The sequence below is a fragment of the Pteropus medius genome, unplaced genomic scaffold, assembly GCF_902729225.1.
Source record: "Pteropus medius unplaced genomic scaffold, Ma_sr-lr_union100, whole genome shotgun sequence".
NCBI lineage: Eukaryota > Metazoa > Chordata > Mammalia > Chiroptera > Pteropodidae > Pteropus > Pteropus medius.
Genome location: NW_024344197.1, coordinates 51,602 through 195,780, shown reverse-complemented (window position 1 = coordinate 195,780; position 144,179 = coordinate 51,602). Strand labels below are relative to the sequence as shown.

Sequence of the window (144,179 nt, the reverse complement as noted above, 5' to 3'; positions counted from 1 at the left end):
AGTTATATGTTTGCTTGTTTAGATAAATGATAAAGTCATGAGCTTTGTAGATTTTATATACTTTGTAGATGGCAGGAATGATCATAAGAAAAATTTGTAAGTTTAGCTTCACGTCCAAGTGTAAGAAGGCAAATTCTAAACAATAATCTTAGAATTTAGCTGTGGTAACATCCAGCGTTATATATGTTTCATCGTTTTAGCCAAATTGCCACATAGAATTTTTACATTATTTTGTCAAGAATTTAAAGCCAGTCATTTTTCTTCCTAATCCTCTGAAAAACTCCCAAATCTTAACTGCAGTTACTTAAATTAGTTCTGACAAAGACCAACAAAATTAAGAATAGTAAAGAGAAGTGGGTATATTAGTTAGCTTCCAAACCTCATAACATACAGATTTTTAGTTTTTCTTTGCTAAAGTATACAGAACGGAGAGTCATACTTTGTAGGACACTGCACCCTAATAAATGGCATTCTGTCATCTGTCACAAAAATGTCTTGTTATTAAACAAGAATTTTCAGAATAATATTTAAATTAGTACTTTTAAACTCATGTAAATATTTTAGGCTTCGTGTTAGTAATATTTTCCTTTCTTATTCAACTCATTGGAATAAGAAAGAAAATTAACTTTAGGATTCTTACACTTAAGGATTAAAATTCATGTCATTCATCTCCAAATACTAAATTGTCTTCATGCCCAAGCAATGGATATGTACCAATTACTCAAAATTTTCAGTAATTCATATAATTCACATCAAAATTCCTATTTTGAATTAGTATTGTTTTCAGTCTTAATGTCTTGGGTTTACTTATCTAATTAGATAAGTAAAAACTTAGGTAAGTTTTGAAGTGTGTTTTTTTAATAGATTTTTGAAAAAGATGGCAAATCGTTTTGGTGAAAACTTTGTAGAGATTATTTTTTTAAAAGGATATGCTTCTAGGTTTACGATATTACTTGAATTACAAAGGATTTTCAGTTCTTTATTATATATTTTAATTTTGAAACATTTTTTAAAAATTAGGCTTTTGCAAAGTCAAAAATTAGGCATATATTCATTTGCAGATGTGCTAATTTTTAGAAACTACAGATTAGATTCTTTACTACTATTTTGCCTTCTGATGATGATGAAAATAATTTCAATTATTGTCGGGGGGTGGGCCATACATATATTTTACAGAACTAGAAGAGCAGACTCGAAAAGCTCTAGAACTGGACCAGGAACGAAAACGAGCAAAAGAAGAAGCAGAAAGGCTTGAAAAGGAGCGTCGAGCTGCTGAAGAGGCCAAGTCTGCTATAGCAAAACAAGCTGCTGACCAGATGAAGAATCAGGAACAACTAGTAAAGAACCTTAGTTCTATCTTAGAGAATAAGAAACATTTAGACAAAAGCATGGAGTGAACCTTGTAAAACTAAGTATATTAGAGCTTTTGGAAAGCAAACCAGAGATACAAGTAACTTAGTATCAGAGTGTGAAAATCTAAAAATTTTATTTCTGTCTTAAAAAGAAACCTAAAAATGAAACAAGATAAATAGAACCAGTTGTTAACAAAAGATTCTGGTTCACTTAACCTTTATATAAGCCACTGGCATGTTTTGCTTTAGATAAAATTGACAATATATTCTAACTTCTATAAGAAAGCCATAGGCCATGATTGGGTTTTTTGTTTATTAGACTTGCAAATAATGAGTCAGCATGACACTTAGAAGATCCTGGATTTGAATACTGGTTCAGGCATTTACTTGTTATGCGTCTTTGGGTCTTTCTGACCCTCAGATCCCTCTCTTTGAGAAAAGAAATAATACCATCTAATAGAATTGTTGGGAAATCAAATGAAGCTTATTTGAAAAGCATTCTTTAAACTATAAAGCATTATGTAAATATAATTCTTTTTGTAGCTTTAGCAAATACTTTATTGCTAAAAGTTTAAAAATAACTCCTTAGTCACATATGTTAAATCCCTACTACTGAAACAAATAACTTCCTATCTATAGAATAGTAAAAATTCTTTCACTTTTTCTCTTTATTAGCTCATTATTAACTCCTTAGACCTACTGTGAATTAGATATTTCTGATCTTAAAGAAATATTACCTTTTTTTAAAATGGAGGGGTATCTAAGAAAAACGTAAAACAGCCTAGGCGTGTATATTAAAGCTTTGTTGACTTAATATGAATTATGGAAAATGTATTAAGTTTTTTAGTACACGTAGTTATATTGTTTATTTTAGGCAGCAGAACTTGCCGAATTCACTGCCAAGATTGCACTTCTGGAAGAAGCCAAGAAGAAAAAGGAAGAGGAAGCTACTGAGTGGCAACACAAAGTAATCATTTTTTGTTCATTCACCATCATTTATTGAATACCTGTTTTGTACCCAGTGTTATGCTGAATTTATAGCGCTGAGTCCAGGCTACTATTACAATTTAGAGGGAAAGATACCTATGTGCATGAATGTGTGTGTATTATAGTAAGTATTAAACTATTGATGTAAACTAAGTACTTTGGAAACACAGGAGAGGTGATTAACTTCTGTGGGAATGAGGCAGGTGTTGGGGAAACCCTTAAAAGTTGAAGCTGAGTCTTGAATAATAAATTCACTTTTAGGGTAGATTGGAAATGGTTAGAGACTGAAGAGGAAGTCATTTCAGACAAAGAGAACTGTGTAGTATAGGAAGTATGAAAGTACAAGACAGATTTGAGGACAGCCAGTGAGCGAGCAAAGCTTAAAGTACAGGTTCAGAAATTTCGGGAGAGGTAGCTGGAAAGGTAGTAAAAGAGGAAATTAAGTTGTGAAAGGCTTTAAGTAAATGCCCTGCTAAGTAAGGCAAGATGATAGGGAGTATCTGTAGACACTGGGCTCCGAAGATTTCAAAACAGGATTATAATGTGATCAGGTCTGGTTTTATAAAAATAACTTATTGGTCAGTGTGAAGGATGGATTGAGATACTGGGTAGGATTACTTAAGAGCTAAAGACCCAAACTAAGGACGTGGCAGTGAGAATAAAGAAGAACAGGAATTTTGGGGAGATACTTTGTGGTAGACTCAAAAGGACCTGGCAACCAAATGATTTGATATAAAGTTGAATTAGACAAATGCAATGAAGATGAGTTCTAATATGAGTTCCTAAGTAGATAAAAGCACTATTGTCTGAAATAGCACACAAGTGAAAAATCAGGCTTTTAGTTGGAGGGGAGTGGGAAATATAAGATAATGAGAGTTTAATTCAACTTTAATTCTTAAACGTTACTATAATAATTTTTTACACCCACAGGTATATAGTTATATGACTTTTCTAAAATAAAATGTGTATATAGTGTTCTTTTACTTAAATTTTCTTTGTAACAGTTTAAATTTCACAGGGAAGTTTTTTATATATTGAGAATTATATATTTATGTATACATGACTCCACAAAAGGAATAAAACTGTTAACCTACCTGTTACACTAAGAATTTTATAGAGACACATAAACTTTAAAAAATAACATAACAGGGGCTAATCCTGTGAATTGTAGAGATTAGAAAATTCACACAAAGAATCACATTCCCATAAACTAAGATTGCTATTTTAGTACTCTAGTGCATATCCTTTCAGGATCTTTTCCTGTTTGTGTATGTGTATCATATACATAAATATGTTAAGAATGAGGTCATATTGTAGATACTATTTCATTTTAGCCAGTTTTTATCCCATCTAATATAAAACTATATTCAAAATTTTAAAAAATTTGGATTTTATTGACATGTTTCAGCTGTACAACATAATTTCATATTTGTATACATTGTGAAGTGATCACCACAATAAGTCACCATATATAGCAACAAATTTTTTTCCTTGTGATGAAAACTTAAGATTTACTCAACTTTCAAACTTAAAATGCTGTATTATCAACCGTAGTTATCATGCTGTACATTACATCCCCATGACTTATTTGTAGCTGGGAATTTGTATTTATTAACTCCTTTCTCAATGTTTCACCCACTGCCGCCTCCAATAACAACCACTCTGTTCTCTGTGTCCATAAGCTCAGTTTTTTTGTTTGTTTTCACATTCCACATGTAGGTGAGATCATATGGTACTTTCTCTGACTTATTTCACTTAGCATAATACCCCCTGGGTCCAACCATATTGTTACGAGTAGCATGATTTCCTTCCTTTTTTTATGGCTGAATTATATTTCTGTGTGTGTGCATCCACAGAGCACATTTTCTTCATTCATCAGTGGACACTTAGGTTGCTTTCATATCCTGGCTATTGTAAATGCCACAGTACATAGGGGAATTTATATATCTTTTCGAGTTAGTGTTTTTTTGTTTCCTTTGGATAAATAACCCAGAAGTAGAATTCCTGGGTCAGATAGTTCTATTTTTAATTTTTTGAGGGATCTTCATGCTGTTTTCTATAGTGGCTACACAATTTACATACCCACCAACAGTGCACAAGGGTTCCCTTTTCTCCATATCCCCACCAACACTTGCTATCTTTTTGATAATAGCCATTCTGGCAGGCGTGAGGTGATACCTCACTGTGGTTATGATTTTCACTTCCCCGATGATTAGTCATGTTGAGCACCTTTTCATGTACCTTGTGGCCATTCGTATATCTTCTTTGGAAAAATGTCTATTCAGGTCCTCTGCCCATTTTTTAATTGGATTGTTTTTATAAAACTATTGGATTGTATAAGTTTTTTTTATATTATTAACCCCTCTTCAGATAAATGACTTGCAGATATTTTCTCCCATTTGGTAGGTTGCCTTTTTGTATTATTAATGGTTTCCTTTGCTTTGCAAAAGCTTTTTAATTTGATGTAGTCCCACTTTTTTATTTTTGCTTTTGTTGGCTTTGCTTTTGGTGTCAAATCCAAAAAATTGTTGTTGGGGAGCTTGTTGCCTATGATTTCTTCTAGAAGTTTTCTGGTTTTAGGTCTTAAATCTTTTATCCATTTTTAGTTGATTTTTGAGTATGGCATGACGTAGTGGTCCAGTTTCATTCTTTTGCATGTGGCTGTCCAATTTTTCCAATACCATTTATCGAAGGACTGTCTTTTCTTCATTATATATTCTTGACTGCTTTGTTCTAAATTAATTGAATATACATGTGTAGGTTTATTTCTGGGCAAATTATATTCAAAATTGACCCCAAAAGTCTTCTATAACTAATTTGCCAGGCCAGTGTCCAAAGTCAGACTTTGAGTTGCATCTCTTTGCTCCTATTTTAAAGTAGGATCATTCTTATTTTTATGATATCGATTAATTGAAAGGAGCTGCAGATTTTTCCTCCCCCTATATTTGTCTAGTTTGCTTTTTTATGGTGTCATTCAACTTGTCCTTTTATCATTAATATTTCCTATAAAGTGGAAAATAGATCTAAAAGTTTAAAGAGTTCAAGTCAAGTTTTTGGCTATAGTGCCTCATAGGTGAGATTTCCATATAATTTATCATCCACATTAGGATTTTTTTTTCGAAAGTGAAAGTGGGTATTATTAATAATTACAGCAGGACAACAGGGTAGAGCAGAACTTTCCAGGCAGACCAGCACAATGTGATCACCCAAATAATTGGTGATGTTGGCTACCTACTATTGTATCATATTAGAAGACACTTAATATCTAGTTAACTCACCATTATTGATTTTGACTGATTATTGTATTAGAGTAATTACAGTCTGATTCCTTCATTGCTTTGGTTACAGTTGTGGCTAAAATGTAAGTAGGTGTGTCATTCTTTGGCAGTATACTAATATCCACTTTTCATCAGCTGTTTGCGGAACAATTTTAGCAGCAACTAATAATCCTTGCCAGAATTAATAATTTTATTAGGGTTTCCAAAGTAATGTTTTTTAATTCTATCACTCCTACCTGCTGGCATTCTTCTATAAAAATAGAGCTTTCATCAATAGGGCCTATTTTCATTACCCTGAAAGGAAGAATAATTTGATTCTTTTAATTACCAATTTTTAAAGTAAGTTGCTGATAAACTTATTTTTAATGTTCAGGCTTTTGCAGCCCAGGAAGACTTGGAAAAGACCAAAGAAGAGTTAAAAACTGTGATGTCTGCTCCACCTCCCCCTCCACCACCACCAGTCATTCCTCCCACAGAAAATGAAAATGATGAACATGATGAGAATAATGCCGAGGCTAGTGCTGAGTTATCAAATGATGGGGTAATGAACCACAGAAGTGAGGAGGAACGTGTAACAGAAACACAGAAAAATGAGCGTGTTAAGAAGCAACTTCAGGTATTTAAAATTTGCAGCTGTATGCATATTTAAAATATAGTTCGCATTTTCCCCATTTATCAAGACTGACTTATTAAAAAGGAACATTTGATTTTTGGAAGCTTTAACACTAGCTGGCCTTGCGATTGGTTTATGAGTGCTTGGCCTACAGGCACATCATTTCATTTCTTCCATTGTATGATCCCTTTAGCAAATGCCGTTAGCCTTGTGTAATCAGGCCTTAACCAGTATGTAAGTTATTCTTTATTTTCATTTATTTTAAACAACAGAAATTTATTCTCTTCTGAGAATAGAGACTGGAGGCTAGAAGTTCAAGATCAAGGTGTAGGCAGGGTTCGTTCCTTCTAGGGGGCTTATGAGGGAGAATCTGTTCCATGCCTCTCTCCTTGCTTCTGGTGGTTTGCTGGCAGTCTTTGGTGGTTCTGGCTTGTAGACACATCATCCCTATCTCTGCCTTCATCTTCACGTGGTGTTCTCCTTGTGTGCAGTAAGTTATTCTTTAAATTATAGCTTGACCCATGTTAAAAGATGGAATGTATTTTAATGCTGTATTTAAAAAAAACAAATGAATCTAGTCTTTAAACAGTAAAGTGTACATTAAAAAGCAGTGATAATTTAATAGACTACCTGTATGACATTATGTAATGTGAATTATTTATTTGTTGATCTAATTGTCTAATTAGATCATAATAAGAAATTTTAATATTCTCAGACTTTTCCAGATAAGTTCCCTAATTTTTTAATTGGTGAAATCTTTAGATATTAATAAAGAAAATGAAGTGACAGTTGTAATAAATATATTAAGACTTTTGGAGAAAGCGTCTCATGATGTATAGATTTTAGGTCTTCACAGTGTTATTTTCTAATGGCTACTCTGACTCTTTTGTAAATCGTTTCAAGTGTTGTGAGAAAGTTAAGGAAATTTAGAATAATAACAAAATCATCAAGGTTGATGGGTATAGAAATGAAAGGCCATGGGTATTCTTCCCTAACCACTACCCTCACCACTACTAAAAGTAAAACAAACCTATACACTTTAAAGAAAAAGATTTGACAATGGATTTTTAATATACTAAAAAACAAATTTCTCATATGTTTATTTTTGTCTTTAAGCCTTTTTCATAAGTTTTTAAAATCTAAGAAAAAAATAATAGTTATACTTTTTTTTATTTTTTAAACATAGGCATTAAGTTCAGAATTAGCCCAAGCCAGAGATGAAACCAAGAAAACACAAAATGATGTTCTTCATGCTGAGAATGTTAAAGCAGGCCGTGATAAATACAAGACTCTGCGACAGATTCGACAAGGCAATACAAAGCAACGTATTGATGAGTTTGAAGCAATGTGAGAGCTGTTATTTTGCATACATGTTCTTCATAAGCTGAACCACCAACAGAGAAAAGCAGGCCTTTGCAGATGTGATGGAATGCATCCCACCTTGCCAAAGCACTATACCAGTTTGACTGTGGTGTCTAAAAGACATATTTAAGGGGAGCTTTTCAACATTAAGGCAGTGTGATATCATCCTTGGTTTTCTTTTTCTTTTGGGCCAGGGAATGGAGAACAGTGTTCCATCACCTCCTTTCACATTTTGCATTTTTCCATTTTTTTTTTTCTGTTGAAGACTAATACTGATTATTACGTCTGACAAATGTGTATGTGTGATTTAAGCACTTTGTATATTTTAAAGGATGTTGGTGACTTAATGAGTGTTTAGGTTGAGCACTCTGTTTTCCCTTGCCCTTCCCATATTTTACCTGCATGTATTTCCACATTCTCATTATATTTTCTCAGTGTGCCCTTCTCATATCTTGCCATACCCATTAGCCCTTAATTCTGTCACCATACAGGTCATTGGCAGTGTTTAAAATGAGAGAGGTCACAGATGGACAGTCTTTGTTCATTGTGTAGAAGATGACTGTGAATCATGAAAAAGATCAGAATGTTTACCAGCATAGTGTGCAGCTGGTGGTTAATTTTTTTTTTTTTAAATCCCAGTTTTGTTACATTATTGGATATTTGCTTACTGAATTAGTCATCTTTTACAGCTGAATTGGTGGTGTTTCATCTTCTGTCATCCTTTGGTTTTCTTTGCCTGCCGATTCACACAGGTATAGACAGCAAGTAGCAGTAGTTCCCTCGGAGAGTTCATTGGTGAAACACTACCTTCAAGTAACAGTGGTCTCTGAAAGATTTTAAAAGTTTTGCTCTTTCATAGATTGATTTAGGCAAACATATATGTCATATGAGAAAATACACATTTGTTGATATTTGATTATAATCATGAAAAAAATCCTGGACCTTCCTGGAAGGGCAGCATATGAAAACATCAGTCCCATGAGGGGACAGTAATACTACCTCACTACTACACCTGCGATGACTGGTTGTTCAGACACAATGGAGTGTGTAAGCTACTTTCAATCATGAAGGAGTATTTTCGAGATTTCTTTTTCCTTTTGAATATCTTAGAGTGCTAAATTTTTAACTACCTTTTTGTTGAGCTGATTTGTAGGACTCTTATTTATATTAAAATCATAAGCTCCCATTGGCATACTATCTTCCTGGAGGGGTGTTGTATGTTTGAGGAAGTTTGTGTGTGTGTCTGAGAGAGAGAATGTTGCCTTGTAGCATAGGAAGAGTGTCTGTATCTTCATTTCTTGATGTAATTGTTACATAATCATTTTAGTATATTTGGTTCCTAAATCATTGTGCTTATTTTTTTTTAGTCTCCTACTAAGTGTACTTAAATTTGGTTTGTTAATCCTATTTTAGAAATTATAATTTTAGGTTACATTAAGTTTAGTTATGTCTTATGAAGAAATCTTTCTAGTTTGAAAGATGTTCTAATATATTCACATGTTCTAACATTTTCTTTATTGTAAAACATCTGGATTTGGAGATAAGGAAAGCCTCGTTTTCTCTGTGTGGTTCAGCTACTTTCCATTTGGTATTACGTATTCAAATTTACATTTATCTATTAAAATTGCCATTTTGTTAATACATTTTTCATGCACAGTAGATTCAAGTTGTGTCTGAAAATATCTTGTGCTTTTTTGATTTTGCTGACTTTAAAAGGATTAATCTGGGCAGACATGGAAAGGAAAGGTTGCATTTAATATATTTTTTGGATTTTGTAGGACAAAAGATAACTGGTTAACCTTGAAGTGACTGTTGTACAGTGGTTGTGCACATGCTTCAAAATACTGAAAGAGAATCTTTCTACTTGCAGCTCATTAGAGAAATAGATGGTGAACCCTACTATTGATGCTTTAAAGCATAAGTGTTCACTTTTTCCAAGCATTAAAGCAATCGCCATAACAGGTGAAAACTTGGACAACCATTGGATTTTAATTAATTTTCTTCATTTTGAATTGTGTGCACTACCATTGCTACATCGGTTTGATATCAGTGTTGAAAAATTACCAGTTATATTGCTGTTTATAATATTCGTAGATTAGGATTAAAATGGATTTAATCCATTTTTAAAGCTGTGTGAGTTTTTCTAAACAGGAACAACTATTTGAAATATGGGTTTTCATAGTGATTAAACCAATTATAACTTTTATTAGCAGTTGAGAGCACATGTTCATATAGAAATGTAAAAATATATTAATGAGTATTTGGTAAATTCCAACAGGCTTTTACCATTAGCATAATTTTGTGTTGTACAATTAAGTTACAATTACATCTCTCATTTTGGATAACATGCATTGGTTAACAATAAAGTGACAAAAGCTCATGCCTTTAAGGTCCACTGTTGTTATTTACCATGGATTTTTTTGGTATATTTTCCGAAAATTATAATTTCTATTAAATCCGTGAAATCATCACATCTTAAAAATGTGCAGGAAAAATTTCAAAATCCTCTTAGATTTACTTTGTCCCCCAAAGTATACCTCTTTTTAGTAATAGTGATTACTCTGTGGAAAGATCAAATCATTAAATCAATTCTCTATACAGAAATCATTTAGAGTTTTCAGTCATTGCTTTTATTGCATATGGTTTAGTTTTTTTTTCCTAAGGAGGATACGGTTTTATTGTCATTGATTAACCTCACTATTAAAATGTTCTTTAAAGAACTGTATATTAACTGCATATATTGAGATACCTATTCTTACTTTAAAGCAACATTATAGAGCAATTACCATGAATTTAGAAGTTAATTGTCATTTTAAAAGTTTCTTACTAAGTTTTAACATAAAGATTGTTACCCTTAAACAAGTGATAAATCTAAGAATAGGAAAAGCCGGGTGTCTTCTCAGTTCATAGCAATACTTAACAGCTAATTTCTGTTCTCAAAGGCAAGTACTGACTTACTTATTCTGATCCTGCCAGAAAAGAAAAAACGGAATTTTATATTATTAAGATTTCACTTTATATCTAATCAGAGTTCTTGTTAAAGAACTAGAATTACCACTTAGAAAATTCACTTAGACTGTATTGGAACTCTCCTTATCATTAGAAAAGAGTTTCAATGTCAGTATTCTGATTGGAGGTAAAAAAAAAAGCCTACCACTCTGTCTCAGTTTTGATTACTTTGCTGATTGGTGATGTTCTTAGAAGTAACCATAAAAACTTTCTAAATCTAAAAGCATCCTATTCTGTGTATGCATGATGAAAACAATTAGTCTTTTTAAAATCTAAAGCTTAAAACTGAAGTATAAGGAATTACTGCCTTTAGCATCAATTTACTGAACTGATTAGTAAAACCAAACCTTAGATATCTTTAATAAGGGAAAACATTTAAATATAGAGTTACATGGTAGACAAATTTAAGTTTGTTCTAAATGGACAGAACTTTAACATTTTCTTATTCTGTACTTCTTTCTTTAAAAGATTATGTATCAAATATTCTGATGTGGTTTATCATGTAGAATGACAGCATTCTAGTACATTTCAAAAGCGCAGTGGATTCTGCAGATGTTTTGATAACTTCATCAAATGTCAAGGCAGTCTGACTCACATTCTGCACTGGCAACCAGGAAAAAGTGGCTCACAATCGTGTTTCATATATCAAAGCTTATAGCCTTCCCATCCTTGACTTTTCCAATTAAATCTTAACTCTCGTTTTTTCCTAGTGGACCTATGTCTTAATATGCCCATCTTTCAGGAATTTTAAGAGCTGCTGTTTTCCCTTTGGAAAGATTGTAACTCCTTGCTTTGTTGCCTCAATAGTTTGACCTCCCTTAAACTCTGATACAAGAGTTTTCTGATTTCAGGTTACATATACCGCTTTAGGAGTTGAAATATCCATCATTTTCCATAGACTTTTAAGGTTAACGGTCATAACTGACATAATTACCCTATGGCACATCTTCTAAATTCAGGTTTATGTTTGGCTCTGGACTTCAGATTCTTATTTAATGATCATCATTCAGACAGTATGTTTTATTAAGTACCAGCTATCTTCTGGAATATAAAAAGCAAGATTAGAATGACTGTGACCCTTTGTTATGGCCCATCTTCAAATGTAGAACTTCAAATATTAATTATCTTATATCTTAGATAATTTGCATTAATTTGTTAAAATACTAGATTTCTTTTAAAATGGCAATACCATTTTGTTGATTCATGTAATTCGTATGCCCAGATTCCTCCGTGCTTGTATCTAGTCAGTTGCTTCCATCAATGTAATTTATTATTTTTGTTATTCTGATTGTTCACATTTATTTAATGATCATTCAAAAATTTAGATATACTTTGATATTTATGCATGTCATTTAGTTTGTTCCTAAAACTAGTGATATTGGTTTTCTTTTATTTTCACTAAGTCTGTATAGCCAAATGTCCATCTTCCTAGTGGTAATAGCGGTAATAGGAATCAGAATTTCTGAGATATGTGTGATGATCTTTGGCAGAGTTCCTTCTGATAAAACATGAATTTATTACATGAAATTCTTCACTGTGTTAAAATGTATGCTAAAATATCCCTTTTAGTTTTTTATAAGATGTTTTATCTTTCATTTTAGACCTAGAAATGCATGTGTATCTTCGACCCATAAGGCAGTACCTCTTCCCTCCCTTTCCTGTTGTTTATTCTGAAAAGTCTATAATTCAAGTCTAGCATTTGAATTCTGAACGCCATCATTACATTTATATAATTATTTAAAATTTTAGCTATTTTGGGTAAAAGATACAGTTGTGTGATGAAAGAAGCTACTACAATGTCAAGAAGATCATTAGTGCAAAATTAGTGATGGAGAGAATAAGGATACACAGAATAGTTTCTCAAGTATGCTTGTTCTTTGATAAAGTACTTAATTTTTATTTCATAGGTCAAATTATAAACACCGGTCAGTATTTAAAGGTCCTAAAACAAATGCCTAATTTTAAAAGTTTTCCTAATTTTATAGGCAGACTCATTCTATACCCAAATGACAAACCATTCAAGTATTATAATTAGTAATAATCCTTATTAAATATTGAGAAGTTTAATGTCATTAGGAGTTTTGGGTTAAATCTTCATTTTTTTAAGTGTTAAAATACACGTAACTTAAAATTTACCATTTAAACCATTTTTAAGTGTACAGTTTAGTAATAGCACATTCACATTGTGTGTAGCGGTCACTACTATTTGTCTATATAACTTTTTAATCATGTCAAACAATCTCTGTACTCATTAACGGTTAACTGTCTTCTCATTCCTCCCTCTTCTTAGTCCCTGGTAACCACTAACCTACTTTCTGTTTCTTTGAATTTGACTCTTCTAAATTCCTCATGTAAGTGGACTCATATAATATTTGCCCTTTTGTGTTGGACATATTTTAACTAGCATAATGCTTTCAAGGTTCATCCATGTTAAAGCATGTATCAAAATTTTATTTTTTTTAAGGTTGAATATTCCACTGTATGTATGTACCACCATTTGTTTATGCATTCATCGGTAGACATTTGGATTGTTTCTACATTTCGACACTTGTCAACAATGCTGTTATATGTGTTCAAATATCTGTTCAAGTTCCTGCTTTCAGTTCCTTTGGGTGCATGCCCCAAGTGAAATTGTTGAATCATATAGTCATTCTGTCTTTAATTTTTGAAGGAACTGCTATGCTATCTTTCATGGCATCTGTACCATTTTACATTTTCACCACCAGTGGATAAGGGTTCCAGTTTCTCCATATCCTCACCAAAATTGTTACCTTTTGTTTGTTTTTGATAATAGTCATCCTGTTGATGAAGTGGTATGTCATTGTGATTTTGATTTGCATCTTTTCATGTGCTTATTGACCATATGTATATCTCCTTTGTCAGACTTTTTATTCACATTTTGTCCATTTTTAATTGTTTTTTGTTATTTAGTTGTAGTTCTTTATATTTTCTGAATATTATCCCTTATCAGATAATACGAGTTACAGATATTCTCCCAATCTGTAGGTTGCTCCTTTTCACTCAATTTTTGGTGTACAAAAATTTTTAATTTTGATGAAGTTCAATTTATTTTTTCTTCTGCCTGTGCTTTTCGTCTTCATGTGTTTTAAAGAGAAAAAAGTAATGAGAAGGTATTACTAAAAGAAGACAGACCAGAAAGGATATTATATGTAGTAGTTAGAGTCAAGAGATGAAAAATAGACTGTCTTGACTGGAATAGAAAATGTGATTCACTGTGCACTGACTGTGGGATTGTGAAACTAGAGTGGATTGGGTCAGAAATTTATGGAGTCTTGAATCCTGTGCTGAGGTGGTTTAGTTTGATTTAAAGACATCTGGTGCCTTGTGGGAATGCAGTTACAAAAGGGAACAATAATTAAAACTTTGCTCCAAAGGAAAATTCATGTTGCTATGTAAGTAAGCTAAGCTCAGTAGGAGAACGAATACTATAGCCTGAAAAAAGGCTGTGGCATGGGAAAGAATTATATTACTACCTTTTGAGAATTTAAAGTAAACATCTAGATATAATTTGCTCTCGTATTTGCGATGTGTAGTAATGTATTTTCTTTTGCTTATTTTCTAAATGACCTTTTTTGTGACAGTTAAGACCTATATTTTTTATTTTATCCAACCTCTGGGGGATGGGTTCTTCAGTGGCACAAAAAGGAAGAAATCGAAGACATTCCAGGAAAATAAGCCTTGGATTCTGAATTCTAGTTCCAGATCTTATACTCTCTTATACTCTACTTTTTGTAAGCAGTTTCATAGTTCTGAATTAGGTTGTTTGTTTTAGAGCATTTCCCTGGAATCAGATTTAGACACTGAGATTCCAGATGCATTGTCTTCCCAAAAACATAATGCCTGACCAAGGGTTAATATCCATGTACTTTGAATTAGTAATACTTGTTTATAGTTGAAAACCTATTCTTTGTAAGCACAGATTGTGCTTACGACAGTTCTGTCATTATCCTTTTGCTCCTAGATGATCCTAACATTGTCTGGACTGGAAGAATCTTACAGGGTTTTTAAAAACAGGTTTTTAAGGGGTTAGAAAAATAGTTCTTAAAAGATCATCATGAAAGGGTTATAGTCACCAAAATACAACTCAGTGTCTCAATTATACACCACAATTATTCACTGGCTGTGATAGCTTTGAATAACTTACTTTGGAAATTTCTGTAGGTTGTTTAAAGTTTAAAATCATATTGGATTGTACTTCATCAGCTTAGCTTTTGCTAGAGGTGCGATTTGATCTGCTTATGCCCAAATGATATTTTAGAGTTTTTTCTTATTTTTGCTTATTCTTCCGTATAATTCTTAATATTTTCGCAGTTTTTAGGCCATAAGAGTTTATAGGTATATATAATACATATAGTCTTTTGGTAATCTAAGTTACAAGTAGATGGTTTTCCTTTTCACTAACTTTATAAAATACAGCTTACTGCTGGTATGTAGGTAGTATTTGATAATAGCTCATTTTAGTTGTTTAGAACCTTTATGTTGATTAAACTATCATTTTTTTCCCTTAGAAATACTAACATCTCTTTAGTGGAAAAGTGTCCTTGTTGGTAGGTGCAAAATGAAGTAAAATCATTGTTATTTAGTAGTTTTTATGCATTCTTAAAGTATCCTGAGCTAATTCCTCCATTTTGTAAAAACTAGAGTACCAAGCAGTATAAAACCTAGAATTAGGACCCAGAACCTAATTATATGTATAGTTTACAATATAGTTTCATGTACCAGCCACGTTACATTCCAGAATAAGCTAAGGTTTTAGGAATATTTATAATGAGTTGTGGGGGAGGGGCATAGGCTGTATCAAAGGCTTTGCATCAAAAGGTATGGATAGTGTGTCTGTCCATTGAGAAAGTGGTTTTACATTTTTAGAGGAGATTATTGACATTGATATTTTTGGAATGTTCTCAAGCATTGAGAAGACTGGAAGCAAGTATGTCTTCTAGATTATTGGTATGATGTCTACAGGTAAGAAACCATTCTTTACCACTTCTTATTTCTGAGCCATTATGCTTTAGTTCTTAGACATTAGAAATTTAAAAGGTTTTCAACTGCACTGTTATGAAAGAAATTCTGAATGGAAGACAAAGAGGCATGGCTTTTTTTCCCATAAAGTAATCAGACTAAGACATGTATACATGTGCATTCATATAGTCATTCATTCATTCTAGTGATTTACAGCAATGGCTATTGATGTGTAAAGCATTGTTAGAGTTATGGGAGGTAAAGAGACCCTGCGACTATGTCATTCAAGTTGTAGTTAAGTTAGGGAGCTGAGACAGACTCAAATTAAGATATAAAAAGTATAGTAGTAATTACCAGAAAAATTGAGATAAAATGTACAGGAGTTATAGAAATAAGTCACTTAGAAGGTGCTATTAGCTATTAGAAGCATGATACTGACTAATAAGGCTGGGAAATGTTTTCTTTGTAAAATTACAGCAGCTGGGGAGCATCAAAAGATATAAATTCATCACTAGGCTAGCTAATGTTTTAGACTTGTTAACTTAGTTCTCTGCCACAAAGGAACTGCATATTCTTTAATATCAATGTGTCTGGTTTCCTGAGGAGTCTTGAATATAAGCAACCTTAATAATGGTTTATATTAGGATAGTGAATATTGAAACAATTTACCAATTAAAGTTTTCTTATGGTGTTTTTCTTTACTGTATTTTACTTGCAATTAAGTATCACTTTTGACTCCATATTATTTTTCTACTTTAAGTAAACATCAGGATATCCACTACCTCAAGCAGTACAAGTAGAATTTCCTTCTCAAACAATTGTTAATTGTCTGTGTTGATTCTTGTAAGTTTATATAGCAATAGCTTATATCAAAGCATCAGAAAACGGGGGTATTCAAGGACTTTGAGGGAGTTATTTTTTCCTTTGGAGATTTTTTTAAACATCAGAATAATCAAGTTATTGCCAAATTTCTTCCTTTTTATTCAAAAGAAATTTCAGCTGTGCTTAAAGACAATTGTTTTTAAAAACTTAGAAAAGTAGGTGTTAAATTACAAAGGTTTTTAGGAAAGTATATTTTCATCAGCTGCCAACTTCTAAAGCCGCTTTAGGCCACATTTAGCTAGCTACTTTATGGCTAAAGCCTTATTTTTAAAAACTTAGTTAAATCATTAAAATTATTAAAAGTGATACATTAACATGAAATAATTTAATAGCTATAGTAGGATAACACTCAAAAAAATAATAACCTTTCTCTGCCATGTAGTCTCCAGCTCTCCCCAGAGGTACCTATTGTTTTTGACTTGTGCCTCCTTCTGGAGATTACCCATACAAGTGTGCATATGCTATGGACATTTTGTTGCTTACATAAGTTATAGCATTCTGTAAACACGATCTTGCACTTGTCTCAATGAACGATGGTGTGTTTTGGAAACCATTTATTTCAGTACAAAAATACCACGGTATAAACATACATGAATGCTCTTTAACTTCTGATGAAGATTTATATTTTTACCAATTCTTTGCTGTTATAAATAGTACTGTGCTGTGTTCTTGTACAAACACTGCTTATGTTTTATCCTCTTTAAGAAACTGTAGTCCAGTGAATGGGGTAAAATTACATAAGGTTGTCTATAGCTTCGTCATTCCTAAAATATAGGAAATTATTTTTTAAATGATGGTGTACTTTTTTATTTTAAAAAATTTAATAGTAATATATGCTTATTGTACACTTCATAAATTGGATTTCTGTATATCAGGTTTACTAAAAAGATGACAGCTATAATGATCATGTTTTACTTTTGAGAGCCCAAGTGAAAGAGATCTGCCAATAATTAAAACTCCTCTGACTTCTTCAAATTCTATAATCAGAAAATATTTTTTAAAAGAAGCAGATCAATAGGGTAGGATTTTCTAAATGTACTTTGGTAGCTTTTTGATTTTTAATTTCCTTTGCCACTATTTCTTCAGTGATTAGAGTTTTCATTTGCCTACTTTTGTTAGAATGGCAAATGACAAGCTCAAATTGCCAAACACATTAATACGTTATGTAAGACACTTTACCGTGCCACCCCAAACCAGCAAAAGTATTTAAAACAAATCTGACTGCAAATTTTCTTCGATTTGTAAGGAAGTAGGTCAACTTAATGTTTTTGATCATAACATCTAAGTTAAATATAAGCATAGTCTTAATGTATTATTGTGATCTTTCTGAAGTTAAGAAAATGTCCTTTGATTTCAGAGCTTGCTTTTTAGACCAAACATTGCTCTTGTGCCTACAAACTTTGGCCTAATTCTTAAATGATTTTCTTGGGCCACAGATATTTTGAGGGGTACAGCCTAGATTTGTTTGAAAAGTGCTAATGCTCATTCATGTTAACCAGTGAGAAGAAACTGATCTTAGTGGTTTGCGATCTTCCTCTCCCCCTTTCCTGAGATTCACACTGAATTCTAAGCTGTTGTACCAGAGAGACTCAGCAGTCTATAGTTCTCACCATTTTCCCATTGTTCTTTCTGCATAATTTGGGTATGCTAAGAAACTGTCAATAGTGAAATTACAGATTCTGAGGCCTATGGTTCTCCCCAGTCTAGAGTACAGGAGATCTTTCCCAGATTCTCCTGCTGCTTCAGCAAATGATTTTTTTTGTTTTTTGTTTTTTTGTTGTTTGTTTGTTTTGTTTTTTGATTTTCACAGAATATGGTTAGATCCAGGTTTTATCAGTTCAGAGCACATTAGATACATAGCCAGTCCAGCTGGCGTTCAGAGAGTGTTTGGGACAGGTGTGTAGCAGCATAATGTACAGATAATTGCATGGGAGTTGGAGTCCCACATTTGGGTTTGAATGGTCTAGCTGCTTACTGTCTGTGTGACCTGGGGAAGCCACTCGGCCATTTGGAGCCTAAGTTTCCTCTTCTGTTAAAAGGGAGTAACACTACTGGTCTTGTGAACATTGATTGTGATAATATCCATGAAATACTTTGTTTGCAGCCTGGCATATTAAAGGTATTAAATAAATAGTAACTTCTGTCATTTTGTATTTCATAATATTTTTGTTCATCTGTCAGTGTTGTGAATATTAGTATTTGTACCCAAATCCTTTGGATTCCATTTTCAGTGTCTTCTGTTTGCCTTTTAAGGATTTTACTTTGATTTTCTTAGCAAGTCTTCCTCAGCATATGTTTATCAGCATGTGTGCTAGGTCCTGTGCTAAGTATGTGGAGATAGAAAGAGACATGGTCTGTCCTGAGAAGTGAATAGTTTCTGGTTTACTCCCAGTAGAAAAATAATTTATGTTTGTCTGTTCTGGATAAGCGAGGTTCCCTTCTCAGCCTTTTAACACTGGAGTGTTCCAAGGCCCAGGCCTTCTCCATCTACATTTGGCTCTCTTTGCAACCTTGTCCAGTGTCCCATCTGCATGCTGAAAATTCTCAAGTCTCCAGCCAAAGCTCTCCACAGAACCTTGGACTTGTATATACAGTTTTCTACCTGAAATTCCACTTCGATATCTAATAAGCACCCAAGGCTTATTATGTCAGGCCAAACTCAAGATCTCAACTCCCCCGCCCCTTCAACTTGCTTGTCTTCCTCTTCTCAGCCAATAAGTAGCAAGTCCGTTTTTTCGCGAATCAGGCCAAAACCTTCACTATACACATAGCTCTTCTTTCTCATAACCCACATCCAACCCGAGCACAAACTGTTGGCCCAACATTCAAAATACATGATGTATCCAGAATATGACCACTTTATACATCCTGCAAAATCATCACCCAGTTCCACACACCAGGATTGCTTGGATTATTACTAGTGCCTTCTGATGGGTTTTCTTGATTCTTGCTACTCTACAGTCTATTAAGACAGCAGTCTTAAAAAGGTAAATGAGATCCTGTGACTTCTGCTGAAATTCCTCCTGAGGTTTCCCAAGTCAGTAAAAGCCACATCCTTCCCAATGGCCATCCAGAGCCCAAAATGATCTGGTCTCTAGTCACTCTTGGATATTCATCTACTGACTTTTCCTTCTCTCACTGAATTGAAGTCAACTGGTTTCTTTTTTTTTTTTATTCTTCAAACTAGCCGGTGCTCCTGTTACCTCAGCTGGAATGCCCTTTTTTCCTTGGATATTTTTTATGATTCACTTCCTGAAGGTTGCTTAAATGTCATTTTAGTGTGACCTTTCCTTACTATCCTATTTAGGATTACACCTTCCCCAGTATTCTCTACCCATTTTTTCATTATTTTTCTCTATAGCACTTCCTATATTCATTTTACCTATCTGTTTTCTCCCACGAGAATGTAAGTTCCATGAGAGCAAGAATTTTACTGTTTTCTGCAGTGATGTGTGCTCAGTGCCTAGAGCAATGCCTGGCACATGGTAGATGCTCATCATTATCTGTTAAATGAATGGGACGGATAAGTTCTGGGAGCTCAGAAGAGAGACGCCTGATCTTGCTGGAGGGTTGCAGGGGAGGCTTCCTGGAGATGATCCCTAAGCCAAAGCCTTAAGAACGAGTTATTCTTAATCAGGGGTGCAGAGACAGGTGGGCTATTCAGATAGAAGAATTATATATACAAATCCATCAAAGCACGAAAGGACTTAGAGTGTGGTGGAACTGCCTATTTGTATTGAAAAAATATTTAAAAAATACGAAGTTTGAGATTCAGAAGGTAGTGAAACACTAGAAAATCATGAGGAGAAGAAGGTATGGATGTGCCTGTGAATTTTTTTTTTTTTTTTTTTGGATAATTTTAAGTTTAGAATGCTGATGGAATGTCAGACAAAATTTCCCGAGGGGAAAGTGCAAGGAGAGAAACAGTTTAGCGCAGAACCCTGGTAAGCACCACATGTAAGAGGAGTACATTCAGAAGAGACAAAATGTCAAGAAGGCCAGGAGAGAGAAGTGCACGAACACTAAGGGACAGACAGAGGTGAATAGTACGAAAAAGGTCTCTTACAATATATAAATGTACACCGCTTTTGGCAACAACAACAAAAAATGATTGAAAAGAGTGATTTGCTCAGAATAGTTTTTGACTTAGCTCAACTGTACAGTGTCTGGAAAGTGTTTCCCAGAATAAGAAAACGCGCTTTCTCTCAGGGTCCTCTGTCACCTCCAGATGTTTGAAGCTGACACTCTGGTGTGAACCCCATCCCATACCCCTGCTCATGTCCATGAGATTATACCTAGTAGATGAAAGTTTATTACCATGTTTAACTTCTAGCGATGCTCTATATAGCACTTGAATGATTTTAATTCATTCAAAATTTCATTCAGTCATTAAACATTATAAGTGCCTAAAGTTGGGTCCTGAGGAGTCATACTTTTTAAAAGCATTCATAATCTAGAGGAAGAAACAGGAGAATTTAAGAAATATGTGACAAGACATGTAAACAAGAGAATACATGCAAAGATATGGGGAACAAGCAACCTCTTGCTAACATGGCCAAGGCTGTAGAAGTTATTTATTGTGACTGTCTCCAGTCACCTCAAGAACAAGTACCATTTTCCCCAGCTTCCTTTTGGGGCTTGAGGGAACATCTCAGTGCATGTCCAGTGGTGGTATCAATGCTGTTTTGCACAGGGGTTCCAGGTCACACTTCAGGAGTAATTTCCAATACTAGGACCAGGGACATCAGCTGTATGAGCAGAGGCTGATAAAGTGTGGAATTAAAGCCAGCTCCAGAGCTGAGTAGGGCAGTGCTAAGTAGTGGTAGGATGGCCTTGGGCTCCGGGTTATTAAAGTCCCCTATAACTTAGGCTAACTCTAGAGACCTCATGATAGGTTAAAATGGATTTTGTGTATGTCCTGGAGCTGCTGAGGAACTTTTGGTGGAAGGAGTCTTTTCATTTATTCATCCAAATATTTTAGTGCCTTGTGCCTGCCAGGTGCTGTGTGCGTCCAAGTCATTGAGAATATAATAGCGAATAAAGCTAGATCCTTATCCTAAAGGACTTAGTTTCTATAGGCAGACATGAAACACAAACAGAATAATTTAAAAGTTGTGAATTGCATTAGATTGAAACATGAAATCGTCAATATTCAACCATCTTCGACCTAGAAAGTAGTAAATTTATATCAACTTAATACTATGAAAGAAACAAGAGAATGAGCTGGGGGACAAAAGGGGATGATAATTTGGGATAGAAAGGTCAGAAAAAGTCTCTGTGAGGAGGTAGCATATGAGATGCCACCTGAAAGATTATTTAAATCAAGATGCAAATGCCACAGGGGTCCCCAAGTGCGCTGGGGATACGTAAGTTGAAATATAACTCTTACGTAAAATCTTCCAAATTTTACATGATGGCTATCCTTTAAAATTTAGAAAATGTTTTGCAAACCAAAGGATGTATCTGCTTGCCAGAAGTGGCTCACTCAACACCAGTTTACAGTCTTTGCTTTAAAGCATTCCAAGCAGAAGGAACAGCATATGCAAAGACCTTAAGCAAGAAAAGGCTTGACTTGTTCAAGGAACAAAAAGGAGGGCAGTGTATCCAGAACCAAGTGACCCCAGAGGAGGGTGGTGTGTGAGATGAAGTTGGAAAGGAGCCAGACGACAGAAGCTCAGAGAAGTGTAGGGGGAAAAGTTCAGGGACAGAAGTCTAAATTTAGTGTGTACTCCACTTGACAAGCGTGTACCCGGGGGCTACACAGGGTTGAATCTACCTGGAGGAAGGGGCGCCTTTTCCCAATCCATACAAAGATATCATGAATACTGCAGGTCTCCTTGAAGGCAGGTGATTTATTCCACTTTACAGTTCAGTAATGTGCCCAAACAGTGGCGAAGTCCCATTTAGGTTTCGATTTTCTTTGAATTGGAGGCCCATATCCTTTTAACTACAAAACTACCTTTCCAATTGAGAGAGATTTACCATGACAATGCCCTTCCTTTGGAGGGTTTCCCTGTCTGCATAACCCAAAGTGAATGTCCATTAATTTAGTGGCCAAAGAATGCTTAAATATTAAGTTGAATATAGAATGACAGGGACCTGGAGCTCAAACCTCACCACATTGAATACCAGACTTATTCAACTATTTTGTGTGAGCTACAGACTTGTTCAACAATTTCATGTGGGCTGGTAACACCTACCTGTCAAGAAGTTAGTGCTCTCATTTTCAAGCTAAAGTGAATATACCTTAAAGATTTAAAGTTGAGATACATGATCTTTTTCTGGTGAGAAATCAAAAGAAGGGTCTCATTTCAAGAGATCTTAGAACTGTAGAGGAAGATGAAATTCAAGAAAGTGGATATGGATAAAAATGATATTTCAGCCACCCAATAGGTGTTGACTAAAGTATTTCAGGAACTCAGTGAGCAGGTCTTCAGTGATATAAACTATACTTCACTTGGTCTGGAAAAAAATTTGAGAGGTGGAGGATCAGAGGGAAGAAGTCTCGGGCTTGGAGAGCTCCAGCCTGAGAAAGGGAGGAAAGTGGCCACAGTGCGAGGCCTGAGAAGTGAAGCCAACGTGCAGCGTTAGAGACAGGCTTACAGTTTAAGTTAACCACCTGAGTAAATGACAGTGGGAAGAGATTGCTAAATTAGTTTTCAGAACTAACTGTGATAGAGTGCTTCATTAATATTCACCGTCAGTTCTTTGTCATTTATTAGACTATTTGAACAGAGAAAGCAGCATAATAACATTTTCCAGATGCTCCATGTGGGTTATTTAATTTACATTGTAGATAAAAATAGATCTGATTTAACTTTCCTTATGATTCGTTAAACTGCTAGATTTTTGCCTGTAGGATTAAAATGAAAATTGTATTTTTAAGAGAAAATCACTGATTATATTTTGCTTTTAGATTAGTGGATTCTAATTATTGTATTAAAGCAGAAGGTGGCAAACATTTTCTGTAAAGGTGAAGATATTAAATATTTTTGACTTTATAGGCCAAATAGTCTGTCACAATGACACAGCTCTGCCGCTGTGTTACAGAAGCAGCTATAGGCACATGAAAATGAGTGAGCATGGCTACCCTTCAATAAAACTTTATTTATGGACAGTGAAATCTGAATTTTATTCAATTTTTATCTGTTATCTGAAATATCTGTCTTTTGATTAATAAATTTTTATAATCACGGTCTCTACGAAAATAGATGGAGAGCTGGATTTGGTTCACAGCCATAGTTTGCTGACCCCTGAATTAAAGGATTTAAAAAATGGTCTGGTTTTCTCAGTCATCTATAATGTTGATTTGATCATAGGAGGGCGTCTTGTTTTGTTGTAATGGAGAGGTTTCCTTACACACTTGAAAAACTTTCAGCAGCAGTTCTCAATTCTGCATCCGAATCACCTGAAGAGCATATTAAAATGGAGATCGCAGGGTCACCTCCCTGAGTTCCTGATTCAGTAAATCTGTGTGGGGGCCAAGAACTCGCATTTTCAACAGATGAGGTTGGTGCTCTTATTCTGGGACCACACTTTGGGGATCACTGGTTTAGAGATCATCCTGGGAACAATGAGGTTGCCTCTTTTACTCAGTGTCCTTAGAGGAACTATTCACTCTTTTACCTAGATGATTTCTTAGAGACATTCAAAATTCGAATGGTTCAAAGACTAAAGATAATTGGAACCAAATTTATAACTTCCCTGTCTACTATAGTATTTTTCCTCCATTAATTTCTGTTTTAAACATTTAAAACCTAGAGATTGTTTTACAACAGTGTTAGGGAAAGATGTGTGCCTAGGAACATATGCCTAGGAACAAATAAAGGAACATATGTTATATATAGTATATATTATTAAAACGTATTTTATATAAGATACTCACGTATCAGTTTTGAAAACAGTACATTGCCAGTAGCTTTGGCATTTGTATTTCTCCTCTATCACATCATCCTTTTCTTTGATTTTTACTGTTTGTATCCACAAGCAATATAAAGTCTAGTGTTACACACATGAACTTTATGTAGTTTCATTACACACACATACACCCATGTTGATGAACGTAGCAATAGTTCATTCACTTGCGCGTCTATGAGAATATCTGTTTCGTGAATGCATTACAATTTATCCATTCCCCTAGTCATGGGCATTTGGATTATTTCCAGTTTTATTTTGCAAATGATATAGCGGTAACTGTTCTTGAATGGTGTCTCCTAGTGAATGTGAACAACAGTATCCTCACAGCCGAGATGGGGGAATTGTTCAGTTATGGTGTGTGCACAGCTTCAGTTTTACTATGTAACCATCAAATTGATTTCCAAAGTAGGAATTTATCTTCACCACCTTGATATCACTAGATTTTTACATTTCTGCCAATTCAATAGGCTTGAAATGATACCTTACTGTGCTTTTAATGTGCATTTTCTTGATTACTAGTATAATTTATATTTTTTCTTTTATTTATGGGCCTTTCATGTGTCTTCTTTTTTGAAATGACTGTTTTCTATTAGCTTCTTTATCTTGATTTAATTGGTTTATAGAATTTATATTCTGGTTACTAATATTTTGACATTTAGATTTTTACAGATATCTCCATCCTTGTCGTGCCTTGTCTTTTCTTATCTTTATGATTTTTTTGATGGATAAAAGTTTTAGATTTTATTGTAGCTTAATTTAGAACTCTTTCTCCTTGTGATTTGTGTGTGTGTGTGTGTGTGTGTGTGTGTGTGTGTGTGTGTGTGTCTTAAGAAATTCTTCCCCTGAGGTCGTGATATTCTATATTTTCTTCTAAAGTTTTGAGTTTTTACATTTTTCTCTAAAATTTAGTTATTTTACACAAGTCTTTAGTTCAGCCAGAAATAACTTTTGTTTATAGTATGAAGTATAGATCCTTTTTTTTTTTTTTTAATCTGGATGACTCGTTGTCTTAATACTTTTATAGTTCATCCACTGATCACATTGTGACTTTTTACCTATGTCAAGTGTACACATGTATAGTTCCTATTTTGTTCCACGGTCAGTTGTCTATCTCTGTGTCGAGATCATTCTGTCTTCATTCCTATAGCCATAGCTTTATAATGATTTATAATATATGATAGAGCTTTTAAAAAAGGTAATTTACTTTTTTTTTTTATAATAAACTCCTGGTTAGTTTTGGCCCTTTGTTCTTCTACATAAATTTTAGAATTCTTTTAAATTTTGTGGAAAAAATGAATTTGGGTTGGAGATGTATTAATAGATTAATTTGGGAAGGAGTAACATCTGTATAATATTGAGTATTCCTGATCGTGAATATGTAATATCTTTCCATTTATTGATGTCTTAATACATTTCAGTAAAGTTGTTTTGTTTTTTGCATTAAGATAATATATTTCTTTTGTTAAGTTTATGAGTAAGCATCTTATTTTTTACTATCTTTTAAGAGTTTGTCTCTGATGTATAGAAATGAAACTGATTTTTGTTTGCTGACCTTATATTCAAAAACCTTAATTCTTATTGTTTCTAATAATTCGTGAAGTCTTTTGGGCTTTTTCCATGAAGAGTCATCTTCTGCAAATAATGACAATTCTCAGTTTGTCTTCTCAAGCTATATGTTTACTTCTTTTTCTTTCCTTACTGAATTGACCTGACTGAAACTTCTAGTACAATGTGAAACATAAGCGGCATCTCATTTCTGATTTAAGAGGAATGCTTCTAACATTTCTAACATTTGCTGCTACGTGTTTGCTGGAGGTTTTAGACACATGCCCTTTATCAGGTTAATGAGATGTCGTTTTATATACATATGCCTATTTTGCTAGAGTTTTTTTTTAATAAAAAGATTTAAAATTTATCAAATGCAATTTATGTGTATATTATGATAATATGTTGTGTGCTTTTTGTTTGTTAATATACTGAATTAGATAAATCGATTTTCTAATGTTAAACCAAGTCTGTGTGCCCGGGATAACTTGATATATGTCCTAACCTATGGCCTGGCGCTCCCCCCAATCCAGGGTCGCCTGTATTGTGAATATACTCACTCCCCTGATTTGTTGGTATCTCCCCCTCACTCTCCTTCAGGGGTTGCTGTCTTCAACCAAATTATTTTAATCTCATATCGCCACCTAGTGGCACACGTTGGAAATTTCCGACTTGATACCTTCACCTCCTTTAGTATGCATGTAGTTTCCCCTGTTATCACTGTAACCCCTCGTTAATTCTGTTGTCTTTCTTGTACCTTACATTTAGCTTCTTTTCTCCCCTATCCTCCTTTCTCTTGCGCTTCCAGATTTTCTCAATATACTTATTGAAATCATTCTCTTTTCCTTCCTTTGCTCGTTCTCCCTTTGTTCCTTTATGAGGATAAATCTACCTTAATTATGGTTAATCGGAGTGAGAGTAGGACTGATGACAAAAGAAAAAAATACAGCAATACATTTTTAAATGACACTTGATACAATAAAGTGCCAACTCCGCTAACCTTCTAAGTCCTTGAAAATTCTTAAAATTTCCTTTAAAATGTTCTTAAATTTCAAGTATTACTTAGTCATCTAATTAATTCTACCCAGTTTAACATCCAGCTCAATTACTAAAGATAAATTATAAAAATGTTAATAAGTTTCTTTGTTTCTCTGTTTTTTTATTACTAGCTCTGACAAATTTGGGGTTTCTACTGTATTTTACTGCAAAGACTCAGTTTTTATGGGTTAAACTGCCTGGAAACTGGACTGACATCTATAATGTGGTTTCTATGGGAAACAGCTCACCATGGATGCCTTTTTGGTATATGGCCAATTTATAAGACAGAGATTGCTAGTAACTGAATTTCTAATTGCTTAACCCAAGAGCATAGAAAATACTGTAAGCAATATTCTCCCCACTCAGTGAACTGACACATGGATAAACATGGCTGATTTAGCAGTTTCTCTGTAGAGTTAATCAAGACTTTGTTTTTGGTGTCTCCAAGGACTGTATCTGAGAATGGCAGAGTCAGCTGAAGAAGACAGACCAGAGAAAGTAGGGCTGAAATTGGTCTCTTTAACCACGGCAATGCCAACATGGCTGAAGGAGAGGTTGTTTTTGTTGTTTGTTTTAACCCACCCCAGTCTTTTAGTAGGCAGATATAGCAGAGTATATTGAGAACTTGCTGATTCAAGGATAGCAACTGTTGACTTCAAAGTAGGTACCACAGAGTATTTGGGGTCTATAAGTCTGGTTGGTGCCTGAAAGACATTTAACAGTGCATACATTAATCAGAGAGAATCTCAAAGGAAAAGTAAAATCTGTCTTCAGCAGTACTCTAATACTTACAAAGCTTTGATGTGTATGGCTTTGAGATCCATTATTCTTGTGAAACTGTGAAGTTTGTGTAGAGTTGTTGCAACTATTAGAATTCTAACATCTATTTAAAAGGGAGGTTTAACGTTAGTCTTATTTCCATATTGTAATAATGGAGATTCAAAAGTAGATTGAAGAAAAAAATTAAAGATTAATAAGGAGATAACTTTGGCAATTTGGTTACCCAGAGACCCTACGTAATCCAGAATGATAAGGTGGCCCTGGCATTCTATACTCTTTAGCTTCCTTCTGTGTTCTTTTGCTAAATGCTTTCTAACCTCTTGATGTCTCTTTTGAAAGGTGGGGACCCAAACTGTATGCATTGTTCCAGATGCGCTCTTGCCAAAACAGCATAAAGCAAATGTAACAGTTAAGAAGAAGGCTCCCTCCCTCACCAGGTAAGTACAACTGGCAGCTGTGGCTAGGCCAGCCCACCTTCTCATTAGACCTGCCATACCTCTCCGCTGGTGGGACCCCATAAAATCTGAACTGTTAATCCACAGCCCAGAGCCTTATTCTGGCCTAGTGAATTCTCAGTCAAAGGGTCTGACCCAGAGCATCCCCTACCCATTACAGCGTCTAGTTTCTCTCCCTCCAGGTTCTTTCTTGCTTTTTTACATCTCTTGGGCTCTTTGCTAGTCAAGAACATCTTCCTCTAATTTAAATTTTGAGGTCAGATAGTTTATGAAATTGAGATTTTACCTGTAGTCTTGGTGAACTGATTGGACATGCTACTTTAGTCTGTTCTTTTACCTTTGTGAAAGAACCTTCTTGATGTAGAGTGAATATTATAGTGCAAAAGCTCACATGTGTGACACTTGTGTGCTGCTGTTAGGTTTTATTCTTATTTTTTAAAAATATTCAGATATACTTAAAAATGAGGTGCCATACAAATATATTGAATAGAAGGATTCCATGATTGGTTAATTATGCATTGATCTCAATTTGGAAATATTTTAAAATCATTGATAAACATGATTCTCATGATAACAGGTTGTTTTAAAATTCCTTAATTTTGTTGGCAGAGACTGTTTTTTCCTATCCCCTTTCTAAATAAAACCACAGCAGTGCAGTTTATCTTACAGATCTTGAATGGTTCATTGGAGTTCCCCCAATTTGCTGATTAAGCCTGCGAAAGTTCTATAAACCTAACTCTAGTTCTATGTGAATATAGTTGAGATAATACCTGAGATGTGGGATAAATGTCCGTTGTAACAATATTATTTTTAAGTTTTTTTCGTGAGACATATAAAAATGGTCATATATGTTCAGTTTGGGTGGGGAATTTTTAGAAATGATTTGCTTCTTTGGCCTCGAATTTTGGATTGCTCTGAAATGAGTTTAAAGTCATGCAAGAATTTCTGACATTCCACGACATCACCAAAACACTTCATTGTTTTAAACCCACTTGAAAGGCTTGTGACACATCCATCACCATTCTTTCTCACTTGATTTGAAAGGGGTGGAGCATTGTGAATTTATGTAATCCTGTTAGACTTATTCCTGATATTTAAGCTAAAATCCTTGGTTAAAACGTGTTCTTAGAATTCCATATATTGCCATAAACGATATTCTTCTTAGCTTTAAACTACTTCTTCCAATGCAGGAATTTATGTAACTCTTTCCATTTTGTTTGCCAATTGGTAAAATTCCCCAAATTAAAACTTGCCTGATATTTGGCAGTTTTCCTCATTGATTTTTATCTGTTAATTTTGCTTTTTTAGAGCAAGGCTTTGAGTGAGTTTGACTCTTGCTACTGTCATCAGAAGTAGAAAAATGAATTTCCTGCATGACTCACTAGAAAAGTCAAGATCAAATGACAGAGATTTTGAATCATCCAGAGATTAACTTATTAAAGGATCAAGGGAACTGGCAATTGCCACATCCTTCAGCTTGAAATGTCACAGAGCTGGCAGCCTTGGAAGAACTGCTGGCCCCCTCCAAAGCTGATTATAATGTTATTGACCCAAGAAAGAGCACAAGGACTTCCGAGTGGTTTTGCAATTCTTTTCCTATAGTCTTTAGGGTTTTTGCATCGAACTCTCATTTAGTCTTCCTTTGGCTTCTGGGATTGTCGTGGTGAGGAATTTGAGGTGACATTTATAGCCATGGACAAGCTGTAGCTGGCTGGTTTCTTCAGGGATAGAATGCCCTACAGCCTCAGGTACAGGCCGTATCCAAATTACTAATCAGCCCCAACGCCTCTGATGGTCGGACCCACACACTTCTTGCTTTCAACCTTCAGGCCTGCTCTTTCTTTGAGGGACTAGGCTGATTTTAGCTTAGGAGGCCATGTTAGACCTGATCCGAAGACCCTCTTTCCTGGACCCCTGGGCTGGGAAGTGGCCCGAGGTGGGAAAGACGGAACTGGTGTAAATACAGTGAGTTCATATGACTCTTGGGCACACATGCCCCATAGGCTGCTCAGCGACTTCTCTTGTGATTCATGTCACAAAGGTTTATAAGACCATGACCTGAAAGGGAGTGTGTTTACATCATATCTACATCATAATTCTGGATCGGAACATTGTGAGGTCTGCTGTGTTCGATTCCCTTTGAGACCAAACATAATTCTAGCTGGGCTGAGCTCAGGGTATTGTCCATGGAATCACTTTTGTTTTGCTGTGATCCGTATGTCATGACATTTCTTCAGCATCCATTCCCCTTCCTAATTCAATAGTAAATTCAACCATGGCTAACAGTTATCTATGAAATGTACCATTTCAATCAGGGTCATCTCTATTTCAATCCTATTATAGTCACATCTGTTGCATTTTCTTCTTTCTTGCCTAACTTTCTTGTTCACTTTCTCTGTCTTCACACAGGCCCCTGGCATCTGACGTATGGCGAGCTTTAGCATAAGGACCTACCAAGACCTGCCTGATGTTCTGAACATGTATATCCTCCAAAGTCTAGAATCTCAGCTGGAACCAGATGGACACTTGTTCCCGCAACCAGGGCTCTTGCTGATGGTTCTCTCCGCATCTCAGTTGATTGCTGGTTTTCTCTTTCTTGCTCTCCTGTCTCTCTCCAAACACCTCTTGGTTGCCTTTTCTAGGGACAGACCTTAGAAAGATGGGCCAGGACTTGGGATTCTGCATTGTACCCTGCAGTCCTAAGCCAGCATCCACTGCACCCCATCTTCAAGGCACCAACCCCCAAACAGATGCTTGAAGGCATCAGCTTCTGAGAGCCCACTTTTTGTCTGCATGACTAGCTTGTAAGGAGGGATATATAGAGAGAATTTCCAAGAATTTTCCACTTTTTCAAAAAATGTATGTGACTTATTTTTGGCTTTGAACTGAAAGCAGATTCATGGTGTACAGCTCTGTCTACTTGTGCACATCTGTGAACTCTGGAGAAATTGATGCAACGTTCTCCTTCCTATCTGGGCTGTTTGTATAATTGTATATAAATGTAGCAATAAATATATTCTAACACCAGCCTGGTATTACTCTCCACTTGATTCTGCATCTGATAGTAGGTAGTAACTATCACATTCTCAGCTACCCTACTGACCAGTGGGGCTTGCCTTCCCCATCTCAGGTTTTCATCTTCTCTGATTTCACAAAGTGTTAGTTTGCAGTTGGCCAGTGTTTGGAGAAAGAAGGTTGAGGAGTATTGTGGCAGAGCTGGGAGTGAAGCAGCATTATTAATTCACTAGGTGGCACTATTCCTGGCTGTCTGAGGTGGCTTGCATGTCCAAGGACTGAAGCTTAGAGGACTGGGTGACTGACGGTTTGTGACATGAGTACTACCAGCTAGTTTACTAATCACTCTTACATTCTCCAAAAATTTATTATGCTGCAATTATATGGCAGGTACTTACCTGCCAGGCACAAAGGTACCCTTTTTATTTTTTATTTTTCAGAAAAACCACATAAAACATGCCAACATGATATTAAATTTTTTATCTGTCTCTGATGTTTTTCAAGGGTACTGTCTAGTTGTTTTAGAAACAGTGTCCTCCTAAAGGGGGACACATGAGCATATAACTTTTTGTTCGGCAGCAATACTGTTTGTCTAACATCAAGGAATATTTGTTCCCAAATTGGTATCATAATTTACTTGAAATCTTTGGTTATTGGGCATTTTTTATCACTTGAAAGATAACCACATACTTTGTGTGATTTCCTATTAAATTGCTCTCTCTCAGGCCTCTCCGCCTTTATAGTGGAAGTTGGTGGAAAACCATTTGGCCATAGAACCCGGGAATGCAGTGGAGCTGGAAGTTGGGTTTCCTATGGCAGAGGTTTGCGAGCAGCACCTGAAGAGATAACTTTTTATGTATTAAAACAAGATAGACTGGAAGCCCTCAAGGAAACCATCAGGTTGAGCTCTTTGAACCACTGATCAGACAACTGATCATGCCAGGTCGGTTCTTACTTTCACCTTTTAGTAGGTTCATCAGACAACCTGAGGCTCAGGGTCCAGAGTTAAAGAAGGCACACTGCAGGCCGCTGCCTTCCACAGCAAATACCCATGTGATAGCACTTGACACACTTCCTTCACATAGATTTGTCTGGCCAAGACTGGCAATACAGGCAGAAATGATTTGAAAAGATACATGACAAATTATCAGTGGCTTCTTGTTATAGTGTGGTATAAGATAAGCTTAGTTATAGATAACACTATACAAGCAACAGTTCCTAAGCTTGTTTATGGAGCTGTGGAGGATTGAGGGTTTTCAGCCTGCGGGTGTTAAACCTGGACGTGCGTTGTGGGTTTGCCACTAATTAGTAGTTAGAACTTGCACATGTCACTGCAACCCTCTGATTTGTCTGCTGGAAAATGAGGTGTTTGGACTAAATGGTTTCTAAGATCTTTTTTGTTCTTTGAATCTCTCCCCCTTTGGGAAAGGGAAAGGAGTAGCAGACTTTTAATGCCAAAAAGGAAAGTCATGGGATGGCAAATATGGGCAATTGAGAGGCAGAAGAGAGTTATGAAGATCACTTATTTATTTATTTATTTTTTAAAAAAACAATCCCACAGCATTTATTGTTATCTGCTAATAACATAAGGGAAATCAAAGCGATATGAATAAATGTTCATGAACAAAGTATACCTAAAAAACACAAACTCTATTGCCTTCTCAACAATTTCTCACTTCATCAGTCATTTCTAGTTGGAGACACTTTGGAGCAGAGTAATATTATCTCCTTTTAGCATGATCCAGCCCACCTGTTTTCTTGACTTTGTTTTAGAATGAATCTCTTCTGCATCATCTAATACGAGGTTCATATACTCATCAAAACCAACGATACAGCTTTCTATCCTCATATTCACTTGTTCATAAAGCCACACCTGAATCTGAGATCTATTTTGCAAGTATCTGAAGATGAGGTTGATGGGCTGCACCATCACCTTCTGCACTTTTTGGCCCTGGTCCTGGACATCACCTGGTCCAACTCCTTCTGAGGAAACAATATATTCAGCTCTCTCTCCCCTTTCGCATCTTAGCGACTGGATTTTTTCTTGGGGTCTGTTCTGCCAAGAGCGGAAAGACTGTAGTCTACACTTGCTGGGACAGGTGGGTGGGATGTTGAGACCTCGGAATAAGAAGCCACTTTTCTTCACGAACCGCCCACCCAGCCACGGGGCAGCGCTGTGAAGAGTGCCCCCTGGCCCTTGTAAACTGTTGGACTTCAGTCCTGATCTAGGAGGCAGAGCCGACAGGGGTGCAGCAACCCAAAAGGGAAGAAAGCTGATCACTTCCGGTCAGTAATAATCCACATTCACACTCAAACACGGTGGCGGACAGTTCCCTCCTTCGGCACAGATACAACACTCTCGCACAACACTCCTGCCCTCTTGGCCAGCCTGCATCCCCTTCTGGGCAGATGGGATGAATTATTTTACCGGTGAGTTTGGAAAAGAGCTGTGTACCAGTCCTTCCTCCTCTTATTCTGTTGAGAGCTGGCTGTCTACAGGAAACAGAGATTTATGGTCTGCTCCTTCATAGCCTAGCAGGACCGGGCTCCCACAGGAAGGGTAAGTCCACCTAATTTGGGGTTCAATATTAGGAAATCTGTTGCCACAGGTATAAGCTGCACTCTCCAGTACTTGCTTTGTCAGTGATCAAGATGATCTTGACCTTCACCTGCTTATTTTTTGGCTTCAATTCCCAACTGATTTAGCACAGTGGTTCTCACTTTAATGTGCATCAGAATCACCTGGAGGATCTGTTAAAGCATTGATGTCGATGTCGGTTGGGCTCCACTCCCACAGTTTCTGATTCACAGGTCAGGGATAGGGCTCAAGAATGTGCATCTCTAACATGTTGCCAGCTGAAGCTGTGGGCTGTGGCTGCTGAACTGGGGACCACAGTGACAGCCTGAGGGAGCATTTGGCTGAGGGAAGGAGTTCTATTTCTTGGTCCCCTCACACTCTGGAACTGAATGTTCTCGGGGCTGGCTGAGTCAGCCTGGCGTCCTTCAGAAAACCGGAGCCGGCAGGCAGTTTTCGGTCAGCATGAGTAAGTAACTCTTACAAATCAATATCCTCTTCTAGCCCACGGCCTTGGGAAGAAACAAATGGTTATGGATTATACTCATTTCTGTTCTAAGTGGAACAGCAGCAGAATCAATGCCAGCCATAAATCAGCCCTGAAATGCCAGTTTAAACATAGAATCCAAGAGATGTGTGCAGTTCTCCTTTGGTAAAACCTTGTAGAACATTGTGCACAAATAAACATTTCACTGAGGCTTTTCAATAATGATGAAGCTAGTGCATTTTAAAAGCCTTTAACTGAAATATAAAATACAAACATTTACAGATAAGTGGACAGCGTGAAGAATCTTCACAATCTGTACCAGTGGAATCAGCACTAGACCAGAAAGAGAACTTTATCCCCACAAAGTCGCCCTGTTTTTTTTCTCAGTTCCCGATGCTCCCTCCCTCTCAGGGTAAGTGGATCTTGAATAGTAACAGGGGAGGTATGTTTTACTGTTTGCTACATTACATAAATGTAGCCATTCAGCACGTACTCTCTAGAGTCTGCTTTCTTTTACGCAACAAACTCCTGAATTCTTAAAAATCGCTCTCACCCAGTCTGCCTCGTTGCCCGCTCCACTCAGGCCCACCTCTCAGGCCTCTGTTCAGGAGCCGCGCCCCGCCTGCTGCAGAACCACAGAGACTGGTGAACCCCGCAGGCGCTTCCAGCACCTCGCCCAGGAGCAACACTGGTCTCTTCTCATATTACTTTGGTCAGAAGTAGTCACAGGGCCACTCTTAGCCACATGGCGCCTGGGGAGGTAGGAGGATATTTGGTGAACATCACTGTCTCTGCTGCACCAACTCTTTCTTAAGGCCAGAATATGTCCTTCTTTGCCCTTTGCCTCAAGTACAGCAGACAGCAAGGGCAGGGGCCGAACACCTCTCTGCACACAGGCCCACGCTGACCTCAGGCCGCCTCTGAGGGGCCCTGGAGGCCTGGGAGTGTGTGCAAACAGATCTCTTGCACCCTGAACCTCACGTATTTCTTTAGCATTGCTTTTTTTTTTTTTTTTGGTTTGGTGGTTGATCCAAGCAAGGTGAAGTCCACCCAAGTTAGAGTGAATGAGTCATTGCTCTTCCTTGTTCTCACAGTGATCAGGCCTCTGTGGTCTGAAAATGAGACTGTTCTGATTCCAACTCACTTTCTGCTGTGTGACTTTAGGCAAGTTTTTTTAACTTCTCAACTTTAATTTCTACCGGCAAAATAATGGATCTCTCTAATTTATATTAATTTTTTTCCTCCAACAAATAAAGTCTGTTGGACTTTATGGTAAAACCAAAAAGGAATCCATTTTCTGTTCCTTTTGTCTTAACTTAATGCAGTAATGTTACTCAGGGGTCCTGTTAGCCTGTTAGTCTGTTCACTTAGCCCTGGTGGACTCGTGCCAAAAGGTGTCTTAAGGGTAGAAATGAAGAGACTTGGTACAAGTTCTGAAAAATAGGGTTACCTGAGGGAATACTATTGTTTTATTCATTCATTCAAAAACCATTCAGTGCCACCCACAGTATGCTGGGCTGGAAGGCATCCTGCCCTCCTCCTGCTTTCCCATGTCCTACTTCCCTTAGGGCCAGGGCCAGGCCTGGGTGGCACTCGTCAGTCTTCACTCACTGATAATTCAAGGGAGAACGTGAGGCTGATAATTCATGGTAATATTGGGAATTGCAACTTTTTCCTCCGAGAAAGCTGCTCATGCAGCGAGTCCAGCGGCTGTGTTTCTACCTTCTCTGTGCTCTGGCCTGGTCCTGAGGCCAGCCAGGGAGGTCAAGGCAGGCTTCGAGAGGGATAAGGAGGGCTCTAGACTATACGGATGGCCATATGACAGAGCGCTTATACCCAAATCAAGAGTTGACTCCTGGGTGTGCCCTGGGCCTGGGTCTGAAGTGACTAATGATGTCTGGGGGCGAGAGCTGCCCTTTTCTCCAGGCTGCTCCTGGGGTGGTGCAGCTGATTTAGAATGTCTCTGCCCTAGCAAATTTCACCCTGGTGTGTGTGCTGTAACTGGCTCTTAGATGTCTCCCTTGCCTTGCTCTGTTGGGAGGTGATAGCTCAGCTCTGGACCGCACAGCCCAGGTCCTGACTCTGTCCATTGCCAGCTCTGAGAACACCCTTCAGATCCACCCAACATAACACGAGGGCACAGGGGCCATGGCCCTATTCCTAGCCAAGCCCCAAGGCTCCACCACCCAAACTCCTCTAGGCCCTGACCTTCTGCCCACCCAACAGGGGGCAGTGGGAGATACTGGGAAGGGGCCAACTTCAAGCAGCTCCTGACCTTGGAGGAGGATGAGGACACACAGTCCTGAGCCACAGGGTGTGGAGTAGCCTGGGTTCCGCCACCGCCCAAGCTGTGTTCACTCTTGCAGATCCAGAGACATTCCAAGGAGATGCCTGGAATGGGGCAATAAAGGAACTTAGTCTATTCGTTCACCATATATGTACTGAGCACATAGAATGATGAACTGAAGACTAGGTAAATCTACATACTTGGCCTCAAATTTTGCAACTGAGTAGCTTTCATCCAGAGTGTGAAGAGAGGCCTAAAGTATAAAGTGTGTCATAACAGAGTCCGTAAATCCTTTGGAGAGTTTTCAACAAGGGAGTGACTGACCTTCTTTATAATTTTAAGAGAATATTCTGGTTGCTCTGTGAAGAGTGGATTTGAGGGATAAGCGTGGAATTGAGAAGATGAGGCCTTAATGTTCTCGAGAGAACACATAGGCCAAAGCAGTGACAGGAATGGACATTTGCTGGGCAGCTCTGGGCCAGGCGCAGTGCTTAGAGTGTGGTTTTCCATGTCGTAGATGGCCATGTGGCAAAACCCTTGTCCAGCATCACTCTTATCTGAGCTGGGTTTGATTCAATTTCAGAAGTGTGTCCCCAGTGGGCTTCTCTTTACCCACTGAGTCAGTCTGCTTTACATTGTCATGGGGAAGGGCAATCACAGGAGTCTCCCCAAGTCCGAGCAGTGGGGTGGGCTGGAGAGATGAATGTTAGAGCTATTAAGAGGGCCGAATGGAGGGCTTGGGGAACTGTGCGTGCATGCGTGCTGTGGGGCAAGGAGAAAGGGCTCAGGTCTCTGTCTTGCACTTAGAATGCCCTGGGCTTCAATGCTGGACATTTTACACACATGTCTTCTTACACGGACAGCCCTGGAAAGGTGGGTAGAAAATTCCCTTTTTAAATAGAGGAAGTGGCTGAGGTTCAAGGTCAACAATGCGCTCAAGGTCTAAGTGCGGCAATGGGGGCACCAGATTGGCAGCCAGGTCTCTGTCTCTCGAGTTCATGCGCCTCCCTCTGGACCCCACTTCCTTACCTCTCCCACCTGCAATTGGCTCTGCTGTTCTCTAAGCCAGAGAGGAGCTGCAATCTCACTGTTCCTTTGGTCACTGGCTGGAGGCGGGAAAAGCAGATCCTTCTCTGTGAGCCTCCAGGTTTCTCCACTCAGCGCTCCTTGCTGGGAGCCTTTTCCGCTTTGTCTGAGGCCCTAGGCATAGTATTGCTGTGAGCTACAAGGTTTTGCCTTACAACCTGAGAGAGCCAGTGTCTCTCAAGATGCATTTCTTTTCCTCTGGGAAGATATAGTTAGCCTCAGAAACACTAGGTCTCTTGGAGAGGAGGGCGGTGTGTGTTGTGGGGGGGATGGTGGCAGGGAAGGTGACCTGAGGCAGGAGGGGGGAGGTTGCATTGGTTCCTCCTGGTTACAAAGAAGGGTCAGAAAGGCAGTCTGCAAAATGGGCCGCAAGTTAGGAAACGGATCTACTGCCTTGGCTCCGTGCGAGCTGAGGAAGCAAGCTGTAGGGACTGTCCGCCTCCTCTGACTTCTGCTTGGGCTTCTAGAGCCCGGTTGCTCAATTCTCGAATACATGTACATTTTAACAACATAACTAGAGCTGTGGCCAGAGTCAAATGCTCCCTACACCACCCCTTTGACCACTCGGCATCTCCTGCTACCATTCTGGGAAGGGTTATCAGAAGTCTGTATATTAAATTCTTGTTAAAGAGATGGAGAGGGAGCTTTCAAAGCCAGTTGCCATCTTCCTCTTTCCCCACCCCCCATGACCACTGTTACTAGGTAGGGTCCAGGCAACCTCTGGCTGGGGAGGGTGAGGGGGTAGAGTTGGGAATCCTGTACTTTCTGGGTGATTTGGATGTAGGAAGAAATGATGGGGTATGTGAAGGCAAGAGCCGGAGCGCTACTTCCTGAGGGGGCTCTGCGTGAAGGTCTGTCAGAACCTGGGACTGGTGGGTTGGCTAACCTGCACCGCCCCTGGGCCAATGGCCTCCTCCAGTCCCGCTCACGCCCCCTCCCACTGCTCTCCACCTGCCTGAGCTCAACGGAGTCCACGAAGGCGAGCCTGGGCTAGACCGGGCATCCTGCTCACTCCTTGCTCTGTAATTCGCAGTGGCTAACATGTACTGTGTTCACAACAGCACAATGCGATTTGCCCTGGTCTTGATGATTTGATAACATACTTAGCAAACCTGTAAATCTCCTGAGCTTTTCACGTAGTTACAAAATTGTATTTGCCATCTCCCTTAATCTTTTCATATGCATATTTGAAACAACTAGTCAAATGAATGTGGAGGAAACAAGAAGAGCTTTGAAGGCTGAGGCATCTGGCCCTGGCGGGGGCTCCATGAGGGGAAATGTGACCCAGTGAGCAGGGTGTGCACTGAGGCTGGCCAGCACAGACCCTCACAGAGTGGGGCAGGCTGAGGATTTGCCAAATGGAAAGTGAATTTAAACACTGTATTTCCTATTCTTTAACTATTCTGTCTCTCACAGAGCTCTCCTGGGGAAATGGGAAGGGAATCTATTCCACCACCTAATTAAACTTCTATTTCTAATCTCATGCTGCATTTGTGCAAATAGAAAGCATGGGAAACGCAAATGGCAGCTGCTTCACATAGGAGGTGTTGTGTTTGCTGTGGGCATTGTCAAGAGTCTGAAAGCTAAGAGGAGCTTCTCGAAAGACACTGGAGAAGGGCTCTGTGCATGGCTGGAGACAGGAGAAGTGACTGCTGCCTCTGCTCTCTAGGCCTACAAAGAACGCTAGGGAGTGCTAGGGAGTGCCGACAGGAGTCCAGACTCTAAAATAATCTCCTTCCTGCACAAAACCGACCCCGGTCTTGCTTATCAGAGTCTGCAGGAAGTGGGTTTTCCTGAGGCCCTGAGTACTGAGCCCTGGGTCAAGGCCATCATCACAAGCCTCAGGACACGTAGAGTGCTGGGTAATCTCACCAGTACAGTGACCACGAAAGCAGAGCATTGAAGGTGTGCAGGTCTACTGAAGTAGAGAAATGAAAGTTCTAATTCATATTTTTCCTAGTCTTTCTCTGCCTCCCCCTGCCCAGTACTCATAGCATGTCTTAGAATGTGCAGTTTCAGCATCACTGGTGTCCATTCCTTAGACCTAAATTTTTATAGAACAACCCATAGCAGGAGGATCATGGCCCGTTCGCAATGTTGTGGCACAGTAAAAAGGAACAAAAAGGATTTTGGAAGCATGTAGAGAGGCATTTGCCCTTGAGTTTTAACATTTTCTCATTTCTAAAATAGGGATAATGCCTGATTTGTAAGATTTTAGTTTTAACTTATCTACAGTTCTGGACCTTCAAAATGTGAGTGGTCTCAGCAGCCCTGTCTCTCCAACTTTGAGAGCAGCAGTTATAAACTAGAAGGAAATGCTCAAAGTGAAAGACAATCACCCAATATCATCTGACGTCTCCCCAGAAATGTGCATTGTCCATCTGAGGCCACAGAACTCCTATTGCTCTGTCCGGGTTGGCTCTGGAGGTTCCTACAGTGAGAACATTTTCTTTCACTCAGGTCAGGGGGAAGGGATGCAGACAGGTTTGCTGAGCGTCGCCTTCAGGAATAAAAGCAGAGCTCAGAGGGGTCAGTAACGCAGTCCGTGAACTACTGAGCTGTGAGTTTCTAGAAGATTTACCCTATGTTTTGTTATCATTGTTTTTATTATTGCATTTATTTCCCTATTATGAAATATAGAAATCCCTTAAGCCAAGAAGGGCCTAACAACAGGAAATGGGGTACCAAGATCTCTTTTATTAAAAAAATTATTTTTATTATTAATGATGTTTCAGATGTACAACATAGTGAGTCAACAATTATATATACCTTATACGATAACCACAATAAGTTTAGTACCCATCTGTCACTGTATATAGCTATTATGCTATTATTGACTATATTCATTCGGCTATACTTACATTCCCGTGACTTATAATGGAAAAGTTTGAACTTCTTAATCCCATCACCTTTTCTGTCTGTCCCTTCACCCCTCTCCCCTCTGGTAACTATCAGTTGTTCTCTGTATCTATGAATTTGTTTCTGTTTGTTTTGTTCGTTCATTTGTTTTTTAAATTCCATATTTAAAGAAAATTATATAGTATTTGTCTTTCTCTGTTTGACTTATTTCACTTAACATAATACTCTAGGTCCATCCATTTTATGCAAATGGCAAGATTTTATTTTACTTAGGCCATGTTAAAACAGTAAACTGGCAAGAAGTTAATTTTAAAAAGGAAACTTTCTCAATTTTACTATATTTTAACAAGTAAAATGATGGCTCTAGTTGTCAATTTTTACTTTATAAATAAAACATCTAAGATGTTTATCACATGGGTTATATGTCTTTTCAGGAACTGTTCAGAAATATAATTATGTTGCTGGAAAGAAACCATTTGAGTTCTAAGATTAAAATGAGATATTAAAATAAGATTATTCCTCACAGTCACATTTATTACTTTCATCCTACCAAGTAATTATTATAGCAAAAACTGGGGGGAGGGAATCATTTGCATAAAATATTCCACAATAATAAATCCCATTATAAGTAGATGAACAGGTATAATATCTCCCTCAGAGCATCACAAATTCAAATAAGACTGCCAGTTTCAGCCATGTTTTGGTTCTTAATGTGAGTAAATGGTCATAATTAATAAAGCACTGTTACCATATCAATTTTACCAGTGTTCTTTCATTATAGTGAGTTTTGCATAAATATTTATGACAAAAAATGTTTCTTTTTTTATGGCTGAGTAATATTCCATTGTACGTACATATCACATCTTCTTTATCCATTTATTTATCAGTGAACACTTAGGTTGCTTCCATATCTTGGCTATTGTTTTTTTTTTTAAATACCAGTTTATTTATTTATTTATATTTATTATAATTATTTATGCCTACAGCACCTGGTCTTCCTATGTGGTCTCCCATCCAAGTACTAACCAGGTCCAACCCTGCTTAGCTTCCAAGATCAGACATCGGGCTTGTACAGGGTAGCATGGCTGTAGACCATGGACTGTGGCTCCACTGGGACACGAACCCAGGACCTCTGCATGTAAAGCAGACATGCTAACCGCTACACTATGGAACCACGTCCTGTTTTTTTCATACTATATATACATAATTTTTTTAACATTTTGTTTTTTTATTTTCCCCTTCCCCTTCCTTCCTCTCCCCTCCCTTCTGGTAATCAACTGCTAGTCCATTGTCCATGTCCATGAGTCCCTGTTTATCCCGTTCATTTGTTGCTTTTAGGTTTATATCCCACATATAAGTGATACTATGTGATTATCAACCTTTTCTGTCTGGCTTATTTTGTTTAGCATGATTATCTCAAGATCCATCTGCGTTGTCGCAAATGGCAGTATTTCATCTCTTCTTATGGCCGAAGAATATTCCATTGTATATATGTACCACAGCTTCTTTAGCCAATCATCTATCATAGGACACTTTGGTTGCTTCCATGTCCTGGTCACTGTAATAATGCTGCTATGAACATCGGTGTGCAAATATCTTTTCGAATATGAATTTTCAAGGGCTTTTGTAAATAATGCCGCAGTGAATATAGGAATGCATTTATCTTTTTGAGTTATTGTTTTCATTTCTTCATGTAAATACCCTGAAATGAGATTGCTAGGTCGTATGGTAGTTCTATTTTTAATTTTTTGAGGAATCTCCATACTGTTTTCTATAGTGACTGTAGCAATTTACAGTCCCACCAACAGTATACAAGAGTTCTCTTTTCTCTACATCCTCGCCAACACTTGTTGTTTTTGGACTTATTGATGAAAGCCATTCTGACGGGTGTGAGATGATATCTTTTGTGGTTTTAATTTGCGTTTCTCTGATGATTAGTGATGTTGAGCATCTTTTCATAGGTCTATTGGCTGCCTATATATCTTCTTTGGAGAAATGTCTATTCAGGTCTTCTGCCCAGCTTAAGATTGTTTTTATGGTGTTAAGTTGTAACGAGTTCTTTATATATTTAGGATAGTAACCTCTATATGATTGGCTAATATTTTCTCCCATTCAGTAGGTTGCCTTTTTGTCTTGTTGAAGGTTTCTTTCACTATGTAAAAGCCTTTTAGTTTGATGTAGTTCCATTTGTTTATTTTTACTTATGTTGCCTTTGCCCAAGGAGATGTTTCTAAAAGATATTGCTAAGACTAATGTCAACGAGTTTACTGACTATGTTTTTTTTAATGGTTTCAGGTCAAATATTTAAATCTTTCTAAATATTTAAATTTAAATTAAAAAAATTTAAACCATTTTGTTTATTTTTGTATATGGTAAAAGAAATTGATCTAGTTTCATTTTTTTCATGTATCTGACCAGTTTTCCCAACACCATTTATTGAAGAGACTGTCTTTTTCCCATTATATATTCTTGTCTCCTTTATTATGGACTCATTGATCATATATGTGTGGGTTTATATCTAGGCTCCCTATCCTGTTCCATTGATCTATGTGTTTGCTTTTGACCAATACCATACTGTTTTGATTACTATAGCTTTGCAGTATAGTTTGAAATCAGGGAGTGTGATACCTCCAACTTCATTCTTCTTCCTTGAGATTGCTTTGACTATTCGAAGTCATTTCATTATATATAATTTTGAGAATTATTTATTCTAGTTCTGTGAAAACTGCCATTGGTATTTTGATGGGGATTTCATTGACTCCCTAGATCACTTTGGGTATTATGGACATTCTAATGATATTATTTCTTCCAGTCCATGAGTATGGTATATCTTTCCATTTATTTGTTAATTCTTCATTTTTTTTTCTTCAATGTCTTCCAATTTTCAGAGTACAAATCTTTTACCCTTTTGGTTAAATTTATTCCTAGGTCTTTTATTCTTTTGGATTTAATTATAAATGAGATTGTTTTCTTGATTTCTCTTTCTGTTATTAGTGTATAGAAATACAACAGACTTCTGAATGTTATTTTTTTCTTACAATTTTACTGAATTCATTTATCCCAGTAGTCTTTAGTTTTTCTATATATAGTACCATGTCCTCTGCAATAGTGACAATTTTACTTCTTTTCTAATTTGCATACCTATTTTTATTGTCTGAATGCTGTCGCTAGGACTTTCAATATTATGTCGAATAAGAGTGGTGAGAGTGGGCATCCTTATCTTGTTCCTGATCTTAGAAAAAAGCTTCCAGCTTTTCACCACGGAGTATGATGCTAGCTGTGGGTTTGTCATATATGACCTTTATTATGTTGAGGTATGTTCCTTCTATACCCACTTTTTTCAGTTTGTTTCATCATAAATAGATGTTGATTTTTTAAAAATGATTTTTCTTCATCTATTGAGATGATCATATGAATTTTATCCTTCATTTCGTTTATGTGGTATATCGCATTGATTGATTTGCGGATATCGAACCATCTTTGCATCCCCGGAATACAACCCACTTGATCATGGTATATGATCTTTTTAATGTATTGCTGAATCCTATTTGCTAATATTTTGCTGAGGATTTTTATATCTATGTCTATTAGGGATATTGGCTTGTAACTTTCTTTTTTTTTTTGTAGTGTCTTTCTTTGGTTTTGGTACCAGAGTAATGATGGTTTTCTGAAATGAGTTTGGAAACTTTCCTTTCTCTTCAATTTTTTTGGAATAGTTTGAGAAGGATAGCTATTAATTCTTCTTTGAATGTTTGGTAGAATTTACCTGTGAAGCCATCTGGTCTTTGACTTTTATTTATTGGGAGTTGTTTGATTACTGATTCAATTTTGTTTCTAGTAATTGGTCTGTTCAGATTTTCTGTTTCTTTCAGATTCTTGAAAGAGTATGTGTTTCTAGGAATTTACCCACTTTTTTTCTAGGTTGTCCAATTTGTTGGCATATAATTATTCATAATATTCTCTTAAAATTCTTTGTATTTCTGTGGTGTCAGATGTCACTTCTCTTTCATTTCTGATTTTATTTGGGCCCTCTTTTTTTTTCTCGATGAATTTGGCTAAAGGTTTATCAATTTTGTTTTTCTTTTTAAAGAACTAGCTCTTAGTTTTTGTTGATCTTTTTTACTGTTTTTTTTTTTAGTCTGTTTCATTTATTTATGCTCTCATCTTTATGATTTTCTTCCTTCTACTTGCTTTGGGATTTGTTCTTCTTTTCCTAGTTCTATAGGTATAAAATTAATTGTTTGAGTTTTTCTTGTTTCTTGAGGTAGGGCTGCATGGTTATGGATTTCTCTCAGTGATTTTGGATAATTATTTCCATTTTCATTTGTCTTGATATTTTTTGATTTCCTCCTTGATTTCTTTGTTAACTCATTGATTGCTTAGTAGCATGTTGTTTAGCTTCCATGTGTTTGTTTTTACCAGTTTTCTTCTTGTAACTGATACCTCGTTTTATATCATTGTGATCAGAGAAGATGCTTGATATTATTTCAGTTTTCTTAAATTTACTGAGACTTGTTTTGAGGTCTAACATGTGGTTTATCCTGAAAAATGTTACATGTGCACTTGAAAAGAATGTATGTTCTGCTGTTTTAGGGTCAGATGTTCTGTAAATATCATATTAAGTTCATCTGACCTAATGTGTAAATGCCATTGTTTCCTTGTTGAAATTATCTGGATGATTTTTCCATTGATGTAAGAGGAGTGTTAAAGTTCCCTAGTAACATTATGTTACTGTCTATCTCTCCTTTTATGTCTGTTAATATTTGCTTTATGCATTTAGGTGTCCCTACGCTGGGTGCATAAATATTTACAGGTGTTATATCTTCTTGTTGGATTAATCCCCTTATAATTATGTAATGTCCTCTTTGTTTTTTGTTACAGTCTTTGTTTTAAAATTCATTTTCTCTGACGTAAGTATTGCTACCCAATATTTCATTTCCATTTGCATAAATTATCTTCTTCCATCTTTTCACCTTTGTTCTGTGTCTTTCGATCTGAAGTGAGTCTCCTGTAGGCAGCATAGCACAGATTTTTTTTTTTTTTATCCATTCAGCCACCCTATGTCCTTTGATTGCAACATTTCGTCCATTTTACACTTAAATTATGGACAGTTATGTACTTACTGCCATTTTATTGTTTTCTGGTTGTTTTTGTAGTTCTGTTCCTTTTCTTGCTCTTTTTTTCTTGTACATTGAGGACTCTAGTGATTTGTTTAGGTTCCCTTCATTTTTTGTGCACCTATTATAGGTTTTTGGTTTGTAGTTACCGTGAGATGCCTACATAACAAGTGGCTTACAGTGGTCTTTTTTAACTTGATGGTTGCTTAAATTTGAACACATTTTAAAAGCACTACATGTTTTACTCACCCTCCATTTGTTTTTGACATCATCTTTTACTTCTTTTGTGTGTATGTGTACATGTGCATCCCTTAATTCATCACTGTAGTTACACATGCTCTTATTACTTTTGTCTTTTAACCTTGATTAACTTTATAATTGGTTGATCCACTATATTTATGAAATGTTTGCCTTTATCAGTGAGATTTCCCCCCAGGTTTTATTTTTAGTTTAGGCCTTTTCTTTCCAACTTAAAGAAGGCCCTTTAACATTTCTTATAATGCCAGTTTAGTGGTGATACACTTTATTTTAGCTTTTGCTTCTCTGGGAAACTTTCTCCTTCAATTTTGAATTCTGAATTGAGTTTTGCTGGGTATTCTTGGTGGTAGGCTTTGCCCTTTTACGTTTGAATATATTGTGCCATTGCCTTCTAGCCCGCAATGTTTCTGCTGAAAAATCAGTTTATAGTCTTATGGGGGAATCCCTTGTATGTAACTAGCTGCTTTTCTCTGGGCTCAGGCCATGGGGAATCCCAGAGGCAAGCTGTGCCAAAGCTCAGTGCTATAGCTAAAGAGAGAGTGCTCTGTGGGAATTCCCACGGACAAACTGCACCAGGGTGGCAGCTGTGGCTAGAGTGAGTGTGAGCTTTGGGGAGTCCCAGGGGCAAGCAGTATTGGGGCCACCTTGGCAGGCCAGCTGGAAGCTGAAACTGGAGAAGGCTGAGGGGAGACTGAGGGATAAGCTGCTCTAGGGCCCAGAGCTGTGACTGGAGAGGGCAAGGGCTGTGAAGAGTCCTGGGGCCAAGCCTTGGAACTGGTGTGGGCCTCGAGGGTGCTGGGATGGCCTTGGTTGGTGATTAGAGTACCTGGATTGTGCTCCTGCCCGTGATCAAGGTGCTCTCTGGTGCTCTCTCCAACATTGGAGAGAGGTCCCACAGTTTCCCTCCTGTTTGTCAGGTGCCCTAGGGTTAGTAAATGGGTCTCTTTCCTGTGTAGTCTAGTTGCCCTTTAAACCACTGAGTTTTCACTGTGCTCCAGGACAGGCTGGTCTGTGTGTGAACCCTTCAGTGATACCTCCATACTGCAGGTTGGTGTACTGGGAGTGAGGTTCCCATGATACCATGTCTCTCCCTCCTACGCATTTTTGTGTTCTCTCTCAGAAGCTGTTTAGTTAGCCCTCAGTTCAAGAACTCTTTAAAATTTAAAATGTCACTCCTGCAATAGACCTTACCATTGAATATATTACACTTACACTGATTGTTAGAACTGAAACTTTTCAATAACATTCCTGTAGGATAGGAAGAATCTAATAACATCTGAAAACGACTGTATTTAAATACCTAAAATTTACATAACATCTGTCTTTTATTAAACACACACTAAGGATCTGTCTGTTCAAAGGGTTTAACTTATTGTCTTAACAACCCTAGGAGATGAGGCAGTTATTACCTCCATTTGGTAACTTGCCCACCTCTAGCTATAGGATGTGTGCAGAGGGATTCAGCCTCCAGAGGCTGATGGTTGCACATAGAAAGGAATTCATTTTTTAGGTTACTTTAAAAATCTTAAAACCTTTAAAATGTTGGAAGATTTAAAAAAATCCTTTAAAAAGTCTTTAAAAACCTCAATGAATATCATTAGCCCTAAAAGAGCATCTGAGGCTGAGGCACAAATGTTAGTAAGTTCATAGGTTTAACAAAGAGGCCCAACAATAGGTATTTTGTTTTGAATACATTCATTGTTATAGTTGCTTTTTACACCTCTTCCTTTCCAAGACATTACTTGATTCATCAATGTGTATGAATCCTTTCTCATTAGACAAAGGGACTAGGTGGGTGGAGGGTGGACGAAGGGATAAACTACTATCTCTAGTGGACACTGTAGTTTAATACACTATGCTCCTAGATTCTCAGCTCAGCCTCTCACCTAATACTTGGGATATGCTGAGTTCTCTGTTAACTACAGCTGAACATCAATAATCAAATCTGCTATGGAGCGGAAATAAATTACTAAATCTGTAAGATCCCAGGTAAACAGCTTGGGGGGGGGGCGGGGAATACTGACAATGGCAAATAGCAATTTTAGGGAGAAAATAACAAGGAAAGCAAATATCTGAAAAGTAATGGAGGGTAGTAATCTGCTACCTGAAATAAAAGTTTCTTATGTACTGACACTGAGTGCGAGTATGTTTAATCATGAAGATCAGAACATCTTGTAATTGTGACCATATCTGAAAGAATATTTTCAATTCCTAGAAGGTCATAAAAGAAGGGAAGTGAACCTACTTAGGGGAGGCATTAGTAAGATACTAAGCTTGATTCATGCAAAGACAGAGGCAGAAAACTAGAAAGATCTATACAATAGAGACCTCATCAGCTTACAGGAGGGGACATAGAAACCTCCAGATAAAGCCAGAAACAGCTTAGGTATTAACCTAATACTGATAGAAAATTAGAACAATAAGGTATGAATAGTTGTCTTCATCATTTAATTTTGTTTCATATCAGTTAACTGTGGCCCTAATACTGATACTGAATGCATGCTTTTCCTATAGAAGATTCACATGTTATTAACCACAGACTGCAGGTGAGCTGTGGGACTAGAGAAGGATGCTTTTACTTATTTAGCATCTGTGCTGCTGCGTGAGGTCCATTTCTTTATGAAACAAAAACAAACCACCATAAAAAAATGAATTTTTTAATTTTTTTTTTCAGTGGCAGAATCACATAGCTGTTTTGATACGATTTCCAGTTGGTCTAACATACTGCTTTTTGGAGTTGTAAAACTTCCATTACAGAAACACACAGAACAGACAGTGGATAAACAGAATCACAACGGTTTATCGGATGGTTGTTCTAAACATATTCTTTGCCTTATTTTCCTATAAGAAAAGTCTGAAAGATCAAATTGGAAATTCTATCAAGATACAACCATAGTGGGAGAGGGAAAAAACCTAAAAGGAAAAGATAAAATCAGTAATCTGGTTCACTTGCAATGCTATGTCTGTGTCTGCAGAAGTTTGCATGTTTGTGGGTATTTTGTGTCAGCTAGGAAATTAATAATTTCAAAAAATCTAAGGAAAACTGAAACATATTTTTTATAAAAGCAAACCATTGCTCTTCAATGTCTTTTTCCCTTGAGACATAAGCTGCTTTAAGAAAGGGGTCAAAAGTGTTAATGAACAACCACCATTTGTTATTTATCTGAAATAGCATCTGGACAGAAAATTGGCAAATTTGGTACATGGTTTAGAAAGTGAAACTTTATAAATTTATCCAACTAAATTAAAATATTCAGACATTTCTTTTTACTGCCAAATGGTCAAAACTTTAAATTGTTTTTAAATCTGAAAGACTTAGGACCTTAGAGAAAAAGCCACTAACACAAGCAGTATTATTGTTAACAGAAGTAAAAAAGCAGGTTAACAGATGGCATTAAAGGAAAAAAATAAGTAACCAGGAACTGTTAAAAGCTAGAGTTGTATTCTGATTTTAAGAGAAAGGATAACTACTTAAGTGAATGTAATGTTCAAAACTAATGGAAATGATGTTATCGATGTAACAATCTGTAAAGCACTGTGAATGAACATGCTCAGCAGTGTTTACTTCCAATGAATTTAAAACTACACATGATCTGTTAAAAATAGCATTCACCAAGGACAGTCCTAAGGTGCTTAAAAAAAAAAAAAAATCTATACTAAAGATTTGGACAGCGAAAGCAGGGATACACATTGTTTCCTATAGAGTCATCGATACAGCAAAGACACTCATATTATAGCTACGATTACACTAGTCACAATTTTTAACCTTACAGAATAAAGCTACAGTATGTGAAATTACAATATATTTATCTTCTTTAAAACCATTTTTAAAGAAGGGCAGATTTGTCATTTTTATACAAGTCAAAAACCGGCAGAAAAATGTAACTGATAAAAACAGTCTTTAAAATATTTTGTGTCTAATTATATGCTAATTTTCAGAACCCAACAGAATTTTTGGTCCATGAGGCCCTTAAGAAACAAAGGTAGGTAGGGAATTCCCATTTATCAATAAAGATACAAAGTTCATTAAAAAATTTCAATACTTATTACAACATTTTTACAGAATTTTTGGTAGTTAAATGTAAGAAATCTCTCAAATAATGGGTGTGAGCAGGTAAAAACATAAGTGAATTAAGATGCTTTAATATGACTATCTCACAATCTTTTGAAGGCAATAAAAGGTTTTAATGTCAACTGAAATATAATTATTTCTTATATTAACAGATCAGGATTTAATGCTTAATGTGTCTGTTTTTCTCCCTCTAGGACAGGGATTAGCAAATTGTGGCACACAGGCCAAATCTGGTCAGCTGCTAGTTTCTGTAAATAAAGTTTTACAGGCATACCGCCACACCCATTCATTTACATCCTGTCTGAGGCTGCTCTCATGCTGTGAGGGCAGAAGTGAATAGAGAACATATAAAAATTCTCAAAGCCTGAATTATTTGCTATCTGATACTTTACAGAAAAAGTCTGTCAACCCTTGCCCTAGGGGGTTTCCCAGACCAACCTAAAATAGTGCATGTTTCTCTTTTATTAACACTCTGATTGCTCTTGTCCTAATGCATGTGTACTGTTCACATATTTTATACTTCATTTTATTTGTTGGTGTATGCCTAGGAAGCTCAATATCCTAGCTAAGTTCCTATGTTTAGTATATTTGGAACATAAGCATTCTCTCTGGCCATAATCTGTTTGATAGCAGGTCACCCAGGAATTCTCCAGGAGCTGAATGATAATAAAATGGAAGAGCCATACTCTTAACACAATGGCTAGAAAACTGTACAAATATCTTAGTGTAAATGCCATCCAATTGGGAAAAAGAGTTTTTCAAGACACACACACATACATAGCCAGAGCCACCCTCCCACCTATTGCAAACTAATAGCTACAACATAATCAAAGTATATTTGTTTCATAAATATATTACTGTCTATATACATATAGATACATCCATAAAAGACATGTTAAATAATTATCTGTATAATCACTACTTTAAGGTCTTTTGTATGTTTTAAAATTACACATTCTATTAAAATTATCAAAATAATTCTTTAAAAATACCAGGAATAAAACCAGTGAAGAGTTGCTTTCCACTCAAGTGGTTCTAAATCTTATCATTGGTCATTTAGACTCCAGACTTGATTGTCTACAACTCAAGGAAACATAGTTCAATTAAGGAAAAGTTAGCCATCAAAAACCTAACACCTCCCCCATTGTTAATACTTCATAACAAATATGTATGCATGTATGTATATATACAAAAATGCTCTTTTTAGTTATATTACATATTCTCATAAATGAATTTTCATAAAAACACGAAGTTCGAGTTTCTACCAGTATCAAATATTTTATACTGGTGTGCATTTCTCTCAAATGTTTAGGTCAATGAGAAACTATCAGGATATAGAGATCATAAAAAGGAGACTGAAAATTATGTATCACATGCAAGAAAGGAGGAAATACTAAGGGCCAGTATTTGGCCAGCTGGGTACTATTCCCTCTGTACTAAGACACAGAGACAATGAACCGGGTAATTACTGTGTAAAGTACAGTCAACCCTCAATTATTCAGGGGCAGAATATTCCAATCTGAATCCTTTTTCCTGGTAGTTTCACTACTACTCACTAACACGCATCTCTCTGGTTATTTATCACCAAGTCTGGTAAAAGATATGATTAAGGTGAAAATTTTGGCTAAAATGAAGGACTGGAATTAGCTATGGATTTAACGATGGATCCTTTTACTTACGGCTTTAGATAATTACGAATTTGCTGTACCTAAGTCTGCTAAATATGATTCTTAAGCTCTGAAAGCAACACTGGTGCTTCAAAAAAAAAAAAAAATTATCCTCCTGACAGAAGAACACAGCTGTATCTTAACTCACAATTATACTGAAGAACTTCAGTGTGGGTAGTTCAGAGCTATTCGCTTCAGGACAGGTGGTGGCAAGCTACAACTATTTCCCATAGTCTAAAATCCATGAAGCAATGAAAGACAGCTAAAAATATTAGAAGGTTAAAGGTGTGATATACACTTCACCTAAGATCTCATTTAAATAAATCTAGTAGTTTGGCAGAATCTTCAAATTAAAATGCTAAAATTAAGAAAATGGAAGCAAACCTATAATATGTACAATTTAAAAATGATTTCATACTAAAACAAACAAACAAAAAAGGCATAGACTATGACTAAAATTAAAGGTACTACACATTTGTAACCCTATTTTTGGCACTGGTTTAGCCTCTACATTTAAGCTTGTTCTACGGACAGTGACCAACAAAATCAAGGAGAACAATTTCACAAGTGAGTGGGGTTGCTCTCAGACAGACACCACTCGGAATGGTTTATGAGGCATCATTTGTATTATTTCTGGGTACAGATGAGTGCCACACTCACCTCAAAAACAACAGCGATAATTGTGTAGAACACCACTTTCCTGAATTAAGTTTGCTGAACACGGTTCAGATTATTGGATATGTCAATATGCACAATGCCTTTTAGAAGCATTTACTGTTTACCCAAATCCTACTTCATGCAACACACAGTGTTGCACAAGTAGTGAAAATGTTATCCTAGTCAAAGGTGCTTGGACATTATTTTCAGGCAGCATTTTACCTTTATTTTAAGTTCACACTAGATAAGTTTTAGGAGAAAGAAAATGTCAATAAATTTATTTAATATATTTTAATATATAAAACTAGGACAGACACTTCTATTTTCCTAAATTATTACTTTAATTTTCTACCCTATTCAAGACCTCAATTTCACTTTAAAAATTGGTATTTAAATAAGGGATAAAATGTTGCCCAAAAGTCTAATCATAGTTACACATTTGTGTTTTAACTAGATCTACAAATCAAAATAGTTCTTATAGTTAAAAAGATACAATTTGTATCAACAGTAAAAGGTACTTTCTGGTTTTTCAGGGCTTTACTTCAAACTGTAGCACATGGAATAATCAGAATAACCAGGGCATCTTGGCAGACTACAGAAACAGATCGGAACGACTCTGTTATACTATGTAAAATTCGAAACCTGGAAGCAACAGAGAAATCGTGTCAATCGCACAACTGTCTGCCACTGATTGCAGTATCTATCTTCTAACTGACAAAAATGAATCTGCATCTAGCAAAACCCATGACTTTAAAACCAGAAATATCCCTTACTAATACTAAAACAGACTTTAGTCTGTATCTAAAACTACACTATTTGTGGCAAGAATCTGGCCTTAATAATATAACAGGCCCCTCAAAAAACTACCTCCAGGAAAATGGAAAATATACAGTATCTTACAAAAATTTTAAGTTACCATTTACAACTCCTCCATCACCATTTCCATAGTGCAGTATCGATAAATGTTGCATATCCTCAACACATAAAACCACCTCAGGCCAGCCTTGATAAATAGCAGGAAAGCTAAAGAGCATATTAAATATAAAAGTTGCATTGAGAATAATTAGATTCATTAAAAAGAGGCAAGTACTGCGAAAAGGTTATTTTATCCAGTATTGTTGTGCCCCCAAACAAAAAGACAAACACGTTAAAAATACAGGTCAATGGGAATCTAGGAATTCAATTCCATTTCTACTATCTAGAAGCACATCATAGCTGGATAACAAAGCTCTAAACTGTTAACAGTTACGGCTTTTGCCTTATTTATAAAAAAATGGAAACAATTTTTTCCATTGATTGCATCTGCTTTCCTTTAAATCAACCATATTAAATTAACTAATTACTTAACAGACAAAAAATCCAAACAAAAATAAAACAATGAAAAGTGCCATATTGTAAATTATTCTAATATATAGTGTTACCCATTTCCGTATAAACTGGTAACTGACATTTTGTTTAAAATATAAAGTCAGTGCTTTAGTATATCTTTGTTTCTATAAATAATGATTATAGCACAAAGAAGCCCACTTTCCCCAAATAAAAATAACTTAAAAAGCTGTAAAAGATTCCAATTAAGCTTGGCTTGAAAAAATAGTTTGTTAGGTCTAGTCAAATGTTCGACATTCTGAAGGTATTGTAATTGCTTGCAATTGAGAGAGAAACACCAAGTTAATAAAACATGAAATAAGGATAAAAAGTGCTGCATATAAACCCCTGATGCACCAAAGATTAATATCAAAGATCACAGATACACTTAATAAATCAAACTGGAAAAATTTCCAGCCAAGGATATAGCTTTAAAAAGGAAATGTTAAAAAAAAGTTTGAATGTAAAGCAATCCCGTGATACTTCCACTATGTGGGGCTATACATACAGATTCCATGATACAGTATTTCACATAAATGGATACTATATAACCTCCTTGCTGAGAAGGAGATCACATGTGCTATTGTAGCAAACCTCCCTCAGCATTTGAGCTGAACAAAAAACTACTAAACACCACAAAGATGCATCATCTTTCAATAACCCAGCTGTGATTTCTCCACTAAAATGGCTGCAGCTAGCTGCTGGGCATCTGTCATGTGAGGGTTCCTTTTCATGACAATTCTCACAAGGTCAGGTGGGAAGATGTTGCACAAGTTGATAAATATCTTTTCTCGGTTGTCTTGGTATCTCGGAGGATCTTGCTGCGGCAGTCCACAGTACGGTATTCGCCATGTCGGCTCCTGCTGCTCAGGAAGGCTCTGGAAGGTGAACTGCTCATAGCATGGCTGTGTAGAGTTATCAGGCAAGGAGTAAGTCTGCCGATAGCCATATGCATCGATCCCATAACTCTGCCTGTCCCAGCTTCCCAGCCCTTCCTGGCGGGAGTAAGGCTTTCTTTGTCTTGAAGGAGAACTATCGTACAGCCGAGAGTCAGAAATGCTGTCTATTCTTGTGGCCACTAAGGATCGCCCTAGGTGTGGTGCCTTAGAGTGTGCTGAACTTGGAGGAGAGGGGTAATCGCCAGGACAACTGGACCGGGCTCCCACAGCTGGGTGCTGCAGATGCATAGCCAGATGTGGAAGAGGAGGCTTATGATGGTACTTTGGTTCTTCATGACTGTAACTCTGTACTCTGGTTAAGGGGTCGTGGAAATTCTGCAGGAAGGGTTGGGAATTAAGGCGGCTGTGAGGGTGCATGTGTTGACACTTTAAATTCTCTTCTAGCTGTGGGTCAGGAGAACTGACATAGGACCGGTCATTGTACCCCACATATGAATCACTGCTCCCACAGCTCATGCTCCCTTCACTGCTGCAGTCAGAAGCTACAGAACTTATCCTATAATCTGTGTCTAAAGAGAAACGCCTTTCAGGACTTCGCGGGCCTGAGACACTCAGATTTGAATATGCATTCAACATGGAATAATATCCAATGTCGACAGGTGAGTCACATTTTGGATACTGATCATAAGGCATTGGCGTTCCATGATTTTTGGTTGCCATTATCATTGGAGGATATTGTCCCTGTGGTCTTTGATCCTGAGGTGGGAAATGAACTCCAGATGGAAGGCCATTGCTTAAAGATGTAGTGCTTTGGGGTTTTGCAGTAGAAGTGGCCGGTATACTAACCAAGGAAGGTACAGACCTGGTTTCCAATTTGTTTTTGGTGGGAAGCTTTTCCTCTAGGTCTTGGTAGACTTGAGTCCTAATGCTTGGATCCGATTGCCTCTTTGGAGCACCTCGTTTGACATCAGAAGTGCTATCAGCCTTAGTGCTGCAGGGAACACTGTTGCTTTTCACCAGTCCGCCTTCATTTGCAGTTTTAGCAGCTGTATTTCTAGACATGGCACGGAGTTCATCAGCCACTGACCGCTGAGGCTGACTGCCCCTTTCTGGATGATAATATTTGCACTTGTGTCCATAGGTACACTTCTTTCCTATGGAGAGTAAAATAATTAGGCAAAGGAGCACATCACTGGATTCTGAAAACTCAGTTTGGCACTACTACTTTAATTTGTGAAAGAAATGAAGGCAGAAATGGGAGGTATACTGAGCGTCACTCCGGTCCTTCCTTGTAAGAAATGTCACCTTTCAGTCTTCCCACTTCAGTACTATTAACAGCAGTAAGAAAGCTGGCCAAATGATTAACAATCACTTCTAGAATTTTTGGCTAATATCCTGTGTCCTCAATTCCTACCTGCTTTTTCACTCCCTGTATGATTTTATAAGTAGGTAGGACATTCTGTTTTGAAAAAAAAAATGTATTGCTGTAATGTGATAAAACCATGCTCATCTGATGTATGTCTAGCTGTAAGAACTCTAAATTTTTATCTACCTGAAAACTAACTTCATGTAGAAGTAATTGAGTTTTTGGATCTCAGGGAAATTCAGGGAACTGCATTTGCATTGAACCAAACTAGGTAAAAATAATATTTTTTTTCATGGCTTTTAAATTTAATTATAATCAAAAGAAGGATATACCATGCCATTCAAAATTAAAAATGTTTATCTTTATTAACAAACATTTAACAACATATTGTGTTCTAAAGGCATATATTAAATACTCATAAAGAAAGTTACCGTATGGACAAGGCTGCTTTTTGTGTTCGGGAACAATAGGTTTCTTCCTCAGAAAATTATCCAGGCTTGGGCCATGTCTGCCAAGAGGGTCGTCAGGGGGCATGAACCTGTCATGGATAAAATACAAAATAATACCCAAGAAAGGAGGTTGCTAATTTAATTATAAAGACGGTGTAAAGGTTTATTTATCTAAGATATTTTTTTCTTGCAATTTTAATTCAAGTATTTTGATTCAACATTTATAGGAAAGAAAAATCAGTACATGAAACTGTCTTCTCAATGAAAACAAAATTAAAATGTTTTAAGCTGAACTCATATTTGTTCTGATTCAAATGAATTTTGAGGCTAGCATGTTCTAATTATTTCTTCCTTCTTCTGTCCTAGGATTTTGTAGGAACTTTAGAAAATGATCACAGTGACATTTTAGGAGAGTTTTGTAGACATCAATCTTGTGAAGTAGTATGAAGCAGGTGGGGAGTGAGGAGGGACGGCTGAGGGAGAAGGGAGAGGTAGGAAAAAGTGAGGGAGAAAGCTGAAACCAGCCAAACACCTAGTGTGTGTCAGATACTGTGCACACATTATCTCATTTCATCCTAGCATGATCTCTGATGTACTAGCTCCACTTTATAGATTAATACACATTTCTAATTTAGGCTTCGATGAATTAAGTTACTTTTATCTAAGTTCACATGGTATAGTCAAGATTCAATTATATCTAACTCCACAGTTCATCCTCTTCTCACTCAGGTGCTTCTCAGCTGAGAAAGAATTATGTCTTAAGGAAATAAACTTATTATTTTGGATTGATTGTCCAATGAAAGGAAGAATTCATGGCATGCATAATAAAAAGCAGTTGTAACTGAAGAGTTCTAGTAGTTATGCCACTGTTTGAACTTGAAAAAAAACCCAAGCATTTACCCATAAAATGTGAATAATGTATAAACTCTTAAGGGAGTGTTAAAATGGCTGAGTAATAACACTTGGCAAATATAGTGTTTCATATTAATATAAAAACACCATGGCAACATTGAAAGTTTAAAATAGAAAATAGTCACTCAATTCTGTAGTCTTAATACAATTATTTTCCATTTATGTGTTGTAGTTTAGTCATTTTTCTGTATGCATACACCATTTTACAAACACATATTTTTTGTCTTTTTAACATATTTTTCCATGTTTCTTAATAGCTTTTCATAATCAGAATTCTGAACAGCTGAACAATATTCCACTAGGAGATGTATTGCAATTTAATTGGTTTCTCTATTGTACCTTTAGTTGCCTTTAAATTCTTACAATTAAAAAAAACAGAAATAAATATGTCTGGTCATTTTCCTTTATTATATATCCCAAGAAATGAGACTATTGGCTTAAGAGGGTATAAATATTTTTAAGGCTTCTGCTAAATCTTGCCAAACTGTATATCAGTTTTATTATATCTTTAACACCATAAGGCATGTGCAACAGTATTTTTGTCAATTAGATGGAAGAAAAAATATATACATTGTTGATTTAGTTTGCATTTTGATTATCAACAAGTGAACTTTTTCTACATATGTGTAAATATATTCACTTCTTAGGAGACACACTTGTTTATGTCATTTATCCATTCTACTTAATCATAACTAGAGCCTTACATTGATATAACATTTAAAAAAATCATATATTTAAAATATATTTAAGTAAACTATCAATGCTCTAAGTAGATTTTTAAAGGTAGTGCACTGGGGGTCAATATGTTCAAACTTTTATTTGCATTATTTGAAGACAGAAATTCTCCCTCTGTCAGTTATTACACATTACTCAGAGTCTTAGAGACTTGCTCTGTTAGTGAACTATAGGGGATGGCAGGGGCCTGTCACTCACAGAGGCCTCCTGAGGCATGACTGCGGTTTTTCTGACTCCCACTGAGGATTAGTGGGGAAATCAGTTGTTGGAAGTAACCTGCCTTCGGCCTGGTCAGTGGCAAAAAGAGAGGGCTTCTGTAGTTGTTGCCAGTGCTAGTTAAATTTTCAAGAAAGCAGTACTACTTATAAGTAAATGATTTTACTTACTTGTCATTGACAAATGAATACATTAATAATCGCTCATCTATGAACTTCTTCCATTCTGGTTTTTCATTAGCCAAATCCCTGTAGTTATCATTGGACACAATTATACCATCTGACTCGAAAGCCAGCTTCACGATGAACCTGTCATCGTAGCACACCACTCGCCTCCCCTGGACGCGCCGGGATGGTGTGAACACCAGGATTTTCTCCTTTTCTAACTTACGAAGAATTTCTTGATCTGCAGGGTAGAATTTCAGAAAGAAATACATACACAACACATATAGCAACTTTCATACAATGTGAACTTTTATAAGATAAACTAGATATACATAATCATTTAATTAGAGATTTTGATTTGCAGTTTGTAGATATAGTAAATGTGTAACCTCCAATATTTTTCCTTCAAGATTTTCAATAATAAAGGCTTTAAAAATAGCCAAAAAAGTGGACTTAAAAATATAAAAAGTTTAAAATTTCAAAAACTTTTAAAAGTTTAAAAAATTTAAAAGCATAAAACTTAAATATATCCTAGTAACTTCTGATTTCATTATATAAAGGTTCTGCTTGAGAGCTGGAGCCACCAGCACTACCGCTATGCATACAGCTTCTTACACAATCCTAGCACAATGCCATTCCAACAAAGCAGTTGTGTTGGACCCAGGTGTGAACAACTGATTTCCCTCCCCGCCAGTGTGTATGAGCTCTTTACTATGTGGATGTGATGGGGGGAGAGTGTGAAAAGTAGTAGAGGTAGCTGAGGTGGCAAAGCAAAATAGTCTTAAAATGCAGACGGCTCAAAGAGAAAAGTGGTGAAGTCAGGACTGCTGTTGTGGATATGGCCATTATATGTAATGTGTCCTGTCCTAGGAAACATGTGGTAACAAGGGCCAGCATTCTTGTGGGGGTTGGACTGAATGAATAAGAGATTAGAAGTGATTATGTGGCGAAAACAGCCATCGATAGAAAAAGGATAGGTACGCGGATGCTCACTTTTTCTTTGGTTGGCATAGTCTTAGAGTACTTTGTAACTCGACTTGTTTGTTGGTTTAGAGAAAAAGGTATAGGAGTTCATATTTTGATTAATGATAAAAATTCTCACCCATCCCTTCTTCCTACTTTTGCTCTTCCACTCCCTGGTCTTCCCATCATTGTACATTCTGGCACTGAGTGCCAGGTATAAGCTGACAGATGTCACCATTAAAAAAAAAAGGCTCACAACTTCTCATTGCTTATTAACTGCAGCTACTTTTTTTTTTAAACTCTCTTCAGCAGACAGTTACTACATGCCTACCGCATGGTGTGTGCAATGCAAGGTGTCAGTCGCCACTCAGATTAAGAATAACCTTTCCTGAAGGAGGTCTCGGGTGCTGGATTGGACAGGTGTAAAGTAGGTAATGAGGGTTGTTATTGCCACAACAGAAGTATGAGCAGAGTATGAGGCTCCAATATTGGCATATAGATTTCATGATGTTCCTGATAAATGAGTTCATTAAGACCAGGACTTTGGTTTAGAAAAGCAGCAGAGAAGTGGAAGAGATGTGAGTCTTTAGACCAGCAAATCGTGGATAAATCTCAGTTCTGCTAATTTCTATATATGGCAATCAGTCTTATTGAGCCTGTTTCTTCATGTCCTCAAGTGCAGTTCATAGGCCATGAGGAGTCAATGAGTTATTACATGTAAAAGCACCTAGCACAGTGCCTGGAAAGTTCTCAACAAAACTGTGTTCTTCAACTTAATTTTGTTTAATAAGTGTATATAGTTGTTGATCTCTTTTAAAAGTCACAGAAAACCAATACATAATCAAAAGCCCAGTCTCAATACAGGATTTGTCATCTTATAGTTATTTTGTGTGTTCCCCTGATAAACATTCTGAGGGCAAGCACCATGTCTCATTTATTTTTGTATTCATCAGCACTCAGCACACCAATAGATACTCAAAAATGTCTGTGGAATGAACACATCAGCTACTTAATGATGCATATTTTAAGGTCTTACAGTTTATTTACTGTCTATGTTCATGAATAATCCACAGTACTTTATTTGTGGGAGTGTTTACTCATATATGATATGTCTGGATCCTCCAAGTGATTGGAGGAACAAGTGTGCTGGCCTAATAGTCATCATCTTGCTTAATTTGCATTTCTTTAACAGCTAAATAATCCTAACTTAAATAAATATTGGTTCAGTAGAGCTAGTAAGTTAACCAAATCGCTAGTTCCTAGCACAGCACTTGCTTATTAAGTATTTGTTAAATCAATGGAAGACTGGCAAAAGTGCTAGTCTGAATCTATATCTGAGAACTTTCAAATATTTCTTATCTTTTTTGGTACAGTGAAAAAATACTGGACTATTAAATTTGCCAGGTATTACCTGGCTGAGGCTTTTTTGTCAAGAGAATAACTATCTTGGGGAGGAAATATCTAACCTCTGACAGTAATTGTATACAAAGTAAACTGCATACTGATGTGTTCCAGATACCTGGCATGCTGGTATTTTAAAAATTAAACTTAGCCACAACTCACATTTTCCCTTTTCTTGATCTCACATTCCGTTTGTGCTCAAGAGTCTTTCCAGTCACTTACATGTTTAAATAGTTTTTTTCCAGTTTTTCTCTCTGATTATTAAAGTATTATAAATTCCTTGTATCAAATTAGTAAAGTAAGGAAAAGTACTAAGAAGTAGTGAGAAACAGCACTCATAAAACCACAACCTAGAGGCAATTACTGTTACTATTTTAGCATATTTCCTTCTAGTAATTTCCTGTGTATATTTTTCTTTCTGATGTACATATGTATGTATGTATATGTATTTATACATACACAGTAAAATCTGCCTTTTATGTAAAAGAGCATTTCCACAGATTATGAAAAATTCTATGTAAATATTCTAATACATATTCTATCCTATCAATATATACTAATTTACTGAACCATTATTTTAAAGAATGTATGGTTTGTTTCCATTTTTTCCTATTATAAGCAGTATTGCACTGAATATTTTGGTGGTATAAATTTTTACCTGTACCTCTGCTTATTTTCTGGAGAATTATTCCTAGAAGGGGAAGTGGTAGATCCCAGAGTATAAACATTTTAAGTTCAAACTTTTCCAGAGAGGTTGTAACGATTTAGGTTTCCACAGCACCGCAGTGGTAACTCCCTCAGAGCTGAGTATTATCAGTTTTTTATCTCTGCTAATCTGATGGGTGAAAAATAATGTTTGTTTAAATTTACATTTCTTTAGTTACTAATGAAGTTGAACATTTTTGTTTGGTCTTATTTGGCACTTGCATTCTTCCGTGACTACTCTATTCTTACCATGTTACTATTTATATACTGGGGAAAACTTTGTGTTGGACCAGTGTGTATGAGCTCTTTACTATGTTAAGGATATGGACTCTTTGTTTATCTGTTACATTTTTTCTTAGGCAAATAAAAATACTTCTCATTTTTAAGAAAGTTTCTCCAAATACAGAAGTTTACATTTTGATGCAATAAAAATCACCACCTGGAATTTACTGTTATATAGTGTAAGATAAGGATCTAAATATGTATATTTTTTCCAAAGAGTTATCCAATGTCTTGGTACTACTGGCTGAATTTTGCCTGCCTCTCCTACTTTATAGTTTCTATAGGCTAGGGTCTGATTCCATGGCTCTGGACTCCACTATAAATAAGTTGCCTATCTATTCTTATGCTAGCTTAATGATTTAATGATTATAGATAGAAATAGTTTTAAATTAACTTTCCCTTCAGGTAGGTAGTCTCTCCATTTGTTTGTGATTTGAATTATTAATGTTTTTTTCACACAGGTTCCTCAGGTTTTGTTAACGTTGAAGGTGGAGAGAGGGTGAAAAGGGTTGGATGCTGACTGAGAATCATTTAACTTGAGCAAAATGTTCAGCACCCAATAATTAATAGTTACAGAGAACATCTTTGCCTGAAACTCATACATTTAGAAATTACACAGTAATGCAAAATAAAGATACTTTATTGGGATCGAGTCACTTCCTTCTATTTGACACCAGACGACATATCCCGAGTCTCACAGATATTTTTTGACCTGGAGTCACTATAATTTGATTGTCACCTAGCCTAAATTCTTATAGGAGATGAGAGAATTGGGGTCCAAAGAGATTCGATGTGTTGCTTAAAGTCCTATGGCTAGTAAATTGCAAAGCCTGGATTTGAATCTAGGTCTCCTGATTTCCAGTATGTCTGCAAAGGTCAGAATTCTACAAATTTGAAGTGAAAAGTATTCAAATTAAAAAATAAAAACTGGCATATGTAGCAAGGATTGTTGTTTAGTTAACATAAACAGATAGTTTTTAAACTTGAAAATAAATTTAAGGTCCCACCCAAGACAACGCGGCAGTCACAAAGACTGAGTAAACAAAAACAAATTAACATATTGTTGAATAAAATACCTGACAGTGCCAGAGACCTGCATAGGTCTATATGGACACTAAGAACAAACAACAGGATTTACCTGTAATGAGAGCATCAGGGCGGGACTGCTCTTTTCTCCACGCAGGAACAAAAACTGTAACATCTCTGTGGCCTCTTTCCAAAAACCAATCCACTGCCAATTTTATTCCTCGGCAGGAAAATACTTCTTTGTTTCCATGGCTGAAAGATTATTTTTAGAACACTTAAAGCACAACAAAACATAAATTTAATTTAATTCAAATTTATAAACTGAAATGATCACATAATTACAATAGTAATAGGAGATTTCAAATTTAAGATGCAGTTGACTAGCTCAGAGAAACAATAAGATAACTGAGGAGTTGAAAATCTCTGAGAAAAAAATAAGAAAATCGGGATGATTATTGCACAGAGAATAAAGAAAAGTGAGTGTTCAAATGTCAAGTTGAAAAGGTTAACTAGTCAGACAGATACATTATCTTTTTGACCAGGAAGGATGGGAAAAAAGAAAGGGGCCTCACGCACAGCAAAAATAATTTCAGTGAAATGTAAAAATAAAGTCCCATAGAAAAAAATCTATGAAAACAGTGGAATGGAATACTTAGGAGTTTCTAAAAACTTCCTTCTTGAGAATTCTTATGAATATAACTCAATATAATGATTAAGTAGTACACAAAATTTATGAAGTGACCCATGTAAAACAATGCACACAAATGCACTGAAAGGAAAAATACATGCACAGTGCTAAATCTCATAAAAAACGCTTTCCATGTCCTTCAATGAAAAGACACCTGGTTTGTTTAATACTGTTGTGTTGGACAAGGATTAATGACGACAAAAGGGCATTCAAAACTGGATTAGCAGTTTTAGTGCATAAAAGAAAATGTCCAACTAAGAGTGTAGTCATTCAACAAATATTTATCTAACACCAGGCTCTGCTTGTACACTTTCACCTAATATTGAAAAAAAAATTAATGTTTTTAAAGAAAATCTCCTGCTTTGAAAGTAATAATTATTCTTTTACAGTTTTAGCTCTGAAAGTGCCACTTATTATTTATAATGGAGATACATATTCTTTACTTCTTATAGCTAAGGAGTTCTTATGCATATATCTCAAAAGAAGAGCTGAATGAAATAGGTAGGTAAATGCTTTGTTAACTTTTAGCACAAATCCAACATTTGATATATTAATATATTGTTCTAGCGGTCCCCTAGGAAGCACTGAAACCATTCTAAATATGATTGATCATTTAAGGACAAAACAGAAATAGACTATCTTGTTTTATAGATACTGAAAGCTATAAATGCAAACCACAGGGACTGTTTATGGTTTCATGCACCCATTCTAATGGTTTGGGTTAAGATTAGAGGTGAAATCGGATGTACTAGAAGTTTCAGGGAAAGGGACGAGGGATGGAGGAGTTTGAAGTCACATTTTCTAGGTAAGAAGGGCTACCTGATAGTCTCACTAATGCCCCAGAAAATGATTCAAAGTGATGTTAGATTTCGTGGAAAATACTGATATTTAATCACTCTTCTGAAAAACTACAGAAATTGATGGTAGCATCCCTTCAGAGAACATATATACTAACTATTCCTAAATACAGAACTCAACTTGCTAAAACCTATTTTATTTTGCATTAATGCTTTGAAATCTAAATATATTACTATGTGCTAGTCATTAATGATATTGGTTTACTAAGACTTGAGCATTGAACTGCTTCTGGCTCTAAGAGACAATTACATAAGCATTTTCTTCCCAGTGACTTCATTTGGTAATAGCGACTGCTACTGTAAGAACTTTCATAAAATGTGGTAAATTTTATGAAACATGAGACAAAGATTCTATACATGCTAAACGAGAATATTATATCATGCAATACTGACAATAAAGGTTGTTTTCATCATCCTCTCCTCCGTCCCACAACACCCGACTCCCACCCCACAAAACCTCATAGGAAGGAAACAAGCAAGAGGAAGAAAGATGCCACACTGTGAACAATAAACAGAAATAAATATACAGCCTGGGTTTCTGAGCAGATAGACCCACATCTATCTCTGATATTGCTATTTGAGAAAAAATACCTCCCCCCACTTGTTTAAGAAACTATAGTCGAGTTTTTATTTCCAGCTACACATATCTTTAACTGTTATATTAGTCATACCATAAACCAAAAAAAAAAAGAAAAAAAGGGCAAAGATCTATTACTATAAGAAAAAAAATACTTTAAGGCAAAAAATTATTTCAACAGACATCAGAAATCTGTTTCATACGACATCAAAATTACAACTAAACTACAGAACCACCATCATAGAGAATCGCCTGAAGACTAGCTGAATGGAAGTTCTATAAGAACATACAGAAAAAGCCATGAGACTGGTAGAAGAGGCAGAGACACAGAATGGGCTTGTCCCATACCCACACATGACAGTTAAAAATTGGGAGAGATATCTCAGTTGAAGTGCCTGCCCTCTTGGGAGCAAGGGGTCCCAGCTCCACATCAGGCTTCCTGTCTTAGGGTTTCAGTGCCAGAGAGAGACATCCCCACAACTTATGGCTGTGAAAACCAGCAGAGATTGTGGCTGAGCCAGATGAAGGGCTGCTGGAGTATCACGCATTTCTCTTAAAGGGCTCACACATGGACTTACTCGCTCATGGACTCGCTCACTGGGGCAGCAGCATGAAAGGTACCGGGGAAAAACAGGGAGGAAATAAATTGTCTGACTTCAAGACAAGGGCTAGAGAGTCAGCTTTCTCCCAGACAGAAATAGTGGCAGTATCCATTGTTCCTTTGTTGAGCCCTCCCTCTACCAGCCTAGACACACAGGCGGGCACCACATCTGAGTCTCCATCAACCTAACACCATTTTCCCTGCCCTGGTGATTCCCTGAGATCCCACGCCCGCTAATTTCTGGGCCCACCCAAGCCGCTTCCAGAGGCTTTTTCATACAAATAGCCTGTCTTAGCTCATGCTGTGGACTTTTCTAAAATCTCTCAAACAAGCAGCATCTGGCCTCAGTGTGCCCTGTACTTCTTGCTAAGCGGCCCCAAGCCCAGCACTAGCAGCAGCCAGCCTCAGTTCACAGCTTAACCTCTCCCAGGGACCTCCAAGCACAAGAGGCAACCATCTGCAGATCACTCTGTAGCTTATACCAAGTGGCCCTGGGAAGAGCATTGGCAGCGGGCGGCCTTGGCCTGTACCAGAGCCCCTTCCAAGAGGCCCCAGAACCAACATACCTGATGGCCAGCACCACCCAATCACCTCCACAAATGATGCACCCAAAGGGCAGTCTTGGCAGGTGCCAGAGGTCTGCTAAAGCGCATCCTGCTCTGGAGGGTGAGGCACTGCACAACAGCTCCTCCACTGTAGTCATGGCCAGTCCGCACAATGAATCAACTTGAGGGTCAATCCCTACCACTGATGTGCCAGTAGCAATCAAGGCTCAACTACAACAGGATGGCACATACGACCCACACAAGAGACATACCTGGAGCACCTAGCTCAGCTGACAAGGGAGACTGTGCCACTGGAACCCACAGGGCATCTACTGCATAAAGTCATCATCAAGACTGGGAAACACAGCAGTTCTACCTATTACACAGCAATAAACACAGGGAGGTAGCCAAAACTGAAAGGCAAAGAAGCAAAAGACCAGAACAAAACTCCAGTAAAAGAACTAAACGAAATGGAGACAAGCAATTTACTAAATACAGAGTTCAAAACACTGATTATAAGGATGCTCAGTGATCTCAGTGAGAACGTCAACAAAGAGATAGGAAACATAACAATGGAGATAGAAAACAAAAGTCAGAAATGGAGAATACAATAACTGAAATAAAGAATACATTAGAGGGAATCAACAGTAGATTAGATGAAGCAGAGGACTGAATCAGCAATTTGGAAGACAAGGTAGCCGAAAACACCCAATCAGAACAGAAACAAGAAAAGAGAATCCAAAAAATGAGGAAATTTTAAGGGCCCCCCAGGAAAACATCAAATTTAACAACATTCACATCACAGGGGAACGAGAAGGAGAAGAGAGAGAACAAAAATTTGAAAACCTATTTGAAGAAATGATGATGGAAAACTTCCCTAAGCAGGTGAAAGAAATAGACATATAAGCTCAGGAAGCTTAGAGAGTCTCAAAAAAGATGAACCCAAAGAGGCCCACACCAAGACACATCATAATAAAAATGCCAAAGGTTAAAGACAGAGACCTTAAAAGTGGCAAGAGAAAAGCAGTTAGTTACCTACAAGGAGCTCCCGTAAGACTGTCAGCTGATTTACCAACAGAAACTTTGCAGGCCAGAAGTGACTGGCCAAATTATTTTGTGACTGGCACAAAAATAGTGACAAAAAACAAGCACTTCCAACCAAGATTACTCGACCCAGCAAAGCCATCATTTAGAATTGAAAGACAGATAAAGAGCTTCCTGACAAGAAAATGCTAAAGTAGCTCATCAGCATCAAACATTTCTAAGAAATGTTTAAGGAACTTCTTAAAGAAAAAGAAAAGATAAAAATATGAATAATAAAATGGTAATAACCACATATCTATCAACGATTACTTTAAATGTATTAAATGCTCCAATCAAAAGACACAGGGTAGCTGATAAGAAAACAAGGCCCTTACATATGCTGCCTACAAGACAGCAAAAGACCAGAACAAAACTCTAGAAAAAAGTGTTGGGGAGGATAGGTGAAAAAGGGGGAGGATTAAGAAATACATATTGGTAGTTACAAAATAGTCACGGGCATCTAAAATATAGCATAGGGGATATACTCAATAATACTGTAATAACCATGTATGGTGCCAGATGGGTTTTATCGGGTGATCACTTTGTTAAGTTATATAAATGTCTAAAGTACTATGTTTTAAACCTGAAACTAATATTATATGTCAACTGTAACTGAAAAAATGAAATTATTAAAAGAAATCTGTATCATACAGATAAAATCTTATGACAATGTTAATACATTAAAGATATAAGGTTCTAGTTCAAAAATTAGTGTTGCTATATACACCAGCAAACCAATTAAAATTTTAATTTAGAAAAGAATCCCATTTGTAACAGTAACAAAAACTAAACAAATCTAAAGATAAACAATATGCAAGAGATTTATAGAGAAAATATAAATAAATAAAAAAGCTTTATTAAAGGGCATAAGAGAAGACCTAAGGAAAAGGAACAATATACCATTTTCATGGATGGTAAGATTTAATTGATGAAGACAGCAATTCTCAAATTAATCTATAGTACACTAAAATTCCAATAAAGATCCTCAAAGGGTTTTTATGGAACTTGAGAAACTGATTCTAAAATTAATATGGAAAAAAAAAAGGCCAAGAATAGTTGAGCAAGTTTGAAGAACAAAAAAAGTAAGAACTTCCCCGTCAGGTAGCAACACAGTATAAAACTACAGAAATCCAATCAGTGTTATATTGGTACAGGTAAATACAAAAAAAAAAAAAAGGAAACATGTAACAGAAAAGTGAGCCTAAAGCGATATACACATGTGTATATAAATGATAAAAGTGACATTACAAATGAATGAAGAAAAGAGACTATTCAACAATAGTACTAGGACAACTGGTTATTAAATAAAAAAATAAAATTATATTTTTACCTCATCCCATAAAAATAAATTGTTTATACTTCAAAGATTTAAATATGAAAAGAAATCCTGTAAAACTTGGAAGAAATTATAGGAGGCACTCATCACAATAGTAAAATACTACTTAATGAAGACATGCAACCACAAGCTTTATCAAGGAAGACACTGGTACACTGGGGCACATAAAAATTCTTTATGCGAAAGATTCCACACAAAACAAAAAATGCCACAGGCTGGAAGAAGCTATTTGCAACACACAGGACCAGAAGGCTAGTATTGAGAATATGTAATGTACTCTTTCATATATCGAGAAGGGTAACTAGCTTTTTTTTTTTTTTTTTTTTTTTTTTTTTTTAAGCAAAATATATGAACAGCGAGTTCACAGAAGAGGAAATCCAAATGACCAAAAAACATGAAAAGATCTCAATAGTGAAGAAATGCAAATTAAAGCCAAAATGAGACAGCACTTCACACTTATCAGACTGGGAACAACAAAGTCTGCAAACACCAGATGTTGCCAAGGATGTGTGAAAGTAGGAATTCATATATTACAGGTGGGAGTGTGAACTGGTGTAACCACTCAAGAGAGCAATCTGGCAATTATTTATAAAGTTGAAGGTGTGTTTTCTCTAAAACATAGTATTCCACATCTAGGTATAGTAAAACCCCACGTAATTTGAAATCAGATTTAATGAACTTAGCAGTTGGCTTTCATCCTCCACTTAGCCTTAGATCTCACATGAGGGACAGGCTAATAATGTCTTATCTTCTACAGGGGAGGGAAAGGCAGATAAGTAGGGATGCGCAGGGTGAGTCTCTGAGTCTCCAGGGCTTTCCCAGCCAATCGTCCCTTTATCGAGCCCCTCCAATGCCTGCTGTTGCCTTGGAAGTCCCTGCCGGCCAAGGCCAGAATCATCCTCAGTAATATTAAAGCCTGAGCAGACAACTATCAAGGGGCTCCAAACTGCCAATGGGACTTCCACAGACCAGCAGAGGTTGTGGGAGCCTAAAGTTAATCTAATCTTACTGAGTGAGGCATACTGAAAGGCGTGACTAATCTTACATGCTTAATACAATATAAAGGGCAATGCAGGAGGTTCTGATAAAGAATTATAAAAACAGAGTAAGCCTGATAAAATATTATGAAAAACAGGATGTCAGAGTAAGCACAATGTACCTACTGGTGCAAAAAAACAATCTGATGAGTTTAATAAAAAAGCAGGCTGTTTAAGAACTGTAGCTTTAATTTCATATAAACAGAGATGAAAATTCATTATACTTCTATAGCCACTTATGGGCCATATGTGCATGCATTCACGTTCCACCCCCCATCACCCCAGTAATAAAAATAGCTAATTCTATATTTATGAATTGGCATATTCCTTTGGGCCTTAATTTTTTATTTCAACAATCTGGTAATAAGGATGGTATATCTCAAGTGAGTCCTGTGCTCGGTGAATTTGTTGGAAGAGTTGGGCCACTTTTAATTAATTTAATTTAATTTAAACTGGAATATTAACAGAGATTTTTAGGAAAAACCATACTTGAAGTAAAAGGATTATTGGTGTCTCTGGATCTCAGGAAATAAGAATGAACTGAACAGTCATAAAGAAAGACTTAAGAAACTGAAAGCTCCCTTCTCTGCTGTTGTTCCTGCTCTCCCCTTCACTCTTCTTTGTTCAGTCTGGACCCTAGAAGGAGCTGATGACTTCCTGGATGGATGGTTCCCAGTGGCTTTAGGATCTTGGGATACCTTCCCTTTGGCACAAAGGGAACTGCCAGCCTTATTTGAATATTCTCATATGGATTATACCTCTAAGACTCCCATGACAGCCAACGTACAAAACACCTAGGGAAGCAGAAATAACAGGAAGGAACAGAGAGTCTGGAAATTTGGATAAAAGACATCAGGTTGGTGAATGGTTGCCTTCATAACTTGAAAGAAAGAGAAACAAAGAGTCAGGCTACTAAACAGTAAAATGAGACGGAAGCCACAGTGCCATTCAAACCAACTTACTTTCATCTCAATGAGGGACATCGGCTCTATTCCTTTGGAACTTAAGGGCCTCAAATGCCTTTTAGAAGCTACCCAGGACTGCTGGGTGGCTCGGATGTGGTAAGAGTGCATACGCTCTCGTTCTTAGTCTGTATCACCCATCTTAAGAGTTATTTTCCAAGGCTTTGGAAAGATCTGCGAAAATGCACCGAGGTGCTCTACAGTGCGTTTTCACTCCACAGCCCTATGCAGGAGGATGAACACTGGCTGCTGCATGGAGCGCTGCCTCTTGACTCTGTTGGACTAATGGAACAGGCATAATGTGGGCAAATGATCACTGCTTCCCAAGGGAGTGCCATGGCCTCAGGCACCTCCTCCCACTCGGCTGCTCCTCATGCCTTGGGACACCTATTGTGAGGCACTGCTGATGGCAGTCCTTGAAACCTTTCTGCAGGCAACCTGGGAGAAGTTGCAGTGCTGCTGCTTTGAGTCCCCTATTCGTTTCCATCAGTGTTCACTAAGGCATTTTCTAAATTAACAGGGATGGACTCAGGGGCAGATCAGAACAGATCCTAATCCTTTCCAGTTTTGTAGTAGCCCTGCTGCTGGAATTCAACTGCAAGTAAGAAAAGGTATCTGGATGGCAAGGGCAGACAGTTTCTCACATCTTGGCAATCCAGTTTTGGGGAAAAAATGGAGAAAGGTGAAGACAAAAACAAGAGTCAAGACTGAAGTGTTACCTGCCCAGTTAGAATTACTCATATAGGGAGCTATCCCTTTTCTGGAAACACCAACAAATAAGACAGGACTCTAATGAAAAGTCAATGTCACTATTGTAAGGAGCCAAGACATTGGAAAGAGGAATGATGAAAGAGATTGAGAAAGAGCAAGAGATGCAACGTAAGTATGAAGCTTTACGACCTCCATTGGGAGACCCTTCTCCCCAGGAAATCATACAGGAAATAACTAGCAAATGATGCAAAACAACATAATTGGAGAGCCTCAAAGCTGGGATTGGGGAAATCTTACATCTGTATTTCTTTTTCTTGCCTTAATCTTTCCCTTCAATTTTATAAAACCTGGAGCCATGTATTCTGTAATTTCTACTGACCTTTCTTGTATTTCCTGAACCAGGAAAACATACAAGTTATGTGATCTCTGGACAACCTTTCTCCTCATGTTCCTAAGCAAATCTGTCCTCTGTTAGAGGAATATGCCACTCTTCTTAATGCTGTCAATTTGCTGTGAAGAGACCTGCTGTATAAACTAAGGGCTACCACATTCTGTTGTCCAGGTAGTGTTTTTGAAGCTCCTGGGAGACAAGGCACCTGAGTCAGGGAATATGTGCTTATCTATACCGACAGTAAATATGTGGAGGGGGTCTATGCTATGGGCCAAATTTTGAAGAAGAGAGGCTTTCTAACATCAGTGGCAACTAATATACCAATGGGAAACTAATGCTGATTTATTAGATTAACTGCAACTTTCCCAAAAGATTTCTGTAATTCTTTGTAGAGCTTATACCAGATAACAAGATGAAATTAATTTGTAGACCTAGTTGTGAAAAGAGCTACTAAGGTTTGGACTGGGGTGACTAAAGCCCTGTTACTTCTATTACTTTTTCTTTTTTTGTTTCTTTTCTTTCTTTTTTGAAGCTCCATTTCTTCTATCCAGGGACTGGATAGAAGAAATGGAGCTTCAAAACTCCATTTGAACTCACAGTTTCAGACATAAGCAACTCCCCACGAACTATGAACTAGAAACAGGAAACCAAGGGAAGCTAAATAAATACAGATTATCTTGACAAATGTATTCTTCATAGGACTTCTGCTATCATAATTTTTTTAATACCTTCGCCTTTTCACACAGCCAATATCTTTAATTAGTCTGTAAATTTTCTTTGTCTTATATTAAATAGGTTTATCTTTGATTTATTCATAAATACTACTCTAACTAATTTGAAAAGCACACAAATTCTATTTTTCTGTTTTCAAGAGAAGGGCAAGTCCATAAATAGTAAAAATATGACATTTGCCACATCTTATAACACCAAATATACTTCCCACTGGAGAGCTGAAGTACAGTCGTTTATTAATGTGCCATTAAAATAGTCACCAATGGTTAACACATTATAACAGTGTATTTTGAAATGTAGAGACAAATGCAGGGAATGACATATTTTAACACAGTCTGCTTCAATCTGGAATCTAGAAGAGGGGGACAATGGGCCAAGCAGTTCATTTGCCATAATCTAGAAAATGTAAGTTTACATATTATACTTTCTGAAGTAAGATACATGTCATTAACTAGGTTAACCATAGGATAAGAAGGGTTATTTTAGAATTATAACTGTTATCTTTCAGTGGTAGACATGAGGAGTAATTGAAAATATGGAGAAACTTAAAAAGGGAATGAAGTAATCTATTAAAGGGGATGGCCTCTTTTTATTTTTCATGGCATTGGGAAAAAGGGAGAACAAAGATGTCACTCTTCAATTATCTTATTTCCTCAAATCTAATTTTGCTATAGTTTGAGTATTTGATTGGAATTAACATATTACTTATAATGTTATACAGAACTTTGAAAAGCACAGGTGATTTTTACTTTCTTATATTCTAAAATTTATATAACAAGTATATTATTTATATGATCAAGGGAAAGCTATTCTTAAGTCTTTCCATAACTCGTCGAAAACCTAATTATAAAAATTATACGTAGAATGGCATGTGCAGTACTACTATCAATTATTATAATAGTATCAGTGGTACTATTACTTATACTAGTGCTACCACTAAGTAGAAATGGCTTTTGATGAGCAGGCCAAGACAGTGAAAATAATACTATCTGGAATCAGAAAAAAGTTTAAGCATTCTCTTCACTACTTTCCTGTGTAATCTTGGCCAAGGTACTTATTCTGAACCTCAGTTTTCTCATATTTAAAATGGAGATAATCCCATCGATCTTATAGGGCTGTAACAACTGAACAAGATCAAATCCATAAAGCACATAGAAGATTGTCTGAACACAGAAGGTTTCAACAAATATTAGTTCCTTTAATTTCTCATATCCCTTTAGTTCTAATTTTTAGAAGATGGAAAGAAAGCTTGCTTTGGAATGAAAATAAACCCAAGGCCATAAATCTTTAAACTCACCACTGATAGTAAATTATGATTTTTAGAGCAATGTGTTTATTTTTAAAAGAACCAAAAAGAGATCAAGGTAATCAGGGGACTCAAAAAGACAATCAATTGCTTTTTTAAAATTAACCTTCTACATAACATCCTTTATTTCAATAAAAAACTTGATTTGTAAATTTGTTATACCCTCAACTGGAAGAGTCAAGTATGATTATAAAACTTCTAAGATTTAAATGGGTCATTACATCAAGCTACCCTATGATGATAAGGACACAAGTTATCAGCGTTTGTCAGTGATGCACCTACAATTAAAAAGAGTAGAGCCTACAGCCATGCCATCCTGAATGTGCCTGATCCTGTCTGATTTCGGAAGCTAAGCAAGGTCAGGCCTGGTTAGTACTTGAATGGGAGACCACCTAGGAATACCAAGTGCTGTAGGCATTAAAAAAAAAAAAAAAAGAGTAAAAAGAATCCTTTTAAATTAGAAAACCATATCTGAATCTTTAGTACTGAAGTCCTTCAAGTTTAGATATAGTTAGCTTAATTATGTTACAGAAAGTCAGGGTACACTGGACATTAATCACAGAATAACAGTAATATATTAAAAATATTTATTAAACACTAAATTATTAATATATCCCAGTGCTCATCAAATATTTGATGACTTGATTTTATTTTCTCAATTTTTAGCCATGATAATATATAAACCATGTTGCACACCTGGAAATACATTTTAATTTTAAAGAACTCTTTGAAATGCCTTTAAGATCTTCCTTAGTACATTTTCAATGTCTGATTGTTAAAAAGAAATTCTCTTACATCTATTTTATGTTCCTTAAGCAGGGAGAAAGGTGTGTAGCTGGATATCATCTTTGATATGGAAATAAGAGTATTTACTTTCTATTGTTGTCTAATTAATTAAATTTCTTTTCTTTTTTTTTTTTTTTTTTGAGAACCTATTAATTCCATGTGCTGACTCATGGGTATCTAGAAGTTTTTCCTTTACACTACTGAAGCCTCATAATGATTGACTGATGCCTATTTTGTTACTCTTCTAGCTACTCAACTTTACTAACTGATTTCTTTTCCAACACACTAAGATTACTCTGAAACTAAACCTAGTTGTTGTAATGCTAAGCACTGAACATTTCACCAGAGAGCTCAATCCAGGCCTCCTTGTTACAGATCACTGAATCAGTGTTTATCAAGTTGTGTTCCAAACAGAAATTCCACAGTGTGGCTCAGAGGCCCTTCTAGGGAAGGAGCAGGGAAAGGAATTTTTCAGTGGGAAACACAGCGCACCCATGTTCCCCAATTCAAACAGAACTCTGCTTTTGTTTGTTTTAATAACTGGGCTTCCATGCAAGATTTGCAGGATTGTACTGTTTTAAAGGAAAAGTCTGAAAAATCACTGATTTAGGATAATGAAAATATTCGACATCCAAATTACAATAGAAGTCTTAATATAAAATAGATTACTATTACTCTCCAGTTGCTTATGGGCATAGCAGTGTGGCAAAGAGCAAGTTTTCATCATGAGAAAGGGTAAGAAAAAAGAGAAGGAGAAAGATTTCTTTGACTTTATAAGGTCCAAATTTGAAGCCAAAGTTAATAATAGTAAGTACATCTAGCTAACCCAGATCCACAGGAGTAATTAGTCCAAAGGTGCTGAAGAGTACATATCTGTTAAATAGATGTGAAAATGTCTTTGATAATCACAAAAGTAGAAAACATCGACTCTAATCACTTTTTCCTATTTTTGATAATTCAGTAACTTTTCCCATTTCTTAGCATTGCTAATACTAGTTAGTTGAACTGTAATTAACTTTATTCATACGTAATAGGATTACTGATGTCGCAGTTTCCTAGGTTCTGGCTGAAACAAACACCTTTGCGATAACAGAGAAGTTTATTGACCATTGGTCTCCTGAAATTCATCACTGATGACAACTAGAATTATGTAGGGTTATAAAGAAATGCAGTGGGCTATAACTAATATTTGTCAAGACTCCACGTGAGATATTTATAAAGAACGGGAAAAAACTAGTTCTCATTCTTTGATTCTTTTTGTAGTCTCTAAGGATTTCCTTTAAAACAGTAAGAGAAATGTATACCACCAACTAACCTGTAAGTAATACTTAGGACATTCACCTAGAGAGAAATTAAGCTGTCCTTTAACCCTTTTCCCGTTTAGAAAAAAGAAGTACAGCTTTTTGCCAGCGTTAATTTAACATCATGCATAGGAATGCTACATTTTCTGGGATTTGACATTTTCAGTGACCAAGAATTACTATATTTTGTAAATAGAAATACCACTACTAAAAACAGAATTTCATAAATACAATGATGTCAATTGTTTCCAAAGACTATCCAGATACTAGAGCGATGTGAAAATAATTAATAAAAGCAAGTGATTTCATGGCAAACTTTAGGGGTAAGGTTAGGACTGTAATCTGTTATTTTGGGGTAAATGCTGCTGCCACAAGCACCACCAATAAGTATTCCCGGGGCAAACGGGAAATGGGTTAATTAATATTAACCCCCTATTAAATTGGAGCTTAAAACACATTCCACTGAAAGGCTATCCAACAGAAATAGAATGTGAACCACATATGTATTTTAAATGCTCTACTAAAGCACATTAAAAAAGTAAAAAGCAGTTGAAATTAATTTTAGTAATATATTTCATTTTACTCAATGTATCACAATATCATTTTAACATATAACATAAAAGTTATTGCTATATTTCATATATTTTTGTAACTAAGTTTTCAAAATCTGATACTTCACAGAATATCTCAATTTGAACTAGACATATTTTACCAGTTCAGTCACTACATGTGGCTAGTGGTTATCATGTTGGGTCACACAGGTACACTGCACATAATTTTGATAAGCTTTTGTTGAGGGACCAAAAACAAATTTGAATGAACTCTGGCAATCAACAGTCTCTTATATCCTAAACTGAACACTTAGACTAGGTGTCTAAGAGGATTTTAATAACTGTTAAGTCAGTGCTGTACTTAAATGGCAAACCAGTAAAAGCGCATCAAACACACCAAACAACTGTAGGCAAATTTTAGAGCCTAGGCAAAATGGTCTTCAATATTCAAATTTACACTGAAAAGAGGTCTTGATTTCATATAACTTCACAGACCAGATTAGAATCATGAAAGTCTTTGTGCTTTTTAAAAGATTAATCAGAAGCTTAAATCCTATTTATAGACTGCTAAACTGGTTCTATTATATAAATTCATGGGCTTAGTACACCGTTCTTGATAGAAAGGAAGGTTATCACAACTTATTTTTTCTGTTTATATTCTGATTTTAAAATCTATATCTGATTTCTGTTCAAACTTTAAGAAAAATGACTTAAAAGATTGACCTGGAGTGCTTTTCCATATCCCAGGTAACATGTGGATTTGTACTAACACCAGCTAGTTTCTAACAGGATCCTTTTTTCGGGGGCGGGGGGGGGGCGTAAATTGTCAAGCAAATGGTTCCTTTATTTCTCTACTCTATACCATTTGATTGGAAAGCAATGACATTCTTATTTCATCTTTTTATCCAGGAGTTGCCTACAATTTAACCTTTGCATATATTTTCAAATATAAGTAGGTCTCCTTGTCTCTAGTCTTAGTGCTCAAATCCTCTAAATTTCTCTGCAGTGATCTTTCTTAAAGGCAAATGATATGTCACTTTTCCCTTGATTAAATTCTTTTGGTGGTTCTGTATCACTAAGACAGAGGCGATGGAAACTATGGGCTAAAAGTGGTCCACCTGAGATTATTAGCAAAGAAATATTTGTCCTAATACTCTGCACATTCACCAATAAGGCCTACCTACTAGTCAGGAGATCCAATCTATGCCAGAAACCTGGGTTCTATGACCAAGGTAGAAGGCTCATAATGGGGGGGTCATGGAAGAGATGAGTGGTGGCGGTGGAGTTTTACAATAGTTTGTTTATATAAAAAAAAAAACAACAAAACTGGTATGTCCAGCTTCTGTTCTCGACAGAAGGATCTGTGCTACAACACACTGTAGAGGTAATGATGAGGCTCTGTATTTTTCCTTATTTTATATAATATTAGGTAGAAGCTAAGAATATAAAGATATAGTTGATTTTAATGAAGTCAAGTGATTAGTACATGAAAGTACACTGAAGAAATCAAGGAATTTTAGGAATCAAAGGGGCACCAACCTATTCAGATGAAAAAAGAAGTAAAAATCATAGAGGCGTAAGTCACTGATAGAATCATAAAAAAAGTATTTGGGAGAGGAAAAGCTGAAAAAGTTACTTGCCAATTTTAACTGCAAAAAGGACCAGTATGAGGCCACTTAATCAACTGGTAATGAAATGGTTTGCGTCTATCACTTACAATGTTAGGCTTATCTTATATTGTGACCTGGTGGTCCTATACATAGAGATTGACTTTTTTATATGGCATAAAATGCTCTTTAAGATCTGTCTTAGTGTCTTCTTATCAGATAAACCTCATTTTTCACTTCCCATCTATTTTTATAGCTTTGTGCAATTCCCACACATCATTTCCTATGCTTCAATAACTTCCCTCCACACACTTTACTTGCTTGATCATTTAAGAGCCGGAGAAAGTGTTATCAATTTTGTGGTATCAGTTTCATGGCTAGCATTTAAATAAAACTAAACTGTATTCATCTTAATAGGGAACAGACCTGCCTGAGAGATCAGAAAGGAAATAAAATAGTACACTATTCTTAACCCACTTCCACATTTACTTATAGTTTATGATTATATGTATACACTTATAAATCTAGAAAAAGCTTTTATATAATAAGTAGGAAATTAATCTCAAAAGTAAAATTGTATCATATTTCATGTAACATGAAATGGGTGAAATCTCTCTGTATTTCTGTTAAATTAAGACTCTGTATTTGAAATAGGCATTTTTAAATGACTTTGCTACTTTATGTAGGTCTTATAAATAGAATATAAAAATTTATTATGAATTTTCATGAGTTCTGGTACTTTCAAAGTTATGGATGTGGTACAACCTTTCATTGTGACTGACAGTATAATGCTGCTATAATAAAAATTTCCTGTCAACTTGTTCTATTTGAAATGCCTGAAATACTTCAATTAAGGGTCAGATTAAAAGATATGATGGAGAGAAGAACTGAATCTGCATTGTCCCATCTTTATAGCAAGGGAAATAGGATGGTGCCAAAATAGTGTAGGGGTCCAAGTTTGTTTTCATAGCTATATAAGAATAGATTATTTGAAATGCCTTAAATACACCACCCATTCTTATATTAAAGTTTTCCTGTGGATAATGCTCACTGTGTGGGATGAGCAACAGTTTTATGTAAATTTTCTGTTATAAAGTACTATTGCTCGTTTCCTTCGAGAACTAGGTTTCAGTCATGTGAAATGTCAGGCTGACCCAACTGTGACATTATTTATCTAAATAATGTCCATCTTAAAAATTAATTTCTGTAGGCTCCAAGTTTTATAAATCTCATGCTCTCTTTTCCCTCAAAGGCTTGCATTTACCTCCAGTGCCAAACTGTCCACTTGTGTCTTTCCTGTCTCTTCTTTCAGAACTTTGCTTCAAAAATTAAACTCACATGCTCTGTTCCTCTCCTGTGGAGACTATCTCCAGTCCTTCAGCTTACATAGTTTCATTCTTAAAAGCCAAATGAAACAAAATCCTTTCATCTTCATCTTCCTCTTTCTTCCTTTTCTCTTGTCAGTTTTCTAGAATAATAGTCTAGCTCTATTCCTTTTCTTGGCATCCTGTAGTCCAGCTTCTATCTTTAATACCATATGGCATTCCTGAAGACAATGACCTCTTATATCCTCTGATCTTTTTTCAGCACAACCCATAGGCTATTTTCTCCTTAAAGCCTCTTTTTCTTTGAGTTTGATGACATTTGTATGTCTCTTGGTTCTTCTAGCATTATACTTTTTTTTTTTTTTTTAAACACTAGTGTTTTTCCCACTACTCTTTCTCTGGATCATCAGTTTCTTCTACCTCCCAACATACAGATATACACACTTTTCATCTTGACTAGTTCTCAACATAGGCTCTGCATCAGAAATACCTTGGCACTTAAAAAAATGATTATTTTGGTTCTGTCCTAGCACCACTGAATCAGATTTTCCAAGAGTAGAGCTCTGGAAGATGTGTTTTTTAAGAACCCTTCTGGTGATTTTGATATATGGCTATAGTTGTAGGTGTTCTGCTAGGACCTATTACACCATCCCTCATTAGTCTCTTCCTTGGTGAATTCATGGCACTTTGGCTCCCCATATTATCACTCTGCTAGGGTAATTATTCACTAATTTTGGATTATAATGAGAAAAAACCAGTATGCGGCTAAGTTTGGAAAAGATTAAACAATAGAAGTTAATTTACTGAAGGAATTCTCAAGGCCATATGAATACTTCATACCTCTATAATTTTTAAGGCCCTCTTTACTCCATTAAAAGGGTTGTTTGCATCCAAATTGATCTCCTATAATCCACTTTAAACATCACTGTCAGATTATTGGATAAGGCATAACTCTACTCTTGACATTCCCCTCCTCAAAACTCTTCAATTACCTTTGGATTAGAGCCAAGCTTAAATTCTCTAGCCTGGCATTCAATGACTTGAATCTTTTCAACTTGCTTTTTTTCTTTAGATGATGAAAAGTGTAGAGACTTTGAAGTCTAATATAACTGGGTTTGAACTGTGTTTTACCTTGGGCAAATAATTTAAATCCTACAAGTCTCATTTGCTTATAAAGCAAGATAATACTGCTTCCACCTGAAAAGATTATTTTGAAGACAAGTACGTCCTTTGCACACCCTATGTAGAAGTACTTGTTATCACCTACTAAAGCAGTGGTTCTCAAATTCTGGTATGCATCATTATTAGCAGGGATAATTGTTACAAAAGGGGATGCCTGGGCTGTACCTTCATCTGGACTTGGTAGGTCTGGGGTATGGACTTCATAGATCTCTAGAACTATCCTGTTCAATATGGTAGCCACTAGCTGCATGTGGCCTCTGGGAGGGCTAGTATGGCTAGTCTGAATTTAGATGTACTGTAAGTGTAAGATGTCCAATTTGAAGACTTAATATGAAAGGAATAATGCAAAATATCTCATTAATAATGACACATTAGTTATATTAGGCTAAACAAAAGATATTACTCACATTAATTTTACCTTTTTAACCTTTTAATGTAGGTACCAGAAAATTTAAAATGACATATGTGCCACACATTATATTATTCATTGAATAGCACTGCTCTACAATGTGGATTTTAAACAAGTTCCCCAGATGATTCTGTGTTAGGTATCTTCAGATCACCTTTTGAGAAACAATATGTGAAATTCTAAGCTCTCTGAAAGAAATGAAGGCTTATGTATCTTTGTATTCTTACAGTGTGCTGAATATTGTGGACAGTTAACTCTATAATACTAATTGAATTTAAATGCACTTTAAATTTCGACTATCAAAATACATAAAAAATATTTCATTAGAAGTTTTGTTTTTTTCTCCCCAGTTCCTAAAGAATTATTTTTGAATTATAGTTCTTCGATGAAACAAAAATGTTAAACTATAGTTTTGATTTATTCTCAAATGTTAAAAAGTTTATTTTCTAAAAGAACTGTGGTTTTCCCCTATGGTTATTTGACTTCATGTAAAAACAATTTATCTGACTAAATTCCAAAACTGTTGAATATTATTATACTCAAGTTCTTCATTTAAAACTAGTGGCTAACATGAAATCAAGAACATATGCTAACTTTTATACCATGGTAACATAGCCATATTGGGGGGGAGGGACATATCTGGGGAAAGGGGGTGGGTCTCTATTTAGTGACAAATGGGGTGAGAATGCCTGACTGCCCTGGAAATAGGGAGACAAAAACTAAAAGACAAAATTAGAAACATGTAAGTTAAAGTTAGGATGCAGAATAATCTAGACTTTAACCACTCTAGAAGAGAAACAGTCACAAAATTATAAATATCTTTTAAAGACTCGTAATAGTCACTGAAGATCTTCCCACTTACCTCATTGCCACATTGCTGCCATCGATTACTACTGGTCTCAGATTTTCTCCATCATCTGTTACAATCTCTTGCATTGGAGATTCAGACCGCTGAGATTCCAGGGAAGACGTTTCCCGCATTATACTGTTAATTGTACTAACCGTTTGTTCAGCCTCGCTTTTATTTCCAAGTTTGACAAGTTCTCCCAAAATATCATTGATTAAAGCATCGGTACCAAGTTTGTTTAGCACGAGCTGAATCTGTTCTTCAGAATAACCTAACTTAAGTGCAAACTCTAGTTTTGTTTGGTATTCTCGCACTACATCCGGGGGTTTCTTCACTTCCTTGGATATAGTCTGGGACTCTTCGGGTTTGAAGTCTTGCAAACTTTCATTGTCTTTGACTCTGTGAGGCTCTAAACAGGGAGACCTACGTAGCTGTCTGTGAGTCTTGGTTAATAAGCATGGCTCTACTGAAATGCTACTCAACTGTTCTGATTCATTATCAGAATTTGTGCTTTCTTCGGAGTCACCAGAGCTCGCATTCTCTTCAGACACCTCTTGTTCTTCCTTCCCGGAATTAACTTTATCCATTGTTGGTTTTTCTACCATTGGCCAAGGTGCAGATATACTTAAATGTGGGTCAGTGTTCTCCACGTAAAGGTGGCCTAGGTCATGCCCCGGCTGATCCTTCAAGCCCATGAAGCTGTTACGTGCACCTGACTCCACTTTGCTGCTGTTTGTTCTATATTCCTGAACGCAAAGCACCCCGTATTCCTAGAGAAAAACAGAAAATATTTAGAATTTCATATTTACTGTTTCACTTGTTTTAATAAACAAGTTGGAAAGAAGGACCAAACTACTGATTACCTATTTGGTGTTTGTCTACATCCTCGTCCCTCCCTCAACACCCTTGCCAAGGCAGTACCGTACTGTTTTCCAGATGAAGTTAGGAACTGGAAAGGCCATGTAATCCCTCCAAGGCAACAAAGTAAATAAATAGCGAAACTGGATTTTTTTTACTCAGTTTTGTCTCCAAAACCCATACTCTTCCCACTGTATCATGCTGCTTGTCAATCTTGACGGAAGCCATTTCTCCACAGTTAAAAGTCTATGTTTCTAGACTGACACATAGAACATGATCAAAAAAAAGCATGTTTTCGATATGCTATGACAGGCTATGGACATTTTCTCTAAAAGAATTCATAAAAATCTGTAAAAATCCTTTTAAAGAGAAAGCCATATGGAAAGGAAGGAAAAATTAAGTGATAATTGTAAAACTATCATTAACTTGGGGGTCAAGCTTAACAATCTAAATACATTTCAAAAATAATTCTAGTACTGAGTTCAAAGAGCACATATTCAACAATAGGCAACAAGGAATTAAATAATTACAAAGTGAATTACATTCCTTTTAAGAAATGAATAGTTTTGCCCTAATAATCTTTATTTTGTGAATATTAAATATGGTAACAATACAATTTTTAATGTTACACTACCCTTATTGCTGGGGATACTACTGTCTATTTCATTCCAGGGGGCAAGGAAATGTTTTCTTATTCTATGCACATTATAGAAGTACAGAAAGAAAATACTTCATATAAAATTAGCAGCAATAATTAGGTACACTGAATAATGTTATCTTAATTTCTTGAATTTTATGGCAGAAAATATTTCTATATCAGATAATTAACCAACCATTATCTGCATTTGGATAAAAAGTCATTTTCTTCTCCTGCTTTCCCCTTACAGGAATGCTTTTACTCTTTAAAATACTTTTGCTGTTTTTCTATTTCCTTAAAATCTATTGGTAATAACTGTTCTTTCTCTGCTAGGAACAGGTTAGCAAAATATTATTTTCTCTTGTGCTTTATTTTAAAGGACTATATTCACATTGGTAGTTTACTTATTAAGGCAATTCCATTACTAATAATATTAGTAAGCCAGTGGTAGATGAATTTGAGACTGTCATAAAACATCTATTAAAATAACCTAAAAAAGAAAATTGGAAAAACATATCATTCTAAAGCTCTTCAGTATCTTATTTACACTAGAAAGGAGCTATTATATAAATGTTAAGAGAAAATGCTTAGTGATTTTCTAAGTGATACATTTGAATGCATACTTGGTGAACTTATTAGACAGTAAAATATTTTTACATAATGAAATAAATTATATTAATTATGGTAAATACTAGAGAAGAGAACACAGAAATCTTTAGCTTGATACAATACTTAAAATTCCTTCAGGGTAGAACTCCTACACACTTCTGCAGGAGTTTCTTCAGGTTTTATCCCTTGAGAAGACAGATAACTTTAATATCATTGTTCTACTAATGTAGCATTCATCAGTTTTAAAAAAAACATCAAACTCTCCTGGCTCCTGATTGCACAACTGATAAAAAGAAATATTCCTTTGAAGGGCTCTAGATACATCTGCTCTATTATGAAGCTGTATCTATTTCAATTTTTTCTATTAATATGGATATGCATGAGCCCAATTATTTAGAATTAAAGGGATTTTGAAAGCAAATCTTCTTACTCAGCGATTTATTAACTACTGTAATATACTGACACCAAAACGCAAGTAACAAATCATAACGGCCTCTTAATAAAAGGATACAGTTAAAAGGAAAATCTGCACTGTGGCCTTCACAGAGCTCCCACCAAAAGTATCTTAAACAAGGAAAGCCTATTGGAAGCTGGGCTGCCTAGCAACCAGAAGCTCGTTGCTAAGCTGCACTCTTTTAACATGCCATCATGAATGCTAGCACAGTGAAAGAATAATCTGGTATGAACAAAAGCCTATAAAAGAGACTGGGACTTAAGTGCCTCTGGTTTACCCTCTGAGAACAATGCAGCTGCCAAACCAATCTGGAAGCTCCGACATCATTGTTCTGTAAACCCCACAATCTGCTCTGACTGCAGGAAGTGTATTTAATGGGCAACATTTTTGATCTCCCCTGAAAAGTTTGGGTTTTGCATAAGTGTTGTTGTGAGATCATTCAAGATAATAACTCACAGACCAAATCCCTGAGTTGAACTATGAAATATTATTTTAATATTGAGCTGTAATGTTTTTCTTTTGGATGATTTCAAATAAGATAAATACTTTATGAAAAAGAGAGCCAGTGCAGAAAATTAGAATGAAATGTTATGTTTAAAGCATAAGTGAAATTGTTAATTCTCTCATTTTTCAAAGAAACAAAACCAAATACCGTAAGTTTTTAAACTGAAAATTATCTACCCTAAAAAGGCATTTAAATCTTTTTATATCACCTTCAGTCAAGTATAAAAAAAGTATAGATGACACTGTGTTAGTATGCTATAAGTTTTTATATGGTTATAATACAATTGAGAGAAAAAATAGGATTATTTGTTGTTTGCTTTTTATGTTAGGCCAGATAAAAGCCTTCTGGTACATGAATGTATTTAGTGACTGCCACACACCTTCACCTTCTGATAATTCGTGTAATTTATATTTACTATTTAAACAAAAAGTCTGGAATAATTGGACTAATATGATTTTTAATACTAAGGATAAATGTAAGCTTGATTTAATCTACTTAAAAATTAACATCTAATTTTGTTGCAAAGTAATTTTTTTTCCAAAGATTCTGATTTAACTTTTTTTCATACTGACAGGCTCCTCTTTATCTCCCAGATTTCACTGGTTACCTCAGAGAAAGTTGTTCGATGTCATTTATTATTAAACAAGCAATAAAATAATTTTTAGTTCCTATAAATCAACAGACTAAATATAACATAGTACAAATAAGGGCAAATAAGTTCAATAACCAGGTCTGTAAACTGCGTTTATCTTCTCCACTACATAATACAAATTTGAAGAACCTGATTTGTATTGGCCCAAATGGTAAAGATTTGTTTTTTTAAAAACTTTAGTCTCTAAAATACTTCCTTACCCACATGTAATTAGGAAATGATTGCCCTAACTTAATATGGCACTTAAAAAAAAGAATTTGGCAATATCTTGAAATAATTCAATAAAAAATTAAATGCTGAGATTTAAAAACTGATAAAAGATTTTCATATGCTACTGTACTTGTTAATGTAATGTGTAAAACTTACAAGGAATTATAAGATATCTTAGGACAAAGAATGATATAAGATCTTTTGTTCAATGCCTTAAAAATGATCTATATAATTTTTAAACAAAAAGATAGCAAAGACACTAATTACATCATAAAATTTATTATTACACATAAGGTAGAAATTTTTTCTCTTTAATTTTGAAATTATTAGACTTTTAAGTTTTGTAATTACTCAATTGCAGGTGCACATAAATCACCTTTAAGTGAATCAGCTATTAGCTAATAAAGGTAATTTTCTTCATTTCATGTAGAAGCACATAGACAAAGTTTCACACACAAAGTAGGTAAGAGTTTATACTGATAGTTATTAAAAAACTGCAAGAAATATGGCTTAACTTTTAAACTTTATATCAGGAATCCATTATAATTGGCTTTAACATAGTATATACTATACATACTATATTCATGAACACAAAAATATTAAGCAAAAATACAATGGTCTGAAAAAAAGATTTCTACACTTAAAAGCTATGAATTCTCTCCAGATAGTGTAGAGAAACTTAAACAATTTTCCTTGCTAAAGGCCTAATACGTTAAAAATCAAATAATACTGTTCGTTGAAAAAGAACTAAATTTTCATGCTAATTTTATAGATGATGAATAAGTATTAATTGTTTTAATTGCTAAAAAGAAACTTTACATTAGCAGGTTAAGGACATAATGGTTATTTACTAGAAATTTGTTGCATACATACAAATTCCCTGTTTAGTGAGATTTTCTGAAAGTTCTCATTAGATGACTTGGGTAATCCATCTCAGATCCAGTAAATATAATTTGTTTTATATTCTAAAGAACTTCATATTAATCAGGAATATTAGACCATAAACTTGTTAAATCAATTTATTTGTTTGAAATGTAAATCTACAATGCCATAAAGTAGGTTTTGGTTGTTACCCAAATGGTAATACTAAGAGAACAATGAAAATAAAATAATGAATATGTAATAAATACCTACTGCTGTAGTCTCTGTGTATTTAATTACCATTGTATTTCAGTGAGTGCTGTTGTCTGCATCCCTCTAGCTAACAAAGGAAGATGTCCCTTTGAACAGATTGGTTAATGCTCTAGGGCAACAGATGTCTACTGGAACTGCAGGAGACCAGCAACTGGTGGCCTGCCCATCTTCTGAAAACTTTCAATAGACTTATGCATATGTTCACACAATAGGGCATGTGGTAGAAATGAAAACCTCTTTTTAACCCTTGATGCTCTCTCTTTCCCTCTGAACTGACAGATGAAAGTCTTTGTCTCCTCCTTTCCCCACTATAGAACTCCTGAAAGCAACAGTTCTTCAAAGGACATCTTCAATCTAATATCTGAAACTAGTACAAGGAAAGGAAAGGTGGGAGAGAAGAAATTTAAAACTATACATGAGTACTGAAACTGCTGACAAAGCAACTGAATGCTTAATCATCATTTTTTAAAACAAGCTGTTGGAAACATCTACCTAAATCAATCCATCTTCCCAAGCTGGGTTTTTAAGACAACGGAAAAATCCATCAGATCTTACTATCATTTCATAGCACTTAGGCCTGACAGTGACACCTTAAGAAGCATAAGAATGTGACAAGATAAAATCTAAATTCATTGTTCATCTAAATATCAGAACACGTTATAACTTATCTTTAAGTACCAATGATTACATGCCATGCCTGATGCCCTGCAAATGCTCATGAAGCTGTAATTATAAAACTCCAGAATTTCAAAATGTAAAAAATCTGCTTCACAGACATATTTTACAGAAAGAATTTAATTATCTGGTATTTTGGCACCATGTAATAATTTGTAGACTTTTGTTTGAGGTGCTTTCTATTTTATACATAGTTCAAACTAATATTTTGAATATTTACAAAAATTTAACTTTCAAGGCACAGATACTCACGTTAGCAGGAAAATGCAAAGACATTGGTTTCTGTAGCAGCTTCAGCAGTAACTCCTTAACACAATTTTAGCTGCAGACTTCCAGGCAGGCAAGAAGAACAATGAATGGTTGAACAGATGGAATGGCAATGTCTTTGCTTAACCTATTACCGAGTGGCATAACAGCCAATCGTAGGACAGAAAACTCACAATTAGTTGGCCAGGCAGATGCAAGCCAACCTCAGCACCCTGCGTCCAGGTTTTTAAGATAAGCAAGTTGATGTCATTCTTGGGGTCTGCCCGGGGCAGCATGTGTATTAACGAGGGGTGTGCGGCAACAATAGGCCATACAAAGCTGACTAGTAGGCAGCTGCTCTTTGAGAACAGAGTCATTAGGGAGCAGGCTGCCAACAAGAAACACCTGGCCTGGGCAGACTTCAGCGTTTCCTCCTTGTTTTTAATGCATGAAACAAAGAAACCAATTATACTTTAAAGTAGTAAAAGTTGCAGGTTTCCCAAAAGTTGAGGCTATCCTCTAGTCTATTAGCTTATTGTTTTTGAGAAATAAAGAAAATGAGGTGTGTCAAAGTAGTAACTAATGACTGTAGCAATCCCTTTTCTTTCATAAATGAGTTACTGGTGAAATGAGACAGAAGGCATAATAAAACTATTTCCTTGGAAACACTGAGAAATATAAAATATTTGTAAGTTAATTTGTTGAAAGACAACAAAATGGAAAAAAAGAGAGATGAAAGACTGCCAAAGGAAAAGATTTAAGACATTACAAACAAATTGATTTTAAAAAGTTCGCTGAAAGTTTAGTGTAGTAAGGTAAAATGAGTTTGGTCCAATGACTCATCTAAACTGTACATTTACACAAACTAACTTCACGCCATCTATGTACATCAAATAGCAGTGCAAAATTCTTTTATAACGGATACTAATCATGTAAATAAAAGCAAAATCTTCATTATACCTGTTAAAAAGTATCTGCACTTCATAAAATTTATAAGATGTAATAATACTTAAATTCCAGTTTAAGAACTAGTTAACTTTATAAAGAAGAAATATTGTGGTATTTTTCAAGGAGATAAAGTATACAAAAATCAGCCATCTCAGTGAGGAAGCTTGTTATCCCTGATGTATTATGAGTTCCAGACTGTAGTATTTATAATGCTATGGAATACTTGCTATTGAGGGATGCCTAAGTTATATCTTGAGTGGCCTCTGATTATGAAAAATATTCAATCAAATTTAAACATCATCAGATGTTGTGAGACTATTTCCCTACTAAAAAGGAAATCTAGAGCAGTCCTATTTGTGATGAAGTACAGACACACATCTTTTCATTCTAGTGCAAATTAAGTGTAAAGGGAAAAAGCTGCTCTTAAAATACAATTTTTTGGTTTAGGCTAATTGATCCAGAATCTAGGCTTTTCCTTGATAGAATCATGAACTCTAAAGATACAGAATTTGGTTAGAGTACTGCAAACAATCTAAATCCATCTCTCTCTTCACATACACAGAGGCTATTCGCAATTAAGGTCATTTGTGAATACTTGGAAAAATATAATATAGTTGGGATTCTTGGTCAGGTCCTTATTGTGCCCAAATGTAAATGAGCTCTTCTCTATTTAAAAAATAAGAGGAAGATGTACTCTACATGGCAAAAATTTTCCAGTCATCTCACAGAAAACATTCCTTATGGCTACTAAAAGCCTAAAAATTCTTGTTGCCAGAAAAAATTAAAGTATGATATTCTAGATCACTATTTGTCTATATTTTTCCTCAAAAGAGCTTCATATTTTATCAAAGGATGTCATTTAAAAAATGTAAGAAAATTTAAAAGCTGAAAATTTTTTTTAACTAAATGTAATTATTAGGTTCTGAATGTCAAACTAATTTCTAAAGCAAGAATTATTCTTTTTTTCCTACTGAAGGTTGCTGTAATGTTTTTGCAATAGTTAAGCCGATGGTCTAATTTCATAAGTCCATCAAAGATAAAGAATCTCGAATATTATGTAGTTTATAATACTGCAAATTATAAAATGAATTACACAGAATTCAAATTTTGTCTTGGGTAGGCGTATGAACACTACGGGAATGAATAAAATTATAGAATTTATCTTTTTTTTCTTTTTTTTGTTAGTATGGTGGTACTTCTTTTTGAAATTTCATTTGTAAAAGGTATCAACCCTTAAAGGAGTAAGAAAGGTAAATCAAGGCCACTAGTATGGTTTAGTAAATGGATTTCTGGTAAAACTGAATTTGATTAAATAAGATAAAAATGAAAATATCTATTCATATAAAGTAGTTACGACTAAAATCTAATAAAACTTAAGCTATGCACTGACTAGAGAGATCAATATTTATGGTCAATATTTATTAAGTCATATTAAAATCTTTTGTATATAAAAAAGAAACTTTAATATGAATAGACCGCCTTCTTTTCCTTGGGTTCTCTTTCTTCTATTTATCCCTTGCTACTATAGTTACTACTTTATAGCTTTAATTCAGTAGGAGGAATCTTCTAATTCCTGCCACTATGAACACAAAGAATAAGAGAAAACTACCCACGAGCTCAGCAGGAAGCCTGATCTCTAGCACTGGATTAAGCTTTTAGCAAACAGCAAATAAAGGCAGTGATCTGAAAAAGCTAATCAGATCCTGCTGTGGTATTTAGACTATATGGGTTGCTAGTACTGGATAATGTTAAGCACATTAAAACATCTGTAGGTGAAAACATGGCCCTACTCTGGTTTCTTAGTCACAGGTCCTAGTCCCCTTCCCCACTGCAGAACCAATACAAACAGCTGCACTGGCTCTGCTTCAGTCACTGCCATAGATGACCTTGTAGTTATGACAGTAGAAAACAATACAAGACAGTGTAGTTTTAAGGGTATACTAAATCTGTCGATGACAAGGGTCTGTCTCACATTTGAAACTTCAACTATCTGAGAAGACCTTATAAGTCTGCTGAGGTTTGCAAAATACTTGGGCTTTGATGGTGTTTGGAATCAATTCTTTTTGTCAGTGGTGATCCAAGCCGACTTCCTGCTACCTTTCTGCTAATACGGGTTTATTTAATACACAATCTCTTTCGACTCACGATAACCTCACAGAAGTAAGATTATTATATTAGATTTTACCAATTAATGTTTTAAGCAAAACATTATTTTTGACAGTAAAAATGAAGATAATGCTCCTCAATGTCAAAATTCTTGGGGTTTGATTATGAAAATCTTTCAGTGCCAAAATACTCAGAGCAAACAATCCTTGTCTTTAGGGTTCAGAGACAAATACCAAAATACTTCACAAACACAGTATTTCTTTCCAGTGGTTTAAAAACAAAGGCACTTTTCTATAGCCATTTTAGGTGACAATATAACCCATATCCTTAGATGTCAAATATTTCCCAATAATTAGCTTCCCATTTAGTTATTTTAAATAGTTCATTAAATAAGTCTTTAGGAAGATATTTTAAATTCCTACAAAAATTTTAAATACTCAGAGAACTAGGAATTTTAGAAAAGGGAGACTACAACGGACATCCAAAATGCTGATGTAACAGGTAACTAAAGCAACTAATGTATGGGAGAGTGACAGAGAAAATTTGTGAGGAAAGAAAGGCCACGTATGATTTTAAAAGGAGAAAGTACATATCATCCATGTTCACCAAACAGTTATATTAAGTATAACTGAAACTTTGAGAGAAAGCTAACCCAAAATCTGTAAATTTATGTATATATTATACAACGCATTCTCAGAATTATAACACAACTGGATGCTACTTAAATGACACTTTTTACCTCGTATAACGATAATATTTACATCATTATCAAAGCCTAGTTAGAATTCAACTCATCACTTCTGATGCCACAGCACTTTATCTCCCACTCTATGACATTCCTCACTTTCCACTGGTATGTGCTCATTTCTGAACATCATTATATCTTTAGGCTGCATGTACCAGCTGATGAGGACATGCCTTGTTTTTTGGGTGTCACATAATTCTACTTAGCAAACTAATCCAAAACTATCTGACCAAAAGCACTGTTAAAAAGTGAAACTGACAGATTTAGGTTCTAAAGAATAATTGTATCAGTTAGAGTTAAAAGAGGGCGCTATCATTCTGTCTGTTCTTAATGGTTTAGTAGAGAGTGTGATAGTAGTATAGTAAAGGAACTCAAGGAAAAATAAAACACAGTATACAGCATTACAAAAGGAACTGCAAACCAACTATGACTCAATAAAATTCAGTTAATTTTAAGTATGGTCTAAATAGAAATTCTTATTAATAATCAAGATGGAAAATAGTTCCTTATATATGAATTCTTTTAAGATGGAAAACCAAAACGCTTTAGTTACTACTTCCAATGGCCCTTATAGACTGATTTTAAATTACTGCACACTACTGATTTTAGATAATTGTCCTGGTGTTCAAGCAACTGAAAAACATTAAAGCTAACAAAATGAATGGTTGTGTTAGATAGTATGCTCAGTGAAATTATAACAAAATTTTTCTTTAGAGTTCTATTCATATCAGACGATGAGGTAATAATTTAGACATTAAATTTAGAATTCTGAGCATTTAACACGATTCCTTCTAAATACACATCATCATATACCATAATTAGTTAAATCTACAATAGGAATCATCCTAAACAGCTGCCAATGCAATTCGATTGTAAACTCCAATAGGGCAGGGATTCTTGTGTTTTGTTTTTCTCATGTATCTCCAGCACCCAGCAGAGTGCCTGACACACAACAGGCACTTCTTAAATATGTGCTAAAAAAATGATAGCATTTCTGTATCTGGGCCAAAATCCCTCTTCCATATATGTTCTTTACTTCCTTTCATACGACCTACACTCCAGCTAAACAGGAGTATTTAAAGCAGTAGTTCTTTCAGTCTGGTTGCACACTGGAACCATCTGAGGAGTTTTAAAACGCAGTTTAGTGATACCAGAGTCCCATCCCGGAGACGTTTATTTTTTTTGGTCTGGTAGAGCCTGGCCACGCATTTCTAAAGTGTAGCCAAGTTTAAGAACACATGACTTAAAGTTTCCTCTAAAATACCTTTCTCCACAGCTTCACATGTTAAAATCCTACCATGATTGAATTCAGCTGAAAACCCAACTTTGCCAAGAAAACTTTCATGGAACAATGTTAAACTTATCTTTGGATTATTTGAGTTTTGCACAGGGCCTGACATGGTTAGGACCTGATAAATATTTGGCGAGCATGACACATAGAAATTCAATAAAAGAATGATGTACCGTTGATTCTCATTATTCAGAGATTCCATATTTCCAAATTTGCCTATGTGGTGAAATTTATTCATAACCCCCAAATTAATACTTGCAGTGCTTTAGTCATTCCATAGACATATGTCTACACAGAGAGGAGAAAATTGTGACTTGCTCAGGCACACCTTCCAGCTAAGGCTGGACAAGGTGAGGCTTTCCCTTCTTGTTTCAGCTGTCCTACTGTAAACAAGCATCCTAAAAAGGACTAGTGTTTTGCATTTTTTGTGCTTTCTACTGGTGAATTTGCAGTTTAATTGGCCCCCAAGCCCAGTGCTGAAATGCTGTCTATGACTCCTATTTGCAAGAAGGCATTAGAGAGCCTTATGGAGAAAATAGGTTAGGCAAATTTTTTAAGACATGTTATAGTCATGTTGGTTGTGAGTTCAATGTTAATGAATCAACTATATATATTAATGAATCAACAATATTTATCAACGATATATTTAAACAGCAACACATGTACAAGATTAGGTACTGCTTCATGAAAATGTTTTCGCCAAGGGCTCTTCTAGGAGTAGCAGTTCAGTATTTGCAGCAACTTTATGAAACTATGATTTTTTTTTTTTTTAAAGAATCAGCTATAATTTCTCCTTCCTGAGATCTTTACAGTTTCATTCAGCAAATGGGTACCTCCTAGCTGCCAGGCACTGGGGAGACAGCAAAAACAAAGCAAGTCCCCTTCTCTCACCAAGCTTAAAGTGTAGTGTAGGGTGGGGGAGAAAGAAAATACAAACTGTAAATACATGTTAGGTGACGGTAAATGCTACAAAGAAACTTTGAATCAGAGGCGGCTTCTCTGATAAGGTAATATTTGTGAAGGTAGCTAAATCAGTGGTCCTCAATCCCCGGGCTGCGGACCGGTACCGGTCCATGGCCTGTTAGGAACTGGGCCATACATTGGGAGATGAGCAGTGGGGAAGCGAGTGAAGCTTCATCTGTATTTGCAGCCACTCCCCAGCGATAGCATCACCACCTCAGCTCCACTTCTGATTACCAGGCATTAGATTCTCATAGGAGCTCTGGTCAGTCCCTGGTGCCAAAACGGTTGGGGACCGCTGACCTAAATGAAGTAAAAGGAAATATGTAACAGGAAGAAAGAGGATTAAGTACAAAGCCCTGAGATGAGAGTATGATCATGGATCAGATAGATGGCTAGTAAGACAGGCGGTGAGTAGGCAAAGGGAGGAGTCAGGAGATGAGGTCAGAAAGGTAAGGTCAAGAGAAGTCAGGACATGTAGAACTCTGAAGGGCAATGCTTCTCCTACTCTACACAGCATCTGAATCACATCAGGATCTTGAATATTCTGATTCAGGAAGTCTGAGATTCCACGTTGTAATAAGCTCACAGCTGATGCTGTGGCTGTTGGTCCATGGACAGTGCTTTAAGTAGCAAGGTCATAGGTCACAGTAAGAACATGGCTTTTATTCTGAGATGGGAAACCTTTGGAGGGTTTTGAGCAGAGGGAGTGATATAATTCTATTTTATACTAATGTCTTCTAAATTTGGGCTTACCTCCACATTTCTAATAGTGTTCGATTGATCTCCATTCCTGTCTGTTCCATTCATTAAGAACTGTAATTTGTAACATATTGGATACCCTGCATGTGTAAGTCTTCTATTACTACATTTTTTCTCATTTTCACATTTTTTCATGGCTATTTTGCATGTAGATATGTCCTGATACTTCAGAACTGTTTGACAGCTTTTAACCAAAAAGCTGTTGAGAGTTCGGTGGAGAATGCTGCAGTAATACTTGCTTAAAAATCACTGCCAATTAAATTGTTTAATCAGGAACAATTTATTGGAAGTTTCTTTATTTTTCAATACAGTTTCCTAAATTTTTTAATGGGGGCTTATATTTATTAAACTTGTCTTAAAATATTTTGCTTTTGTTCTTGCTGCTGTAAATGTAGTTTTCCTTTCCCATTGTATTTTCTATCTAGTTTTTGTTGTCTAAAAAAATTATTCCTATTCTTATTGTTGTACCTTAATCTTTAGTGAACTACATATTTCAGCGAACTCTTAATGTTTCTATTGGTGTTTCACTGAGGCTCTTGAGTTTTCCACATATATAAATTAGACTGCCTCATCAATTTTTATATCTCTTGCTCTATATGATTTACATGTCATGGAATACTTTAGCTACTGTGAATAATTAGAAGATAATGTAGGAAAAGATACAAGGAACATGAGTATAAATGTTTGGGAACCAGTGATTTAGAAGAAATACATTGATTTAATGATGGGCAGTAGTGAAGGGACAAGGGATAAAATGGAAGTAAAAACAGAATAGAATATAACAGGCATCTGAGAGAACACAAAGATTTTCTTGCATAAAACTTAAGCACTCATCTACTATCAAAGTAGGAAATAAACATTTATGATCTTCTTGTTAGCTGAAGGAATGCTCAGGCCCAAGACTCAGCACCCGACAGCACACTTGCCAAACTAGCATTCTGGCTTCTGGCTGTCACTCAGGAATTCCAAAGTGCTTTCTCCACCTTTCTTGTCTTCACTCAGGCATTATCACAGCATGTATAGTCTCAAATCTAAGATGCAGCTGCCAACCTGGCACATGCTTCCCAGCCTCCAAGGCCAGAAGTAAAATTTCCTACCTCAACCAAACTCAAAAAATTTTGTGAAATTTTTTTACATGCCGATTCCTGATTTCTTTTTCAAAATTGTTAAACATATACTGCCTATACTGCAAATCTAGTGTTTCTCTTAGTACAGAAAACCTTTCTAAACTGTGGATCAGAATTTGACTTCAAACATTAGCTGTGTCTTACTCCGTGCTGACGTTCTTAATCAAAAAGGAGGTTTTAAACACATTAGGACCAATCAGAGGCTCTCTAATATAATCGAAAGACCTGAAAGTACACTGAAAGTGGGGAACTTAAAGGAAAATAAAAGGGCAGTGATTAGAAGCACTTTTTTTCTTAAAGTGATTGGTTAATTTTATCAATTACTAGAATTGCAACCATTCTTCATTTCCAATAATATGAAGTAATTCCTATAATTCTGCTATTCATCCCATCCATCAACAGGCCAGTTTATTCATCCCATCCATAAACAGGTTAGGAGAGAAGAGTTAATTTTTTTCCCCAAATCTTTACAATCTTGGAGGTGAAAGTATTCAGAAGATGCTCACAGAAATAGGATTAAATTGGTAAAGAGCATAATGAGGGCCATGGAGAAGAAACCATGGTGCTTCCAAGCCCCAGGAAACTCTAGAAAACACATAGAAAAAAGCACACCACGGCTAAGAGGTGCAGAGATCAATAAGCAGAGAAACCCCACTTAAGGAGCTCAAATACATTAAAAACAAACTGGGAAATCAGTTTATTTTGAAAGGTACACCATTCTATCTTTACACAAAGATGACAAAAATTCCTGACAACCAAAGCATTAGATTTACTTCTCGTATCCACAGGCCTTAAATGATGATGATGGTATTAAGGGTATATAGACATTTAAACAGTAAAAATGACTTTTATCTCAAGTACTCAAATAATTCACTATGGGTTGCTTGACTTCAAAGATGAGATATAAATAGGCATTTGTGCTAGACCAACTTTTTCAAGGCTTAGGGAAAACTCAAGCCTTGAGAATGGAAACATACTCTAACCATGATACAAAAAATTAGAGGTTAACAGTACATAGCCAAAAACAAATTTAAAAACCCTAAAAAACCCAATATCTATAAATTAAAACTCTCTTCCAAGTAACTCTGTAGTTAAAGAAAAATAAAAAAAATTCATGGACATTTAGAAATAGATGACAATAAAGTTATAACCTATGGAACGTGGCCAAACTGATACTTAAAAATCAATGGTGTAAATGTATTTAGTCAAAAACAAAAAATAAAGGAATTGAACATAAATTGGAAAGGTTAAAATGAACAACAAAAAAAACCAAAATAAAAGTGGGTAAAATAATAATAAATTTAAAAGCACAATAAATTAGGAAGCAGAAAAAAAAGATCTGATTAATAAAACAGAGAGCTGGTTCTAAATGATGAATGAATGAATGTATGAATGAACGAATAAACGAACAACCTCCTAAAAGTGACCAAGAGGTTAGGGAATTCTATCTACATATATAACATTACAAATGTAATGTTCAATAATATAGGAAGAATTCTTTGTGTAAATCTTTATGCTAATAAGTTAAGAGTTCAGAATCGAAGCTGACTTAAGGTTGCAAATGTGGGTAACCATGGAATAAATAAAAACTTTGTTAAAGGTTTATAACCTCTAGTCCATTCCTGACAAAAGAACCTATAGGTTCTATGGGTGTGTTCTAGCAAAACCTCAAAGCATCTAGCAACTCCGATGTTACTTATTCTAGGCCACAGAAGAAATGGAAAGCATAGAAACTGGTTTATGAGGCTAGCATAACTGTTGACAAAACTCAACAAAGATGGCAAAACTAACCAAATATATATATAAGCTTATACTATATACAAAAGTTTTAAATAAGAGAAATGTAAATTATGTAGTATATTTAAATCATAATACATATTAACCAGGTAGATTTTATTCTATGATAATAGATTATTTTTCTAATATTGAACAACCTTGTTAATTCAATTCATTACATGTATTGATTAAAGGCTCCTGCATTGGATTGGGTGTGGAAGATGAAAGAGGTACATGAGGAAATCAAGAACTTCTAAATTTTTAGTCTGAGTACCTGAGAAGGTAGTAACACTTGAAATGGGAAAGATTTGGAAAGGAACAGATCTGGAAGGATATAAATTGTTATAATTTTCACTTCAGATACCAAATAGCTATCCAAGTGGACCTTTCCTCAAGATAGCTGTGTAAAAGAGAGAAGTCAGGATTGGAGATAAAAATTTGGTAGTCATCAGAACGTAGATGATATTTAAAAATATATTATTGGATGGATGGAAAACTGTAGAAAAAGGAAAAGACCCTGGAATCGAAATTTCAGTAACCTAAAGAAAGACATTACATATATTTGTGTAATACTATATTTTCATGTACGATATATTGCTATGCTTAATCATTTAAAAAAACACAGTAAATTAGGACTTCAGTACAAAAACTACTTAATAAAAACCTGATGATATCACAAGGTGGTCTTTCTGCCAGACTTTGAGAAGTTCAGTTTCAGTTGCATTGTCATTGTGGGAATTTGTAAATTATTCAGATTTTTTTTTGGGGGTGGGGGAGTGGACAGTAGTTTTCAAATAGTGTTTTGAGAGATGCCTAAAAAAGTTGAGCAAGAAGGGCATTGGGACCCTGATCCTAAGATTTCATTTGAACATTTGAATAAAGGGTTTTCAGGGGGAAAATTAAGATTTCAGGGGGAAAAACTGTTTCATCCACTTTTAGTAATGGTTTATAAATATGATGTTAACAATGGACAACAGTGAAAGAGTAGGTCTCAAAGTTTATATCACTGACAAGGACAGAATCGTTAAGTAGGCTGAAAGCAGTACAATTTCAGCCTTACTGCATTTAAACTGATTGCATATTAAATGAGTCAAATGCTGAAAAATGTTTAAAAATGTGTCTAAAAGATACTTAGGGATTTAATAATATACATGTCTATTTTCAAGTTTCTCACATTTCACATTCATAGATATATTCCGGAATATCTGTACAAAAGCAGGGGACACCTTTGTTAGAAAACAATAGCTGTCAGGATTTGAAAAGTGAAATACCGGAGAGGAAGTCCCATTCAAATAAGAAATAATCCCAAATGGCTACTATTAATACTGTTCTTTGATATCAATCAATGCAACAAGAAAAAAAAAATAATTGAAATATTGAAAAAAATTGATATTATTGGGTCACCATTACATATCCTGAAAATCAAGAGACTCAGCTGAAAAACTGTTGGACTAACTCCTTCAATTTAGTTAACAGTATATAAAAGAGATCAGTAAGGTAGCTAGATGGGGATTTACAAATGAATAACTTTCCTTTATACTAGCCACCACTAGGTATAAAATATAGGTATAGCAAGCATAACATATAATGCAGAAAAATCTCATTCATAATAAACAAGGACAGCTAATATCTCAAGGACTTAAGTGCTTCAATACACATCATTACTTAATCTCCACAACCATGACATTAGTGATATTATCATGTTAATAGGTACTATTATCACAATGTTACAAAGAAACTAAGGCTTAGGGAAATTAATAAGAAATTTGCACAATCATATAGACAGTATCAGAACAAAACTCAACTCCGTCTCTCATCTCTCTGACTCTACAGAATGGGCTTCTATGCACTATTCTCACTGTCTATCAAAACAAAGAGGTTGTGGAGTGTTAGTGGGGGTGGTGGTGGTGAGGGCAGAGAATGGACACTCATGCATTGCTGATAAGACTATAAACTGATACAACTTTTCTAGAAGGCAATTTGCATGATCACACCTAAGAATTTGTTAAAAGAGATATTCATCAATGTGTACGAAGAGCTATAAATATGGATATTTATCACACTGTTGTTTACAACAATTAAAAAGCTGGTCACACTCTAAATAGGCAACAATATGAACTTGATTAAATTACAGTATTTGAATGTGTACTGTATTCAAGTACATATTCAACCATTCAACCAATAAAAATAATCTTTTAAAAGAATATTTAATGACACAGGGAAACAAAATATACTGACTGAACTTCAAGAAAGAGAACTACATATGCATATAAAGTCTTTAAAGGATATGTTTACACTGACTAAGGTTTTTAAAAGTAAAAACAATGATGTCAAAACTAACTCTAGGTAAGAACTGTAGATGATTTTCACTATTGTTTTATACTTTTTCTGCTTTAAAAATGTGATAAAATGAATACATTAAAATACTAAACTCAATTTACTTTTAAGGGAAAATGTAGTCAAAATAATAGGAGTGCAGCTTAGAAAACATTTCCCCTATTTAGAATTTTTTTCTTATGTATAATATTGCTAATATTAACACAAATTACGCCCATGATTTTTATGTTACTTAAGGCACTTTTTGATCTTAGTAAAAACAGAAATATCACCTAACAAAATAGGTAATTTATTGCAGTTAAAACCTTTAGAGCTGTATTAATCATTTAAATTACAGCAAAATTCCAAAAAGTATCTAATACACATCACCAACTCAGTGGGACAAAGAAAATAATGACTTAAAGATAAAACAAAAAACATCTAAATTGACAATGAAAAGGCAGCCTCAGTTATTTTGGATACCTACTCCCTTTGAGTGTACAAAATAATAAAAGGAAATGATAAAGTAGAAGCCAAGATTTGAAACAGAATAAGTCACAGAATAGGGATAAAATTAAGCCCACATAATTTTGAATAGGAAATGAGTACAGATGACTAAGAACAAAGAACAAAAACTAATTTTAGCCTCACCCCAGAAGACATGAATATATTTGAAAGCCCTTTCGAAAATTTAAAATATAAACTGGCATTAAAAGCAGTAACAGTCAACTTGATTTTAATTTTATATCTGGTAAACCCAATTGCTCAGCACACAATTAAGAGCCACTGAATAAGCAGAGAAACAAGTCTGTCCAATCAAATCAATGGATACTGTTAAATAATTTTATAATAATAAGTGCTTTCTATGTGCCAGGCACTTTTACATTCATTATCTTGAATCAGTAAAAACAACTCTGTAAAGTACTGTAGTGTGTGATGAATGAGAAATCAAAGAAACTCAGTCTTGCCTAGGGTCGCAGCCAGTAAAGAGCAGAGCTGGGATTCAAACCAGGTTTAGCTGATTTCAGAGGCCCCACCTGCTCTCTCCATACAGTACAATCTTTCAGTTCTGCAACCTAGACTATCTGAGCATCCTAAAAGCCTTTAATCATTGCCTTATTTTAGACATAATATTAGCTTTTGTTATCCAGTTTCACAATCCACCTCAGATATCTGCTGCAAACTAGAGAGTGACAATGTCAGTAAGGAACAGCTAACATCAAAAAAGAAAATGTTTGAAATATTTTTAATGTCATGAGAAAATCTTTAGTGTATATTAAATGGGGACAGGAAGGTGGGATAGAAAGCTCTACAAACTGTGTAATTTCAATTATACAAGAAAAAGATATCTTTTAAGAACCAAACTCCCAGAAAGATAATTACATTATTAAACCTCAAAACAAATTTATTAACATGTATTAGTTTACAGAGACCATAACATTTGGTTAAAACAGGGACTTAGCCTAAGTCGGAACTCTCCCTTTGTCATTATTAACTGTGAGACGCATCAAATTATTTAACCATACTGTGGTTTGGTTTCCTCATCAGAAAAAGAATAATGAAATATTCTTCATAGGAGTATAGTACTAAATGCATTAATACATGAGGAACACTTAGAACAATGCTTGGTAGTTATCAATCTTAAACTACAATGGAGTAAACCAAACAAAATCTAAGCTGAGGCCTGAATAACAAGGCATGAGCTGGGCAAAAAAGTTTAGTCAGGGGAGGCTTAGGAAAAATGTTCAAGGCAAGGAGGGAGATTTTGGGATTTTCTATTTATTCCCTATCCAACCTAGAGATTTGATAATTATCTTAAAGGCAGAATATTTTATTCAAAAAGTACTTATGAGCTTTGCTTTAGAGTAGGTCACTAAGCGTAAGAATTACTGTCAGGGCTGTGACTTATAACCATATATAATATGCTTTATTGGTGATTACTCTCTATTTTCATTTTAAGAAAGTAAAACATCTACTGAACAGAAAAATTAAAGAGCAAACACCATACTGAAGGACCAAGGTTACTGGAGATATATTTTGGGATGAAATAGATTTAAAAAAAAAATCACATTCTTAATCATTTGTCATTTCCCTGAACTATTAATAGTGAAACAGCAGCAATGATTACGTTTTTGGTGAATCTTAACATTATAGTTTTGTAAACACATATGCTGTAGGTCCATGAGGCATATTAACACTTAAAACACAAGATTTTTAAGAACATTGGTTATATTTGAGATACAACCTTAGAATCGTGATATTTTAGGTTTAAATTTGGAATCTCAATTTCATAAATTTTTATTTAAAGATCTTCCTATATATTTCTCTTTCCAAGAACTATACCTCCAATACCACCTTTGCCACCCTAATCACCCACTGCTTCCATCATCACTAATGCTCTGAACACACTAGACCAGCTACTCCCTACTTTCCTGCCAGGTTCCCTTGATTTACAGCATTTATTTGGAAATGACTTCATCCAGCTCTACCTACAGGCATACCTTGTTTTATTGTGTTTTGCTACTTTCCTGGTGTTGCCTTTTTTTTTTTAACAAACTGAAAGCAAGACCTTCCATCAGCAAAAAGATTACCACTCACTTTATTGCGCTGGTCTGGAACCAAACCTGCAATATCTCCGAGGTATGCATGCACTTGAATCCTACCTAAAGGTCTGGCATGTTGTCCTTCCCCAGTAACTGAATTTACTTTTTTATTCATGTCATTAGTACCTTTGGCCCAGCATTACATTCTATTTGTTCAAAATTCTCCTTTTATAGGTCAGGGGCCTTACATAGCACCTAGACTGATACTGATTGTTTGCTGAGGGAATAGTATTTACCAGTTTCAAATGAACAATCACAGCAGATTAGTTTATAATCCCAAATTCTACCACCACAAGAATAAAAATCCTCCTACTTCATAACTTAGGGTTGTTTCTTAAAACTGCAATCAAATCTGAATGAAAGAATTCTTCTAAATTTATGTACAAGAACAAATGAAAAACTCTAAAAGGTATAAAATGATATAAAAGCATATAAGAGGGTATAAAATTGTATAAAAAGCTACAAAATGATAGCAACACTTTTACATTATAGTAGAAACCACCGTGGTCTGCTAGAATGGTAAGACAAGGTAACCCAGTTGTAGAATAAGAAAACTATTTTAAAAATACAATTTCCATTATCCACTTGGGGTCCAATTTGGCAGATGTAATCCATGAAAACAGCTCCAGAGGAGCCATTAATATAAAATAGGATGTATTCATTAGTCTGGTAATTAAAACAAAAAGGTAGTGAAGGAAAGTGATGAATGAAAACTCCCATCAGCATACAAATATTCCAAGTTTCTGTTTCCTATCCTTTAATATTTTCCATTATAGTGAAATAGTTTCACAAGACTTTCATTATAAATACAGGTTAAAAAATACTGGTTTCTTTTTTGTTGTGTTAAGAATTCATTTTACTTTGCTTATAATGTTTAAGTACTTTCATGATGACTAGAATCATAATTTACTTTGAAAAGTAAAACCCATTCTCAAATTAAGTAAAAATACTCAAACATTTTGAATTATAGAGACACAGTCAGTTAATAGACCATTCTGTTATATTTAGGGTACTTCAAGTAGACAGACTCAGGTAACTTAAAATAAGAATACCAAATTGGAAGAAAACAAGTGAAGAGAGAGCAAGTCTGAATTAAGCATCTTCCTGGGGTTATCGAAATTAAACAATTTCACAAATATTTTGTGACACTATCTTACTATGCAAGCATTAGAAAACACCATTATTAAAAAACTGCTAACATTAATTGTATATGCAAGTGATCAAATAAATGGAAGTCATACCCATTAATCCCTAAATATATTAAGGATTTAAAAATATAACAGGATATTCCTGACTTCTTGTAGTTCTTGGAAAATCCAAAAAATATGTTTGCGGTATATCCAGTTTTCCGTTTACAATATGCATTAGAAAAATATGATTCAGTGAAGAAACGAAGATCTTTCCTAAACTTATAAATATACAATACTTAGCCCAAATATTTTTGCATCTATTCTAAGGTGGTTTAAAAAAAAAGATCTGAATCAACAAGCGCCTCAGGAGGCCTGGGGATACTCCAATACAGTCTTGCAACCAATAGGAAAACTTTCCCTAAATCTAGATTAGCATTTCATCTCTTTATCACAAAACAGAGCACAAACCAGAGCTGTGAACGGTTACCCCAAAGGCAAGCAACCCAGTTAGAGTATTCTGTATTTTGGAAGCTAAGGCTGTTTTTTAAGGACTTTAAAAGGGGTGATGGCTGAGACAGTTTAGGGAAGAAAATCAGGATGTATTTATTTCTCCACGTTATATTTGTAACACGTCCTCGCAGGGAGTTAAAAATGTGAACCAACCCAGCTAAAATGAACGCAGGGTGAAAATGGGAATTCGACTGGAGACTGAAGGGTGAGGGGCGCAGAAGGGACGAGGGCTTTTCTTTAGGGCCGGCCTGACGGTGGTGGCAGTTTGGATGGAGGGATGGATACGAAAAGCTGATGGATACGAAAAGCTCATGGCTGAGGCTGAATCCGAGATGTCGGATGATGCCTCACCCCACCAGCGCGCGAGGGTCCGAGCCGCAGGAGCAGGGCTGTGGGACCGTTTCCATCTGGGGCGCCCGAGCTCGCCTCCCCGTTCGGCGGCCGTGCCCTGGGGCGGGCGGGAGTGGACCGGTGCCCTAGGCCGCGGGCCGGGGACGCCGGCCTCACCGCGCCCGAGACCCCGGCTGGGCGGCTCCGTCCGCGGACAGGGTGCGCTCGGCTTCCCCCTCCGCCCCACCCGAGCCGCGGGAGCCGAGAGACGCGACCTCCAGGAGCCCGACCCGCCAGGGCCCGGAGGTCGCCCGCAGCCGCCGCCCCGGCCACTCCGGCCCGCGCTGGGGCGCGGCCTCCCGGCCCGCGGCCCTGCCCTCGCCCGGCTCCCTCAGGGCCACGCTCGCCGCTGCTGGCTCCTTCCCCCACCTTCCCGAGGGACAAACCTGGGGACCGCTACCCGGCATGGCCGACCCCGCAGGAGAAGCGGCGAGCGGCCGGCGGGGCCCGGACGACAGCGGCCACCTCGGCTCTCCCGCGCGGCGCCGCGCCCGCCCGCCCGCGCTCCTCCCCCCCCGGGCCGCGGCCCCGGCGCCCCCTCCCCGGGCTTGCACAACTCACACCCTGCACGCGCGCGCACGCGGCTCAACCGCGTTGCTCAACCTACTTGCAGTCTCTTCTGAGCAGCCATCACAACATGCCCTGGAAGCCAGGGCCGCGTCTCGCCTCAGTCCTGGGCCGCCGCGGCCGCCGCTAGGGCGCCGGGCGAGCGGGAGGCTCCCCCATGCCGCCCGCTCGCCCGCCCGCCAGGCCGGCCGGCCGCACGCCGGGGCCGGGCTTACGCGCGCCGTCCGCGCCGCTGCTCCGCGGGCGAGAGCGAACCCGGCCCGCCCGCCTGCCTGCTCCTCCACCGCCCGCCGCCGCCGCCGCCGCCGCGCGGTTTCCTCCTCCCCTTCCCTCCTGTCCTCTCCCTTGCCTCCTCGGGAGCGGAGGTTGGCAAACCAGCACCTGCTGCTGGAGATCACCGAGAACTGAAAACAGGAAACCCCGAGCCAAGGGGAAAACCCGGGAGGCGTGGAGAGGGGTGAGGGGAGCTGCTGGAACCTGTCGGGCTCGACCTAGACGCTGCGCCCCATTCCCTTCTCCCGCCTGGCCCGGGGATCCCGACCTCCCTTCGCCGCTCCCCTAGCCCTGTCCAGGAGGGCGCCTCTCCGCTCCGTAACACCCTCTCCACCCAGCAGTAAAACCGCCCCGTCCCTGGGCAGTCAGGGAAATCGAGAGGCGGCCTTCTTAGGGCAAGTTTGCCCTGGCTGTTTGCTTGTTATCAATACACTGTAATGAGGGAAAACCACAGCTGGCATGAGCAAAACCAATAAGGGAACTTAAGCAAATGAAGCTGCTGGGATTTCACCCAGGGGAAGGACTTCTTTCAGCAAGGAAACTGGCCTTGTTGGAAATGGCAATGTGTCAGCATCTTGGTGAAACCCAGGATAAATCCGTATCTCTTTCGGGAGTTTGGGAGGAGGCAGCCCCCTGCACTGAGGTAGGCTTCTGAGTTGCCAGTGAAAAGCACTGGGAGCGGAGAGCCTTTCTACTTTGTGAATTGTACAACCCCCAACAAAATTTAGGTCAACATTTCAGAAAGATTCAAATAATCCTATTTCACCGGCCTGTGGAACTGTCACCAGGTGCTTCACGTTTAGCCTTGGGCAGGATGCATCTGCTTTTGGAGTGACAGGGAAGGGAACTTGTGCCACAGACTAGGTAGCCTGCGATAATAAATACATTATCTATCTCATTTAAGGTTCACTGCAGTCAAGTGAGCTAGGTGTTATAATTGCCGTTATCAGTCAGAAAACTGAGGTTAGAAAAGTTTCCTGAGATCACACAGCTTGAATATGAAAGATCCAGATCTGTTTGCATCCAAAGGACATATTTGTTTCACTGGACCTGAGTTCATGCCTTTGATGATATTCTTTCACTTATAATAAAATCATTTCTTGCCTCTCTGAATTGGGCACATATGATTTAAGCCTGGATCTGTTGAATTCACTTGGTCTACTAAATGGTAGTGATATCCGTGATGCTTACTGTGGCTCAAACTTTAAACTTTCCAGTTTAATGTTCTCTTTCTAAAAAAAAAAAAAAAAATCTGCCTTTATGGCTTAGTTGAGCAGCACAAGTGGCCCCGCCTCTTTGGCCTACATCTGTTGCTCTTTAGCTGATGATGGGATCCCAACTGAGAGCATTATACTGAGTGGTGCCTATTGGCATTCTAACTCTGCCTGGGAGATGAAACAGGAGCATCTTGCTGAGTCTGCTTCCCACTTGAGTAGGCCAGTCTTGGGGTATATTAAAATAGCTGGCTGATGGGCTTCTTTTTGGGCATATGAAATCCCTCTGGTCTACATTTTAGTTCCACTTTCAAGACCCTTAGGAAGTCTGGCAACTTGCTCTCTACAGCCAGGTCAGTTTTGATTGGCAGGAAGGGAAGCATGCTCTGGGAAAGCATTCCCTGTTCACTGACCCAAACCCTCAGAAATCTCTTGGGTAGTATTTGGGAGGGGAAGGGACTTAGAGGGTGGCTGGCTGATGACGTAAGTGACAGCCATCTTTGGCATGGTATTAGTGATGCCAGGAAGTTCCCCTACTTTACGCTATACTGGCAACACAGTCTACCTTGTTTCCCTCAATCGACTCAACTGAATTCCATTCAATAGTGATTAAGCATGATTATAGACCAAGGCACTGTATTAGGTCCTTTGCAGGTAAGAGATATGGATAATTTTATAATTGCTAACATTTAGTGAGTGCCTACCATGTTCCAGGAACTATTTTAAGTACTTTGCATGTATTCTCTCATATAATGTCCACAAAACCCATATTTGAGAATAACGCACTCTTTCTTATTTACAGATGAAAAAACAAACCAAAAATAAGTCAGTAAATAACAGTGCAAGGATCAGTAGGCAGTCTGACTCTAGAATCAGGACCCATTATATGAAGAAGATATTGCCCTTAATTACCTTACTATGTAGTTGAGAAGATAAAAACATGAAAATTAAAAGAAAACTAAGAAGATGAGAATTTATGAGTGTTAAATGTGTGTCATGGTTAATAAATGTAATGAAGGTTCAGAGGAGAGAGGAATCTCTAGGTTGGAGTAGTTGGGAAGGCTACATAGAAGATGATTCTAGGTTTCAAAAAGGAGAAATTGAAGCTGCGTAATGATGATGAATACCATTTTGACAAGCAGAGAGGATAAGGAGGGGCATATCAGTGCAGTAGCATAAACAAAGATAGAGTGCCAGGGGAATTTGGAAAAGAGAGATTTTTTTTTTTTTAAAGCTGGAGAGGACCAAATTACTCAGACTTGAACACGGAGAACAAAGGAGGGAGATAGATAGATAGTTTGAGCTCAGTGTAGCCTATCTACAGTGAGAAACCCATGAAAAATTTTTATCAGAAGGTGACATGGAGAACATTCTATTATAGGAAAACCAATATTGTGATGGTTATCGGAAAAGGGGATGGCTATATGAAAAGGGGAGGTTTTGAAGCAGGAAAACAAGTTTGAAGGCTTATATGGGAGCACTGACATGAAATAATAAAGTGAATGGTGAGAGAGGAAAGGAAAGCACAGGTTAGTGAGACATTGTGACATAAAAATCACATCTAATCATTCATATAATCATATGAATGATTATATACTTGATGGAGATGGAATTAAGAAAAGGATGAAGTCCCAAATGACTTACTGGTGTGAATATGAAGCCTGTAGTATTATTACTGACTGGAAAAATGGGCAAGTTTGGGGGTAGAAGACTTATTTTTTGAGCAAACGTTAGAATAGTTTGGTTTTAGGCATGTATTTGTGGTAACAGTGGGATATGAATATGTAAGTATGTTGTAGTATTATCTAGAAAAGGCAAATAGTTGGGTAAATGAGGCTTTTATCTGCTATTGAGAAAGTTAAGTATGAAAACTTTAAGTGGTCATTATTAGGGTTGAAAAAAAATTTCAAACAATAATAAAATGCTTCTAGAGCTCTGAGATAAATGAGAACTAGATAATTCCTCTTTACTCCAAGTTATGTTTACTTAAAAGGAAAAGAGAATATATAAGAAATAAATTTCACGGGCTCAGCGAATGTAAGATGGATGGAAAAAAAAGGGAGTTAGAAATCATTTAATCTGACCCTACTTTTCATTTTGAAAATGGTAAACTGAGGATCAAATTTTCAGTGTTGGATAGTAAAACTTCAGAATAAGCATCAGGAAATAAGGCACATTTGCTATTACCAAATACATATAGCCAATTCATATCTGAATTATAAAATCAAGTCTGGATCTCAAATCGTGACTTTGAATTATATATACATAATTTAAGAATTTGAGTGGCTGTGGCCCCATAATACCTAAAACTTTGAGCAGCCCACAAGTTAAAAGCAAATGCTTTGGAAAGAACAGATGAGGCACACCGGTGGGAGGGAGAAAGGTTGCAAGGGCAGCACTTTTTTCTAGAATATACCTCCCAGGTAGACTACCGCAAACCTAGGTTCACAGTTGAATCTTAAAAGACAGAATTTCAGATACCCACCACATCCCACCTGGCTGGCTCAACCTGGAACTTCTGATTGCCCAGCCACCTTATCTAAGACATGCAGGGGTTGTAGGTCATCCCCAGGTTCAAAATTAGCACACATCCCTGGCAACTACTTCTAGTTCTATCCAGAGCTTTCCTAGGAGTTTTCTCATTGAAACCCGTGGCTACACTTGGGAATGCAAAAGAATTTTTTCTCTTGCTCTCATGTCTCCTTTCTCTACCATTTCTGCCAAAACACTTACCTTAGTTGAAACAATGTCAGTAGTCCCTTCCAAGCGCCTTCATCTGCACGGCCCTTTGGCTAGCACTCGATTTCTTCTGGTTGAAGAGCTTCACTCACATAGTCAGGTGACTACTGTGACTTTTCATTCACAGTTTCTTTATGTCTTTCAGAGAAGTTCTGGTTAATTCTCACAACCTATGAAATGGAATGCTTCCTTAATTTCATTACCCTAAGCAACCATTTCCTAAGCACATGAGCTATATAAGATAGACACATAGGGATAAAACTCATCCTTGCCCATGTGCTTCAGTGACTGGTGAGAGTTGCTTTTTTAATACTGAGTTCTTAGGGAAAGGAAACCAGAAGACATGAGATACGTGCTATTGACCAATCCCAGGGCTTCTTTCTTTTGAGGAGTTACCACAAGATTCCATATCAGCAGCATGACTCTTTCAGCATTTGTGGGAGGCACCAAGGGAGCCAGAACAGCAAGGTTTTCAATATGCTTGTGTTGGAAAGTCACATGCTTGGTTTTCTACCTGAATCAGACAGCATGGCTGCCCTACTTTCACTACATTTGGCCAATGTAGGAATTTTGAGAACAATAAACACTTAAGATAGAATTAAAAAAGTATTCCCAAGCTGTTACTTTGCCATCTTGACAAGGACCAAACCTGTCATTGCAGTTCACCCTGCCCAGAAATTAAAAAATTGTCGTTGAAGAATGGAATTTCAAGTATTCCAAAAATATCCTCATCACCTTTGCAAGCATCTGTTGTTTTAAAAGGAAATTAGTATATAGACTCACAACTGTATGAAACTTAGATAGTTGGAAACAGAATTATAGAATTTTCAGGTTAGAGTACAACTTACATTAAAAAGCTATATCATGAAAATATTAACCGTAGCATTATTTGCAAAGACAAAAAATTAGGAGCGACCTAAATGCCCATTACTAAACTATTTAAATAAATTGTAGTATCTTCATGTATTAGAATGCCATTTACCTTTTAAAAAGAATAAAGTGGCTTTATGTGTTTGGAATAAACTTCAAGATCCATCATTCATTGAAAAAGTAAAGCGAAGACCAGAACTAGATGACTAAGAAGAAAAGGTGGAAGAGAGATTCACATTTTGCTCTATATCCTTTTTTAGCTGTTGAATTTTAAATTTGGTACTTGAATTAGCTATTCAAAAAATATTTTTTAAAATCCACATTTATTGGTGATGTGTGCTATTGTCCATGCCTTTCTATTTGATTCTCTAAATAAACAGATACTGTTTTGTTTTGTTTTGTTTTAAATAGTAAGACAGCCACAAGGAAGAGGAAGTTGAGGGAGTCCTATGAGTTGCACATGTGGAGTCTGGGGCTTCCCAGTAAAGGAAAGATTCCTATGATCATGTGGAAGGGGAGATCCCATAATTGCTAAAGAATTCCCGGCAGGCATTTATGGGATTAGTCATTGCTTTTACAATTTATTTCTCAAAAGCTCCAAATGCAGATTCTAGAAGATTTTCAATGGGAACTGCTTTAACTAAGGAGAATATTCAGGGAAGTTCTCATCAGCACATAGGAGAGAATTTCACAGAAGGTCAGCAGTAGGCATAAGGCAGAATGAGCATTTTTTTTTCATAATAATGACTTATATTTGCTTATATGTTTTATTGTATTTCCCCACATCATAATGTAAGCTCCATGATGTAGGAGCTCTGTCTGTTTTGCTCCCTGCAGTGTCCCCAGTTCTCCTGTGCCTGGCACACAGAAGGTACTTGGGTTGCTTCCAGACTACTGGAACTGGGGACCATAACAGCCAGTTATTCTATAGCCTGTGGCTGCTTATGTAGGCATTAGTCTGTTAGAAGGTAGAAAAGACTTGGCCATGAAAACCAGGATTCAGAATTCCAGTCTCTGAATGGGCAAAGCAGAATTCAATTTCAGAGGAACTGGGGAGTTAGAAAAATAATTAAGCATGAGGGAACGAGGCAAGAGACTACTGAGTAAGCAGAACAAGATAGGGTCTTGTCTTAAAAAAAAGAAAGAAAAGCAACCAGCAAACAAATTAACATGAGACAACTCTCCCAAACAAATAACAAACATCACAAGAAAATAGAAGAGGTAGCCCTACCATTAGGGCTGCAGTTTACAGGTAGAGGAAGATTATCAGCAGACCAGGGCTGCTGCTGAGTCACTGTACCCCCAGAGAGTTGAGTGGTTGAGGTGGGCAAATCTCTGACTTAGGGTCTAGGGTGGCATCAGAGTCTAGGATGTGACACAGGTAAGTGAGCCTAGTAGATGAGGTCAGAGGCAATTAGGGGAAACAGTTGACGTAGATGGTTTCAAGTTCTTACTTCCAATCTTAGAGTGGAAGTCAATGAGAAATTTACACTGTCAGCTATTTTTCTTGGAAGGCAGACATTCCAGGGTATATTCAGCCAAAGTGCATCCAGAAGTCAGAAATAAGGAATCTAGCCAGCCAGGAAATGTTAAGCATATCTCTATGGATTCCATAAGTGACTGCTTTAGGCCTAGTTAGGAAGTGATTGATGATAAAGAGATAAATGGACTAGAGCTATCTGATGATTTTTAATGGTTTTTGTAGGTCTGATTTTAGAGAAACTATTTTCTTCTGTCTCATCTATTCCCTGGCCAATCCAGAGTACACAGATTTTAATGTATAGACAGAGGTAGAGTCGTGCTACCCCCTGGGATGCAGTAGAGCCATTGGTCTATTCTCAAGTCTCATAGTCCTTCAGTTTGGTCAAAACATTTACCTTACTTGAAATGATGTCAGTTGGCCCCGAAAATGTGTCTCCAGCTCTTTAGTCATCCGTGACTTCCTCTAGTTTTTGAGTTTAATACACAGAACCCTGGCTTATTGAGAAGGGCTAGGCCATCTGGGTCATTCTTACAAACATCTCTTTTGAAAAAATGAGTGTTATCGGTCTTTGGCAGTCCCTTCTTGTTAATGGAGATCTTGTTAATGGAGAAATTCAGGAATTTGTCATTTTATTTTGGATAACTACAAGAGGCAGTTAAATGCTCAGTAAATTTTGGCAAGAAGAACTTGTTTACTAGAAGATACTGTCCTGATGAAAAGTATTATCACTACCTTCTGTGGTTTATTTTGCTAACATATATGTTTGTAAGAACATTTTAGAGTGTTGGTAGAATTATTTTTATGTTTACTTTTAATATCTTGGTGGCTAATTATTTGCATACAAAAGAAGGAGTTGGCATTTTCTACGACATTTTTATGTATGAAGCCAACCAATAGTGAAATCGAGACTCAAATACTTTAGCTGTGTGGATTCTAAACAAGAGTTAATGGAGGTATATTTCAATGGCTTTAGTATCTAGTACCTTTTAGTATTCTAATGTATTATTTTAAATTATAAAAGAAGACATGTTCATTGTAGGAAAAATTTAAGGCACAATAAAACATTAGCTTTCAAAAATACAAATTATCTCTCATCCTGTCAACCAGAGATAACGAACCACCTTTACCATTTTTTCAACATCTATATTTTACTACCTTTCTTGACTTAATTAAATCAAATGTGTGTTTGTTGAATTTTACCACTGAACTTGTAATCATAAGATAAAAGACATGGTTCACATCTGAAATAAACCAAATGTCTTCTCAGAAAGATAAGACATACATTTGAAAAAATCTAGGCAAAATGCTAAATTAAATATAATCAAGTACCAAATTTGCCCAAGTTAGAGGCTCACTCAGTCAGCTGAAATCCTTAGAACATGGATTTCAAAATAATTCTCTGTCTATCTTGGGAATTCATTCATTCAACAAATGTTTATAGAACACTTACTGCATGCCTGGCATTGTTATGATGTAGAACTACTTCCTAAGGTAGACTTGGAGAATTTCTCAACTAAAGGTGGTTAATGCCTCCCTCAGTTTATCTTGTACACTGCCAACTCCTTATCTTGTACCACTCATTCTCCACAAGCCACACTGGACTTCTTGTTCTTGCTGTTCCCTCTTTCTGGAGCACTCTTCTCCAAATATCCACCAGGCTTGTTTTTACTTTTTTTTTTAGATTTTATGAAAATTATCTCTCTCTATTTATCTATCACCTCTCTCTCTCTCTCTCTCTCTCTCTCTCTCTCTCAATAGAATACAATAGAAATGGGACTTTACTTATCTAAAGATGAAAATGCAGTAAAGTTTATCTCAATTAGGTAAAAGGAGAACAGACATGGCATCACTATTGAGAGATATCACAGGAAACCCAGACAGACAATAGTTATGTAGGTGAGGCTTTATTCAAAAGTCCCCAAATGGGCACAACAATGAGACAAAGTAATGACAGAAGTCTTAGCTTTCCAGGTATCAGCTGTACATTATAATTAACAAGAAGTTGATTACCTAATTAAGTTGTGATTTTCATCATGTACTCTGTTTTCTTTTGCCTTCTACATTACCACTTCTCTACTGGTTCCTCCATACCTCTTCTAATCATTATCTTCGTGATTTTTCTCCTTTTGTCTACTCTTATAAAGAATTCCTCTCTGACCCATTATCTTTTGGCTTTGCACATATGTCCTGGGTTTCCTCATCTGTTTTTGTGGCATTAACTACTACCTGTATTCTGATGTTTGCTGAATCGATCTCTACAGCATGTAGTACCTGGCACTGAGTAGGTACACAATAAAGGCACCTTTTATTTATGCAAAATAAATATATGAAGTTTTTTGAGGGAGAGAAAAGCTCCTACTGTGTGTCAACCATTGTTGTAGGTGCTGGAAAAGTTTCCTACTTCATAAAGCTTATATTTTATATACCTAGTATACAATTAAACAAATACATGAAATTCACAAACAAATGAACAAAATAATTTCACTTAATAGCAAGTGCTCTGAAGAAATAAATTAGAGTGGAATATTAGCATGTTTGGGGCTGGCTTGTGGGTAGTGATCAGGGAAGGCCTCTTTTAAATTGTATGTGAGCTGAAATGATGCAAAGTTGCCAGTCATGCAAAGCACATTCCAGGTAGAGGAAATAGCAAGTGAGGGAGACTTGAGGAGGTATAAGCAGAGGTTCAAGAAAATGAATGAAGAGCAGAGTAATGGAGCTTGGTTAGAGGGAAGGAGCTTGGTGGGGAGAGGAGGCTGGCCCTTTTACGTGGCTCCTGTGCTCTCCAGTTTGCCCTAGACCTCATGTCTTTCCTTTATCTTATCACTGGCCACTCTCTCTTACTTTACTAGTCTTGTTTTTGCAAGTATGTGAGTTTGTGACCTTTCCTTGTTCTTGTCTTGGTAAGCCATACTGACAGTTTAAAAAGGTCCATGCTTTAGTTTACTTCCAGGCATCCACATACGCTGCCCTCACTGCCTGTATCACCTTTCCTTTAATACTTTGTGGACAAAGATTGAGCTCACAATGCATTCCATTCTAGCAAGCCTTCTTTGATCTCATCTGTCTGGGTTAGATGTCCCTCCTATGTTCCCAGAGTCCTACACGATAACCAAGGCACAGAAAAATTGAGTAACTTCCCCCAAATCATGTAACAAGGCCAGGCAATTCAGCCCACACTCTTAACCACTGTGCTTTCGTCCCTACCTCGTAAGGCTATTTGTTGAAGTACACGGGTTAATGCATGCAAAGTGCTTAACACAAGCCCTGACATTTGGAAAATACCTGTAAATGTTAGCTCTAATTACAGACATGATCTTTGCCCCTGAGAAGCTTATGGTCAAGAAAGGGAGTTAAAAGTTTAGTTAATATGTGAGTAAGATGGAGAAAACAATTTGAAAACCAAGAAAGATCTTTAGTATAGTTTTAACTTTCTTTCATTTGCATCCTTTGGTAAAGTACCTGCCACTTAATAACAGTGATGTTGATACCCATTGAAAAAGAACATGTTAAAAGGAAGAACAGGTCTTATGAGAAAAACTATAAATTCAGTTTTAAACATGTTAAACTTGTCTTCTGGAGCTGCTTATCGAACATACAATTAGAGATGGCCAATAGGCTGGACAAAATTCACCCTGTTACTTAGGCGTCATCCTTGATTCTTCCCTTCCCTCACTTCCACATCTAATCCAGCAACAAGGCCTTGTTGGTTCAACTTTCAAAATATGCCTGTAATCTCCCTTCTTTTTTTCTGCTACAACCTTGATCCAAACCACCACCATCTCTCTGTGCCTCATCTTCTTCTAAACTGGCATTTTATTTCTAAAAGATAATTCCTAGGAATGAGATTGAAGGGTTGAAGAGTATACATAATTAACTTTTCATAGGTATCACCATATTGCTTTCCAAAAACTTATAACACTTCAAATTTCACCTGACATACATTTTAGTAATTTTCCCTTCTACCTCCCCAATGTAAGAGAATTGAAAAATCAATGAATTTATACTAGGTTGTCATCCAGTGATATTTGGTGAAATTTATAGATTTGATAGGGGATTTTTCATTTAGGTTAAAATAACTCCCTGTAGAGAAGTGGCCCATGCTGCATGAACAATCCTTTTGGTCCAAACCATCTTCAGGAGAGACTTTGGCACGTCTGGTGCCAATCTTGACATTGTAGTCTTCAGAGATGATTATCACATCTATTAGATGTCTAGGTACCTGAACAATTAGTGTATGTCCTGGCAAGAGAACAAACATTAAGGCACATCACGTTTATCTTATTGAAAAGCAGACTCAAGTAGGGTTGTTACTATACGATCCTGAGAGGTGAGTGACGGTCTTTTAATATGGCTTTTATTGAGATAGACTAACTCTCTTTTCTCTGTCATTTTCTTCTCTAAGAAAATTAAGAAGGCTTCAGTTCTTGGAAATGAGAGAATCTGTTTTCTAGAATTTTGATTGGTTATAGACACTCTAGGAGAAAAATCTTTGTCATTTGTAGAAATACTCCTAGGGATCTCCTGAACCAGTGAGGAGACTACTGTGAGCCCTGTGAAGCTCAAGGCTGAATGGATCTTCCATTGCTGACTGAGAATGGGAATCAGAACTTGCTAGATTCGTGTATCTCTGCTGAGGTACGTAAAACAGAGCATGACTGAACATGTCATTGAGGTGACCACTGCAGGGACCAGTGGAAGCTCAGTAGGCAAACAGGGGTCCTGACATAGGAGTCCCTATGGCCTGCACTAACCAGCTGAGAAGAATTTGTGCAGCCATAGTAGTAGAGAAGATGAGAGCTACCTGTTGGTAAGAAAGGGCTGAGGATTTAAGCCCCAAAAGAAGTTTTACAAAAAGAGGAAATATATTGATAACACTAATGGATGGATGGATGAGAGATAGAGAGAGAGAGAGAGAGAGAGAGAGAGAGAGAGAGAGATGTAGGTTCTTGTTTAAACACATTCTTCAGATAATGCAAGGAGAAAAATTAGGTGGTGAAATTTCCCTCAGTTTAGGGGAATCACAGACATGGACTAGGCCCTGATAATTTATCGTGTTGTTTTACAAATGCAAGGTTAATCAGAATGGCATCCTACTTTCTTTTAGGGAACTGAGCAGAGGCATGTCAGCATCTTGCCTCAATCCCTCCTTTGTGGAAAAATGACCCATTTTCAGTCAAGGAGCATAGCAGTTTGCACATTTTTGTGAGGTTTTGGGGTTCACAGTACCCACACACTGCTTAATAATGTTCTGGTTCAAGGGATCTAGGCTCAAAGCAAAAGAACAACTGAATCTAATATATGTACTTTTTTTTCATATACCTATGAAAAAAGAAACTAAAATAAAACAAAACCTACACACTGTTTGGGATAATTCCTACCAGAGCTCATTTCTCTTTGAAACTTTAAATCAGGGAAGTAGGCGACCTACTCAAGAATAGAATATTTTTGTATAAAGTTTTGAAAACAGACTAATTATATTGGTTATAACAAGTTGTGGGATTTTATATTTTGAAGGTTTTGTTGGTCTTTAATGTGGCTTCTTAAAGTTGTGTTTCAAGACCACCCCTTGTTAAAATAACCTTGGGGACAGTATTTTGTGGTCTCTATCTGAAAGAAACCTGGCACCTTCTTCCCTCTCCTGTTGAGTATTAATCCTCCACAGGTCTGGTTCCCATTCATTGGTTTGTACGATAGTGACCATGGATTCCAGAAGGACATTGCAAAAAAAGGACATTACAGAGTACAGTGTGAGAAACAAATCTATTTCAAATGTATAAGCGTGTGTAGCTAGAATAGAAAATTTATTGTTCAAGGAAGGAATTGTAACTGTTGGATCTCCTGAACTGTCTGGGTTAAAGCTTTTAGCTCAGAGTTTTAGATTATGGAGAGGGGCTGGGAAATGTCTGTTAAAACTGGAATAAATACGGGAGTCACTAGGTGATGCTAAGAAATCAGAAGCAACCCTGCAACCAGTTAAAACAAAAACAAAACAAAACTAATAAATATATGGCTATCATAAAAAGTAGTAAAAGAATTAAAAGTCACTAGAAAACTAGATAAAATATAGGTTTTTGAATATTGTTAAAAATATTAAAATGTAAAAATTAAGTAGTAAGGAAGACAAAATAGACTGATATAGTTAAGATAAAAGAAAACCATCATATTTAAAAAGTAAATATAATATGTTAAAATAATGAAATTAAGCCAAAGATTGAGAAATAGAAAAAGTTAAAATCCACTGAGTTAAAAATGGAAGTAAAAATGGGTAACAGATAAAAATATTAGGGCTAACATCTCAATGTGGAATCAAATCTCCAAAGCTTCCAAGATGAGGCCACTTAATTCTAAGATAAGTCCCCAGATTGCTGAAGGCTGAGAGCAAAGACCTGTGTGGCTTCTTGTTTGCCCCTTTCATTGCTGGCTTGCGCCCCTGTCCGTTGTCCACTTGGTTAAATGCTCTTTGTGCTGTGGGACAGCTCTGCCTACCTACCATGCACAGCTCAGCCTGGTGCACGAACAACAGCCTTGGATGCTGGACAGTGTTGTCAAATTCAGGAGGGAAGATGGGCTCCCAAGATAGCAAGGAAGTGCATATATTTAAAGTGTTTCAGTTTTGAAAATATTTAATAGACAGATGCATTTTAGATCTTCATTCACCTTAACTGTTCACATGTTGCACCATAAATTTGTCTTACCCAGCAGATAAAATCTAGTCGTGGCACTGAGTGTACTCTAGGCATATTTTTCTGTAGTGGAACTAATACCAGAGAAGAGAGGGTTAAAGAATCCTGGAGATTCCACATTCCTAACCTCTGGGGGAGGGCACAACACAGAACTGGGTTAGAAAGGCAATTGGTGGCTGGAATTCAGTGTGGGGTGTGAGGCAGATCACTACAATCATGCTCCTTAATCAGTGTTTCTCACTTGCTCAACTCTGGACACGTGTTTTACACTATATTTAACTCCTAATGCAATGACCTAAATTTAAATGACTTCCAGTAACACAGATATGTTGGCCTGATTCAAAACTCGATAGAATTTAGAGAATTGACTTACAGTTTTCATTGCTTCTTGGAAATGTGCCAGATCATGTCACTTCGTTTGTACATGTTGTTGTACTCAGATGGCTTTACATATGCTGTATGTGTAAAAATATTTTCTGGTATTTTTTTTTTTGGAACCATATCTATAGCCAAAATTTTAGTACTATATGTATTGTTTTATGAGTGTTTCAAGGGATTATTTAAAGATGCATTCACATAGGCATGATTTTTATTTCTTCTCAAATATGTAATACCCCCTGCTCTACCTTCATGGTCAAGTGTGTGGTCTTGCTCTCTACTGAAAACTGAGGCAAACGTGACAAGTAACACAAGCTCCCACCATCACATTTTGATTAATTACATTTGGTGAATTACATTCATCCGTGCCCATAAACTCTGCCTTCCTCTCATAACAATTGGCGAACCCTCTGTGTCCCTAAGCTCTTCCACTTGACTGCAAGATCCATTCCTCTCTCGCCTACTCAGGAACATTTTTCCAGCAATTATCACCCCCACCCCCCGCCCTTGTTTTGAAATTTAAAGCACCATTTTGTGTCTTTTCACTAGAGCAGACCCATCGGCATACAAAAACCCACAGGGACCATGTCATTTCCCTGCCATCCTATAGTCTGTTCTCAGCTCAGCAACCAGAGTGATTCTGTTAAAACCTGAGTCATATAGTGTTATTCCTCTGCTGGAAATCATCTGATAGCTTCTTTCCTCAGTCAGAGAAAAGAACAAAATCTTTAAAATGGCCAACGAGGCCCAAATGAATTCCCTCTTCCTCAACTTCATCTCTTTTCTTCTTATTTGCTTTGTTTCAGCCATATTGGGCTCCTTGCTGTTTCTTGAACATGCCAAGGGTGTTCCCAGCTCAGGGCCTTTATATTTGCTTTCTTCTTCCTGGAATGCTCTCCCCTAGACATCCTGCTCTCTTACCTCCTGCAGGACTTTGCTCCACTATCACTTTCTCAGTGAGGTCTACCTTGACCAACTTATTTAAAATTGCACGCCCTATCCATACTCCCTATCCCCTTTTCTGTTTTAGTAACATCCCTCCCCTGCCAACCTCCCACCCAGGATTCATCATCTTCCAATATACAATATGCTATCTCTCTCTCTCTCTCTCTTTCTTTCTCTCTTTCTCTCTATTTCTGTTTTTCGTCCACTAGTATATAAATATCATGCAGGCAGAAATGGAGATCTACTGCTCGGTAAAGGGCCTGGTAAATAGTCCCTCAGTATTTGTCATTCGAATAAACGAAGAAGTAAATTCCCTAAAAGCAGGTACCTTGTTGGCTTGTCCATTGCTCTGCCCTCAGTGACTAGGATACTGTTTGGCTCATCATAATTTTTCAATAACTAGTTGTTGAATGAATGGATAGATGAATCAAGATAGAAATTAAGAAAAACTGTACAGTGCCATCTCATAGCTCTGAGCTACCTATTCACCCCACACCTCTGAGTTGGTTATTCAGGTTCTTTGCTTTACATTCATTTGGCTCTCAAATGATCCCAGATGAAAACATAATTAATTTATGGGCTTCAGCCTTAGCTGATCCCTCAAATGCTTTCAAAGGATGGGATGAGACTGGGGACTGAGAGGTTGGGGGCTGGGAAGGGCAGTGGGGAAAGGTTGGGATTATAACTGCAAGGCCCATACTTTTGCCTCAGCTTTTATCTTTTGGGTTGAATTTATTTATTCATTCAAGAAATATTTATGAAATTTCATCTATGTGCTGGACACTAGAGATACAATTCATTTATTCGTTCTTTCATTCTGCAGTGTGCTGAATGTTGCCCCTGTTTCTGCAGCTCCAAGATGTCCTCGCATAGTGTTAAGTCTCCAGAAGCAGAGGCTGGAGCCTTGGCCTCAGGGAATGGTGAAGGCACTAATTACAACCTCCTCCTGGAGGGAGGAGGCAACTGGTAGGGGCTCATTCAATTCAAGTTTAGGGTCCACTGGGAGTCCTATCTGTTGCACAGGATACTTTGAACCCAAAGAAACAAGCAATGCCTCAAACACTCCTGGACTTTACACTTTCTTTAAATGGGGATGCTACTTGAATCTCCTTTTATGACAAAAGAATTAGAGCTTAGATTCACCTGGCAACAGTCTTTAATCCTTATCCTTGGTTGTCAGTATCTTATCTGACCTAAAAAACAGGAAGATTGTTTGATATGGTTCTTTTCTACTACTTTAAGAATTTTTATCTTTAGCATTTATTTTTGTTTCTGGTGGTTAGAGTTATATTTACAGCCAGAAATGGATTGTGAACAAGAACCTTCTCTTAAGCATCCGGTAGCTAAACCTAACGGAGTGCTTTCTACATAGATATCCAGTAGCTATTTATTTCATTGTATGCTTTGCGTACTGGGAGAAAGTCTGTTTCCCTTCCTACAGACATCTCCTTATCTTTTTCTTAATTCAATTTTCCTGTTTACTAGAAGCTTATACAAGAAAAATTGGCAAAAATCAATCACATAGCAGGATATGATTCAGTGTCTTTCTAGATGTGAACGGCAGTGAGGGTTGGCAATCTGGGTTATTCTTTTCAAAAGCCTGACTGGGAAAGGAAAATGAGAGGGTGGGAGCCTGAGGACATTGAGTTAAGGGTGGACTTCTAAAGAAGGATAGGAGTAACTATCACTTATCTGTGGCCTGAGCAGAGTTAGTTAAGAGGAAGAAATTCAGAATATATAGAAGAGAAAGGAAATATTACATAATGAACAAAAGAATGAATTAACGTGGAGGATGTGGGGGGAGTGAGGGAGGAAGTGGGCTTGAAGAGAAAGCTGAAGCTTAGAACAACTCCTAAAGCCAGTATACAAGCGCTGACCAGAGGTACAGGAGAGCATTGCTGAGCTATTGGCTAAGGTCCTCACCTGCTCAGGAACATTGAATAAGGTCACTTCAACAGACTGGAATTAGAGGCAGTCCCTGTAAAGGCCTGCTCCAATGTCTGGCACATAGAGAGACTTAGGGGCAGTAGTAATTGTTATCATTATAGAATTAATGGGTCACTTTGGAGTGTTGATGTAAGAACATCCAAACCTGCAGAAAATTTTTATAAAAATTTGAGTTAAACAGTGGATTTGCTTGAAAGCAAGTTCCCAATAGACCGAGATAAATGCTTCAAAGAAATGACAGTCTGCAGCTTCTTTTATGCATTTGAAATTCAAGAGGGAACATAAGGAAGATTATATAAAGTGGACAAAAGCAAAGTGGGGATTGTATTAGAAAATAGTTAAGATTATGTGCTCTCTTGAGGGTGATCACACTTTAGAGGGAGGAGTCTGAAGAGAGGCATTTCAAAGGAATGTTAACCTAGATACACAGAAACAATGGACAGGGCTTACTTAAGGCAAAGATAAGCCTTTTACTGAAGAACTTATATGGGTGAGGCATGACTACCTACCAGGACCTGCCCAGTTGGGAATTTATGATCAGATCACCCAGTGAAGTTACTTTCCATAGAACCCTTTTTTCATACATAGGAGAAAATATACATTAAACATTTTTTTATTCTGAAATAATCTCAGACTAAAAGTTTCAAAATAATGCAAACATTTTTATTTATGGTTCAACCATTTTTACCAGTTGTTAACATTATACTAGACTTGCTTTATCATTCATGTTGTAGTTCTCTTTTTTTATGTACTTGTGTATAATTTTTTTCTGATATGCTTTAGAGTAAGTTGAAATATGACCCCTTACCTCTAAATACTTCAGTATTACCTAAAAACAAAAAACAAAAAACAAAACATGCTCTTACATAACCAGAATAATTATTAAAATCAGAAAATTAACGTCAATATACAACATGATCTAACTACAGACCTTATGCAAATTTACTTTGGTAAAATTTTGAAAAGTGAATTATTATATCCCTCATCTTTGAATAGGCTAGAGTTTTTTTTAAACTAAGATGATATATTCTCAGTACATCAGTGCAAAGATCATAAAAAAGTACGTTTTTTTTCAAAAAATAAATTAAACATTTAACATCTGTATATTCAGTTTTTAAAAAGTGGATTGATTTAAAACTGCAGTGGTTACAGGAAAAGGCTCAGTCTATTCAAATAAGATTGCTAATGGAGTTTTCAGTAATGGCAAAAAAAAAAATAAATAAATAAAATAAGAGGTGCCTGGGTCATTGTTTTTACAGTAATTTGCCATGGAACCCAGGATTATTTTAGGAAATTACTAATGGAGGTGTAAAAATAATGACTATCACATTTCTCAGTGCTTCTTATAAAATGTGGAATTTTTACTTCTAGCATGCAAAAATGTCAAGATGTGTCCAAAGAGGAATACATTGCTCTGAGACCACTGTCACACTTAATAGTGAGGGTTCCAGGGTCAGGGAGGAGGCAAAGGGCCTGTCTCTTTAAAGCTAAGAAGGTTATAAAATTCCTGGACAAACAGCAGAAAGGACAACATGATGAATGAGCAGCCATTTTAAATGGGAAGTGACAGAGCGCTGCCCTCTCTTTGGACATCTTCTCATAAATCCTTAGAGAGTCCTGGCTAGTGCTGTCCATTTAGCTCATTCCTAGTAGAGTGTAGACACATATTCTGTTTTTCTCTTCTTTTATCTATTTATTTAAATTATAAAGGCAATCCACCCAAAATTCTTACTCTATTAAATTGTCTTATAAAGTTTCCATATTTGTAAGTCAATATAGCAGCAATATCAAATAGCCCAATCTAATAAAAGAGGTGTAACCTAAAAGAAGATTCAAACAATAGAAAATAACAAATAGAAAAGAACAAAATGTTAAAAGATGTTTATCCTACTTATTCCCAATATCCTTCTCGGAAGTAACCTCTATTAAATTTTAAAGTGTATTCTTCCATTCCTTTTCTAAACATTTATATCATATGTGTATTTAAAATGTATAAGTGGGCCCATTCTATATGCATGCTTTACAAACTGCACAATGAGAGTTTTACATGTCAGAAAATTTGTTTCTCCTCATTCTGGTAACAGTTGCCTAAGTATTCCATATTATTGTTTCATGGTTTATTTAACCATTTGCTTATTAATTCCCTTATTAATATGTAGCTCAATTTTGGCAGTACCAAATGAAGATCACAGTGCACATTTATTTGTACATATGAACAAATTTCTGTAAACCATTTCCTAGAAATGGAACAGCTCGACCAGAGGTATATGAATTTACAATTATATTAAGCATTGCCAAATTCCCTTCCCAAGAGAGTTTACCAATGTATTCACTAACAGTTTATATTTTCCCTCATCCTCGCTTATATTAGGTATTCTAAATCTTTTAAATTCTTATTAATCTGATGGGAGAAATATAATATTATGTAACCATCTATTTCCTTGATTAGTACTGAGGTCAAACAACTTTTGATAAGTTTTTATTGGCCATTTATTTCTTTTGCCAATTACCTTTTTATAACTTTTGATTGTAGGCAGATTGAATATTAATTCTCTATTTGTTTTATGTTCTATTATTTCTCACAGTATTGTCTTTTAACTTTATGATAAATTTCATCATTAAAAGTTTTTAATTTTATTTAATTAAGTCAACCAATCTTTTCTACTTTGAATTCTGGAGTTTTATAATTTAGGAAGGCCTTCTCAATCTTAAGAGTAGAAAACATTTTTTTGTGTGTATTTTATACTAATTTTAAATTTTACTTTTTACCTTTAGCTCTCTATTACATTTGTCATTATTTCTGGGTATAATTTGAAGTAAAGGTCTGGTTTTATTATTTTTTTTCCAAGTAGATATTTATGCTAATATTATTTGTTGAATGACTATATCCTTTCCTAACTGATTATAAATGCTAACTTTATGGAATATACCAAAGTCCTATTTATATATGAGTCTGTTTCTGGACTTTGTATTGTTTTATTTACCTAGGTATTTTCACATCCTTACCACGCTAATGTAATTTCTATAGCTTCAAAGTATTTTAAAAATATCTGGTGGAACTATTTCCTCTTATAATTTTTATTTTATTTTTATTTTTGATATTTTTTCAAAATGAAGCTTTTTATTAGAACTTTGGACCGGGAAGGTAGAATGTTAATTTAGGATATAAAAAAACTGCTGCTACCTTGAATTTACGCAGTCTCCCTTTTGCAAAATCTGCAACTGCTCACATATGTCATTTGATCATCAGTGTCTTTTGTAGGAAGTTTTTCTGGGCTTTAAAAAAAAATCTTGGCTATACCTGCTATTTTCAATATCATATGAAATTTAGTATCAGCTTAAGATTTATAAAATTCTTGTTGAAGCTTTATTTAGTATTACATTGAATTTATGAATTAATTTGGAAAAGTGGATATTTTTACAATTTCGAGTTTTTCCATCCAGAAACTTACAATTTTTGTATTTAGTTTGGTCTTTAAAAACAGTCCTATTTCCTATAATTACTTTCTTCATTGCTTTCTTGCACTCTTTTTGGCAGTTACTCATAGTTGTTTTTAATTTTGATTCTACCGTGAATGGAATCGTTTTTCATCATGCTTTGTAATTATCAAGGAAATGGAAATGAAATTGGTTTTGTATATTGATCTGATGTCTAAAATTCCAGTGAGTTCTAATAGGTTTCCAAGTGATTCTCTTTAATATTTTTGAGATACACAATCTTTGGCAAATAAGAAATTTGTCTTTTCTTTTTTATTATTTATACCTCTTATTTCTTTTGTGGTAATATTTGACAAGCAATTCCAGGATGATATTGAATAGCGGTGGTGTTAAGAATCCTTGTTTTATGTCTGAATTAAATGACAATGCTTCTGTTTCCATTAAATATGATGTTTGCTAGGTGTTCAGGAAGATACTCTGCCAGTCAAGGAAGTTTCAGTTTTATCTATCTCTCTAATTTTTTTTAAAATAACATTTTTAAAAGTTGCTGTATGATGTACATATATGAACATTCACAAACCTTACATTTTCAGTTCAATGTGTTTTGACAGTTGTATTACCCATTTAGCCACCACCCAAAATAAGATATAGAATATTACCATGACCTCAGAAAATTCCCTCATATCCCCTTTTATAGTCAATTTCTCTCCTTTCCAGGGGCAACAGCTTTCTGACTTTTATCCTCATCGATTAGTTCTGCCTGTTCTTGAACTTCATTTAAATGGGAATACACAGGATGTAGTCTGTTGTGTATGGTTTCTTTTGCTCAACATAATGTCTGTGAGATTCATAATATTCCTTGTGTCAGTAGTTGCTCCTTTTTATTTGAGTAATATTTCGTTGTGTAAATATACCACAATTCGTTTAACCATTCTCCTGTTGATGGACATTTGGAATTGTTCCAGTATTTGGCTATTATAAATAGACTTCCATAAGTATTCTTATATAAGGTTTTTTGTTTTTTGTTTTATTTTGTTTTTTTGTTTTGTTTGTTTTTTTTTTTTGGTGAACATATGTTTCACTTGTCTTTGGTAAATACCTAGCTGTAAAATTAGTGGTTCATAGGTAAATATCTGTTTATATTTATAAGTTCCTGCCAAAGAGTTCTCCGAAGTGGTCATACTATTTTACATACCCACCAGCAATGTTTGAGAGTTCTAGTTGTTTCTCATCCTCACCAGTATTTGGTGTAGCCAGACTTTGATTACACCATTATTTGTGAGTGAAATGCTCTCTCATTGTGCTTTTAATTAGCTTTTTCATGGCTCATTGGCCATTCATGTATCTTCTTTCATTAAGTGACTGTTAAAATCTTTTGCCCATTTTCTAAAGTTGGTTGTCATTTTATTATTGTTTTTTAGGGGATATTTTTATATTTTGGATACAAATATAATCTGTCATATCGATACTGTGAATATATTTGTTCCCTTATCTGTGGCTTACCTATTTATTTTTTTAATGGTGACTTTTGGAAACCAGAAAATTTAAATTTTGATGATATCCAATTTATTAATATTTTATTTATACTTTTCTGTGTCCCTTCAAGAAATGCTGGCTTACTCCTAAGGTCATAAAAATATTTTTCATGGCTTTCTTCAAAAAGCTTTATAGTTCTGGCTTTAATAGGTAGATGTGTGATTCATTTAAAATTAATTTCCCCAACATTTATCTTATAAACACTTATATTACAATTATAAAAATAATTAACATATAGAATAAGATGAGATTAAGCTTTATTTTTTTTTCATAAAAACCTTCTTCTGTTTTAGAAGCATTTATTAAGAAGGCTTTTTTACCCCATGCAATTGACTTGGTTTCTAGATCAAATCAGTTGAGCATGTATGTCGGGCTCTATTTTTGAGCTCTCTATTTCTTTCCACTGATTTTTTTGTCTATCCTTCTACTTGTGCTTACACTGCAACATCTTGATTATTATAGCTTTATGATAAATCTTTAAATCAGAAAGTAATTTCTCAAGATCGTTTTGGCTATTTTAGTTCCTTTGCCTTTCCACATAAATTTTAGAATGACCTTGTCAATTTCTACAAAAAACTGGAGGAAATTTTTTTAGAGATGATATTGAATCTATAAGTTAATTTTGAAATAATGGACATCTTAATGACATGGTCTTTGAATCATAAACATTTATTTAGAATTCCTTTAATTTTTTTAGCAATATTTTGTAGTTTTCAGTTAGTGATCTTATTGGTTGTTAGATATATTTCTAGAGATTTGATTTTTTTGATGCTGTTTTTTAAAGTTTAGTTTTTCAATTGTTTGCTGGTGGGAGAAGACAATTTGTTTTTTTACATGGTCCAATCCTGCTGATTTCACTTGTTGATTCTAGTGTTTTTGTTTTGTTTTTGTAGATTCAATGGGGTTTTCTATGTACAAAATTGTGCTATCTGTAAATGACAACAGCTTCACTCTTCCTTTCCAGTACAATGCTTTTATCTTTTCTTTTTGCTTTATTGCACATTCTAGGACTTCTTTCCCTCTTAATGCTTTTAATAACTTTGTTTTATATATTTTAATTTATGTTCTGAGATTAATAAAAATTCATGATTCTGTGTCTTTCATTTTGTCTTCAAATTGGAGTATACCTTTAAAAAATTTTGATTAAATATGCATAAAACTGACCATGTTAATCATTTTTAAGTGTACAGTTCTATGGCATTAAGTACATTCACATTGTTGTGCAACCATCACCACCATCCATTTCTAGAACTTTTTCATCATCTGAAACAGAATCTCTGTACTCATTAAATCCTAACTCCTCATTCTACTCCCTACTCACCTCCTTACAACCACCAAGCTACTTTCTGTCTCCAGGAATTTGACTACTCTAGATACCTCACATAAGTGGAATCATACAATATTTGTCCTTTTATGACAAACTTATAGCGCTTATCATAATGTCTTTAAGGTTCATCCATGTTGTAGCATGTGTCAGAATTTCATTGCTTTTTAAGACTGAATAACACTCCATTGAATGTATATGCCAAATTTTGCTTATCCATTCATTTGTCAATGAACACTTGGGTTGCTTCTACCTTTTGGCTATTGTAAATAATGTTGTCGTGAATATGGGTGTAAAAATATCTCTTAAAATCCCTGTTTTCAATTTTTTGAGTATATATTCAGAAGTGGAACTGCGGGATTATATGGTAATTCTATGTTTAATTTTTTGAGGAACCACCATACTGTTTTTCACAGTAGCTACACCATTTTACATTCTCACCAGCAATGCATAGTGTTCTAACTTCTCCACATCCTTACCAATACTTAATACTTATTTTCTGTTTTTTTTTTTTTAAATAATATCTAGTCTAAAAAGTTCGAAGTGGTAATTCATTGTGGCTTTCATTTGCATTTCCCTAATGACTAGTAATGTCAAACATCTTTTTATGTGCTTATTGTCATTTGTATAACTTTTTAGAGAAATGTCTATTTAGATACTTTGTTTTTAAATCAGGTTGTATGCTTTTTTGTTGTTGAGTAGTAAGAGGTTTTTTTCTTTTGCATTCTTGATATTAATCCTTTGTTAGATAAAATTTGCAAATATTTTCTACCATTTCATGAGTTGTCTTCTCACTCTGTCGATAGTGTCCTTAAATGTGTAAAATTTTTAAATTTTGATAAAATATAGTTTGTCTGTTTTTTCGTTTGTTGCCTGAGCTTTTGGTGTCACAAGAAAGCATTACTAAGCCTAGTGTCATGAAACTTTTTCTTTATGTTTTATTCTGAGAGTTTTATAGTTTGGATTATATCATTGACCAGTATGAAATGTAAGATTATCAAGTTCAGTGGTTTTGCCTTGGATTTTGTTTTTCCTGCTTCCTTACTAGTGCAGAAAGATTGAGTGGGAAAGTATGGTATGGAAATGTGACAGCTAAAAAGGAGCAGCAGGCTGGCAGGCAGGTGGTGGACATACTCTGGCCAGAGGAGAGATGCTAGGAAAGTAAAGGGACAGAGGATAGGCTGAAGTCAGGAAGAATCATTAATATTTCTTTTTGAAAGCAAACACCCACTCTCTCAAAGACTCTGAAATCCTGCATTGCCACAAATAGCTTGAAGCTTCCTGGTGAATTAGGCCAGAGTTTGAACTTTTTTTGCCAGCAAAGGCTTTGTTGGCTAAGGCCATGACTTTGTCTTCTATTGCTCAAGAGTCTTTTTTTTTTTTTTAATGTTAGTAATACATATATCTTTAATTTTTAAAAATTTATTTTTCACTTATAATTTACATAAAATAATATATTTGAATGTTGGATAAATAGCCAAGGCGAAATATTCTCTTAGGCAGGAAATTAAAACTAGAGAGGTACGACCTTCAAGGCCAAACTTTAGTAAGAAAAGAAGCACTGAGTATAAGTCGAGAATTTCAATTATTTTATAAATTACTAAACATTCATTATTTAAACCATTGAATTAATATCAATTATATATCTATTATGTTCTATAAAAATATTTATTACATGTCTACTACTTTCTATGATGTCTACTATTGTTTACTACTTGAAAATCTGTAAATAACCTTTCCTTTTTCTCTATTTCTGACTTTAGATTCCCAATCACAAGATGAAATTGACATTTGTGTCCAAGAATTAGGTAGCTTTTGGCAGATCTGGGTTAGAATCCAAGAGAAAGAGTCACCTGGAACAAGAAGGTAAAATCCCAGACATATGAGTTCAATTGAAGATACTGGTTATCTTATAAACAAGTAATATTTTATTTTATTTTATTTATTTTTGTTGTTGGTGTAAACATTTTTATTTATTTATTTTTGTTATTTTATTTTATTTTTTTATGGTGACATTGGTTAATGAAATCCAATAAGTTTCAGCTGTACAGTTTATCAGTAAGGCATACATATAATTACACTGTGTGTTCATCTCCCATAGTTAGACTTCTTTCTGTCACCACATATTTGACCCCTTTTAACTTGTCTATCTTCTCCCATGCCCCTCCTCTCTACTCTCTGGTAATCTCTAGTCTATAGTCCATGTCCACGAGTCTCTGTTTGTTTATCCTGTTCATTTGTTGCTTTTAGGTTTATATACCACATATAAGTGATACCATGTGATTTTCAACTTTTTCTGTCTGGCTTATTTTGCTTAGCATGATTATCTAGAGGTCCATCCATGTTGTCACAAATGGCAGTATTTCATTTCTTCTTATGCTGATAATATTCAATTGTGTATATGTACCACAGCTTCTTTAGCCAATCACCTATTGTAGGACAATTCGGTTGCTTCCATGTCCTGGCCACTGTGAATAATGCTGCTATGAACATCGGTGTGCAAATATCTTTTTGGATATGGGTTTTCAAGTTTTGGGGGGTAAATACTCAATAGAGAGATTGCTGGATCATATGGTAGATCAATTCTTAGTTTTTTGAGGAACCTCCATACTGTTTTCCATAGTGACTGTACCAATTTGCAGTCCCACCAGCAGTGTATAAGGGTTTCTTTTTCTCTACATCCTCTCCAACATTTGTTATTACTTGTCCTTTTGATTATAGCTATTCTAACAATGATGGTATCAATGATGGTATCTCATTGTGGTTTTGATTTGCATTTCCCTAATAGCTAGCGATGTTGAGCATCTTTTCAAATATTTGTTGGCCATTTGTATGTCCTCTAGGGAGAAGTGTCTGTTCAGGTCCTCTGCGTATTTTTTGATTGGATCGTTTTGTTGTTGCTGTTGTTGTTATTGAGTTGTATGAGTACTTTGTATATTTTGGATATTAGGCCCTCATGGAAGGCGTTGCTTGCAGATATATTTTCCTACTCGAATAGTTGTCTCTTTACCTTGTTGATGGTTTCTTTTGCTGAGCAGAAGCTTTTTAGTTTGATGTAGTCTCATTCCTTTATTTTTGCTTACTTCCCTTGCTTTTGAGGTCAAATTCATAAAAACCTCTTTAAGTCCAAGGTCCTTGAATTTAGTTCCCATGTTTTCTTCTATGCATTTTATTGTTTTAGGTCTTATATTCAGGTCCTTAATCCATTTTGAGTTAATTTTGGTGTGTGGTGATAGACAATAGCCTAGTTTCATTCTTTTGCAGGTGGCTTTCCAGTTTTCCCAGCACCATTTATTGAAGAGGTTTTTCTTTCCCCACTGTATGTTTTTGGCTTTTTTGTTGAAAATTATTTGCCCATATAAATATGGGTTTACTTCTGGACTCTCACTTCTGTTCCACTGGTCCGTGTGTCTGTTTTTCCGTCAGTACCATGCCGTTTTGATTACTATTGCTTTGTAGTATAATTTGAAGTCAGGCAGAGTGATGCCTCCAGCCCTGTTCTTTTTTTCCTCAGGATGGCTTTGGCAATATGGGATCTTTTGTGCTTCCATACACATCTGATGATTTTTTGTTCTATTTCTTTAAAAAATTCTGATGGGATTTTGATGGGGATTGAATTACATCTGTATAACGCTTTAGGTAATATAGTCATTTTAACTATGTTGATTCTTCCAATCCAAGAACACAGAATATCTTTACATTTCTTTGTATCTTCTTTGATTTCTCTTAATAGGGTCTTATAGTTTTCATTATATAGGTCTTTCACATGTTTTGTTAGATTTATTCCTAGGTATTTGATTCTTTTTGTTGCAATTGCAAAAGGAATTATTTTTTCTACTTCTTTTTCTGACACTTCATTATTAGAATATGGGAATGCTATAGATTTCTGAATGCTGATTTTGTATCCCGAAACTTTTCTGTATTTGCTTATTGTTTCTAGTAGTGTTCTTGTGGAGTCTTTAGGGTTTTCTATATAAAGAATCATGTCATCTGCAAATAGTGACAGTTTGACTTCTTCATTTCCTATTGGGATGTCTTTTATATCTTTTTCTTGCTTGATTGCACTCACTGGGACCTCCAAAGTTATATTGAATAACAGTGGTATAGTGGACAGCTTAGCCTTGTCCCTGATCTTAGAAGGAAGGTTTTTAGTTTTTCACCATTAAGTATAATGTTGGCTGAGGGTTTGTCATATATGGCCTTTATCATATTAAGGTACTTACCTTCTATACTGATTTTGTGAAGTGTTTTGATCATAAATGGATGCTGTATCTTGTCGAAGGCTTTTTCTGCACCTATTGATATGATCATATGGTTCTTATTTTGTAATTTGTTTACGTGGTGTATCACATGAATCGATTTGCATATGTTGAACCATCCCTGTGCCTCTGGGATGAAGCCCACTTGATCATGGTGTTTAATGTTTTTAATATGTTGCTGTATTTAGTTTGCCAATACCTGATTTAGGATTTTTGCATTTATGTTCATGAGAGATATTGGTCTATAGTTTTCTTTTTTTGTGTTATGTTTACTAGGTTTTGATATCAGAGTAATATTGGCCTTATAAAATGTGTTGGGAAGTATTGCCTCCTTAAATTTTTTGGAAGAGTTTGAAGAGAATAAGTATTAAATCTTCTTTGAATGTTAGGTAGAATTCACTGGTGAAGCAATCTGGTCCTGGACTTTGACTTTTTGGTAGGTTTTTGATGATTGTTTCAATTTCCGTACTGCTGATCCGTCTATTTAGATTTTCCAGTACTTGATTCAGCCTAGGGAGATTGTATTTTTCTAAGTACTGGTACATTTCTTCTTGGTTTTTAAATTTGGCAGCATATGGTTGGATTTTGTTTTTTGATGCATTCTGCAACTCTGTGCCTTTTTATTTGTGAATTTAGTCCATTTACATTTAGGGCGATTATTGAAATATGAGGTCTTCTTATAGACATTTTACGTTACCCTTTCTGGTAGCTCGGTGTTTCCATTGCTTCCTTTTCCTTGTATTTCTATTTAATTTATTTTGGTTGTCTTTTGTAGGTTTTCCCTTTGGTCTTCTTGTTTTATGTTATATACTTTAGTGTTGAATCTTTGATGTGTCGTTACCATTACGAATATGTAAAGGATAGTTATATATATACAGTCATCCATTTTCTTCTGTGCGTGCCTTATCTCCATTCCCCTTTGCGAAACTGGGTCTTTGAATCCTCCCCTTTTCTGTCATTGTTGTCTCAATTTGTCCCTATGTATGCTGAACGTTCATTACTATCTTGCTATAGCAATTCTCTTTTTATTGTTTAAGCTTATAATGCCCTGTTGATAGTAAGGGTTGCACTCTTCTGCTTCTATTTGCCTGATAGTCACCTTACTCTAATTATGTATTTTTTTTTTTTTTGTCATTTTGTTTTAGGTGAACTGACCCCTTTCAGTATTTCCTGTAGTGCAGGCCTCATAGTGGAGAATTCCTTCAATTTTTGTATGTCCGGAAAAAGTCTTTATTTCTTCTTCATATCTAAAGGAGAGCTTAGCTGGATACATTATTCTTGGCTGGTAGTCCCTTTCACTTAATAGTTTGAATATTTGAGTCCACTTCTTTCTGGCTTGTAAGGTTTGTGCTGAGAAGTCCAAGGATAAACTAATGGGTTTTCTTTATAAGTTACCATTTTCTTCTCCCTGGCTCCCCTGAGAATCTGTCTTTGTCGTTGATTTTTCATCATTTTAATACAATATGTCTTGGTGAAGGCCTTTTTGGGTCGAGGTAATTGGGTGTTCTGTTGACTTCTTGAATTCCAAGCTCCAGCTCATTCCTTAGATTTGGGAAATTCTCAACTATTTGTCTGAAAATGCTTTCTAGTCCCTGCTCTTTTTGCTCGCCTTCAATAATGCCCATTATTCTTATGTTTCCTCTGCTGATGGTATCAGTTAGTTGTCTTTCTCTTTCATTATTTCTCATTCTTCAGTTTCTCTCTTCTTCCTTCTGATTTATTTCTAAATTTCTGTCTTTGATATCACTGATCCTTTTCCTCCATTTGGTTGAGTCAATTTTCCAAGCTTGCTATTTCATTTTTCAACTCTTGCATTGTGTTTTTCATCTCCAGAAGAACTATTCTGTTCTTTTTGAGAGTTTCAGTCTCCTTGCTAAAAACCTCATTCTGCTCATCTAGTCGTTTTTCAATTCCTGAAATTGTTGATATGACTCATTTTAGATTTCAATGCATTTCTTCAGAAGTACATTCCTGAATCCTCTGTCATTTACATCGCATATTTCTATTTCTGTAAGCTTATTTTCTAGAGATTTTCTCTTTTTTTCTGAGCTGCCTTGTCACCTTGATTGTTTATCGTGTTTAATGGACTATTTCTCTGCCTAGGCATTAATGGAAGCGTATTATGTTTTTCTTTTTTCTAGAAAGAAGATTTATTATATAAAAGTCTCTCTTTAGCCTGCTGCAAAAAAGGCACTTTTCTTTTGGTTTCCAGTAGGTAGTATCTAAGCCTCTTAGATCCCTGTTTTATTTAAAGCCTTAACTATGCTTTTTTTTTTCTTGTAGATGTTTAATCATGGTTGCTGTCCTCAGTCTCTGTCCCTGTCAGTGTTAGCGTCAGTTTCGGTAGCTTTTTCTCAGTTTCCCCTGGAGCTTCAGGGTGTTCAGTATGGGTGGTTCTAGAGTGAGAGGCCTTCTGGCTTTGGGGTTGGGGGCTGTGGCTCAGCCTTGGTTTTGTAACTGTGGCTGGTAAATATCAACTATTGTTTCTCTGCCATCCAGCTTCTCTGCTTTCTGCCCTGATGACTGGGTCCTGCCTCCCACTGCACCTAGAGCTCACAACACTTCCATGAAGGGCTGTTCAGGGAACTCACTGCACCTTTTCCCCTCCCCCTCCTCCTATAGAGAACTCTGGCAGCTATGAGAAGTAGCTTCTCTATTTCTCCCAATCCACCGCCCGACACCTGGAGTTTTGACCTGTGGTTGTTCTTATGCACAGATCCCACGTTCGGACATGCTGATGTACAGTTTGGGTGTTTTTTATTGAGTTTTAGATGTTCAGCTTATTGTTGTTTCAAGGGGAGAGAACTGGGGATGTCTCTCACTCTGCCATGTTTCTCCAAAATCCCAAGTAACATTTTAAAAAGATAGAGAATTTAATTTTAAAACAAACCATATATTCAGCATTACTAATTTCTCTCTCATTTTCTCTGGTATCTTTAGGAGAAAATATTCTTTATAGAATGTAATTCAGTTTATTAGAACTAAATTTTTGATGTGGTAAATTAAAAAGACAGAATATTTCTCTTATAATATTCTCTCTTTCTCTTTGAGACTTTATTTTTGAGAGCAGGTTTAGGTTCACAGAAAAGTTGAGCAGGAAGTACAGAGTGTTCCCATGTATCCTCTGACCCCATACACCCACAGCCTTCCCTATTATCAACATCCCCCACCAGAGTGTTACAACTGATGAAACGACATCAACATATCATTACTACTCAAAGTCTATAGTATATATTGGGGTTCACTCTTGGTATTGTACATTCTATAAGTTTGGATAAATATATAACATATTATCCACCATTATAGTATTATACAGAGTAGTTTCATAGCCCTAAAAATCCTCTATGCTTACTTATTCATTCCCCCACCTCCTCATACCCTCCACCCTTATAACTACTCATCTTTTTACTGTGTCCATCCACAGTTTTGTTTTCCAGGATGTCAATATAGTTGGAATTAGCAATATGTAGTCTTTTCAGATTAGAGTCTTTCACTTAGTAATATGTGTTTAAGGTTCTTCCATGTCTTTTCATGAATCGATTGCTCGTTTCCTTTTAGTGCTGAATAATATTCCTCTGTCTGGATGTACCACTGTTCATTTGTCCATTCACTTGTGAAGGACATCTTGGTTGCTTCCAAGTTTTGGTAATTATGTATAAAGCTGCTATATTCTCTTTTTAAAGTAATAAATGTTTGGGGGTTATGTGTATTAATTTGGGCCCTTGGATATGGTCCTCTTTTCTCTTCTATTCATAGTCATGCCCTTGATGACCTCATCTAGTTCCCTGGCTTAAATACCATTTACATGTTGATTGTTCCTAAATTTATACTTCATCCCAAACCTCTCTCTCCTGAACTCCAGACTCATCTATTAGAAGGCCTACTTGTTATCCCCACTTGGATGTCCAATAATCATATCAAATTCAACATGTTCAAAACTGAACTCCTAGTGTTCCCTCCTATGCCCTGCTCTCAAAGCTACTCTATTTGTAGCCTTCTCCATCTCTATTTCAGTTGATGTGTAACTCCATCTTTCCAGTTGCTGAGGTCCAAAACACTGGAATTCTTGAATGACTCTTTTCTTCTCATATACCTTATCTAATTCATCAGGATATCACATAGAATATTCAATATGCTGTATAGCCCAATATGTAGATCTATAATCTTACCCCATCATCCCTGCCAGAGCTACCATCTATTTTAAATCATCATTATCTTTTACCTATAATGGTCTCCAAAAGTCTCAGCACTGCAATCTTGAGTTTTCTTTTCTTTTTATTATTATTTTAGTTTGAAACAATCACAACACTTCAGAAAAGTTACAGGTTCAGTACAAAGAACTTTTTTTCCTGAACCATTTGATCACAAATTGCTGACCTGATGCCTTATCACTCTCTTTGCCCCAAATCGCTTGGAGTGTATTTCCTACAAACAAGGACATTATCTTATAGTACAAAAACACAAGTATGAAATTCAGGAAATTATCTGTGGTATACCTCTATTACTTAATCCTCAGACCACATTTAAATTTCACCAATTTGGTCCCAGAAATGCCTCTTAGAGCAAAAGTATCCACTTCTATATCCTGTTGCACTTAATTGTCCTGTCTCTTTAGACAACATTAGTTTGGAACTGTTCCTCAATCTTTACTTTCAAGATGTTGATATTTTTGTAAATCACAGGCCAATTAGTTTGTAAAATTATTCCCAATATGAGTCTGTCTCTCATTTCCTCATAAATAGATACAAATTATGCTGATTTGGCAGGAATATTATAGAATTGAACTGTTTTCCTTTTGGCATCTTTTTAGATGGTACACACCTTCAATTTGTTCTATTACAGATGAGGTTCAATTTGATCACTTAGTGTCTGTCAGTCTTCTCCACTGTAAAGTTACTATTTTCCACTTTGCAATTAATAAATATTTGCATTAAGGTACTTGGAAACTATGTAAATATATATACCTTCTCATCATCCAATTTATCTATGTATTTTTTATCTGTATAAACTTAGTTTCCTATTTTATTTGTTTTAATTTTGTATAATTTTGTTCATTTTACTATTTTATTTTTATTTTACATGTGACTATCATTATTTATTTTGATGCTCAAATTGTCTCTAATTTGGTTCATGGGAGCTTTTTCAAGCTGGCTTCTGAATCCTTTTGCCATGTTCCTATCATTCTTTGAACATTTTCTTGCTTTTTGGCACAAGATGTTCCAGGCTCATTTTATATGTTCCCAGGTTAAGCCTTGGAATCAGGCCTTTTTCCAAGGAATACTGGTTCTTTTTTTTATGAAAACTCCTCCCCCACACTGTCTCCCTTCTCTCCTGCTCAAGGCTCTGATATCTCTCACCAGGCTGCTTCTGCCTGGAGACCTTCCTTTTCCCGCTTGGGCTCTGATATCCTGTGCCAGGCTACCCGCCCCTACCAGACATCCTCAGTCTGTTCAAGTAGAGTCCTTTGAAAACCAGTCAGATCATGTCACTTTTCTGACTCAAAACCCTAAGATGGCTCCATTTCAGTTAGAATCAAAGCTAGAGTCCACACCAGATGCTACAAGCTTCCACTCAATCAGGATCAGGCCCCTTTATGCTCCCATCTCCTCTGCTACTACTCTCCTCTTCACTCTGCTCTGTACACGCACAGGCTCTCTCCTGGTGCACTTTTGCTCTTCCTCTGAAGAATGCTCTTCCTCCAAAGAATCTTTTGGCAAGCTACCTCACTGCCTTCGAGTCTTTGGTGAATTTTCATATTTTGGTGAGGCTTACCCTGACTTGCCTATTTATTATTGCAACCTCCCCTTTGTTTAGGTCAATGTTTCTTTCCTTTAGTAAATATGCATAAATGGACCTGTTTGGCAATGGAAGCTGATGCCCACAGGACATGGACCTGAAAGGAATCACAGAACCAAAGAGATCTGAGCTGTCTTGCCTAAGACAGTGAGAGGAATTTAAAGTTTGTATATATAGCTCCCCAGCAAAGGGGTGAGAATTCTTGGAACTGCAGAGATAAGATATAAAACAAGATTCCAACATGAATCAGGAACATTTTAGAACAAAGGTATCTCACACTCACTCATTCAATGTGTTTTGGACATTTCAGCAACACAGCTATGTTATTTGGGGGTGCAGTTAGTGTTTGACTCAGACATATTGAGAATGCAATGGGAATAGCCCACTGAGGTGAAAGGTGTCAATGAGAACATATTCTCCCTGGAGGGTAGGGTGGATGCTGGCCATTTCACAGCACGTGGAAAGATGGACAAAGCTGCTGAAACAAACTGTTAAAGAGAACTCTGGAGGCTTTTGGGACTCTTAGGTGCAGGCGATACATAAGAATGCAAGAATCCTCCCAAAGTCCATTTCTCTAAGTTGACCACATGAATATCTGTTATGTGCTCAGAGAAAGAGTTCACCATTCTGGAAACTCCATTTAAAACTGTCAGATGTGCTCTGGGAATGAAGAGTGTCCTAATCCTTTTCAAATTGAGAGGATAGGCAGAGTGCTGTGAGGAGCTTAGAACCATGGAACCAATATGATACACTTTCATGTATCATGCATTTAAATATCATTATATGTTAAAACAGAGACACTATGGAATAGACAACAACATTGGCCCTAATTTTTAAGTAAATCTAAAACAGAGGAATTTTGCACTTAAAGTAACCTACTTTAGATCGTGCCTTCACAGCTTAGGAGTTGTTTATTCCCCTCTCCTACTAGATCACTACATTGTGAGTTAGAAAAGTACTGAAAGATGGCAGAAACACTGAAGTGTCCTTTCCCCATCACTGTTGTTGACTTTGGGCAAATTACCAAACTCATCAGATTTCTGGCTTATAAAATAAGGAGGTTGACTAGATGATTTTTAGTTAGGCTGCATTTACCTTTTAGAAGTACTCTCAAGCTCTACTCTATTTTCCTCTCTCTCAACATCTCCTTTTCTGTAGGTCTGTTCTACACTCTTCTCTCTACCATTTGCCTTCCTCTGAGTCCCCTGAGTTTCCATTTTTAGAACTTTGACCCTCACCTTGTTCACTATGACGGCCCCACCTTCTTTACTTTCTGACAGTTCTTAATTTTTAGTTTCTGCCTCTGCTGTCAATTACTCATTCTGTCAGTTTCCAATAAGGTTCAGAAGCAATAGTCAGGAGCAATAAGGTTCTGTGTTAGAAAACATGGCTGCTGTACCTTAGCAGAACTGTAGAAAGTCATATTCCCTTAGAAGTTAATGTAGTTGGCAGGAATCATTTTAAGAAGTCAGATTTAACCCCAAATCTCTTCTGTCTCATATCAATTCTCTGATATATAAGATACTCTGTCTTATAACCAAGTTCACTACAATAATTGTTTTGACATAAAGGACCTTATTTCCTGTATGTTAATGTGATTTATAATATTCACTTATGTAAAGAAATTTTAGAAAACAAACACAGCATTACTAAAAGTTTTTGGTTGTTGAATATTCTAGGCTCAGTAAAGATATGAGAAATGGTTTATTTTCATTACAGCTCCTTTGAAAATTTGATGAAAATTATGACCAATTTTCCCACAGAAAAAGGTGCACTATTTTGTATACAATTTCAGACCTAACAGAAACAATGAAGCTCAGTCATGAACTCCAGATTAAAAACCTTTGATGTAGTTATAATTACTCTTTGGAATATTCATCCCACAGTATTGTAAGTTTCCTAATCATGTGGAAATGGAGTAAATCATCACCACTATTCCAAACTTACTAAGATTTTAGAAAGGTATTTAATAATAAAGATTGAGAATAAAAATTTTTTGAGTCACCAGAAAATTAAATTATTTACATATCCAGTTTTTCAAGTTTTCTAAATAATTGAGATTCAGCAGCAGAGAATCACACAGTAGTGATATTGACTTCATAAACAGTTAATGAGAAATTATCTTCATTTGACCTGATAGGGAGAGTTTTATCTTCTATAAATGAATAGAAGTTAAAAAAGTGTTTCTATCATTTAGTACCTTGGTTGCCATCAAGGCCATGTTGTTCCTCTACAAAATGTGAGGATGTACATCTACCTCCATGGGAAATTGGAAAGCAAAGGGTTTCTTTAAAAAAACCCGGTGTGAAGTTTCTTGGAAAGGACGCCCAGCATAAGGATATAATTGTTTTTTGGCATGCTGGTAAGTGCCTCTGTACTGCACTTTGCTTTCCTCTGATCGTAGAGGAAAGCAGAATGCTGTGAAAGATGTTTGAGGCCAAGTGAACGTTTACAGATGAATTACCACCTGCCATGAACACAGAAAGAAATATTGATGTTAAATAGAGTCATTTGAGAACTCAAGTAGGGGAAGAGAGTGTGGAACCAATTGAGGTCTGAGGAGCCTATCCAAATTTCAGAAAGGCAAGGTTAAACCATCCTGCAGAAAATAGCACAGGTCTGGAACAATGTGGGAATCACATGCTTGTGCCTGTAGAGTCTGACATTGCCTATCTTTATAAAGGAGTGCCGAAAGCTTCGAAGGCGACACATTCTAAGATTAACTCTGGAGCAAAGATTTCCCAGGCAAAAAGGAAAAGGAAAAGCCTTAACTATCATACAGATGAGAAATAGACAATAACATATATGAAGTCAAAGAGAGACAGAAATCTGTGGCTAGGAATAATCAGTGGGAACAAGATAATTTTTAGGTCTTCTGAAACAGAAAGAGAAGCCAAGTGACAGAGAGATAGAGACAGGCTGAGGAAACTGAGTTCCTAATACTGGCAGGGAGATGACATTATGAAAATTATTCTAGTAGGTGATTGCTGGATGGACAGAGAAGAACTGAGAACCAGCATGTACCTTTGAGTCTATATATATAGGGGGATGGTGGGGGAGAGAGAGAGGGAGAGAAGGATATCTTTGGTAGGATATAGGAGAAGAGATAATAATAAAATTTAGGAGGAAGAGAAAGAATAAAGAGTAGAATAACCACACCTTGACTGACTCCCCATGTGGACTGTCTTCTTCTGAGACTGTGGTAGGTTGAAAAATGGTGGCACATTAAAAGATATCCACCTCCTGATCTCTGAAAACTGTGATTGCTACCTTACATGGAAGAGGCTAGGAATGGATTCTCCCCTAGAGCATGGAGGAAGCTTGGCTCTGCTAACACCTTGATTTCCACCCACTGAAACCGATTTCAGACTTCTGACCTCCAGAAATAGGAGGAAACAAATTTCTGTTGTTTTACACCACCCAATTTGTGTTAGTTTGTTACAGTGGCCACAGGAAACTAATACAGAGATCAAACAGAAAATCAGTAGCAAAGAATCACACAGCAGGGATATCAACGATTACAAATAAGGTGATGCTTTGAATGAATGTTTGAAAGTACAGAACCTGGTAGGCTCTGCTCACATTAGCCTCTTTGACATCAGAAAAATGTAACTGCATGAGTTACCAAAGTAAGAAGGTATATGAGAAAAGAATTAAAACGTTTATCTTGCCTTTTCAGTAGAATAGCCAAGTAACCCCATCAATGACGGAAAGCTCTTTTTTTTTAGTACAGGGAGAATGAATTATAGAATTAGAAAACCACCAGTTTTCAACCCCTAATTAAAAAAATTGTGGCAGAATCATCAGTGCTTCTCTAGTTCGGCTGCTTGCTGGGATCACTGAGGGGCTTTGAAAACTGTTGATGCCTCTATCTAATCACTAGAAATTCTGATAGAATTGGTCTGGAATGGGCTCTGGGCATCAAGATATATAGAACCTTCCTAAATGAGCAGCCTAGGTTATAACTAACTCTGTCAAAATATCACTCCACAGGCTTTTTAATCACCTAAGGAGAAATGTACCTTACGATGGAGAGATCTGGCTGTCACTGCCTCAACTCAGTGATCAAATTGAGCATCACAGTTCTTAGAACTACCAGACATATTATGTATCTTTTGATGTGATATAACCTGCTCATATAATGATGACTATAAAATAACATTTGTCCTTAGTTATGTAAAATTCCATGTAAAATTAAAAATTATAACTGTGCTAAGTGCTAAGAAGGAAAGATACATGATGATAGGAGAGGGTCTAATGTGGCCAGACCTGGATGAAAAGTCAGGACCCTGGTCAAGACCTGGGTGACATGTGCAGTAATTCAATTCATACAACACTTCCTTGATTTACTCCTGCTAGCTGTGTCTCTCCAACTTCATTTATGCCACATCCTCTGTCTAGTTCAAGGTGGGTTCAGAGAGAGCACAAAAATTGTTTTATAGACCTCATGCAAATGCTCTGCAGCCTCTCCTTCTCCACTGATTCCTATCGAGGTAACAGCCCCAAGGGAGCGCTTTCTGATCTTGGCAAGGTGCCCATTGCTCTGTGGAGGGCACTGGGACCAGAATGTCTTTCACTGATGCTCTGTTACTTTCCAGCCAGCTTTTGATTCATCACTGTGGCTGTTTCCTCTTATAGGAAGTGTGGCAGGCTGGGAGGAGCACTGGCTTTAGCATCAAGTAGTCTTGTGTTTGAATTCTTTCTCTGCCACTTCACAGCCCTGTGAGCTTAGGCATCATATAAGCTCTCTAGGCCTCGGTTTTCCTCATCTGTGAAATGGGAACAATAATAGTTACTTTACAGTGTAATTGTTGTGTGGACCAAATAAGATGATGAATGTAAAGTGATTATGCTTAGGTTCTAATCATCCTCCTGTTAAATCAGTGAAGAGAATGACCTGCCAATTTAGTAGTCTGCCTTGTGCCCTCAGTAGGTGTAGGAATGCTAGCAGTATGCATTTTTATTTGAACCCTTCTCTATGAGGGCTTCTCCAAAGTCCAAAATCCAAATTGCTTTTGGACAAGAAGATGGTATCAGTGTCTGCGCACAGGACACATCCTGTGCAATCCACCGCATCCTTGAGTTCTGTCCCCATGCCAAGCTTGTGAGCCCTCATTCAGATTGAATTTCTCCTCACCCTTATAGGACCTCATTCCACCTCAGCTTCCTTCATTAAAAAATCATCTGTTGTACATTTGCTAGCATTAGAGAAAGTGCAATGGACACAGTGCTTGTACTCGCAGAGCTTACAACCAGTGGAGGCAACAGATAATCAACTGAAAGGCAAATAAATACATAGTATAATTCCAGATAAGTCCCACGAAGAAAATAAAACACAGCAATTAGATAGAGAGTGAGGAAGAGCGGAAAGGGTTTTTTATTTTGTTTTATTTTGTTTTAATCTAGGGTGGTCAGGGAAACTTTTGTCGTTGTTGTTGAGGAGGCATTTCAATTGAGGAGACAAAACAGAGAAGGGAATCACACAAAGTTTGGAGGAGTGAGCTTTCCAGATGGAGACAACAGCTGGTCAAAGGCCAAGGTTAGACTCAGCTTGGGAGTTTTGAAGGATTGAAAGTTCAGTGTGAGTAGAGCAGAGTGGTGAGAGATGATGTCAGGGAAGGAGGAAGGGGTCAGATTATGCAGGGCCATAGTAAGGAGTAGGAATGGAGAGCCATTGGAGGATTTTCCACCAGAGAGCAAGTGCCCTGATTTTCACTTTAGAAAGATCAGTCTGAGAGCTGCTTGAGTAATGGGCTTATAGGGGCAATGGTGGAAGCAGGCTGACCAGGAAGCAGTTATCAAATAGCGTAGGAGAGACAAAGGTATCTTGGATTAGGGTCACAGCAACAGACATGGTAGGGACTGGTAGGACATGTAACATGTTTTAGAGTTGAACATCAGAACCTACTAATTGGAAATGAGTATAAGGGAAGAAGAATCAAAAATGACTCCTGGTTCCTCAGCCTTAGCAACTAATGACTGGTGGTGCCATTTAATTAGATAGGAAAGACTTAGGGGTAGAGTGGATTTTGGAAAAGAAAAAAATATACTCTGTTTTGGTCATGTTGAGTTGGAAATGTTTATTAGACAACCAACTGGAAATATCAAGTAAATAATACAAGTATAAGTCTGGAATAGGGAGATCCTGTCTTCAGGCATAAATTTGAGAACCATAAACCTATTACATAAGGTAGTGTTAAAGCCATGAGGGAAGAATACAGATGGAGAAGGAAAATAGGGCCAAGGACCGATACCTGAGGCACCCCAACATGTAGGGTGACAAGGATCACAACTGAGGCCTAGAATCCTCCTGACCTAATGCTTACCCTTCCTGGCCCAGCTCAAAGCCAGAGGCTCTTCCTATTTTTCCCAATTAACCCTGATTTTGCCTTTTTCTCAACCCCAGCTGCTCTTACAATCTGCATCCCTCATGCGTGGTCTTGCTTGTTTACTTTATCTCTTTGGTTTGCATTAATTTTGTTGCCCCA

General features: G+C 36.3%; 2 protein-coding genes, 1 long non-coding RNA gene and 2 pseudogenes across 6 annotated transcripts in view; 3 read left to right on the top strand and 2 right to left on the bottom strand.

Annotated features, from left to right (window-relative positions):
- The window catches only part of RDX (radixin), a 55,646-nt gene extending 45,665 nt beyond the window's left edge, over window positions 1-9,981 (top strand). Inside the window, exons 7-10 of the mRNA XM_039868717.1 lie at window positions 1,177-1,337; window positions 2,227-2,319; window positions 5,991-6,233; window positions 7,417-9,981. Coding sequence (XP_039724651.1) covers window positions 1,177-1,337; window positions 2,227-2,319; window positions 5,991-6,233; window positions 7,417-7,581 — 662 coding nt within the window. The 3' untranslated portion in view covers window positions 7,582-9,981. The remainder of the gene's footprint in view (window positions 1-1,176; window positions 1,338-2,226; window positions 2,320-5,990; window positions 6,234-7,416) is intronic.
- A 15,257-nt stretch (window positions 9,982-25,238) lies between these two features.
- LOC120607113 (uncharacterized) lies at window positions 25,239-31,225 on the top strand. Of its 2 annotated transcripts, XR_005654061.1 has the most exons (3): window positions 25,239-27,517; window positions 28,083-28,180; window positions 30,608-31,225. It is a non-coding gene; the product is annotated as an uncharacterized LOC120607113 (long non-coding RNA). The 2 variants fall into 2 exon arrangements; XR_005654060.1 differs by having other exon boundaries at window positions 25,239-28,180.
- A 10,259-nt stretch (window positions 31,226-41,484) lies between these two features.
- LOC120607124 (uncharacterized) lies at window positions 41,485-41,600 on the bottom strand (annotated as a pseudogene).
- Window positions 41,601-48,523: 6,923 nt separating this feature from the next.
- Window positions 48,524-104,940, bottom strand: ZC3H12C (zinc finger CCCH-type containing 12C). Of its 3 annotated transcripts, none has more exons than XM_039868708.1 (6): window positions 104,847-104,940; window positions 81,611-82,365; window positions 62,874-63,013; window positions 58,391-58,625; window positions 56,340-56,446; window positions 48,524-55,696 (listed from the first exon to the last, which is right to left on the bottom strand). In XM_039868708.1, the coding sequence occupies exons 1-6, from the start codon at window positions 104,868-104,870 to the stop codon at window positions 54,297-54,299; spliced, it is 2,661 nt and encodes an 886-aa protein (XP_039724642.1). In that variant the 5' UTR covers window positions 104,871-104,940; the 3' UTR covers window positions 48,524-54,296. The 3 variants fall into 3 exon arrangements, with proteins under 3 accessions (XP_039724642.1, XP_039724644.1, XP_039724643.1); XM_039868710.1 differs by lacking the exon at window positions 104,847-104,940 and adding an exon at window positions 104,626-104,762; XM_039868709.1 differs by lacking the exon at window positions 104,847-104,940 and adding an exon at window positions 87,582-88,201.
- LOC120607123 (uncharacterized) lies at window positions 73,886-74,004 on the top strand (annotated as a pseudogene).
- Window positions 104,941-144,179: the final 39,239 nt, after the last annotated feature.

Bases quoted from the DNA above. Each gene is read 5' to 3' on its own strand.
- ZC3H12C (XM_039868708.1), bottom strand. From the start codon at position 104,870: ATGGCTGCTCAGAAGAGACTGCAA. The intron at 82,366-104,846 runs GTAGGTTGAGCA...GTTTTTCTCTAG, and splicing joins CTGCTCAGAAGAGACTGCAA to GAATACGGGGTGCTTTGCGT. The intron at 56,447-58,390 runs GTAAGTAAAATC...TATCCATGACAG, and splicing joins TATTCATTTGTCAATGACAA to GTTCATGCCCCCTGACGACC.